Source organism: Mastigoproctus giganteus, chromosome 14, assembly GCF_048544385.1.
Source record: "Mastigoproctus giganteus isolate SK-2022 chromosome 14, ASM4854438v1, whole genome shotgun sequence".
Taxonomy (NCBI): domain Eukaryota; kingdom Metazoa; phylum Arthropoda; class Arachnida; order Uropygi; family Thelyphonidae; genus Mastigoproctus; species Mastigoproctus giganteus.
The window spans coordinates 31,259,803-31,388,278 of record NC_143588.1 but is presented as its reverse complement, the minus strand read 5'-3'; the positions used below and the strand labels follow the sequence as shown (position 1 = coordinate 31,388,278).

At 36.5% G+C, this 128,476-nt stretch overlaps 1 protein-coding gene across 1 annotated transcript; it reads right to left on the bottom strand.

The window, feature by feature from the left end:
- Positions 1-31,041: 31,041 nt before the first annotated feature.
- Positions 31,042-111,987, bottom strand: LOC150075050 (uncharacterized). The gene is made up of 8 exons (XM_090389067.1): positions 111,292-111,987; positions 105,678-105,743; positions 104,721-104,786; positions 64,109-64,252; positions 60,672-60,817; positions 49,121-49,297; positions 37,807-38,381; positions 31,042-31,211 (listed from the first exon to the last, which is right to left on the bottom strand). The coding sequence occupies exons 1-8, from the start codon at positions 111,985-111,987 to the stop codon at positions 31,042-31,044; spliced, it is 2,040 nt and encodes a 679-aa protein (XP_090245193.1).
- Between the last annotated feature and the right edge of the window lie 16,489 nt (positions 111,988-128,476).

Sequence of the window (128,476 nt, the reverse complement as noted above, 5' to 3'; positions counted from 1 at the left end):
CATCTAAATTCATTCCACCTTCATGAAAGGCTAATTTTTTTTTCTAATACATTATGAATTCCTTGACATAGTTGCATTCATTACTTAAAGATAAACTTCATTTTAGGTGAACTATTATAACATGCTGGTTTAGAGCCTTAGTTTTGCCTGTTGACCCTAAATTAATTTTTTTTTTACTTGAGTAAAAAGTATTCCAGATGAAACTGTTTGTTTAGGAGACAATTATTTTAAGCAGCTCTAAACAACTGTTAGTTAATACCAAAGAAGACTTTTTTTGCACTTCAAGGAGCATGTAGCAGTCTAACCTATGAACACTATAGCTTCTAGGGAAGCTCATGATACATCCTCCGCAGCCAGGTGGGAAGGAGCAGCAGTGCGTAGCACATGCTTCTTGATTAGACTGGGGTTTGAGCCCATCACCACCAAATATGGAGGATGCGGAAAGGTCAGGGCATGACCACTGCATATCCCAGAGCAATATATGGCCTTAGTTGCTAATGCTCCTAAAAACCAAATAACAGCAACATCCTCTACTAACAAGTGATTCAGAGCAGTTGTTGAGGAGCTGCTGACACTTTTTAAAGCTCCAGTGGAGGATAAAACTATCACAATGAGCCTGTTGGGATGGTTCACGTTTGAGGAACTTTATAGTATCACATTGAATTGTAAATCAATATTGTTAGTGGTACAGCACTGTAAGCATTGGTGAAGTCAATGAGTTATGATAGTCCTTTCATATATGTTTTATGACTGGAGTATTCAAACAATTTTTTTTTCCCTGTAAGTCCACTAAATATTATATATTGCTGTGGTCATCACACATCTTTTGTGCTAATGTTTGATCTATCCTTTAGCTAAGTATACCAACATGCACTTAACTTATTGTTTACCTACTGGAAGAGGACATTGGTAGTGCCAGCTGAAATTAAGAATGCTTTCATCATATATCTATGTGAAAAAAATACAAACACTCAGGGTGTTTGTATTTTTCAAACGAGCTTCACTAGGCAAAACTAGTTGCCTTGAGGGATGAGTATTGTCCATCTTGCATTGAAACTTGGATATTATTAATAATCAATTCGTTTCAGCTAGTTCTTGAATGAGTTTTCACAGCATTCCTATTTTATTGAGCTATTTCTGTAAATAAAACATGACACAACATACTTATGTAGAAGTTCAAATACAGGCAGCCATCCATTTCTTTATCACAGATTCTCTGGATTGAGAAATGGAAGGATGGTTATGTACTGATTACTTGAGATAGCTTCAGGAATCAACTTGGATTTGTCTATTCAGGTAAAAAAAAAAGTGAATGCTGTGTTTTGTATTTTTACTATCCAAGCTTTCACCTCTAATAATAGCAACAAACATTATTAGAAAAGGACTCCTATAAGTATAATAATAATTTATTAAAATGAATTCTACATTTTTGATATGATTAAATATCCATAACTTCACAGTAATGAACTAATAGCATATTAAGCCATAAATTTTTTAGAAATTACTTCTTATATATAATATGTTCAAATACATTAATCATGAGCAATGGAAAAAGTGTCATTTTCATTAAATTTATAGGAATATCAAATTACATACCAAGATTTATGTTATTAAAAAATATTTTTTTTCATATTAGATAGAGAATATTAATATCACTTCCTTGATTTATACAAAATAATAATTATTTCATATAGACACACACTTCTATCTTGGTGGGTACATCAATCAGTTAGGAACTATGTAATTTTCTAAAAGTGCAACATCACTTTTTAATAAAGAATTATGTTCCAGGTGCAGTCACAAATTATCATTTCATCAAAAAAAAAAATGTAAGCAATCAATTACCTATTCATTTTCATATGATAATTCTTCAAACTAACACTACAGTGCAAGGACAGTAAAAATAAATTAGATATTCCTATTAAAGAAAACCTTTCTTGGTTGCAATACTACTTCTCATGCACAATTAGCAGCACTTTAATGTTCTATAATTAATCAAAACTACTTTGAAAATATTCCATAACACTCCCAAACCAAGAGTTACATATTTCTAAAATGCTTTTATTGTAACTGTAGAAGGCTATTTCACAATCCACTAAATTATAAGTTGTTCAATGTCAGTGTAGAAACTGAATAAACTATTTCAAGAGAAACACATTCATTTATTGAATACTACCTTCTATTCACATTATGATTTCAATCAAACTAGAATAAATATTTACAGGAATATGGCATGTTTGAGTTGGTTTAGCTGATATGTTAATAGCAAATATTGTTTAAATTAATTTCTTCAATAAGATATATGGCATTTGTCTTAACAATATGAGTGTACAACTCTACCTTTACAAATTAACTTTTCATTGTGAAGTAATTTTTACTAAATATTTGGGGGTTAAGTTTATTAAAACAGAAAGCAAATTTAGTATCTATTTCACCTTCTAAACTTCACCACAGCTCAAAAAAAAAAAAATGATCAGGCATTACACTTCACCACCTAATTAAAGAATTTTTAGCCAATGCAGTGAAACATGTGATTACTTGATTTCCAATTATAGTTATATTGTATAACAAGGCAATGCATATGATGTCCTTATTTTATGAACCACCTAAACTTTTAAATACCCAGAATTTGGGATTTATTGCTTGTTTATATCTAATGTATGAGCTCAGTAAAAATAAAAAATAATACAATAGCTAAAATACCATTATTCAGTGTTAAATCACTTTCAAATATTATGCAATCTTATATATACTCACTTGCTTCATCAGAAAGAGTTTCTGTGTAAAATAACTGTAGGGTTGACAATTAATATTCAAAGGATCTTTTTATAAGAACAAAAATATTATGTAAAAACCAGTACTTAAATTGAGCTAAAAGACCATTCTGGTTGTCAATTTTCAAAAATAATGTTGGTTAAGCTTTGACAAAAAAAAAACCCTTATTTTTTGCTACCATTCCTGTTGTTAATATTTTTTCAATCTGGATATGATTACCAGTAATGCTTTCTGACATGGCTTATAATAACAATTCTGCTATAGTGAGCATTATAAGAAGCTTCTACAGTAATTCTGTTAAACTGCAATAGAAATGTTTTTAATATATTTCTGTAGATTTTTCACATTGATTCAAACTACCTTTGTTTAAACATTGCTACTTTAAGTAAAACTCTAAGATTCTTCATTTACAACACAAAATGGTGCAGCCATTATCAACGCACTGAGGGAAATGGACCATGATCGACCGTAGTCAGGGGCTTGAACCCCGGTCTACTCAAAGAGCATGTGCTACTGCTTTTGCTACGGAGCATTATAATGCTTGCATTAATTCTACATAGGGTGGAATGCTAACTGATCTTTCTGTTATTCAATCACTTACTTCATTTTCCAAAAATTAATGTTTCTACAGCTGCTCTTTATGAAACATTCAATATGCAAGATTGTCAGTTGCTGTTCTTGTGCTTTATTCTGTACAGCTTATAACCATTAATTTGGTTATAATGATGGTTCACTATAAAGAGCACCCTTTTCATATTTTATCAAAGCTATCACACTTCTGTGTGTATGTGCATATATATAAATAGCAATAATTTATTCTTGCTATCATGTTCTATACAAGAACTACATAAGGGTAATACCTTTCTGTACTGGGCAGCCAAATAGAAAAACTATGCTACACTCCTGTTTTCATAGTCCACTGGACCTTCTAAGATAAACAAGTGACTCAGACCAGTACATAAGGATGGCATGCATAAGTGAGCTGCCTGATTTTGAGGGGGTAGTTATTGTCAAATGTCACACTGCTGACAGTTTATATCACACAAACTTAACTGTTGGGTATTTCAAAAATTAGTATGACAATCTTGTCATATATCCCTGCAAAACAACAACCAGGAATTTATACAGACCACAAAACAGTGGTCTGTATAAACACACTAAACTCTCCACAGTCTCAATTTTCATGGCAGCACATCAACTGCAATCAGTAGTCTCACCTTCCATGGTGAAATAATGCCACTGCGCACTATACTCTATTGTGATCAGATGGGTGGATGCCTGTAGAACAACTGCTATTGACATGCATTGTTGGCACAATGCGGTTCAGAGGTGGGCTGTTTCTCATGTTATGTATGATCCAGGACTTTTGACCAATACCACATTCCCTATGATTTGGTAGAACTTTGGTGTATATACCCATGACATACAACCGGTGCTGTTCATAAATGTACAAAAGTTGGAATGTCAGTTAGGGGCCACACCAGCGGCTCAACTAGTTACTGTTCTGCACCTTATCATCTATCATTCATTGATAGGAAAGCCTACATGGGCAGGTGTAGTGTGGGGAATGATATTAACTCACTACTGAAATGAGTGGCAGTGTTGTCAATGTGAAACTAGCACATATCTGGATTTTTTTTTTTTTAGGAGTAGCATTAATAAGATGCCAAGTATCAAAACTCACAATAAGCTGGTTGAACTAATAGTTTCCCAAAATCATGATTACTTCTTTTCTGATTTATTACAGAGACTAAAATATTCACTAAAACTGCTTGTGATTTCTTGAAAATGCTTTTTTTTTTTTTTTTTTTCTGAAAACTTAATATGAACTAATTATTTTGTAAAGGATAAAATATTTTCAGTACATTCTTATGGAAAGCAATCAGAAAAAAGACCTTTCAGATGATTATTTAATACCACATAAAATTACTAACATAGTTTATTAAAGTTTTTGCCTAACCTACTATGCATTAAGCAATGTTTCAGGTATTTTACCAATACCCATCATCAGACCATGCTGCTGATGCTCCAAGAAACCTGATGTGCATACCTTTTTTCTAGGAGCATCAGCAGCATGGTATGATGATTGGTAACAGTAAGATGCCCTAAACATTACCTTAATGTATAGTAGTTTAAGTGAACAGCTTAATAAACTGTGGTATTTTAATCTTAATGGGAAACAACCACATAATGTCCCCCCCCCCCAATTCTATTAGATCTTTCAGCTGAGCATGGTATTTTTGAGAAAATTTAAATATGGATGAATCTAATATATTTGGCTTTCTTATAAAATTAAGACTCTTAAATTCATGAAAAGAGAAAAAAAAAAAAAAAAAAATGAACAGTAGTGAAACATCTTTTGCATATATTAAAAATAAAAAATCTGACAAGGTTCTGTTTCAATATTCATGAAATTATCACTGAGCAATATAACCATTAACCACAACATGCTATGTTTCTATAAACGAGGTTAGTGCAATGGCATCCTATTCTTACTGAAGAATATTGTAATGAATGTTTATGACAATTTACCAGCATCACTGAAGGTGCTGCCAAAACAAATTGGCATTAACAATCATCTAACAAGATACAGTACTGTATGATGATTTTGCAAAATCAGTGATACATAGAAAAGTTTTTTTTAATAATTAAATTTCCTACCATAAATCACATTCTGTCAATAAGTTATCAAGAGCAACAGTGCATTTGCTACTACATGATCACAGCTTTTTATAGTACCATTTTGTTTGAGGTCACTATATAGTAGATTACTATTCAAAATATAACATCAACAGCCAGTGAATGAACATATTATATATATATATTGCTCATCAGTTCACTGAAGAGTTAGGTATTATAGCAGAGGTATGCAGTTTTGAAATGATGTTATAACCAAAGTAAACTCACAGTGGTCTGCTATACTCATTGGATTTAGTGCCTTAAGCTAGATTTGCAATGACTGGAAATTATTCAGAAGCATTTAAAAATTGAGATGTACAGTGTCAAAGAGATCGTACCCAAATATTAGTTTCCATAAATCTTTTGATTACACCTGTTAGCTTATTTACAGTAAATGTTGAACCAATTTCTTAACTTCCTCGTCCAAGTTACAACAATGAAACAGAAAAGGAATGAACGAAATAACACTATTACTGCAGTGTATGACTGGCTGCTATGTTTATCATGGCCATACGACATTAAAATACAAACTGTTTGTTAATCGTCTATATTTGGTAGGCAAGATGCATTAGGAAGAAGAGTTGAGATGTATTGACATTAATGATATAAGTAAGTTCTTGTAGTTTGAAATAGTAGTAGAATATACTTTACTGCTAAATTTGTATTACAAGGCATGCACAATATGGTCTTTCTTTCAGCTGTAAATAATCAATATGTAAGTTGGAATGCCAAATCAAGTTGTTATTTGAATAAACCAATGGACATTCATTCATTCTAGAGCCTTAAAAGCATATTTTGTAATGTTTGGAGCGTGTGTGCTGAAATTCAGCAGAAGATATGATTTTCCTCCTTATGATCCTTTACAAAGGGTGACAGAACACTAGTTGTCTTGAGCTGAGGTTTTTTTTCTGAAATGTGATGCTGTTTCCTGGGAGTCTTTATTTATACAAATAAATGGTGAATTTGCAGAATTCACAATTTATTTAAATATTATATCATATTGTGGGACACCAAAATTATAAGGCCAGCATTAAAATAATATACATAGCCTTTTTGTAAAACCATATTTATAATTTGGATATGAAAACGTGAGAGAGAGACTAAAACTATTAACTCTTCAATGCCTGTAAATTCAACTTCTAAATTAATGGATAACAGTATTTTTAACACCCTAGATGGGTGATAAATTATAAAAAAGGTTGAGAAATACTACTCCATTGAAAACAGTTATTCAAAAATAGAATTTTAAGATAAGCTCTTCTCCAGACTATGAGTGCACTTGCTAGCAACCTTGCTATTAAATAACCTCAAGACTTTACGATATAGGTTGGTCAAATCAGAAACATGCAGGAGGAGAAACTCCAAGACCTCTAAGGTTCATTGTACCACTATAAACTACAGAAACACTCCCCTGCCAACCATAAACAATTTAGAGTTCTTTGACTGAACCCATAATTCATTTCTGCATACCAGGTTCAGCGAAACTACAAACCCAGGCCATGCGTTTCACAATGCTGCAAGGTTAATAAAATAATGAATAACCACAAATCAACAGCTGGATCTAAGACAATGTAGAGGCCCTAAAGTCCTGGAGAGTGACAAGTTTCTTTTCATAGGCAAAACAAATAAAGACAATTCCATTACCACCTTGGGGGGGGGGGGAATACTGTAGACAACAAAGTGCTCAAATTCCTTGAAGAAATATGCCATTCCCAAATGGGCACTGTTCGTTTCTAAGGATCCAAGTTCTATCAAGAAATCACCAAGACCTATATTAATTTCAATCTGTACAACCTCAAAATGACAATACCTCAGCCAGTTAAGATAATGGATATCATTATATGCTAACATCCCTGACCTTTCTGCTAGAAGGTAATGTCAATACTGACATGTCACATATTCAAAGTTCACACTCTCAAGTTCATTTATTCCACTGTACGCTATTCCACTTTCAGTTGAAGGAAGAGGCTCAAGCATCAGCAACCCACTTCAGTCATGACTACCTGCTCTAGACTTGGCTGATACGTTGATCGCCAGAAAAACAACAGACACAAGAAAACCTCCAAACTATAATTCCAACCACCTTTTCTGCACTAAATCAGTAGTCATTGTGGGCATCACTCTCAGGGCTGGATGGGAGAAAGGGTGCTAAATAAGAATTATATTTTAATGGATTCATCTTTATATATAAAATAATCAAGAATACCATATCCTAATTTACAGAAGCTATTCCCTTCCTTACATTCATGACTGTGTAGCCAGGCTAGAAAGACCTTATAATGCCATACATTTGACCAGTAGAAGAAAGTTTTAAACTCCGATAATAACCAATCAACCAATCATTCCCCTTTACCATCTGCAGAATAGCACGAGGGACAACTTTACAGAAAAGAAATTTGTCATTGCTAGGAGCACAGTATTGTTCTCCTTCACTTCCCATCTCTCCATTTTATACTCTGATGTAAACATCAATACACCTACTCACATCACAATCACTGGAAAATAATGAGGAACCATCTGACACATCATCCATATCAGTGACTAAGAGGACATGAGGCCCTAGCAAACTGATAACCACAGTTGTATTTCTTCCATGTTAGCTCTTCGTGATACAGTAACTTTTTCTGGAATAAGTTGCTCAAACATGTATAGGTCTTGGGCAGTTAGCTTTACATTAGTGGTATGTTAAAATAAATTTCTTCACGAAGAAATTTATTGTGTGCTTTTAAATATTAATTTGTTCTTATTTTGACTTGGTTGCTAAGTATTAGAGTGAAATTATTTCAAAAATTAAAAATAATCAAAAAAGGCATTATTGATACTTACTTCTTTTTTAATGTAATACTATCTTCTACATCAGGGGTCACCAAACTACGGCGTGCGTAGTCTGTTCATCTGCCCAGCACTGCTACAAGTGATCAAAATTTCTAAAATATATTGTAATTATTTATATGGAAATATAATAAATAGTGAATCAACGAAATACTACTGTTTCAATGACAGCTTGCGAGAGGCAGTGCACGTGACATCACAAAAGGTTGCTTTGTCAGGAATACCTGCCATTCGTTAACATAGTCGTATCTACACCCCATCTCCGTTGATCATGGGATATGATCGCTAGGGTGCAGCAGGGGATAGAGTTGGCATCTGTTTGTAGCATGCACAGAACAACTGGAGAAGATATTTTTGTGGAAGTGCTGAAAACTTTGCAACGCTATAACCTTCAGTGGAATCAGCTTCAATGTGTCACAGTTGATGGAGGAAAAAACATGGCTGGTGTTAGGAAGGGTCTCATAGGGAAGATTAGAACTAAGAAGTTCTTCAACTTCTGGGTGCTTTGTTTATACACTGCATTATACATCAACAAGCACTATGTGGCAAAGACTTAAATATTTCTTGCATACTGAAACCAGTCATCTCTGCGGTAAACTTTATTTGGGGCCATGCACTTAATCACTGCCAATTCCAGGCTTTTCTTGAGGAAATTACTCTGAATTTTGTGGCTTAGCTGCAGTAAAGTCCTGTTTCGTTTTTATAAGCTACGAAAAGGATAGAGCTGATACACTTATCAGATCCTACCTGGCTATCAAAATTGTCATTTTTGGTTGACATCTCACATGAATGAATTGAATTTAATACTTCAAGGAAAGGACAACATTTATCTGTGACCTTTACCGAATCATTAAAGGATTTCGAAGAAAGCTATTACTTTTTGAAGCACAACTAGAAAGAGGAGATTTCTCTCATTTTCAGTGTTTCAGAGAATTTCTTGCTGAAATCGGAGAAGATATCAATCTCGAGTTTCTAAAGAAAATTATTAATGACTTAAAAAAGCATTTTTTGGAAAGATTTTCAGACCTCGACAGAATTGAGAGTGATATTCTTTTGTTTCAAAATTTGTTTCATTGTAACGATGATGACGTGCCAGTCGAACTACAGTTAGAGATCATTGATTTACAAGCAACTGACCTATTGAAAGAGAAACACAGAGAAGGAAATCTTGTAGAATTTTATCGCTGCTTATCTGAAAATGAGTTTCGATGATATTTTAAAAGCTAAATGCCAGTTCCATAAATCACATTAATCTTTTCTGCTTATCTTATTCCTAATGTCGCCTTCCTTGATAAGTTTTTGATAAATAAATATATTTGTTGTCTTCATTTTTGTTGTATTTACTGAATTGTACACATTGAACAAAATGATTATCTGGCCCGTCGTGAAAAAAGTTTGGTGACCCCTGTTCTACATCAATTTACCAACTTCTGAATTTTGACTTTCCTAATCAAAATCATGCTGACAGCACATGTACATTAATACATAAAAGATTAAACCATGTACGTTAATATAATCTTCTAACAGTATAGGACTTGACACTGTTCTGAGAATGATTATGAAATAAGATGAATCTTGCTGGTTTACATAAATCAAACTAATTGTAAAATTACCGATTATTCATATCTAATATCAATAAGTTCTCAAAGTGTTAAGATATGTTTGAAAACTTAATTCAACCTATAAAATTAGGCTACAATAAATATCTGGATTAAGATTCAAAGTGTGAAATATGTAACAATCAACACTTCACCAATCTTAATATGTCCTTAAAAATCAAATTAGGAGACCCTTTAACAAAATTGGCAAGCCATGGAAAGAGGCTAAATAAGCAACAAACAACTTGCTGAAATTTTCGATCAAAAAAGAAACACCGACAGTCATGTAAATCTCAGTTGAGTTATATAACCCCTATATAACGAGTTAAGGAGAGAAGCTCATTTATTTTTTACAGCCTTAAAAAAAGTGAGAAATGATTCTATTTTTGGAAGTAAAATGACATGAGATAACTCCAATAAAGGTATGAGGACCAGCCTATATTTCTGTACAAAAACTTAACAGTCAAATTCCTTACTTCAGCAAGAACCAGATTATTAATGATAGGATTCAAACTGCTTTGCAGGCTGATCACGTAACTGGTTTGGTTAAGATAAATATTCCTTTACTTATTCTGTTTATTACTTTAACAAAACAAAAATGCATGTGTGCAGCAAGATGATCATGTTTCACATGAGATCGTGTGAAACATGAGAATTTTTCAGAATAGCTTTACCAAATCATGCCAATTTTGAACGAACAAGCAGATTATTTTGCACTCCTCTTAGGAATTAGTGGCTTCAGTTTAAAAACATACATAATTCAGTCTATTGTAAATCTGTAATGAATTTTAGAAGCGAAACCAAAGACTGGTGGCATTCTGCAAAGCTAATTACTGAGAAACAAACACTAAATGTACTTTATATATTATAATTTTAACTGATGGATTAGTATCAGTGTAGTTCATAGAGGAAAAACCAAAACTGTATTGTTATTAGAATTGGGATGCAGGATGGATCCATTTTTTTTTTTTTTTTTTTACCTCAGTGTGAAACAGCATGAGCCAGGATTCTTCGGAGATGTACAATATACAAAACATCTTGGTCACTGTAGTTATATATGAGGAAAGAAAAAAGAACAAGCCTCAACTCTGCAAAGTTTAGAGCTGTATAAGCTAGAACTTTGTTAGTATTAAGAAAAATTTAAAAGTACAAAATTGTTGGATACAAAAAGTTCCTACTACAGGATGACTACCTTTAAATGGATCTGTTCAATCTTTTCCTTTGATCTAATTTCTTGGCTTGAACATGTCTTCATATTTTCTGTTCCTTATAGTGGTATTGAAGGCATAACCTGTACCCCAAAAAACTGATTAATGGATTACCACTATTGGATGTAACTGGACCAGATTCTATCTCCAAATCTGTATTAAAATTTTCCAGTTTATATATTATCAAGTAACTGTTCTTTTAATTCAAAGCTTTAAAGAGAGGTTTATTCCTGATGACTAGATCAGACAGTTTCTAACCAAACAGAGATTAAAATGACATATCCCACTGCTGTTTCCTCTATTTTCAAGATTTTCAAATATGCCCTTCTTCATTCGCTCAGTTCACTTACGGTGCAAATGAAGTGTCAATGTTCATAAACTTATTAAAAAAGTTGTTTTTGACACCTGATCATGTCATTAACAATGAACTTAATATAGCACCACTCTGGTTCTAACCTCTGCATTTAATGTTATATTTCTTTTTCATTTATTATTAGAACATTTTTATTCTTTTACTAGTGATCGTCATTGGTTTCTTAAGCATTCCATGTTTAATATATAATTGCTTTAACATTGGATATGTTCAAAAAATTTTGTTTCTGCAGGAACACCACAATATGGGACCATCCTCTTTTCCCTTTTTAATTCCTTCAAACTTTTACTTGAAAAAATTCAAGTAATATCTTATGCTGATAATATCAAGTTATGGTTTAACTTCTGAACAGCCGAGGAAGCAGAATTAAATAATTTTTTTTTTTTTTATGAACCTGGGCATTATCATTAGAAGTTAAATGATTTTAAAATTTTTGGTTCCCAACTTACCCTGTAACTTATATTGACTCATAGTTTTTTTCTAAAAAACCCAATCGGTTTATAATTTTACTTGCTATTGAAATGAAATAATTCCATTGTTGTAATATTTGATTCACAGCTTCTCTAACACTCAAAATCAATAATTTAACATTATTTCCTTTAAAAAATTCTGTTATCCTAAACAGAATAATTCATGTGTCTCTCCCACTATTATATTAAAATAAATTAATTCCCATTTGATTTCTTCAATGTTTTATGCTTCTGAAATTTTACAACTTCAACCTTGAAAACCTTTTCCTCTACCAAATATAGAATATTATTTTAAGACACTGTAAATATATGACTTCATTTGTTAATCTGATCTTTGGAAATGTGGAGTAAAATTGAGTCATGTTTATCTAGACAAAATCTCCTTCCTAACACCCAAGCAAAACAGACCTGTCTGACTTGATACATTTTCCCTATTCCTTCTATTTATGTTATTTAATACCCTTTTCCTCTACCAAATATAGAATATTATTTTAAGACACTGTAAATATATGACTTCATTTGTTAATCTGATCTTTGGAAATGTGGAGTAAAATTGAGTCATGTTTATCTAGACAAAATCTCCTTCCTAACACCCAAGCAAAAGAGACCTGTCTGACTTGATACATTTTCCCTATTCCTTCTATTTATGTTATTTAATACCCATAACTGTGATTTTATTTTATTTTTTTTTTTTGCTGTATCATGATAAAAAGCTATAAACTTGAGCACTTATTGATTCAATTTGTACAGGTCATCCAGTAACTACTTTTCAAAAATTATGCCCAATGTTTTTGAATCTCCATATTTAATTATTAGAAATCTGTCACTGCCCTTGCAACTTCTGCAAATTTTTATATGTTAATTTATGATTTTATGGCATAACTTTCCTATTTATTTTTTTAATGTTAAAAATTGTTGATAAGTATTTCCCTTTGGATTCCCCCCCCCCACAGGAATCAATAAACAGATATAAAATAGGGTCAGTTATAATTATAGTTAATTTTTATTTTGTAGGCTAAATATGAAAAAAGCTGTTACCAATGTCAAGCAGATCTTTAATGTTTCTAAATTTTATTTCAAATATTACTATACTAAACCAAAATGATGTAAACATTTCTTTGACACAAGGGGGGAAAAAATTTTATCCCTCCAAAGTAATGTATTTTCACTAAATTCTGGTAGGAGTAGAAATACAAGTAATCTAGTGACTTAATTTAAGTGAATGAGGATAAAATCAAATAATAAAACATTCTGAAATTATAATGGCTGGAATATAATTAAAGTCTATTGTGCAATTCAATATCCTATCTAAAATGGCATATATGGCAAAGTACTCAGGCACTACCAGGGAACAATTTATTATTATTTATTTATTTATTTTTTTTTTTTTTGGAAAAGCCTCAATACTGTTTCAGTTTCATATTAAAAAAAAAATCTACTTAAATGACACTCCTTATAAATTACAACCAATGCTAACAGAATAACAATTCAAGAAAAAACTTAAATACAACAAAACTTTGATTAGTACGAATATGAATAGTATAAAATTCGATTTAGTACGAATTTTTATTCCAAATTATGCCAAAAATTACACGTGGGCTATCAAAAACTCAACACAGCATTGTACCACCAAACACTCACTCATCAGTCTGCCTATACCTATTGTTGTGTGAAGATCTGCTGAAGCTTCTTATGTTATATATGTGTACAGTACTGTATTTTATTTTAAATTTTGATAAACCACCCCTAGCAAATATGGACAAACAGAAGAACACTTGTAGTGCAAATAATTCAAGTGCAAAAAAGAGGAGACTTGTTATTACATTAGAACAAAAATTTGATGTAATAAAACGACATGCAATGTGGCAATAGCAATTCTAAAATATAAGATGTTGGTATGCAACATTATAAAATAAAAAGGTAAAGTTGCATCAGCTTTTTGTGGCTTGTAAACCACTAGGAATAGAAATTGGAGCATTTCTTATATGTGTGGGTGGAAGACTGAATTAAAAACACATTCCTCTTAGCAAAGCGGAAATTCAAACTAAAGCTTTGAGTCATTTTACAGCAGTGAAAGAAAATGGAGTTCCTGCGGAAACTAAAGAAACTTTTATTGCAAGCAAAGGTTGGTTTGACAGTTTTAAAAATCAAATTCAATTGCATAATATTAAAATTACTGGTGAGTCTGCCAGTGCAGATAAAGAAGCTGCATCTGAATATCCAGATATTTTGAAGAAAACAGTAGAAGAAGGTGGATACACAGACCAACAAATTTTAAAAATTGATGAAACTGAATTATTTTGGAAAAGAATGCCTTTCAGAATTTACATTTCCAAAAAAGTCAACCTGGATATAAAGTGGCTAAGGATTATTTAACACTTTTATTGAGAGGCAATGCAGAAGGCGATTTCAAATTGAAACCAATGCTCGTTCATCAAATCCTCATGCTCTTAGAAGTGACTGCTTCCAGTTTTTTGGCATTCAAATAAAGCATGGGTGACCAAAGCTCTTTTGGAAGACTGGTTTTCTACAATAATTTTGCCCAGCTGCTGAAAATTACTGCATGAATAACAATATTGCTTTTAAAGCATCATTAATTTTAGATAATGCCCCTGGTCATCCAACTACACTTGGTACATTGTGTGAGAATGTAAAAGTCATTTTTTTTACCAGCAAACACAACATCTTTATTGCAGTCCATGGACCAAGGAATAATTGCAACATTTAAAGCCAACAAGAGTTTTTGCACAGAGAATCATTCAAACAACAGGCGACAATGCAATTTCTTTAATTGACTTCTGGAAAAAATATAGCATCGAAGATGCAATTGAAAACGTTTCCCATGCTTAGGAAGAATTAACTGCATGCGGTATTAAAACACATTTGCCTCGTGGTGCAAGCTGTTGTTGAAGAAATAACAGACATTGGAACACGGCTTGGTTTAGATGACTGGACACTACAAATGTCCATGACTTGCTTGAATCACACATGGAAGGAATGACTGATGGAGACCTTCTTAACTTAGATCAACAGTGTGCATCTGAGTAAACAGACGATGTGCAAATAAGGAGTTCACCATCAAAGAATACGAAAGAAATATTTCAAACTCTGTAAGCCTTAAAACAAGTTATGGATACTGATCCCAATGTCGACCAAGATATGGATAAAGTTCTCAACAACTACATGCATATGTAGTTAAGAGACTTAAAGAAAGAGAACAGCTCACTTTAGCTAAAATATTTTAATAAAATGTAATAATGTTTTCTTTGCTTAGTTTATAATAAACTTGAATCGCAAATACCTTTTTATTATCCTTTGGTAATATATATATTAATAAACAGGTAAAAAACTTATGCTTAAATATTTTTATTGCACATTTTCATTGGGGTGGGACCATTCGAAGTTATAACACTTTGTGTTATAATAACTTCGAATACAGGTAACCCTCGATTTATGTGGATTCACTTTTATGTGGTTTTTCCCGCCCCTATATATGCCAGGGGTCGACAAAATACTGTTTGCGTAATGAACCCAGCCCACCCGTACATTTTTGTACAGCCCATTTGCAGAAGTGTTTGGGTCATATGTTGCACAATCGTCGCTTTGTGCTGCTCCTTCATGTGGTAAATTAGTGTCTTGAGTGCCACATGTTTCATCGTACCACGAATGTATCACGAGTTTACATCGGTGAATATTGTTATATGCATGACACTCAAAACACTATTAAATTACCAGTGCGCGAAGGAGTGACGAGCAGCAGCAGCACAAAGCGATGATCGCGTAACGTATGGCCCAAACATCTGGGTAAACAGGCCACACAAAAATGGACGGGTGGGCCGGGTTTGTTACACAAACAGTGTTTGCTGACCCCTGGTCTATATATTGCTACGCACTTGTGCACATGTGCTGTGTATACAGCACATTACCTCATATCTGAGAGTTCAAAATGCATTGCTCATTTGAAGATGAACTTTAATAACAGAGGTAGATAAACGTCAGTTCGATACACTTCCAATACTATTGTTTCCTCACGTAAATAATTTATTACAGCTTTAATTTGCACCTTCATTAAACATGTCAATGAGACTGGCAAAGGAAAGTCACAACAATGAGGATATGCCAGCACATAAAAAGAGGTATGCTGCTATCAATTTGGATACAAAGTTAAAAACCATACAAAAACTCAAGTTCAGATTTAAGATTTTTAACATTGCACATGAATTTAAATTAAGCAAGTCAACAATAAGACAGTCTTTAAAGATAAGGATGAAAATGCTACTCCCTTCTCAGTAAAGAAAAATCACCCATTCTCAGAGTGAAACCATTCAAGAATTGGAAAAATTGTTAATTGCGTTGATCAAAGATTTAAGTAAAAAAACCACTCAACACACAAATAATAATGAAATAAGGCTCTCAGTCTGTATGACAACTTTAAAAACAAACTTGGGGATAATTCATTAATTCCAATATTTTCGGCCAGCAAGGGATGGTCTGAATGATTCAGAAAGTGAGCAACTTTGCAAAATTTAAGAATAATGGGGAATCGACAAGCATCAACATAGAAAGTGTTGACGAATTTGTTAACAAATTTCAAGGATCAATTGGAAAAAAGTATCCATGAAATTTAATTTTTAATTTTGACGAACGAAACTGGTATTTTTTGGAAGAGGATGCCATCGTGAACATTTATTTCATGAGAAGAAAGAGTGCATCTGGTTTTAAAGCTGCTAAAGATTGTTACGATTCTTTTAGGCAGCAATGTGACAGGAGATTTTAAAATGAAACCATTTGTTATCTATCATTCTGAAAATCCACATTGCATGCGTGTCTATAAGAACAATAAAAATTCTCTTCCCATTATTTGGAAGAACAACCGCAAAGCTTTGATGATGCAAACAATTTTTGAAGACTGGTTCCAAAATTATTTTTGTCCATTGGTTAAGGATTATTACTCTAAAATTGGTGTTGAACCTCAAGCTTTACTGTTATTAGATAATGCTCCTGGTCATCCTCCTACTTTGGAATGACTTAGTGATGTTTCCAACTCAAATTGAATTCCTACCTCCCAACACACCATTAATTTTGCTGGTTTTGCTGGTAAAGTAGGATTGTTATTATCCTACTTTCCATAGGATAATAACAATCCTATGGATCAGGGAGTAATAGCCACATTCAAGGCATACATTTCAACAGTTAATTGCAGAAATTGATGGTCAAGACAAGGACAGTATGAGAGAGAGAGGTGGAAAATATTTAGCATCCTACAGGCAATTCATAACAGAGCTGAGTCATGGAAAGAAGTTTCATCACCTTGCTTAAAAAATGAGTATGGAAAAAATTATTCCCTGAACATGAAGAGAGCTCACCCTTAGATATAAGTCCTGGAATTATCAAATAGATCAGTAACATGGCAACTGAAACAGGAATCGACGGTGTAACAACAGATGATCTGAATGGATTACTAAATGCCCACAGTCAACCTTTGCGAAATGAAGAACTGCAAGACCTAGAATTTAATGCGGCATTCATAGAAAAAGAATTTGAATTGGTGCCAGAAAAATCATTGTCAATTCAAATTCTAGAAAAAGCTCTATTAATGCATGAATTTGTTAGAGGAGTGTGACAGTGATTTTGCACGGGTAGATGCAGTTAGATGAGGCTGCGATCCAATGATAGACTGTTATAAGCAAATTTTATGAACAAAACATAGGCAAGCGAGGCAGACCACATTGGATTTGTATTTTGGAGAAAAATAAAGTAAATCTGCTACGACATGAATGAGTTCTATGTGATTTTTGTTCTAAGCCATTTTGAATACTGCAATATGTATGTAATTAAAGTTTGTATTTATGTGTACTTTAAATAAAAGTTTTGTATTATTTCATTGTATTTTGAATAAAAATGATTTGTTTCAAGATATTTTGTACACTGCATTAATATGAGATAAAGGAAAAAAAAAAAAAAATAAATTAACAGAAACAGTCAAAAGACATGAGAAAAACGGTATCCCCATTTAATGCGGAAATTTGCTTTATGCAGATTTCTAGGAACACATCCCCTACGTAAAACGAGGTTGCCTGTAGTATGAATTCGTTTAATATGATGGTTTCGCAGGATTTGTTATTTGTACTAATCGAGGCTTTGTTGTATTGATCAAATAAGCCATTATACAATTTTTTAAAAAAAATAAGCTTTATTTCATTTACTTCAATTCAGATAGGAAATAAAAAAAACATACTGCCTGTCAAAATCATTTTACTCTTGTTTCACGTGTAAAATTTGGAGGTGGTGCAAAGTATTTTTATAGAATGTAAAAAATCAAATACTGTATTTAATTAAACTTAAATTGATAAGTTTAATCAACTTTGTCTTCTGCATGAAACCAGCTCAAAGAAGTTAAGGCTGACAACTCAAATCCTTCACATTTTTTATGAAGGATTTGGTGCACCTCTTTTCAATTACTTTAAAAATGAAGGAATATGTATGGTACCTTCATGATGAATAAAAAATACTTGTATGTTACCATAATAAAGGATATTGTTTCTGTGATATTCACTATATGAAAAAAAATCAAAAACACTAAGTTCATCACAGATCTGACTAGACAAACCATATATATTATTATAGTGATTACCATAATATACACGTGAAGCATTACTATGCATAATTTATACCATACGGACTGGCATATGCTATTTTTTCTATTTTTATACACAAAATAAATTCAGTAAGTGAACTGAATAAAGATCAAAATATTACAAAAATGAAATTCTTTCAAGAGCTAACAAATTTTGCCTTATGCTTAACATACTAACTTTAAAAACACTAATTAACTTTCAACATTTACATTATTATGACTAGTATACAACTACCTAACAGTATTTGAACTGAAGAAAAACTATTTCTCCATTCAGTCACATTGAGACTAAGCTATTATAACTATATTCAATAAAAATATAAACATTTCTATAAATTAATGTTTTCAATATATATATTATTCTTGTTATAAAAATGAGCTTATTTACACTTCTAGTATTTTCATAACAGATTAAAAATTTTATAGTCAACATTTATAATTTCATATTTTTTAGCAGGAGCAAAAGATTAAGATGAACTTTTTACACCTATTTGCAATATTTCTCTGAACGGACTTTATGAGTAACATTCACCTTTTGGCTAGCCAATATAACTAATGAAAGTCTGTCTTGCTTTCTTTAAAATATACATTCTTCAAGCACAACCGGAGATTCATATTTTTGTAGTTTTCCCAAAATGATTACTACTGACTAGGCATTATTCTGAGAGAAAGAAAGGGAAAAAAAAAAAATAATAATAATAATTAAATAAATAATCAATTGTAAAGCTAAATAAAGTTTGCAAGCACACATTTACACATTAATTTAAATATTTACAATTTCATTTTTTTTAAAATTAGCATTAGTAGTGGCAAATTATGCAAAAAAAAAAAAAAGAAAAAAAGAAACCGTCTGTTCCAGTAACATTCTCTCTCTCTTTCTGAACACAAATTTCTGTGTATTTGTCCTACAACCATCCCTCCTGGATTTAAATTTAGGTTCCCTCGTGTATTCTAAGCAAGACAAATGATGCCATCAGCATTTAGCTTACTCAATTTATTCAAAGCTTTGAACGCCTCAATAATATCTCCTTGCAGGTGCCCAGTCTCCAGACTGCAATTTGCAGAACTAGTGTTTCTTGGTAAAAGTACCCTTTTGTTTCCCCTCACTCATTTTGCTACTCTTCTCAACACCCAATCCAACAGATGTACAATCTTCCTAAAATAAGAATTTCAGACCGGTATTCAGTACTCCAGATGTAGCCTAATTATTGCCTTATACAATGGAATAATTACCTCCTTGTCCCTGCTGGCAAAATTCCTATATATCATTGACAAAAACCCATGAGCTGTCCTAGAAGCCCATCTACACTGCTCAGTGAACTTCCTACTGACTGCACGATTACCCTCCCAGGTCTTTTTCATTCTCCACTACCATGAGTGTAGCACCACAGTTGGTATATTGTTCTGGGATTAAATGAGACATAACCAAATATGTATTCAATTATGTGAACTTTTTAATGATTGCCCGAGTTACTATAATTGAGAAGTCCAGGTCTGACTCCTATCAAAGCCTAGAGGAATTTCTAAAGTCCTCTTCAAATAAGGACGTAGTCAGCTGAACACAGGGGAAGTAGGATTTCCTGTAAATTATTCTGGGTTTTTCAGCCCACAACACATTTCTTTTCTTTTTTTAAAGTTCAGTTTATACTCCAGCGCAATCACCCGAGTCAGAAGAGTTTACTACTAGTCACCTTACAATAATACAATCAATACTGTATTTAGCAGTTATGTACTGCACGAAGCACAGTAAACTCAACTGTGTGTGTTAGCTTAATGTACTCCAAAACAACCTGCTAACTATGCCAAGCCTCTACAGAGGGATAAACATTAAACGAATATGAGCAACAAGCTCCAGTGCAATTAAAATAACAATGTGAATTGGTATATGCTGCCAGAGAGACTCCCATTTTGATAATTTGAGACACTTCATATCTGCAATAAAATACCTAGCCTGAACTCAAATGGACAAAGGTTCTGAATCCATACCATGTTTGAATTGTTGTTATTATGATATCATTCTCAGTGCTGGGGAAGGAAAGGAATTTCCCAATAATATACAACACACAACTTGTCAAATATGATGAATCATTCCAGATCAAATAACCACACAGCATGCCTGTATTACTTTATTTAACAGGTTGCCATAATTTCACTGTTGGTTGAAAAAAAAAAAAAAAAAAAAAGGACAGAATATTGCCATTAAAAAATTTCATGGTTCTCAGTTTATGATTTTACCATTTATACTGTAGATTACACTGGTTGGCAACGATTTCCTCCCTAAAAATAATTGACATAGAAAATAGATTCTCATAGGAAATATGTTCAAAAACTCAGATATGTTCTTAAAAAGATCTCATCACTCTCAGTTTTCAAATATTGCAAACTAATGACTGAAAACCAAAACCTGTAGTTGGATAAATCACCTTTTCCATCTATTTGTATATTTTTTTGAACATTTGGGAGATTTCTCGGACATTCGGGAGCTTTCTACAACATTCTACAATGTTACAAAATGTTCTAGAATTTGTTACTTGCAGAAGAAAGGTCGAGATGTTTGCAGAAGGTTCTAGAACTATTGACAGAGTTTTCTAGAAACTTCTCTACCATATATATATATATATATATATATATATATATATATATATATATATATATGTATGAGTGAGTTCCACAGCAAGCAAGCATTTTCGTATTTCAAAACGTGTGTGTGTTTCAGAGGGTGAGTGGTAAACGTGTTTTAGTGAATTAGTATTAGAATTGGCCATATAGTGCAAGGAAGCCTAGCCAAAAAAAAAAAAAAAATTAATAATAAAAGAAAAGGAAACAGACAATCTATGCATATGCATTTCCCCTTCTTCCATAGGTCCAGCTGACCTTTGAATTTCCCCAAACTGTCAGCCTCAACTACTTATGTAGGTAACTTATTCCAGTAATTTATAACTTGCTGGCTAAAACAAAACTTCCTGGAATCCAATATAAACATCCCCTCCCCCCTGTAACTTGAATTTATGGCCTCTAGAATCATTTATAATCTTGAAAATTTCATCCTCATTCATTTTACTTTTGCCTCTCAGAGCCCTAAACACCTCAATCAAGTCTCCTCTAAGGTGTCTAAGTTTCCAAGCTGTACAACCCACATATTCGAAGTCTTTCCTCATATGGATACCCTTTTGCCAATTCCACCAGGTGAGTTATTCACTTTGAACCCTTTCAAGAAGCTTGATGTCTTTTTTTTTTTTTTTTTTTTTTTTTTAGGTGCAATCTCTATACTTGAACACAGTATTCCAAGTGAGCAACCAATAGCCTTATATAATAGGATTATAAAATTCTTATCTCTACTAGCAAATGGTTAATAAATCATCGATAGGACACCACGGGCCTTCCTTGCAACCTGTCTACAATGCTCGGAGAACTGTCTGACCAAATTGTAACTCCCAAGTATCTTTCTACCACTACTGACTTTAGTTCAACTCCGCTAAATGGAGTTGAACTAAAGTCAATACGTATTGGCACTTTTCCAATCCAATGTATTCTCTCTCTCTTGAGTCCAGTGATGCTCTCATAATTAGTCTTAATGGTTCAGTGCACTTACTTGCCAGCTCCGTTAAAATTATAGGGTCATAATCAGCCATTTTCAATCCAATGCAGGATGAAGGCCTCTCCAATTCCTACTGTTTTGTGCAATGGCCTTCCATTTACTGCTCACGAACCATTCAATTTCATCTGTCCATCTCCGCTGTTGTCTTCCAGGTTTTCTTTTGCTCCTCTTGGGTACCATTCTGTTATTTTCTTTGACCATCTGTCATCATGTCTTTGAACTAAATGAAATGGACTTGAGCATGTGAAATGTTTGAATCTGAGAAAGCTTTTGTTATGCTCGGGCTGCTTTTGATAAGAAGCATAACCCCATCATCCCTTCTATCTGCCCTAAATACGTTGTACATACCATACTGAAATTTTACATACCATACCATACATACCATTGTACATACCATACTAAATATTGTTCATACCATACTATTTCCAGGTGAAACCCTGTTTCCGTAAGTCCTCTTTTAATGTATAAACAATTAAGACTTAATATTCTTGTATAGTTAACTACCCTGACACACCCCTTGAAGTTATTTAAGCTTGCTTCCCTGGCATTAGCAACCCACTCATTTGAAACATTTCTGCCTTCAAAATATCTCACTAATATGATCAGTTTTGGTAACAGACAAGAACTCTAGAGGTAAATGCAGTTGTTACTTTAATAGATATATATGCATTTATCATCAGATAAACATGTATCTATATTACTCTTGTCCCCAAAACTAGCAGTTTCCCTGAGCCCTTAAGATATTCTCAATCATACTTGCAAAAACCCTTGCACCACCTTTGTTTAAATGTATCCTGTATTTACCAAACAGATTCCTTCTATAAGCATGGGCCAAGCTGATAAAAATTTACCCCCAAGACTTACACAGAATATAATCCCTCCTATCATGCCTGGACAGAATTGGTGACACATGACATTCTGACCTAACTCACAGCATTTCTTCAGCATGGTCCTATATTTGTCTAACAAATTGTCAGATCTTGTGTGCTTAATATCATTAGTCCCCAAAAATTTTACAATAGTATTTGTAAACAAGCGTTATGTGCATAAGCAAACATCATGAACTGTGTTTAAATTAGAAAAGAAAATCGATTTCTACAATTTCTTAATTGTGTTCTTATGTGCACATACCTCAACTGTACACAAAATATCACGTTCTTGCTGAAATAAGTCTGATAGCTTTTGCTACATTTGAAGAGAAGTGGTATTAAAATTGCATCAGAAGCCACTCTCACAACTTGTGAGAAAAGCCTATGAACTCTAATTTGGATATAAGGTGGGAGATCAAGATAAAGCATGGGCTCCACAGATTTCCTGTAGCTCATGTTCAATGACATTAACAGGCTGGCTTAGAGGTAGTCATAAATCGATGCTGTTTGCTGTTCTGGTAATATGGCAGGAACCTCGACCACAAACAATTTGTTAATTTCGCATGACCGATATTTGGTTTTTCTGGGAAATCCAAGCATAAAGTAGAGTATCCCAACATACCTTCTGCTTTAAGGTCAGTTCCTCATGTTGATGCAATGCCAGTGCCAAAGCCACCAGAAACTTATGGACTTGACAGATTCAGGATTGGAAGAGGAATCCCTAGAAGATGCAGAACTGAGAATGAGTGCAGATTCAGACTTTAACTGCAAAGCCACATCTGATCGTTCAGGCAGAACTGAACAATTCGGACCTCTCCAAAACCAAGGCTCAATTACTAGGATCACTTCTTGAAAAAGGGTGTCAAGATGTCTTTTTATAGGAAGAGGCAATCTAACATAATGACCTATTACTCCATGGATGGTGCTATCATTTATTGTAACAATATCCAGGAATTAATGAGAGTTAAATCTGGAACATGTCCCTGAACAGTGGAGACTTTTCATTGATTCATTCAAGGTCAGTTTGAAAGCAGTTTTACTCCATAATGGAAATAAGTATCCACTTATACCATTGGCCCATGCAGTTCACACGAAGGAAACGTACAAGAACCTACAGGTTCTTTTGCAAAAAACATGCTATCAAGAATACAAATGGAATATCTGTGCTGACCTAATTAGCAAAGCTACACTGTGGTAGCTTTGATGATGGGGTTGCACAGTGAATACACTAAATACTGCTGCTTTTTATGCAAGTGGGACAGCCAAGTGAAGGTCTACCACTACAGGGTAAAAAAATGGCCAGACCATTCAGAAACTACACCAGGCTAAATAGGAAACCCTATTTAGAAAAAATGTAGCACATCCTCCTTTGTTGAATAAGTTAAAAATCTGTTTACCTTCATTGCACATCAAGCTAGGTTTGATAAAAAAAATATTTGTGAAAGTGATGGACAAAAAAGAGGATTTTCCTGTTTGAGGCAAAAGTAAATATAAAAGAGGGAGTTTTGTGGGTCCTCAAATCAAACTGCTATTCCAAGATGAAGAAGTCATTAAAAAATTAAATGCTACAGAAATAAGAGCCTGGAAGTCATTCGAAAACGCCTCCCAGAACTTTTTAGGCACCGAGAAATTGCAAAATTACAGTGAAATTGTGGTGAGCTAATTTTAGTGTATAGAGAGTTGGGATACAACATGTTCTCAAAGCTTCGTCTCCTACATTCTCATTTAGACTTTTCTCCTGAAAACTTGGGAGCAGTCTCCAATGAACACTGTGAAAGGTTTCACCAAGATATTTCTCAAATGGGAAAAGGATAACAGGGAAAATGGAGTCCAAATATGTTGGTATCTTGTAAAGGAGACACCAATGGACAATTATAAAAGGCAAAAAATGACAAAATAAGTGTTTTGGTATCAGATAAACATTTTCATAAATAGAATAAGGGTAATAGATCCATTGTTCAATATTTAGTACTGCATGTAGCATTTTCTTAAAAAATATAAAATCTTTTTTACTAGAAACTTAGTTTTTGATTTTAATCCCTTCTCCCTTAAAATTGGTGGGTGTATGGTTGCCATATTTGAATTCAGCAACATGAAATTTACAAGAATAACCCTGAGTTTTAACAGGGAGTGAAAATTTTTTTTTTACCGATCAGTGTTACTTACTATCAAATAATCTTCAGCTTGGCGAGTGTGAAAAGAATGCTAATGTATCCTGTCACTGGTGAACCATATCCCTCCAACCGAGATTGCCTAACTACTAACTAAATGAAAAAACATTTAAAAATTTTTTTCCAAAGGAATTTCAAACAAACCTCTTGAAATAAGTGAGAGGTGGCAAACACAGTCAATTTAGTAAGGTATGTTCTAGTACACACCATACTAACATACAGTGGTAGGCACAAATAGTATCGCTATAAAAAAGATTTTCTCCCAAAAACAAGAATTACAATTGAAATAATTGCTATAGCCTCAAATTTTTTATACACTGATGTGAAATAATTAACCATTTTATTGATAAGAAAATATGTTAAAGAAAAACCTATTTAGACATATTTAATTACAAATTATCACAGAAATATTACGCAGGCCATATGAATGCATTAGCAGAGGCATATGATGCAAGAAAGCAAAGATTATAACATCATCAGCCAAAAAAAAAAAAAAAAAAAAACTTCCACTTCGCCCCTCCATTCGTTCGAAATACCTGTCCAGCTGAGCCTTAAATTTATTTAGGCTATCAACTTCCACAAGGGATGGAAGTCTGTTCCACCAACCAACCAACTACCCGCTGGCTAAAGGCAAATTTCCACACATCTATCCTACATCTCTTTCCTCAATTTGAATTTATGCCCTCTCAGGTGATTATTCCGAGCAAGAGGCAGAATCCCATCAGCATTGAGCATGCTCAAACCATTCAACGCTTTATACACCTCTATCAGATTGCCTCGCTGGTGTCTAGTCTTCAGACACTAATTTGCAAAATTTAAGCCTTTCTTCATAAGAGCAACCCTTTGTTCCATTCACTAATCTTGTTGCCTTTCTCTGTACTCATTCCAGCAGCTCTACATCCTTCTTGAAATGAGGCCTCCAGACCTGTATACAGTACTCAAGGTATGGTCTGACCATTGCCTTATACAAGGATATAATCACCTCCTTATCCCTGCTAGAAAACTTCCTGTATATAATTGATAAGACACCATGAGCTACTCTTGCAGCCCATTTGCACTGCTCAGAGAACTTCATATCTGCCTGCACAATTACCCCAAGTCCTTTTCATTCGCTACCCTGTCAGTGTAGTACCACAGAGTTGATATGTTGCCCTGGGGTTGCTGTTTCCCCATATGGAGTACTTTACATTTTTCAATGTTAAACTTCATTTGCCACACTCAGCCGATCTGCTCAACCTTTCCAGATCCTGTTGCAGCAGCATAGCATCAGTAGTGTCCTTAACAACCCTGCCAACCTTTGTATCATCTGCAAACTTGGACATTAAGCTTGATATACCATCATCAATATTATTTATAAATACAGAAAACAATAATGCACCCAACACTGAACCCTGGGGAACTCCACTAATAACATTAGTCCACGATGAGCAGTGTCCATTGATTACCACTCTTTCTTCCCCCCCTCAACCACCCCTTTATCCATAGCACCAATTTGCCTCCAATGCCAAACTGCTCCAATTTGTGCAGCAGTCTTCCATGTGCAACAGTATCAAAAGCCTTTCTAAGATCCAAGTCAGATCCCTGCATCCAGTTCTTTTGTGACTGCGTCATAGTATCCAATCAAATTGGTAAGACAAGACTTCCCCTTAACAAAACTATGCTGTGTCTGAGCTATAACTGAAGTCTTGTCTAGATGATTCTGCAGTGCTTCTTTAACCAGTGCCTCCATTAATTTTCCAGGAACAGAAGTTAAACTCACAGGTCTATAATTACTTTTTTCAGCCTTTGATCCTCCTTTGTGAATTGGGGTCACATTTGTACATCTCCAGTCTATGGATACCTCCCCGAGTCCAAGGAAGCTCTCATAATTATAGCTAAGGGTTTGCTTACTTCCTTTGCTGCCTCCTTTAATATAACTGGATAGATCCCATCTACCAGGTACCTTTCTTGTGTTTATCTTCAACAGTTTCTCCTCCACTTTACTCTCAGTTATTACAAGATTCTCTAGCTTACTGCCAGAGTTGAATACACCTCTGGCATTCCCCTCACTGAATAACTCCTCATGTGTGAATGTTGATGCAAAATATTCATTTAATTTGTTAGCTACTTGAGCAGGATCATCAACAGTTGACCCATCGATATTAAGTGGACAAATCTGATTCATCCCCTTCCTTCTAGAGTTTACATAAGTTAAGACCTCTTTGCTGTTTTCTTTGCATCCCTTGCCAAAGATTTCTCGTAATCTGCCTTTGCCTGCCTATCCTCCTTTATAACTTGATTACAGATTAACTTATATCTATCATAGGCTTCTGTGCCACGTGTTAATTTATATATATCCCATGCATTTTTCTTCTCTGCCATATGTCTCATTAGTTCATGAGATTTTAAGAATTTAGATACTGTCTCAGACAGTATCTAAATTTATAAGAATGTATAAGAATTAAAGAATTTAAATACTGTATAAGAATTTAAATACTGTCTCAGACCATCGTAGTCATCTTTATGAAAGCAATAACCCTTCCCCTTTACCCCTGATAGTAGTTACCCCTTTGAGTATATCCCACTTCAGCACACTGTGATCACTGCCACCTAGTGGTTCCTCTATCTGCAGATTCTTAAATCATGAAGAATCACTACTGATAATCAAATCAAGAGTATTACTCCCTCTAGTTGCCTCCCGAACATGCTGATGTAGAAAACAATCATCCAATAAATCCCCAAAAGCCTTGCTAGTGTGTGAGTGACCAACCCACAAATTCCAGTCAATATCTGGGAAATTAAAATCTCCCATTATAAGACTCTCTGATTTACTGGCCCACTCTATTTCCCTGTACAGTTTCTTATTATACTCATCAGAGTCATTAGACCTATAGCACACTCCTACTCGCAATTTTGATCTCCCAATGCTTATGTCACACCAAACTGACTCGACCCTGCACTGTCCAGCGATGTCGACTGGCTTCACTTCCTTGGATTTTATGTGTTTCTTAACTAATAGCATAACCCCTCCTCCCTTCCTATCCTGTCTATCCTTTCTGTAGACGTTGTACTCCCCAAATTCCAGTTCTGCATTCCTTATATCTGTGTGACACCATGTCTCTGATATCCCAACAATATTCGCCTTTGATGCTTTGGGCAATACCTCAAATTCATCAAATTTATTTACCAAACTCCTAGCATTGGTGTACACACAATTGGTGTACATACATGCACCTGTTCTTTTTCTTAGCTACCCTAACACAACCCATGTGTTTACTTGTACCGCAATGACTCCCAGCAATCTCTGAAATATCCTGCATCTTGTTTTCCAGGCTTCTGCTCATTCCAATAGAAGCAGTGCAAGAATCACTTTCACCTCTGCCAGTGGCTACCGTTAATCTATTAGTCCTTGTATCCCCCACCAAGCTAGCAGTTTTAAGACCCACCTAACACTGCCTCGATGGCATCAGCAAATATTCTTGCACCCTTTCTATTTAAGTGTATCCCATCCCTGTAGAAGCAGTCCCTTCTGTTAACAAGTACAGACCAGGCTGAAAAAAAATTCTACCCCTTGAGTCTTGGACAATCTTTCCAGGGCCGAATTGATTGACAAGGCTCTCATCATATACTCCCTCCTATCATGTCTGGGCAGAATTGCAGACAATTTCAAATTCAACCCTAATTCACGGCTTTTTTTCAACAGTGACCTGTACTTGTTAAGTAATTCTGCTGGTCTCCTACTCTTAATATCATTAGTGCCAACATGTACAACTATATCACCTTTTGTGCCCTTAAAAGATGATATCCGCTCTACAACGTCATCAACCTTTGCACCTGGCAGACACACCCTGGTCCTGTTCCACCTATCCTTTTTACAAAGCATGTTTCCCATTTCCCTGACAATAGAGCCACCAACAACTACTAGTTCCTGTGGGACCAGCGCATTCTGCCTTGGCGGTTGCCGCTGTGTTGCGTGATGAACAAGTGCAGGCTCTGGCGTTGATGTGGGCAGCTGAGAGATTGATGGGCCCCTCACTTTAGATCCTTCGAGGGTATCCATCCTGTCCTTCAAGCTCTCATATAGGCCCATAACAACGCTGAGTTGTCGCCTGATTTCGTTACACTCCTTGCATCGTGCACACACAAAGACATCCCCCATGGTAATGCCTTTTCATTGTGACCAATTCTTGACATTAACATTATGTAACAAGAAAAAAAAAGAAATATATATATATATATATATATATATATATATTATGCGAGGTAAAAGTTAGGTAAAAGTAATAAAAACGCTCTGCATTATTGCCGTACTACTGGCTGATGATTGTATTTAAATATCATATTTATTTTAATTATCAGATATATATATATATATATATATATACACCAGCAACATACAAAAACAGTTGCAATACCATTAGGTCTTCTATAACAGATATTAGTATTTTGAGGGTCTATCACAAGCTTCACACCTTGCACCTGTCTGGCATGGAGTATATCAGATGCTTGATATAATCACTGCTTAGTTCATGGTAACATGAATAATAGTTTCTTGCAATGTTATCTTGCTTGATGACATTTTAGCAGCAATTTTCTGTCCCATATAACACTCCAGCAGTTTTCAATAGGGTTCAAATCAGCACCATTTCCTTGCCTTGCAATATCCAATAACAATTGGATACTGCAGTCTTGCACAGGCTTCACTTAAAGATAAAAACAAAAAAATATTCGGTGTTTGAAACATGTTAAAATTAGTATACTAGAAATTGTATTAAATGATTATGTTGCATTAACTACACATGCAGTATAGCAAAGAGAGGAGTCATGCTTGAAAAGACAATTTTCTGTTCCATGAAAGAGGCCCCCGATGAGCAGAAGAGTATCTTTTAAAATTTTTGTGTATTAGTCACCAATTAACAATACCATTTACAAAATGTATTCTGCCCACTTCTTTGCTCGTTATGCATCCCCAAAACCACCTGACCCGGAAACTTTACTTATGACAAAATAGTCAGGATGATAAGCTTATTAGATCCAAATATAGACACCAAATGTAGTATTTTTCATCTGATTCATGGGGCTTAATTTGGATTCATCAGAGAATAATACAGATTCCCACTGCTCAACTGTCCAATTAGCATGTTTTTTTAGCCCAAGTTAGGCATTTTTTCCCCCTCATGGATTTTGTCAACAAGGACTTCTTCTTACGAGGGCAATATGACCACTCATCACAAGTCTTCATCAAATAGTTCTATCATCGTGTTTATTCCAGTATGTTCTTTCACATGGATTTTAGGTCTGTTGAACTTGTACAACAGTTGCAGAGGAACAGATGGTTCAAAACTCTGTCCTGTGCAGCAATACTTTCTGTTCAGCTCCAGGATTTTATTTTGACATCCCCAGTATCACATTTCTTTTTAAGTAATCTTGACATATTAAGCTGGTTACAACCAACCTTTGCAGCTATATGTCAACTAAAAAAGCACTCCCAATCAAGAGAGATAATAAAGCTTTTCTTCCTTGAAGTTAACCATATGCATATTTTTATAAACAAGACAACACAATAACCACTCTAACATTACAGAATGATGATGCAATATCATACTAGTTTTACAGATTGATGTAATAGTGTCATCAGACGACAATTTTACCTAGAGGGGAGTCATTAGAGAAATATTAAATTTTAAAAGGGTGATGCAATTTATGTGGTTACCATTGTATGTACATACATATATACTTTCTGATGCAGCAGGAAGAGCTGTCCTAATTTCAACTGTTAATTTTTGTAAATAACTGAAAATCACAATATATCTAAAAATAATTAACTTCAAACACAGACAAAAAAAAATTTTTTACTTGCTACTTTCATAAGCTGGAGTCACATAAGAGGCGTTTTCTGGTAAACTTCTCTGTCTAAGTGTTGAGTATCGTTTGGGACGACTACTACTTGAAGGGTGATGAAAAGGCACTTCAGAATCCATACTTGGTACTTTATCTATATAGTTTTTATTGTGCAACTGCCCTGTTTAATAAACAAATCAAATTCTTAAATTATTATCCAATGGTTACATAAAATTATATTTATTCTTATTCATGAGATTTCAATAATTACAATTTATATAAATACACACAACTCAGTATCAGGAAAAATTGTTCACCACAGTTTGTTTGTTTGTTATTTGGTTTTTAGGAGCATTAGCAACTAAGGCCATATTGCTCCGGGATATGCGGTGGTCATTCCTTGACCTTTCCGCATACTCCGTATTTGGTGGTGACGGGCACGAACCCCGGTCTAATCAATAAGCATGTGCTACGCACTGCTGCTCCTTCCCACCTGGCTAAGGAGGCGCCTGTTCACCACAGAAGTGCACACATCTAGCTGAACTTTAGTTACAAGTAGGTAATCGTAAAGGCAAAAAGGGATAAATACATTAGAATAAAAGATTTTTAACTTATGTGGAAAACCAGTAAACATCAGTAAAATGTATAGCCATCCCTCTCTAGCAACAAATTCAAGCCATTATGAGAATTGGCAATGACACAATGGCTTGCAGAAATGCCTAATATGCTCTTGAGGAGCAACTCTCCATACCTGGGTTAACAGTTCTGTTAAAACTGCTATAGTTTGGGTTGTTCTGGGCAAGGCTCTAAGTTGCCATCCCATAAGTCCCAGACATTCTCACTAGGAGACAAATCAAGGAAGCAAACTGATATTGCTGAGAAGCTGTCTAACAGCATTAGTGGTATGGGAGTACATGATAACATATGATGAAGGGAAGTTGATGCAAAGCATAATGTGAATGGAATCACATTCTGTCAGTTGCCTACTTGATTCAGACATCTCAAAGCTGAATTAGTATCATTTCTAATCCTTTGTGGAGAGGAAAATCTGTCAGGTTTTATCTGTCAAATTATCCAGTTTATGTGCTTTGATGTTTATTTTGCCTACAGAACCCAGACAAAAGCAGTGGATATGTTCGCTTTCCACTGGTGTCAACACTAAACTAACTGTCTTATGATCTCATCCAACACACACAGAAATTTGCTAGAACCATCCACACTTGTGGAGCCTGAACATGCAAACTCTGCTACATGAAGGAATTTATTTATAGCATGGGTAATGCACACGCATCATTTCTACTACCAAGGTAGTTTTAATGCATCATTTGATTATATATCATATTGTGAATACCTTCACAATGAGTTGCCATGGTATTGCATTACCTTGAATAAGTAACACTTCACCTAAGGAGAAGACTAATGTTAGTTATTCTGGGCAGATACCACCACCCAGATGGCACCGTTTTGCAGCTTATTGGCTTCTCATCAGTGGGTGGGTGGGCAGGTTATTGTTATTTGGTTTTTAGGAGCATTAGCAACTAAGGCCATATTGCTCCGGGGATATTTGGTGGTCACGGGCTCAAACCCCGGTCTAAGGTGGGCAGGTACCCCTGTTGTTGCAATAGTAACAACCAAGTTAGGAAGTATAACACTACAATATGAGAGATGCCTGATGGTGTGTGTGGTTTATTCTAAAAGATTTCTTGGCTAAATGCCAAGCTATATCTTATTCAATCAGGTATGCTTTAATTGAGATACATCATAAAATGTACCATATACCAATCCCTTGTTCCAGTGTCACACAATGAAGACTTGCCAATTTCCAATCCACCATCCAGAGAAGAGTCCAAAGAAATGAATGACGAATATGGTGAAACTAATATTGGATCAAGTATGGGTCTAACCAAATCCAATAAACAGCACCTGACACCTTATTTAAAAGAGTGGAATCTACTGGATCCCGGCATTTAGCCAAGAAATCTTTTTTCAGAATCCCTGTGCTATTCTTCATAAAGATTTGACAATCTTTATGAAGAAATTAGTATTGGCCACAATCCAGAAGTGGCATATTTTCATAGATAGTTCAAGTAAAAGTTCGAAAGTTGTGTTGCTTTACAACCTCTTGCTTCCACCACTCCATATTAAACTTGGACTGGTCAAACAATATGTGAAAGCATTGGATCTTCAAGTACTTACAATCCATGTTTCCAAAATTTGTGCAAAAGTGAAAGTGGGTATATTTATTGATACACAAGTTAAGCAGATGCTGGCTTCATAAGAAGTGAACGAAAAAATGACTGATGTTGAACAAAATGAATGATAATTATTCTGAATTGCTAGCCCACTCTAGTTCTTTATTGCATTCATCATTGTCACTTAGTCTCACTAATACAGCACTCATACTTTCACTTTTGTTTTCCAATTTTATGCCACACCAGACTGGCTCAGTGTTACATTTATGACTTGTGTCTATTGCGTGTAATATGTCAGAATCCAGATCTTTCGTAAATAAAAGCATAACCCTGCCTCCATTCTCACGAACACTCACTGTATTAAAATTCCGCACCTACATCCTATCAGTGATATCATGTTTCAGGTAACACTGAGTGAAAATTACTAAAAACAAGTTGAATGAAAATTAAGAAAAAATGGGATGCAGCATGTCAATCTAACTCCATTGCTTGCACTCTCACTTGGACTTTTTTCATACCAAATATCAGTGATGTTAGTGGAAAGCATGGGAAGAAATTCAACCAGAACATACAGTTAATTGGGTAAAGATACCAAGGATAAAGCCATTAATGGAGACTACATCTGGTTCCTGGTTTGGGGATGATAACATTGACCACAAAACAAAAGTCAAAGATGTCCACATGTAGATTTTTAAGGGTTTTTTTTTTAACCTAAGGAGCATTTCTGCTTTTTAATTTGCAAATTTTTTAGCAATTTATTTAGCTTGTTATAAGCTTATATCAAAGATTAATACTTGATTCTTTGCAAAAGTTAAACACTTAATAAATCTGATATAATATTACTGCTTATTTAATTTTCTTTCATTTCTGGGTAGCCGAACATCGGTATGCAAAAACTGAGGTCATATCTGGAATATCAGCATATACATACAGTCAGTCCTCGTATAGCACGATAGTTGTGTTCCTAGATACCCTCGTGCAATGCAAAATCGTGCAATATAAACAACAAGCCCTATGGGAAAAATAGGGTTATGTGCCAGCCACCCAAGATTGAACACACATTGGTAACCATTGAAAACATTACCAAACACAATAAATAATCGTAATAAAATACTTACAATACATAAGTACGTAATACAAAATAATATTATAATTTTTATAATTTTTTTATTATTATTATATTATATTTTATAATATAAATTATAAAAAATACATAAGTATTTTTTCTGAATAAAATACTTACATATTTTATTACGACAATTACGTCATAAAATATTGCTAATGCTTTTGCTTCTATCATAAGCAAACTCGTTTTTTGTTTGATTTTCTATCCAAACAGATGACAGCCATTCCATCTCTTCCAATTCTCTGTCTTAATCTAATGGATTTTAATTACACTTTGAGTTGTTCCTGCTATGAAAGTTGTTTTTATTTTCTCTGCATTCTTTGTAATTCTCGGCATTGCCTCATTTAGGTCTGTAGCATGTGCAATATCACATGGTCTTTCATTTCGCTCAAAGCGTTTCACAATTTCATATTTTTTCTCTATCGACAGAAGCAGACTGGCCATAAGCCTTACCGGGGAAACCCCAGTGGGCCGGAGGCCGGTGTGATTTTGGCCACAAACCATAGTATGAGGCCACTACAAATTTTCCCGGGTAAGAATTTTTGACCCAGTCCGCCTCTGTTTGTCGATATTGCTTTTCTTTTTCTCTCTGAATCTGCAGTATCTTCACCAGGATGCTTCCTTTTCACACCTTTTAAGTATTTTACTCATTTCTAGGGAATAAAGCACAATTACAAAACGAGGAGGCACGCTTGATACACATAAAGCTGCGCGCGTGTAGCAACTGAATAAACAACATTGTAAAGGCAGAGATACACTATTAACACTCCACATTTTACTAAAGCACATTTATAGGGGTTACTACCATAAAACAATAAAAACAATTTCCAGTTGCGTTTCTGCTAGTGGAATCTGTTATAAACTGGTAGTAAACTCAATCTAATTGCATTTGCGACTATACCGATAGCTGGGATTATGTGGGTTTTTACCTTATTATGGTGAAATGTATTTCCCCTTCACCGATATAAAAAACATAAATACACTTTCAGAATCTTCTCTTCATTCCTATCGTGTTGCGTTCGGTTGGGGTGAGTCTGCGTTCGACTGCCATTTCTTGTAAACACGAAGGCGAATCGTGCATAAGCAAATTCGGTTTGTGTTATATAAGATATCGTTTCCCTATTTATAAATCGTGTATGATCGAATTCGTGTAGTGTAAACACGTGTTATACGAGGACTGATTGTATTCATAGAGAAACACCAAGGGATGCAGATAAACATAAACGTTTAAATTTCCTTATGTAATGAACTTTTAGTATTAACCATATAAAGCAAGGAAACCATAATAAAAAAAAAAGTAGATAAGAAAATACAAATTATGCACTTCCTCACATAGGTAACTATCCAGTTGACCTTTGAATTTCTTCAAACTGTCAGCCTCAACTACCTGTGAAGACAACTTGTTTCAGTAATCAACGACTCATTGGCCAAGAGAAAACTTCCTATAATTTACTCTAAAACTCTTTCCCTGTAACTTGAATTTTTTTTTTTAAATCGCCCCTAGTTCTGGAATTCTTTATAAGAGTGAAAATTCTGCCTTCAGTCATTTTACTAACCCTTCTCAGAGCCTTATAAACCTCAGTCAAGTATCCTCTAAGGTTGCCAAGCTCTATAAGTCCAGATAAAAAGTTTTTCCTCTTATGGTCACCCTTTTGCTGATCTCACCATGCAAGTTTCCCATCTTTAGACCCTTTCAAGAAGATCAGCCTTTTTTTGGATGATGTCCCCATACTTTGGCACACTATTCCAAATATTTTCTCTATGTATTAAATTAATTATAAATGATATATTAACTACCAATTATATATAATTGTAATAAATTAACAAAAATAGTACCTAATGCAGTGGATCCAAGGAATTTAACTACTTCAAGGGATTGGCAGCCAAAACCATAGGAGCCACTGCAATAAGCAAGGTCTCTGTTTCTGTTATGATATACACTGAGTGATCACTGAATTATGACCACCTATCTAATACAGCAGCTATCTGACGTGGCATTGATTCAACAGGATGTTGGAAGTGTTCGGGAGGTATAGCCAACCAAGCTGTGTGTAATGCAGTCAGCAATGCAGGTATGGAGGTAACTGGTGTATCCAGATGCCTGATATGTCTTTCCATAGTGCCCCACAAGTGCTCTATGGGATTGATATCAGAGAAGTTCGGAGACCAATCGAGATGCTGGAAGTCAGAACTGTGTTCCTCAAACCATTCCTGCACAACAAGTGCCTGATATCAAAAACTAAGAGAAATGAGTGTGAGAAGACGTAAAATCAAAGTAAAAAACTAAAAGAAAAGAATATGAAATGAAGTAAAATAAAACATCATAAAAGGAGAAAAAATAAAATCAAATGAAATAAAGTGAAATATTGCTGTGTAACTCATAATTTCTATTTCTTCGTCAGAGGTCATTTATCTAAATTATGTGAAGGAAAGCAATATGCAGGCCTGTTTCCAACATGGTCTGTATGCTCGGAAACATGGTATAAAATGATATTGAATTTAGCAGCAATAAAAGGACTAGCGGCCAAAAAGCCTCAGCGTCTCAACAGTCAAGTCTGTGCGAGTCGAAAACCAAAGCCACCTATAGTTTTGAACATCAAAATTGCCAAGGAAATTTACCTCACTGTTAGGAAAGTTGGACTGTAGAAAGTGAAGTTTCAAAAAAAAAAAGTAGTTACAGTTCCAAATGATTAGTGAAATTGTGAGATTGATAGAAGCAACACATGAATTTGACAATGGGACAGAGAGATTTGCCAGATAAGCTCAAAAAGAGAAGATTCCAAATTACTAAGTCTGATAGGGTTGTTGTTGGTTTAGGGATTTATTAGGTGCATCAGCAACTATGGCCGTAGTGTGCCATTCTGATAGGGAATATCAGAGCAGACATATGCACAAGTATGATCTTTGAAGCAAGAGGAATCATACACAGAATAGGACAAATGAGATGAGAAGCAGTTGAATCAACTGCTAATTGGGATTCTAATTTTGAGGTTCTTAATTTTGGCCTGCCTGCAAACAGGTAGGCCAAAATTGAGGCCCTGAGAAATAAAAGAACTGATATCAACTGATACCTGTCAACCTAAGAAGATATCTTAAGAGAATGAAATTATATTATTCAAATAGAATCAAAATTTGATTTTAATGGCATCAGAATTGTCACTCATATTTGTGGATGATGTGTACTGTGTCTGTAAAAGTATGCTGTTCAATTGCTATTATATTAATCAAAGTGACAGAGCAATCAGTATAAATCATCATTCAGAATCCAAAAATACAAGCCAATGCAGTATGGGCTTGTATTTTGTCATTCAGTACCAACTAAACACATGGTCATATAATAACATATGCATTTAACATTAATAATTAAATTTTTATTTTGTCTCACAGAATATAAATTTTATTTTCAGTAACCAATAAAAAGAAGATTTACAAATTAATGTACTCACACGAATACTTACTTATTTTACCAAATTTTCCCCCTTCATTGTCGAATTCTGTTTTGTTATCCTCAACTGACAAATTCTGCATTTCAGTACTAAGTGCCGTAACTTCTGAACTATGTTGGGAAGAAAATTCACTATCACCAGCACCTTTGTGCCACTGTTTTTCAAAGACACGATCTTCAAGTGGTCTTTTATCTTTAATGGATTTTTCAGATGATATATTGTTTTGATGACTTTCAGATGGAAAGTTCTGTTCCTCTATAAGCTTTAAACCTTTCGATGATTGATTTTTTGTGTAGTTTAACTTTCTCGCAGCAGAAGTTAACTCTTTGTTTTCCACATACTTATTATGAAGATCTTCTTCATCTTGTACAGGAATATGTGCGTCAGAAGCATTACTGTAAATATTAGCAAACCTCTGACTAGAATTAGAAGAGCTATTATCGACAGAAAGCTTGTTTTGTCTTCCTCTTCCTCTGCCTTTTCTCTGTCTTTTACCCTGACCACGGGAATTGCTGGTTAAGTCTGATTTTTCCCTGAAATATGCTTCTTGATCTTGCCAATTACGAGTATATTTTGAAGGACCACGCCTGAAAACAGACATAACAGTCACTAATCACTAATTTTTACATTACATATAATTTATGATGAAACTGATAAAAATTAAAAAATTGCTATTTTTCCCTAAAAAAAAAATTATTAAAAACTATTTATCAATGGAAATCTTTATACTGTTTGCCAAAATGCAAACATTATCTTTATTCTGATACTCAACTACAGAGTACTGCAGTTGACAACATCACCAATGGATTAAAAGAGATTGTCTTATGAAGTGAGAAAATAATTTACCTAATCTATTATACATTATCAAAGCTGTTCTTGAATATATGTCTAGTCTCACCATTGAATTTGGTATATCATATATAATTCCCAAAAGGTCTTGGCAGCTAACCTAGTTTATAATAACTATAATTAAATATTAAATTTTTTGATTACAAAATAATCTAATAAGCACTTTAGTTGAAGAGTTTTACAATTTGGCTTCACCGTGGTGTGCAATTTATTTCACGTTTCAGATGATTTTTGGTATAGGTGATAAAATCCATCTGTACACACAGTTTTCATTTTTATCTTATCTTTTTGATGTACTGAAAAACATCTGTAAAGTCAGTAAAATTGTTTATAATCACATGTGAATGAAATGACCAAATACATCTGTAAATTGAAATTCTGTATCATAAAACATTAATTTAATAAGTACTATATAAAATCACATTATTAAAATGCAATACATAATCATCTACATAAGACTATTATATATGTTATGGATGAAGTGATTAATTGGGCATTATTCACACTGCCTGGGCACTATATATAAAGAGATATTGGGAAGAGTGATAAAAATGTGTTAATTTATTACTTTGACTGGGCATTATAAATAATGTTTCCTGATCTCCGAGCAATGTGATATCCTATAAAGTTACAAAATATTTTTCAACGATTTTAATTTACTATGTTGGTCGGAAGGTTTGTTGCCTTCAGAAAAGATTATGCATGATAATTAACAATGAAACAAACTATGAACTCTTAAATTAAGTATTAAACAGTTATTTGTAGATTACAAGGTTAAAAATTCAAGTATGATACTTCGAATATCCAAACACAAAAAAACCAACACATTCTAATCCAGTATTTTTTTAAAATTTTATATAGAATTTGTTTCAGAAAATTGGATATAACTAAAACATTATCCTAACATTAAATTACCAAGTCTTCTTAAAATGAAAACAAAGCCGACCGGGCTAGCCGGGTAGGTAAAGTGCCTGCATGGTAACCCAAAGGTTGCGGGTTCGATTCCCGCCTCGGGCTGGATATCACGATAGTGCCGAACCAGCCGGTTGGCTGGATATCCCGGCCACGATACACGAAGGAAGCAAGAAAAAACTGGTTCCTTCGTGTATTGATCACATCATACGAAATAAATAAAATAAAAAATGAAAACAAAAATAATACATAACAGCATTGAACAAAATAATTTTAGTTACAAACAAAGAATCGAAAGCAAAATGAATTAAAAACAAATAAAGCTAATTTTTATTTTTAATTAATCGAGAAATCTGTCATATAATTTTTCCTATTTATTCGAACAATTGAGACTTTGGTGGCATCTGGAATTACATATTTTTTTATCTTTGACATTTACTTCTATCAGAATTACAGCCACCTTTGCAGTTACATTTATTGTAACCTCCTGAAACCGACAACATTCTTGAGCATTCTCTCAGCAAAATTTCCATATCTGGTACATCTTCAACGGCGAAGAAATTTTCTTTGCAAATAGCAAATTCATTTCTGGAATACAGTAGGTTTAATTTTCCATATTTGGTGCCAGATTTATAGAAATTTTGATTAAAAATTTCCAGAACAACGGCTAAAATATTTCTTCCATCACTGTGTGCTCGGTCTACATCTGGTACTCAAATCCTTACATTTTCACCAACATTTGCAGGAGGATATTTTGAATATGAGGTGTTTAGCATTTTATTTGCTTGCATTTTTAGATTTGAAAGAGCGATTTTCTAGTTGCAGATATTTTTCATTTTTTCTTCTATTTTTGAATCTTGAATTTCATCTTCATCATTCATGACATCTTAACTAGTCACCAAATCATTTTTTTAAAGAAAACGTTTGGGGGTGTTCAGCTGCACCATCAGTCGAATGTAGCATTTCTAGACCTATGTCATTTGTTGCAGTATTGACTTCTTTAATATTAACTTCACTTTCCTCTGGATCATTCTAATTTCCATGATTTTTGTTACTGTTTAATAGTATCTCCAAGTCCTCGTCTGTTCTTATATCATTCAATAATTTGGAAGGAAAGAAAGTTTTTAAGCCAATTCTAAACTTACAACCAAACATGGCTTCACAGGGATTGCAGTTAATACCAGTATGATGAGCTCTATTTTTCATGATTTGCACAAACTTTAAGCCTTCCGACCATTTGGTGGTATTGTTAGTCTCTAGTCAAGAACTGAGGATGTCCTCGATATCTTGATTTGCTCTTTCTACCAAACCTTGACTCTGTGAATGTCTAGGCTTTCCATGACCCATTATCACTCCGTAAAATATTTGGCACTTCAAAACTCGTGAATATGTCTAACAGAACATATGCTACTTCTCCAAACAAGCCTACGAGGTTGGGAAAATTCATGTTGAAATATTTATGCTTCACACCAACTAATTTAAATAAAATAAAATGTAAGTTTTGCTGCAAACTGGTGTATTTACAATAGATGACAATTAAAATATATATGCTATGACAGAAATGGAAGTTAAAATAAAAGCGTTAAAATACATGAACGAAGTAAAACTAATAAAAACAGATGTATTTACAATACACATAAAATGACTGTGACTGAAATTAAAATAATAAAATAAAATAGTGATAAAAGCGCTAAAAACTGTAGCTTTCGGAAAGACAGACTCCTTTCTCAACAGTGTGCTTCTGTTGTATGACAACGTCCTTAAATAGCAGGCTCACGGCACTCATCACATGGTTCCACAGGAATATGGTTGGAATTTCCCACCTGTGTGCTGGAACCAGAAATGGCTTGGGAGTGCGCCAATAAAAGCCGATCATCTCATTCAAGAATGGCAGCTTCAAGGAGGGGATGTATGCGAACACCCCTATCCCTGTTAACAGTGTTACCGCTAGCCGCCCCAATGTGCAGGCTCTCAAGCCATTTACGGGTCCCAGAATCCGTGAGCTCGGTCAGTGACGACCGCAGCTTCAGGGAAGATCTGATGCTGCTTCTCCCAATAGTGCTCGGCCACAGCAGACTTCGCATAACTGTGGAGTTTGTTATGTTGGTGAGACAGGGTGACGACTTTTAAAGAACATCTGGGCGAGCACATGAAGGCTATAAAAACTGCAAATTATGCGAAGTCTGCTGTGGCCGAGCACTACTGGGAGAAGCAGCATCAGATCTCCCCTGAAGCTGCAGTCATCAATGACCGAGCTCACGGGTTCTGGGACCGTAAATGGCTTGAGAGCCTGCACATTGGGGTGGCTAGTGGTAACACTATTAACAGGGATAGGGATGTTTGCATACATCCCCTCCTTGAAGCTGCTGTTCTTGAACGAGATGATTGGCTTTTATTGGCACGCTCCAGAGCCATTTCCAGTTCCGGCACGCAGGTGGGAAATTCCAACCATATTCCTGTGGAACCATGTGATGAGTGCCATGAACCTGCTATTTAATGACATTGTCGTACAAAAGAAGCACACTGTTGAGAAAGGAGTCTGTCATCTCCGAAAGCTACAGTTTTTAGCACTTTTATCACTATTTTATTTTATTATTTTAATTTCAGTCACAGTCATTTTATATTTATTGTAAATACATCTGTTTTTATTAGTTTTACTTCATTCATGTATTTTAAAGCTTTTAACACTTATTTTAACTTCCATTTCTGTCATAGCATATGTATTTTAATTGTCATCTATTGTAAATACACCAGTTTGCAGCAAAACTTACATTTTATTTAAATTGGTTGGTGTGAAATAAATATTTCAACATATGCTACTTCTTCAGCCCGTTTTGTTTTTCAAGGATGAAGTTGTACAAAATTTTGTGAGATGATCCTGATAAATGAGAATAAATTTATATTCTCCATCTCCTTGACTTTGCATGTCTTTCAGGTCAACTTGGCATCTGGAATTCATTTCATTGCAAATAATTGGCCTTACTACCAAATGCTTTTTGGGAACCTTCTGTTTCTTTTAACAAATTTTGCATATATTAAGGTAAATCACAATATCTACGCAAACGTTGGTGTTTTTTGGGTGACTTAGATGATTTTTTCATTTTTTCCTCTAACTTTTTTGACAAGATTAAAGTATTCAGCTTTGGTAAGAATTTTGGTGTTATAGTGTTTATTCACTAACGACTCGTATTATCAGTTTTTTGTATCACTTGCAGAAAGCTCCATACCTTTAAAATTTTGAGCGTATTCGTCAAAAATTTAAATATTATTTCATGACAAAACAAAATCAAGAGCAAAAACGGACACTAATTATGAGTTCATACTGACCGACACATGCATTTAAATGGACATCTCACTTCTACTACACAGGACCACAAACCATCTGATTAAGTGGCATGATAATTTAATAGCTAACGATCTCACATTCTTTAACAGTCAACGGACCGATAGGAGCAGAAGCGGTTTTAAAGAGTGGGAATAGAGAAAACCAGAGACAAATTATTTACAAAAAACTGTGTTTATTCACTAATGACTCGTATAATCGGTTATTAAATCGGTTTTTCTTATCACTTGCAGAATGCTTGATATCATTAAAATTTTGAGGGTATTCGTCAAATATTTAAATATTATTTCATGAAAAAACAAAAAAACCAAGAGCAAAAACTCACAAGAATTATGAGTTTGTACTGATGGACACATGCATTTAAATACCACCACTTTGCTTATTGGAGGCTTGAAGTGGTGAAACCCATGTTTAGTCTCTAGAGCAAAGTTTCCGGCATCCCCCCCCCCCCCATACTTCTCCTTCAACCCATGCACGGTACTAAGTACTATAGGTTTTGATACCTTTCGTGTTTGGGGTTTTCATAAAAAAAAAAAAAAAAAAAAAAAAAATGGACTACTATTACACAGGACTACATAAATTGCCCGGAGATCATGAAACATTATTTATAATGCCTGGTCAAAGTAATAAATTAACACATTATCATCACCCTGCCCAATATCTCCAGTCCTTATATATAGTGCCCGGGCAGTATAAATAATGCCCTAATTAATCACTTCACCCATAACATATATATAACAATAACATTGATAGTGAAACCTATATTCTTCATGCTTCTGTCTACTGGGCAACCCAGCAATGAGTTTCCTTGACCTTGAAGACCTATTGAAGTCTACACCATAATACAGCTGTAAGTGATCATTTCAGAGTGAGATTTTGTGAGCTATTATTGCTATAAAGTAATCTGATGAAACTGTGTGTCAATAAAAATTGCTGACAAAAGAACACAATGTTTTGATATTGCATGATAAAGTGAAAATCACTGATCGAGTGCAAAATGCAAAATGTGTTTCAAAATTGGCTGCTGAATATGATGTGGATATACAGACAGTGAGGGATATTTTTAAAATATGAAATTCTACAATTCCTGTCAGAAGATGATGAAATGAGAAATGCTCAAAAACAGTTTATGGTTAGTACTAGCAGAAACACCGATTTTTGAATCTTTGATTAGAACATGCCAAATGGGTTAACGAAAAGTTAAAAGTCAGTGAATCATTTCACTAGAATAGCTGGAAAAATTTACAAATTTTCATGGGATCCAACAACTTGAAAAACATGGTGAAAAGCTGATTGCTGATCAGTCAGCCACCACATTATTTCAACAGAAAATTTTCCATTTATTGAAAGACAATCTATTTTGTAAGCAAATATACAATGCTTTTAAAGTTCTTCATCAAAAACACTTGCCATCAGACTGGCAGAACAGCACCTGGGCATAAAAAGCAATGAGTGTATAACTATAATGACATGCACTAATGCCACTGGTACACATAACATAAAACTACTTATAGCTGGGAAAGCTAAGCAGATAAAATCTTTAAAGGGAACATAAGCAAAGTTCTTACCACGTATGTACTACAACCAACCTAAAGACTGAATGAATCAAGAAATCTTTAAAAACTGTTCTTTAACAGTTCAAGTTAACATTTTTAATAATTTCATTCCTTCCATAAATGAACATTTGAAATCAAAGGATCTGCCAGCAAAAGCTGTTCTCTGGATTGGCATGCATCATCTAATCCAGATGAATCACCATGCTTGCTAAAGGTAAGCTTCCACACATCTATTCTACAACTGACTTTCCTCAGTTTGAATCTATGCCCCCTCAGGTTTGTAATCTGAGAAAGAGGAAGAATTCCCTCAGCATTAAGCCTACTCAATCTATTCAAGGCCTTATACACCTCAATCAGATCACTTCGCAGGTGCCTAGTCTCCAGAAGCTGCAATTTGCAGAATTTCACACTGATGTAAACCAGATGGGTAAAATGTGTAACTTCGTTTAAAAAAAATTACTAGAGTACATTAGCATACAGCCATTTACAGTGTTTCAATGTTTTATTTAAAATGTTTCTAAACTTCATGCTAATATTAACATTCTCAACTTCACAAAATATAAGCTTTACTGTAAATAGTTCTAAATGTTTTAGGTCCAACCAACATCGCAATTAAAAAAAAAAAAAAAAAGAAGTGCGTGCGTGGGCATGCATAGCAGAAGTTAAGTGAAACTTCTTTAGGCGAACATTTATCACTTAACCGAGGATCTCGTACTGACTGCTTGAATGCCACAGACGACGAATCTGCATGAATCGGCCTCGGAGATATCAGACGTTCCATTACCAAATCTAATTTTGGCAAGTGATGTGGCATTGGATGATATTTAAAACCATTTGACTTTGATAGAGCCAGAATCACTTTGTTCTTGAGAGAGCCAAGGTTTGACTTTGATAGAGCCAATTTCCAAATGAGGATGACTTACATTCTCATTTGGAAATGCTGTTTGAAGAAGTGTCTCATCTGGAGCTGCTACAATCTTCACAACTTTCTTGAACCAAAGCCGATCACATACAGAACAGAAATCATTATCCAGGAATGTACATTTAAACTGGATGCCTTGGTGTTTCTTAAAATCCTGTTGCTGCTATGGCTGTGTATTATGCTCACTACATGTTGAACGACTTGATGGGGTACTTCTGGCAGTTGGTTTTGGTTTCTTCACTTTTGGTTTACAACTGGGCTTCGAGGACTTCACTGTTTTCATTTGCAGTAATGACTCCTAAATTCACTTCTAACATTTCTGGGGAGATACAAGGCTCTGATGATGGGGATGGACCTTCTGGCTTCTTTGTTCAACTCCATCGCATGCTGTAATTTCTTCTGCTGTCAAAAGATCTCTCCTCTGTACTCAATGGAGGTGGTTTCAGTGGTCGCATTGCACGTGTATGTCTTCTATGTGCCTTACAACGCTCATTATTAATCTTCAGCATGTTGAATTATAAATTCTTTTCCGTCGAAATTTTTTATTAAATACGGTGGAGAATGATGAAAGAAATAGCCTGACGCAATCAGTAGGAGTACTGATTGGGTCATGTGTTGCTCATGCCTGGTACAGAGTGGTACAATACAATGGTGAGGGGGAGTATCATTTCTTGTCACATTTTCTTGGTGACTTTTGTCAATCCCTGGATGCATTGCACGTGTATGTGTGCTATATGCCCTACAACACTCACTGCAGTGGATCTCCACTTTACGACTGGTTCACTGTAAAATCAAATCACTTTACGATGGACACCCCATAACAAAATACCGTTCACTGTGCAATATGTAGTAAGCACCGATCATTGTGATCACATTTACGAATTGAATTGTAATTCTATTAACGGCGATTCTAATAAGCAAAAATAGGAGGAATATTATCCAGAGGCTATAAAAATAAACATATAAAGCACAGCTTTACACTTTATTACCTTACCAATTAACAAACTTAAATGATATCGATTGGAAATTGGAAGAATATTTTCCAAAGGTTAACAAAAGAAAAAAAGAAAGGAAGGCAAAAAGTCAATTACACTTGATCCAGGTGGTCATCCTTCCAATTACTAACCGGGCTTAATGCTGCTTAACGTTGGTGAATGCACGAGAACCGGAGAATTTAGTTTAGTACAACAGTTGGCTGTTCAGAATGGCTGAAATGCATTTACTTATGGCAACAGTTATATTTTTTTTTTTTTATCAATCCATGAAAGCAAGTTACTCCCATCTGAAAACTGCCTGGAGAGAGCCTAAAGAAGTTTCACTTTAAAAAAAATTCTCTTAATTGTGTTTTTTAATTATCCAGTGTAGTCTCCACTGTTATTAGCATGGAGATACCAATGTACATTACAATAATCTCTCTCTTGTGTGTGTGTGCACGAGAGAGAGAGAGAGAGAGAGAGAGAGAGAGAGAGAGAGAGAGAGTGTTGTTTGTTTGTTTGTTTGGATTTTATTGGCGCATTGGCTGCTAAGGCCATAATGCGCCAAGAACAGAGAGAGAGAGAGAGAGATTATACATGCACACACGATGTGTGGCAATAGTGTTCCCGGACTGGTATAGCTGCAGTTATGTTTGATAAGTTTGAAAATAAACAGAAGTGATATGTTGTTGTTTATTTATTTGGTTTTTAGGAGCATTAGCAACTAAGGCCATATTGCTCTGGGATATGCGGTGGTCATTCCCTGACCTTTCCGCATCCTCCGTATTTGGTGGTGACGGGCTCGAACCCCAGTCTAATCAAGAAGTGTGTGCTACGCACTGCTGCTCCTTCCCACCTGGCTACGGAGGCACAAGTGATATGTTGTATTTCAAACTCCATCCAACAGATGGTGGTACAGAGAATGTCCAGGAGGCTGACAAGTACCAAGTAACCACCAGTTCTGTTAGTAGCGTTAATGTTGTGTCAATTTTGCAATAGAGCAAGGAAGAAATATTAAATTTTGCTTTAAACTTAGAAAATTAGCAACAGAAACTTCAGAAATGTTAAAAACTGTTTATCGTGATGAAACATTGTCACACCAGTGTGTTTGAATGGTATAAGTGGATCAAAGACTGACGGAGGATGTTCACGATTACAAGAAGTGGGTATCTTTCAACCTCAAAATGAAGACAGACCTGCAAAAGTTCGGAAATTGTAGCAAGAGATTGTCATTTGACCCCGAGAATGATGGCAATGTTGAGTCAATTTGGTGTGACATAAGCACTGGGAAAGCAAAATTGAGAGTAGGAGTGTGTTATAGGACAAATGACTGTGATGAGTACAACAAACAACTGTACAGAGAAATAGAGTGGACCAGTAATTCAGTTTGTCTTATAATAGGGGATTTTAACTTCTTAGATATAGACTGGAACTGGTGGGTTGGTCACTCGCATACTAGCAAAACTTTTGTGGATTTATTGGATGACTGTTTTCTACAGCAGTATGTTTGAAAGGCAACCAGAGGGAGTAATAAAGCTTCATTTTCTACATTCCCATTTAGACATTTCTCCCGAAAACTTGTAAGTGGTCTCCGACGAACACGGCAGAAAGTTTCACCAAGATATTTCTCAAAGGGAAAAAAGATACCAAATATGTTGGCAGACTACTGTTGGAATCTTGTATGGGAGATTCCAATGGATAATTATAAAAGGCAAAAAATGACAAAATAAGTGTTTTGGTATCAGATAAACATTTTTGTAAATAGAATAAGGTTAATAGACCCATTGTTCAATATTTAATACTGTATGTAGCATTTTCTTAAAATATATAAAATAGTTTTTACTACAAACTTAGTTTTTGACTTTAATCCTACTCCCTTAAAATTGGTGGGTGTTACAGCAATATAGTTGCCATATTTGAATTCAGCAATGTCAAATCTACAAGAATCATCCTGGATTTTAACAGGGAGCAAAATAAAAATTGTTTTTGCCAACCAGTGTAATTAGCAATGTTATCAGATATGTTAGTTTCTTTCAAGAATAAGTTTGTTATTCTTGAAGATATTAGTTCCTAAAATTTTGAATGAAATGTGGACAGTTAAGAACACAAATCGCACATGAATCTGAAGATAGCAGATCAAGCAGAAATGGTTTTTTGGGGTAATTAGGCATAAGTTAACTATTATACACAATACAGGACTTCCCACGGGCAGTTTTTTTTTTGGTAGTTGTTGGTGCATCGCCTTCTGTGGCCATAATGCACTTCCCAAGGTTTTTGAAGTACTTTGATCCAAGCCCGAGGCGGGATTCGAACCTGCGACCTTTGGGTTACCAAGCAGGCACTTTACCCACCCGGCTAGCCCAGTCGGCCCCATGGACAGTGCTTTAACTTGTAAGGTGATGGCCCATTGTATACATAATTATGAAAAATACACAGACTAAGTATATTCCAGTATGTTGTCACGGTTAAGATCTGAACATGTTCCATTTATAGTTTAATAATGGCAAATTTTAAGTTACTGAATTCAATACTTGTGAACAGAATTTTACTGGAATAAAGTCTCTTATGCAGTTTTTCCTTCCTCTTTGTCCACTAGCTGCCAGACCAACATGTGAAAATTCCAGTTTGCACAAGAAATTTAGAGATATTTCCTACCTTACTTTGTCTACATACCATAGATTGTACAGAAAACATTTTAAAAAGGAAAACCATAAATTAAAGAAATAATTGAATTTTTCACACATCTGTACAAATTCTGACCTATTCTCACCCATATCTCCGTCTTCTTCTGGCACGAGGTGCATTTTCTTCACAGCGTATATCATAGCCATAGACAGCTATTATTTCATCTTGTGTTTTTGGAGCTTGTTGATCTTCTTCATACTTATCATGTGTCCATTTGTCTGAACTTCTCCACAGTCTATTCTTTTTTTTCTGTGTTCTTAGACTGAAAAAGGTTTGGTAAATATTTTTACAGTGAGGTGAGATTAAGTTTCACCTATAAATCAATATAAAAAAAAAAACACAATGAAGTATCACGTTCAATGTACTTAATTTTAAATAATCCATAACATCAAGTGTAAAATTTTAAACCTTTATTTGCAATTAACTTTGAAATATTTAAAAATTTGTTTAAGTTATTTATTCTCTTATGGAAAATTAAGTTTATAATGACCAGCTCCTATTGCTAGAGCACTCAATGTTAGGAAGTAGGCAAAAAATAATAAAACCAAAATAATGTGTTCTGTGTGGAGTGAGTTATGTCAAAACTTATCATCTGAGAAATCTCTAAAGTCATATAATTAAATTTTTTCACAGTCTTGACTTTTCAGTATTAATAGTGGCAAACGATGCAAGAAAGCAAGCTTAGACAGTATCAGTCATTAAAAAAAAAAAAAAAAACATCATCTGACCATCCACTCAAATAGTTTTTCTACTTTTCCCTTAAATTTATTAAAATTTCCTGCTTCCACAACATGTGAAAATTTGTTTCAACACTCAACTAGTTTCACCAATAAATTTCCTCATTCATTTTTCACAAACGTTCGTGGTCTCAATTCCAATCTAAGTGATGTCCATTTCCACTTAGTCTGCCAAAACCCACGTGCCTTTTCTGATAGAATCAATTATAGTAATAATATTTGCCATATAATGCAAAGAAGCCACAGGCTTTTGCTGCACGCAAAAAAAAAAAAAAAAAAAAAAAAAAAAATGCCAAGTAGATACAAAAATACAAATTATGTGTTTCCCTCCTCACACAGGTAACTATCCAATTGACCTTTGAATTTATTCAAACCATTAGCCTCAACTACTTGTGAGGGCAATTTGTTCCAGCAATCAATGACTTGCTGGCTAAAAGAAAACTTCCTACAATCTAACCTAAACCTCAACCCCTGCAATTTCAATTTATGGCACCTAGTTTTTTATAACAGTGAAATTTCACCTTCATTCATTTTATTAATCCCTCTCAGAGCCTTATAAACCTTAATCAGGTCACCAATGAGGTGCCTGGTTGCCAAGCTCTGTAGACCATATAATCGGAGTCTTTCCTCATATGGTCGCCCTTTTGCCGATCTCACCATCTGAGTTACTCAAGAAGCTCAATGTCATTTTTCAGATGAGACCTCCATACTTGAACACTATTTCAAATGTGGCCTTACAATTGCCTAATACAGTGGGATTATGACCCCTGCCTCTATCTCTACAGGACGATGCTTAATAAGTCATCGACAGGACACCGTGAGCTTTCCTGGCTGCCTGTTTATACTGTTCAGAAAACCATATCTGCCCATATCGTAACTCCCAGATCCCTTTCCTCCTCCACTGTTCTTAATTAAACCCCATCAAATGTATAATTTATTTGGGGTTGCTACTGTCCAAATGTAAAACCTTGCATTTAGCTGCATTAAAACATAGCTGCCACTTCTCTAACCACCTTTGAAGTCTATTAAAGTCATCCTGAAGGAGCACTGCTTGGCACTGATCATTAATGACTCTATAAATCTTTACATTGTCTGCAATTTTGACACTTTCCACCCCTTCATCTATTTCATTTTCCATCAATATCCATTAATCACAATAACTCTCTGCCTTCTGCCCTGCAGCCACCCATCTTAGACTCTTACCAGTAACCCAACCTGTTCAAGTTTTTGCAGTAACCTCTCATGAAAGACCAAGTCCGATGCTCTGCTAAAATCCAAATAAACTATATCAAAATTGTTCCCTACATCCAGCTCATAAGTAACTGTTAAAATATCCTACTGAGTTAGTTAAACATGATTTTCCCTATAAAAAACCATGTTGTGTGTCCTTCAGAATGCCATATCTATCTAAATGTCCCTGGATTGCACTATTAATCATAGCCTCTATGATTTTTCCTACTACTGAAGTCAGACCAACTAGTCTGAAGTTACCAACTTCACTCTTAGAACTGACTTTATTTATTGGCAATACGTTGGCACTTCTTCAATCCAAAGGAATCTTCCCCAAGTTCAAATATGCCCTCATAATTAACCTCAATGGTTCAATACACTCCCTGGTGGTCTCTCTCAAAACTACCAGGTATATGCCATCAACTCCAGGAGTCTTACTTGCCTTTATGCTCAAAAGTTTTTCTAATAAAAATCATCTGTAATTAAGCAATCACTAATTTCATATGGCCCATCCTCACTCGCACACCTCTTCTCAGCACGAAGTCCTTTGTCAGTAAATGCCAATGCAAAGTACCTATTCAATTCATCTGCAACATCAGCTGGGTTATCTAAGAATTTCCCACATCCAGTGCACAAGGGTCTGATCTTATTAGCTTTCTTCTTCACTGTATTCACATAGATGAAAAATTCTTTGTCGCCATTCTTTGCTCTCTTAGCCAATACTTTCTTGTACATAGCCTTTTCACTATTCCAGGCGTGGAAATACATCAAGACAGGGATAGCGCGGACATACAGACTGTTCCGTAAGATCTGGGATGAGAGACTGGTGCCGAAGGACTGGAAAGAAGGTTTGATCATCCCGTTGTAGCAGTAGTAGTAGTGGCATGTGATGCAAGAAAGCAAGTGTATGAGTTTATGCAGCATCAGCCAAAAATAAAAAAAAATATATCACACCATTTCCTCTAAATGCCTGTCCAGTTCCTCCTTAAATTTATTTAACCTATCAACTTCCACAACGACAGATGGAAGTTTGTTCCACCAATTAAATTTGGCTAAAGGCAAATTTCCACACATCTATTCTACATCTGTCTTTTCTTAATTTGAATTTATGTCCCCTTAGGTTCGTAATCTGAACAAGTGGAAGGATCCCATCAGAATTCAGCATCCTCAAGAAGAGGAACAGGAAAAAGTGTTCCAATTATAGAGGCATCACACTGACATCACATGTGAGTAAGCTGTATGAGAGAGAGTGTTAGAGTGGAAGATAAGAAGAATGATTGAAAATAGGATGGCCAAGAAACAGTATGGCTTTAGGCCTAGCAGATCGACAGTGGATCTAATTTTCTGCACAGGCAACTGATGGAAAAGTGTTATGAATACAATAAAGAATTATGGATGGCATTTTTGGATATAAAGAAAGTGTCAAGAGGAACATCTTGTGGAGAGAATGGAGAATATGTGCACTAATACAGTGAGCAAAGTAAGAACGGGGATGGGGTTGACACAGAGCTTCGAAATAACATCAGGTTTGAGGCGCGGAGGCATCCTGTCACCACTACTATTCGTAGCTGTCATGAATGATGTGCAATGTAGAGTGGTGGAACAACTTGGACAGGACCAGATGAAAGTCGTGCTCTTCCCAGATGACTTCTACATATGGGGAGAGAGGGCAGGGAACAAGTGCAATGGGAAAAATTGATATGGGCTAGTATGGCCAATGAATTTGGACTGGTTTTCAGTCAGGAGAAGAGTGACGTAATGGTTCTAAAGAGGTAAAGAGGAGTGGCGAGCTTGACAGATACATTACAATGGAAGGGAAAGAGCTAAAAATGGTTAACAACTTCAAGTATCTAGGAAGCACCATTACAAAGACTGGAGTGATAGACAAAGAAATAAGTAGAAGGATACAAACGGGAGGGAATTTCTATAGGCAGACAAGAGAATTGATCTGAAACAGGAACATACCACTTAAATGTAAGAAGGCTATATATCAGGCCTATTACATACCAATTCTGACATATGCAGCTGAAACTTGGACTATGAGGAAAAAGGATGAAAGCAGAATTCAGGGGGCAGAAATGAGATTTATGAGGAGCATAGCGGGAAAGACAAGACACAACAAAATCAGGAATGACTTGATTAGGGAGAGAATTCAGGTTGAAAAACTCCAGAATAGGATTGAAAGGTCCCGTTTGAAATGGTTTGGCCGTGTCAAAAGGATGAACGAGAGGCATTTGCCAAAAAGAATGTTTGATTTACAATTAAGGGACGAAACACTAAACACAAGACCAAGAATGAGATCGTAAGACACGATAAAGTACACAGACAGGGCATGGTGGCGAGGCTTTGTACGTTAACCTGTGGAATAATGATTGATGAGCTCACTATTCCATGCTATCTTTTTCTGCTCTATTTGACTGGCCAGCTCCATAGTCATTCATTTTAGCATTATCCTTCTGCAATATTTTTAATGGTATATATGCATTCATGACTTCTGTGAGTTCTGCTTCAAAAGTATTCCATAATTCAAATGTATTTGTCCTCCCTCAGTGATCTACCAAATTCATAGCTGCCACATAGCACCTTAAACTCGTCTGAAGTTAAAACATGTGCCTTTACCTTTAACTACTGCAACATCTTTCTTTATCTTCCAACTGACGATTGCATGATCACTTCCTGAGAATGATTCCTGTTACTTTAAGCCCTGCAATGTCATCTGATTCATTAGTAATGATGAGGTCAAGAATATTCTCACCCCTAGTACTTTCTTTAATATGCTGGTGCAAATAATAATTATCTAGTTTATTTAAAATATTTTTCCCCATGGAAGTTTTCATCCCACTTATTCCAATCAATCTGGGGCAGATTAATATCACCAATAATAAGACATTCATACTTGCCTGCCCATTCCATCTGCACATAGACTCCCATCATATTCTTCACAATCTTCTGGTCTGCAGATTACTCCCACTCTCATTAAACCTTTGCTTCAAAATAACTCACACCACACAGATTCTATGCTGGCAGACATAACTTCAGACTCAGCAAAAGCTATTTTCACGCTCAGGCTGCTTTTGTTAAGAAAGGTTTGGTTTGGATTTTATTGGTGCATTAGCAACTAAGGCTATAATGTGTTGGTTTGTTAAGAATCACAAGTTCTTTTATCTTACCTATCTTTCCTAAATACATTATACATACTAGTGGAACTCATCATCCCCAATTTCCAAGTGGCAACATGTTTGTGTTAGCATATTATATTAGCATTAGTTGTCCTAACCAGGAGTTCAAATTCAGCCATTTTATTGACAACACTCTTGACATTACTGTAGACAGTTAAGACTAAATAGTCTTCAATAGTTTAATACCCTGATACACCCCTTGAAGTTATGTAGGTTTGTAATCCAAGCTTTATCTTCCCCCTCATTTGAAATGCTGCTATCCTCAGAACATGTAGATTTAATTGAGCGTGTACAGAGAAGGGCAACAAGATTGGTGAGGGGAATGAAGGGATCCTCTTACCAAGAGAGGCTTAAGTTCTGCAAATTGCAGGGGCTGGAGACTAGGCACCTGCGCGGTGATCTGATTGAGGTATATAAGGCCTTGAATGGGTTGAGCACGCTGAATTCTGATGGGATCCTTCCACTTGTTCAGATTACGAACCTAAGGGGGCATAAATTCAAATTAAGAAAGGACAGAGGTAGAATAGATGTGCAGAAATTTGCCTTTAGCCAGCGGGTGGTTAATTGCTGGAACAAACTTCCATCTGTCGTTGTGGAAGTTGATATGTTGAATAAATTTAAGGAGGAACTGGACAGGCATTTGGAGGGAATGGTGTGATTTTTTTTTTTTTTTTTTTTGGCTGATGCTGCATAAGCTCATACACTTGCTTTCTTGCATCACATGCCACTACTACTACATCTTATCATCGTTGCCTGTTGTGGCAACAAACAAAAATTCTTGAGGTGAGTGCAAACATTACCTTGATCCGTATCATCAGATAAATGCAGATCTAAATAATTACCCTTCTTCCCCCCAACTAGCAGTTTCCCTGAACCCTTAAGGTATCCTCAATGATACTGGCAAAATTCTTGCACCATCTGTGTTCAAATGAATACCATCTATATAAAATAGATCCCTTCTACCTACAAATGTGAGCCATGCAGATAAAAATTCCACCCCACACCCCAGAGCTTTGCAGATTCTCTCAAGTCTTGAGTAATCCACAAGGCTTTTAGCATATAATTCCTCCTACTGAATCTGGGCAGAATTGCAGACACAAACATTCTGACCTAACTCGTGTAATTTTTTCAGCATAGTCCTACATTTATGCAACAGATGGTCAGGTCTCTTGTACATTTAATATTGTTAGTCACCATATGAATAATAATGCTCTCTTTACCTACCTTAAAATCTGACAATATATTGGTAACATCATCAATTGTTACTGCTGGCAAACATACTCTGGTTCTGAACCACCTACTTTTATTACAAAAAAAATGTTACCTGTTTCCCTGACAATAAAGTCTCCCAATAAAACTAGATCACCTTCAACCAGAGCAGTTTGCACTTGACTATACTTTTCTGGCACCCAAATCTGGGTGCCAGAAAAGAATAGTCAAGTGCAGGGAAAGCACTTGTTTCTTCAATGACTCAAATTCTTCTCGTAATGCACCAAGTAATAATTTGAGATCAGTACACTCCTTACATCATTTGCAAACAAAAGAATCGTCAGTTGAGCTAGGGCTATCTACTTGACCAGCCTTAGAATACATGCCACATGCTATACAAACGGTGAAGTCGTGACTTACGCCAAAAATGCCTGTGGGCATTTCCGTTTTGAGTCCCAATGTCCCCAGACTTTGTATTGTAAGTGAATCTGGTAGCAACCATAATTTAAGCAAAATTTGAACTGTACAAAGATTACGAAATTAAAATTTACAATATATTACGCATTTTATGTTAACAAAATATCGCAGAAATTAAAATGTTGACAAAACTTGACAATGTTGACAATCACTAAAGAAGTTAACTTAAAGCTACTGAATGAAAGAACTATGTTCCCACCAAAATATCGATAATAAAGGCTATCTGAATATTAAGCTGTAGCTTTCTAAATACTTCACAAATTTAAACTTGCAATATACTACAGAATTTAAATTAACAAAGTATTACATAAATTATACTGCTGACAAAACTTTTAACCACTAGTGCAATTAAATTTAAGCTACCCAAAGAAAGTTACGAAGTTCACACCAAGACATCATAGTAAAGGCTATCTGAATATTAAGCCGTAGCTTTCCCAAATACTTATCTAAATATAAAAATAAACTAACCTATGTGACTATAGGAATTCAAACTATATATTAATTTCAGTTTAGTATATTAAAGTAAAAAAAAAAATATATATATATTTTGAAAACTAACCTACTATGAAGAACTTCAGAAAATTACCGGTTGATTCAACCGCTGTTCATCTCAGTTGTCTTGATTATTTGCTGTATGATTTCTTTCTTCAAAGGCAGTACCTGTGCATATGTCTGCTCTGATATTCCGTCAGAGACTTAGTAATTTGGAATCTCCTCTTTTCGACCTTCCCTGGCTTAAAATCTCTCTACCACATACTGTCAAATTCATCTTTTGCCTCTCTTGTTCTCCCAACTCCACTAATCACTTGGAACGTCTTGACTTCCTCTCTTTGAAATTTGATTTTCTCCAGTCCAACTTTCCTAACAGTGAGATAATTTGCCTCTGTGATTTTAATGTTCACAACTCCAGCTGGCTTCCATTTTCTAGTCATACAGACCCAGCTGTTCAAGATACTGAGGCTTCTGCAATTACTAATGACCTTGCGTAGATTGTTAATTTACCTACCAGAATATTAGACAATCCTAACCACACAGCCAACATGCTTGATCTTTTTCTCACAAACAACCCTTCTAAGTACACAATCCAGGTGAGTGGTCCTCTAGGCACCTCATATCATAACTTGGTGATGGTCTCTTCTCGAATGGAGCCTTTCTCTCATGGCCATTCTCAACCTCATGTTGTTTGGCATTACAAGAATGCAAAATGAGATGATCTGAGAGATTTCTTTTCCTTGGTTGGATTACTGTTCAAATCTTTTGATGTCAATGTTCTCTCAGATCATGTCAATGAAATTATTCTTGTAGGAATGGAATCCTTTATTCCACACTCCACCTTAAAATCTCCTCCTTTATCTAAACTTTGGTTTTCCAATAAATGTGCCAAGGCTTCCGAACAGGATAAGAGTAGAAAACTTGCTTATTGTCCAAATGGTAGTTGAGCATTCTGGTCTCTTGCCAAAGCTATTGGCCCAAACTTCTGCCCATCTCTATTCCTACCTCTGTCAAAACCAGGTGGTTCTATTGTCAATTCAATAACTGCTGATTTTATTCAAATAATAAAATTAATATTATAGTTTCTAACTAACCCTGTATGTCTTCCTTCTCTCATCTGTACTCTGTGTGCATCAAACATTTCTATGTCATTCCATGTACTTAACAGATATGCAGCACTAACAACCGAGCAGCAACGAAATTTTCAGTCACTAAGTGACAAGATATGGAAGCATGACGATGACTTATAACATGTTGCAAACATAAGAGCTTATTATTTTGTGATTAAAAGTTTATTTTATTCAATACAAGACAAATGTTAAAAAATATATAACAGGAATGTGCTTAAAAATACCTAAAATATTTACAAGGGTAAGTAATTTAAGGAATTGACATTTTATTAAATTAAAGAGTTTATCAATCGAGTATGTAATAATGATAACTACATGCAAGTTACAACATTTCATAGTCCTCTTCAATAATGACTTTAGTCTAATTAACAATGGAGAGACCTTCAATAATACAGAATGAGGAAACTGCTATTTTGTGACATTAACTACATAAATATTTAGAATGAGATGACATTCCACACTGGGATCTAGATAATTTTATCTAACTTATAAAACTACTTATTTATCTATTTATTTACTGCACATATACATTAGAATGGATTCTAATAATTATTTTTTTTGTTAACTCCTTCCCAATCATCCAGTACAGTGTTTTCTATATCATCTTCCTGTGTGGAGCTATATACTGTATCAGATTCAAGATGCATTTTGTATTTATTTATTTATTTTAAATACTGGTTTATGATAGCCCACCAAACAAGCCAAAAAAGAAAGACAATTTAAGAAAAGATAAAGTGCAGAAAGATTACTGCTGAATACAGCATGCACCATTCAGAGAGGTGTGACAACATGATATTAAAAAATAAATTTCTGAACAATCCTAAAAAATTTCTGGATAACCTTGATGACAAGAAGTCTGTGGGTCCTGATGACATTTCCCCACTTATTCTCAAAAACCCATACTACAGAGTGAGTTTGTTCCTATTTTGTGTCACTTTTACTCTCTTATTATGCTGGTGTTTTTCATTCTAGGTGGAAATTTGTCAATGTCCAGCCAGTTCCTGAGAAAGGAACTAAATCCCTATCTCCCTGTTACTGTTCCACATAACTTACTGCAGTCTTTTCCAAAGTAAAGCAAACAATTAATTGTCATTTCTTATAATATCTCAAAACCTAACTGTCCAATGATTGTCAATATTGATTCTATCAGTACTGATCCAGTGACAATATTTTTGATTGTGTTATTCATCTTTGGACAAATTTAATGGAAAAGTTCAGTGAAAATAAAGCAGTTGCTCATGACATATTCCATGGTTTTTGATAGGTTTGGCATAAAGGTCTTCTGAACAAGCTTTCATCTTATGGTGTGCCTTCTGTTTTTTGCAATCAGGTAGCCGGTTTTCTCTCTGATCATTCACTGTGGATGATGGTAGATAGTGCTGTCTTTTAACTTCACAACTAATGCTGATGTTTCCCAAGGTTCAGTTTTCCCCCACTTTTTTTCCTCTTGTATATTAATGACCTTTTATTGACTGGATATCCTGTCCATAGTTTTTACAATGATAGCAATGAATACATTCTACCTTCCAGTTTAAGAAACCGTGCTCTGCACAAACAGCTTCAACTTCTTGAATACCCACCACCAATTCCTTAAATGCTGATCTCCAGGTAGTTCTTCAACAAGGTGAGGAAATTTCAGTTAACTTCATCCCTTAATTATGGTAAATACCAATAAGGTTTTTACCATAATTTTTAGTATTTCAATCTTCCTAAAATTCAGTCCTATATTTAAAAAAAAAGTCTATTGCTCCCTTGTTCATCTTTGGTAACACTCAGATTTTTAGACAAATCACTTAATTCTATTAAGGATTACCCAGGCCTCTAATCTCTCTCTCTTGGCATAAGCACATCACAAATATTGCTATGGTCACTCAAATCTCTGTACAAATCTCAAATCTGTCCCAGTATGGAATATCACTGGGGTGGTGTCCCAAAATCTCTCTCAACTTCCTAGACAATCTTCCTCCACATGTATTTGCTGAAATTATAATGTACAGAAATTGAAGTCTAATAACAACAAGCATCTTCTCAACCTGCAACTCAACACAGTATTAAAGAACTATAGGGTGTAATGCCTCTTTAATTTGTAATTCCTGTAATAAAAAATAAATAAATTACATAAATAAACAAAGTAAGGTAGCAAATTACAGGAAAGAAAATATCTCAGAAAACAATTTTTTTTTTTGCCTTTAGCCAGCGGGTGGTTGGTGGGTGGAACAGACTTCCATCCCTTGTCGTGGAAGTTGATAGCCTAAATAAGTTTAAGGCTCAGCTGGACAGGTATTTCGAACGAACAGAGGGGTGAAGTGGAAGTGGTTATTTTTATTTATTTATGTTACTTTTTTTTTTTTTTTTTTTTTTTTTTTTTGGCTGATGCTGCATAAGCTTGCTTTCTTGCATCAAATGCCTCTACTAATGCTAATGCTAAATGCTAATGCTAATACATTACATAATTTTTTTTTTTTTTTTTTTTTTGTTAGTTGTTGGCACATTTGTTTCTGTGACCATAATTGCACCTCCCAAGGTTTTTGCACTACTCTGTTCCAAACCCGAGGCACAGGCAGAATTTGAACCCACAACCTTTGGGTTGCCAGGCAGGCACTTTACTTACCCGGCTAGCCCGGTCGGCATTTCATAAAGTGTAAATATTCAATACATTGAGTGTGTATATCTCATTACCAAATGTATTGATACAATATATGCCAATCATTCACAGGAGTGTGATAATGGTACATAAGCACCCATGGAACAGTGAACACAGCTAATGGTCACCATTATACCAAGTTTAGCACAATAACCATTATACATAGTAGTGCAATAACCACAACAATTTTCTTTTAGTCAGCAAATTGTTGATTGCTGGAACAAGTTGTCCTCGCAGGTAGTTGAGACTGACAGTCCGAACAAATTTTAAGATCAACTGGATCTTAAGTAACCTTAACGAGGAGGGAAGCATATAATTTAAATTTTCTTATCTCCTTAGCAGTTTTTTTTTGCCAGTGAAGCAAAAGAATGTGGCTTCCTTGTACTATATGGCAAATACTATTACAAGTAAGCTAAAAGTAATGGCAAATCATTATTGTTCCTCTAAAAGCTGACATGATAGCAAATATAAACAAAATTTAGAAGTACTGTGGGCAAACAACTTCAAAAGCAACTTCAAGGTTATAATAAAACCATACTCATTTGCTTCATTTTCCTGAGTGGAGTCAAATATTCTGTCATCATGTTCATAAAAAGTTCCTTTCTTTGGAATATACTGTGGATTTCGACGATCTTCATCATAATCCGGAACCTTCTCTTCAATATTTGGCGACTGAACATTTTTCTACAGATAAAACAAAATAAATTAGGACAAATCTTTTCACATTCATCATGTTTAATGCATTTGAATATCATGACAATAAATTTTAAAACATTACAAGTAATTTTCATGAAAACAAAAACTTAGTATATGAAAAAAGCATTTTAGCTGATTACATATTTTTCTGTTCACTCACCTTTTGAAGTTTTTCCATTTTTAAGTTAGGTGTGTACCCCCGAAATGGAAGTACACCACTTAGTTTCAAAATTATATTGGAGAATTCTTATCAAAAAATTATATTTCTTTAGGAAGATAACTGGTGTTGTATACCTGCATGCACATACAAACACAGTCTCTCTCTCTCTCTCTCTCTCTCTCTCTCTCTCTCTCTCTCTCTCTCTCTCTCTCTCTCTCACTCACATGCACAATTTGTCTCAAAAGATCAAGGATTAGTCCTTGATCTTTTGAGACAAATTGTGTTACATAAGCCTTGGTGTTGCATAAGCTTTGCTTCAGAATTTGAATATGGTGAGTATAATATGTACAGAAAGAACAGACAAGACAGGATGGGGAGAAGTGATGATTTTGGTTAAGAAGCATATAAACTCTAAAACGGTACAACCAGCAGACACAGGCTGCTAGTGTAATATTCAGTCAGTCTGGTGTGACAAACACCAGGAAAACAAAAAAGAAAGCTGGAGTCTGTTACAGGCCAAATGATTATGATCAGTACAATTAACTGATATACAAACAAACAGAGTGGACCAGCAAATCAGAATGTCTTATCATGGTGGGGATTTTAACTTTACAGGTATGATGGCAGCTCACACAGTAACAAAGCATTTCTCCATTTATTATTATTATTATTATTAATAGCCATGTGGTGCAAGGAAGCCTTAGGCTTATGCTGTACCAGGAAAAAAAGATTTGGTTGGTTGATTTGGGTTTTATTGGCGCATTAGCAACTTAGGCTATAATGCGCCAAGACCAAGGAAAAAAAAAAAGAAGTTCCCGAGTTACCCTGAGAGAGAGAGAGAGAGAGAGAGAGAGAGAGAGAGAGAGAGAAGTAGAGGGGAATCATCAAGAAAGAGAAGAATGATGATATCCAGCTCGGGACCATGAGTATGCCAAGCCCATACTCACCAGATGTGAGGCCCCCGCGGTTAAATTTTATTATATAACTGCTTCCTACACAGTGTCATAGATGAAACAAGGGAAAGCAATATTCTTGATCTGGTTATCAGCAGTAATTCATCACATATCAAGAATCTCCAAGGTTAAGGAACCTTTAGGTGGTAGATATTGATGTGAGATTTATTCGGGAAATTAACTATGGTCAAGAGAGGATGATTTTGTTATTGCAAAGATAATTATAGTAGACATTTTTAAAATTATATCAAGATATTTTTTAAACTCTTTTCAATGGGACCAACTGATATTGTTGAAGAACTAATGCCAAATGTTTAGAGCTGTAATCTTAGAGGCATTTTATACTAATTAAAAGACATTGTTCAAGATTTAGATGAAATGGATATCAGATGAACAGATGAGCTTAGTAGCAGAGAAAACAAAATGCAAGGGATGATTATAAATTTATTAAGGGATACAGAGTACAATAAGCACAAACTAGTGTGTAACTAAGTTACTTTGGGGGGTTAGGCAGGATAAAGCAGATTAAAAAAAATCTTTGCCTAAGAGTGTAAAGAAAAGCAACAAGAAATTCATCCATGTGTCAACACTAGAAGAAAATGGATAAATTACATTTTCCATCGAATATAAATGGTACAACCCTTGATAATCCTTTAGGGATTTCTGATAAACTGAATAAATTTTTTGCACCTACTTTCATATACAGCAAGACGTTTAGAGATGAGGTTAGAAGTCTACTGAATACTGACTGTGAAGTTATAGAGAAATTGTTGCAGCCAAAAGTACACAGACATCTAGTGAAATTGATCCAATTATATTTAGAAGAGCTAGAAAAGAGATAGCTAACCCTTTGGTCGTAATAATGAAAGCATCCTTAGAATGAAGAGACATACCTGTAGATTAGAGTTGTGCTACTATATTCCCTATTCACAATGGTGGTACTGAAGTGGGTAACTATAACTCTGCCAGTTTAACCATCATGCCAGGGAAAATAATGATATCATCAGTTAAAGAAGTAATGCAAGATCATCTTGAGAGAAGTGGAGTGAAAAGGCAATCATACAGCAAGGGTTTGTTAAGGGAAATTATGCCTCACAAATCTATGAGACTCTCAACAAAGGAACTGGATACAAAGATTAATTTTGACATTTCAGTAAAACCTCTGATATTATACCATATACAAATGTAGAAGTCAGAGAAATGTGGCATTAGGGGGGGGGTTACTAATATGGATAAAGAAACGGTTGCATGGTTACAAACAGCCACTGCTCTTTGTGGATTAATATTATGAATAGAGTTCCACAGGGGTTGGTGTTGAGTCCTTATTCTTTTTAATATTTATTATTCTGGTTATCAGCATTAATGCAGGTATTTCAAGTTTGATGCATTGTTGATAAAAAGATGGGCACAGTGGTTAAATGTTAGTAATTGAGGTATGTTACTTCAACATGATCTAAATAAATTAAGTGGATAGGGCAAAAAATTTCAACTAAGGTATAACAATGTTAAATGCAAGGTACTGCCATTTCGGTAGCAGTGATCCCATAATAACTTACCATTTGGATGGTACAGAAAACTTACAGTAGTGGAATATGAAAAAGCTCTAGGGGATAATTGTACAGTCTGACATGAAATTCTTCCTGCAGTGTAAACAAACTGTTAGAACAGCTGATGGGGGTTTTGTCAACAATATACAGGAATTTTTCCAACAGAGACAAAGGGGTGATTATCCCACTGTATAAGGTAATGGTTAGGCCACATCTGGATCTGTTGTAAAGGGTGCAGAGATGAACACCAATATTAGTTGGGGACACGAAAGGATAGTCTTACTACCAAAAAAAAAGACTACTTCTGTAAATTCCAGTCTCTGGAAATGAGGCACATCTACATGGCCTCATTTCCAGACTAACTAAAGTGTATAAAGCTTTAAAAAAGGCTAAGTTAACTAAATGCTGATGGCATCTTTACTCTTTTTCAGATAAAACAAACTTCTACCTAGCACTGTGGAGATAAGTAGTTTGAACAAATTATTGGAAGGAATGGGTAAATGACTTTTTTTTTTTTTCTTTTTTTTTTGGCTGGTTCTGTATAAGCCTTGTTTCCTTTCATCATATTAGCAATACTAATATTAACAATACAGAAAAAAAAAGTAAACATTTGCTGTACCTTTACATCTGATTCTTCATCCCAGAACTCAAATTCTTCATTCAGCAGTAGACAATCTACCTCAGCAATTTCCTCTTCTCCACCTTCCTCATCAATTAGACCTGCTGGAAAGCTGATTTCTGATCTTAGATCATCTTCTGATAACTAAAAGTCAATGAGAGGATATTATATTAACTTTATCACTTGAAAATAAAGAAACACAATACTGAAAAGAAAACATTTATGGTTCCAAAAAAAATTAAGCACTGTCTCACAATAAGCATAATTTACTTAGAGATTTAACCATAATTTGCTAGGTAAACATGATTTACTTAGTAAAAACTCTCACAATCATTTACTCTTCATTCTTAGGTTTAAACGTCATTCACATTTTGAACAATATTTCCCACCAAACTTTTTCATTCCTTCCCCCTCTTTCCATCCCATGCACAACACATCTGACACAGTTTGCTAAATTATATAATAATTGTCCAGCTGAAGTATAAACCACAACCATAAAAAACAAATTGGTAACTACTGCTTAATTTTTTCAGTACTATTGATAATGCAACTCAGCTTCACTATTTTTGTAATTAAAATCCTGAAATTTAAGCATTTATATTACACCTATCACCAGATTTCAGAATGCTTCTAAATCTCCTGATTTAGGAAAATTGAATCTTATGAAAATTTAGTATTGGTACTCTAGTATTTTATTTTCTTGTTAATTTAAAAATAACATGCAGTAATTAAATAATAACTTGACTGTAAACTACTAGTCTTAGGACCAGACTGTTGATGGATTTTGTAAAAAACATTTATCAATAGTTGTATCACTTTTTCTTATCATTGTGTAATGTAATTCGGCACACACAACTGTTTTTATTGTGTTACATTTGGTGAATTTATATAGATAAAATAAAGTATACATTAAATAATGCTGAAAAAAAAATTGGCAAGTATCTTTTCATTACACATACAGAAAAACTTACTCCCAATTTATTAACTATTCTGAGAAATGTATGGTGTTCATAAATCAAGAGACTACTATAACTGAAATTATTCACTTCATACACATATTAAATGTGTAAGTAACACTGTAGTCATGAATGACCAGCTTGTAGCAAATGGATGAGTATTAAATTTCATATGCATTTGTAAAAGAATACCATAATTCTTTTTAAAATCTTTAACAACTGTCAATAAGTAAATCAATTACTTCCATCTGCAGAGTTTCCAGTTCGAAGAAGGGAAGGAGTGTGGGGATTTGGGGAAGTACTAGTATTATATTTCTCGTTATCTATTGTGCCTAGTGCAGCTAGTAAATGATTTCTCACTGATATAGTCAGTAGTATAAAAATCATCTGGCGGGCAGCAAAAAATAATGTGGTGGGCCACAGGTTGGCCAGACCTGCCGTAACAGATAGTGAATACCTTTTCAACCTTTTTTTAAAATTCTACTGTGCAGTATACTGTCAATCATCCACGGGCAGATTAACCTGAACACTAAATCAGCCTTACATAGTACACTAGATCATTGTGAGTCTACAATATTCATAGTTTGGCTTCCAATGCATTTACTTCACTTTTTTGTATTTTACTTCGAGTATATTAGGCTATGCTATAATATCTTTTTCCAAATTCTAAATGAACACATATCTGTTCAGTCGGAACACAAGCTGTATAGAAAAAAAAAAAATGCCTTTTAACCACTATTCATATCAGTCATTCAATTTTATTAGAAAGACAGAAATATTATTAGTATGAATTCAAACTGATACTAACCAAAGGAAACGTGTCTGTTATAAAAATAAATAAAAATACTTTTATTTTTAAAAAATAAAAACCGATTTACTTGTCTTCTAGTATGGGACACTCACAAAGTGCAGACAAATGATTAACAGTCTGACAGAGGTTAAGAAACTGTTATATTGGGGGCTAACCTTGTCTATTCTATCATCATTAGAACAAGTAGCAGTTACATATTTTGGAAATTAATATAGAATTGGCTTGACTTAAGAGCAGCAATTTTAAAAATACAAAGAGACGAACACAAGAAAGGAGTCCAGGAATCACAAAAACAGAGAACAGCTGCTTTTTCTATTTATTATTATTTTTTTTAATGGTAACATGAAAGGTTACTGAAATCAATGGTAATCTAGGAAGATATATATCGGTTGAGAAGGCGTTAAGATACTTGTTGACACACAACTTGATTTCTCTAGGCTGTAATTTTTAGGAAATATCTGCAATAAGGACATTTGTTACAAATAACTGAAACAGGGATAAATGATGAAAAAGAAGAAATGTTTCAGTAAGTCTGGAGCTTAACTGTGAATATATGTTGACTAGGTGATGTGCAAGTTCAGACCAGTTTCAAATAAAAGGTATATATAGAAAAGCTGATTTCAAATCAATAAATTTATTAATTTCTATGTAAATCCTTAAGGAATGCTTACAATGAAAGGAGTTAAGGCTCAAAGATTTAGAGTAAGCAATGAAAGCAATATAGTGAAAGCAGCATATATGGGACAGGGTTATAGAGTAGTTAACAGAAAAAATCTACACTTACATTCTTCATTATAAGAAAGAATAAATAAAATAAAAAATAAAAATGCAGGCATACAGTGAAAACTACCAAGCATAATTAGAGATACACCATATACTAATAATCTTTAAATGTCTGTGTAATGCAACAAATTATTAAACTTAATCAAGTAAAATAACCTGTTAGCTTTATTTTCAAGTATGTTGATGCATACTTGAAAATAAAGCTAACATACTTGAAGTATGTTGATGCATGTTTTGTCACCACAGTCTGCACTTCTTAAATGATAAAATTTACATCTGTGTAGACAAACGCTGCTACTCTACAAAGAGTATGAAAAGTCCCTTACTCTCATAAAATGATGTGGTGTGTTGCTGCTCTAACTGCAGTTTACTTAATGCAAGTTTATACACTTTCAGATTCTCTAATGCAGTTCTTTTATTAAAGATAATAAAATGGTATGAAATGGTTGATGAGTCTCAGTCCACCTATATCACAGAGGAAAAGATAGTAATGAGCACATGGGCTCTTAAAAGACCATATACTAACAAAAGATTTCCAGAATGATTTCATCACCAAATTCAATAAAGATGGACCACCAAAGATGACAATATTACAATGGGAGAAGAAGCTGTTTGAAATTGGTTCCATAAAGGGCAGATTATGATTGGGAGGACCATCAATGTGGCCACTCCAATGCGTAAGCATACGTGCATCTGTGGAACATTCATTAAACAGAAATCATTTTGGAAACAGTCACAGGAACTTGGAATTCCTATTTCCATAATGAGAGCTCACATGCAAAAAAAAAAAAAAAAAAAAAAACAGATCAACTTGAAAGCAATTGCTTTGCATTTGTAAATGAAGTAAACAATGCTGACTGCAGAAATAATATATACCTTATGGTACAACTGCAGAAATAATATGATACCTTAGTGCAGTGGTTCTTAACCTTTACTGTGCATTCAACTCTTTGGTTTTCAAAATATGTTCTTGAACCAGCTTATTAAAAATTACTGAAGTAGGTCAGTTCTTTAAATCTAAGACTGTAGAATAAAAGAGAAGGTATTATATATTTATTTTAATTTCACAGTAAAATTAAGAATACATAAAAAATTGCACATTTCTTTTAAGTTGTTTACCACTGCTGAAATGTGAAAGTTGAGAACACCAGAAATTCTAGTGCTTCACTGTTTTAAACTCCATTCAGATTCCTACAATAGCTTGTAATTTAACAAGATCATCTTTCATCTAACCATATCACTGATGGAATCCAGGTAAAAAAAGCAATGGATCCAGTATACATTGCTTTGCCAGGTCAAGAACTCCAAATAAAAGCAGATAACTCCTGCTTTCCAAATAAAAGCAGATACAGTTCATCTCAAAATATTGAAAGATATTTTGCATAGATGTGTTGAGTCATTTAGGTGTATGAATACATCTGCTATCTATGCTAAGCAAAGCATAAACTTTGTTTTTGAAGTTAACAACTATATTACTGCTCTGGTTGCAAAGACTGACATTTCTTTTCTAGTAAAAATACAAGTAAGCACTCAGCCATGGGAAAACCACTTCTCTTCTGTATGGAAAACAAGAACAGTGTGCTCAGCACCAATTGCTTTGCAAAAAGCATTAAAGAAGCAACAATTTGAAACATCTTCCAATGAATGCAATCAGTGCAGTAGACAATGTATCCTTCAATTTTGCACACAAAGTCTCTGCAGTAAGTGCTTGATGGTGCAACAAATCCTAGAATGGCAGGGGCACCATCAGTGCAAATCGATCCGTATATATCAAATGTTATCTTATGCTTTTAAAAGAAGTTTTTAATGAGACTGAACACACTGATTCTTTTTGTAGTTAACTGCAATGGTTTTGCAGTTAACTACAAAACCATTGTATTTTACAAGAATTCTTAAAAGAATTCTTGTAAAACAAGAATTCTTTTAAGATTTCTTTCTCCTTTATGCACAGCATAAACATCTACAGCTGACTGTAGGCATCAATGTCGGTTGACTCATCAAGCTGCTGAATACCCACTTTAAAAGTATTAGCTTTCATATCTTTCTATAACTTGCTGTAAAACATCCTGGCTCATCTTGAATTCTAGAAAGGACTACACCATTTGACAAGAGATCTGCTTGAGACTTCTTTTGTGCATATGGTCCCATACTATACTTGCTATTTCTTTAATGTGCAAGGTTTTACTAATTCCTCAGCTACTGTATGTGACTTCTTTTCCTTGGCAGACATGCACGTAAAATGGGCTTTTCAAGTGACACAAATGCAAATATCCTCATAGTTCCACTATATTAAATCAAGTTTCTCTTAGACTTCAGAGTCAAGGTCATGACTAGCAGCTGCACCACCATGCTGTATATCCAAATGCTCAGACATCTTCAATGGTTTGAGATAGGCATTTGAAAATAGTGAGCTGCACAGTACACAATATACTTGCTGCATTCAGTTCTCTCTGTCCTATGCATGATCCAATTTGTTTATTTTGCTGCAATAACACAATATAAATAATATGTCATACAAATAAAAAATAACAATTTTTTTTTTTTAATTTACCCTAATCTAACCTAACCTAATATTGTACTATGGAAGACAAAACCTTCATACGTCCTTTGGTCAAGAAAAGCAATAACAGCAAACATAAATAGAGTTAGGGTAGCTATACAACTTTAAACATTATGAAATATATGTAAAATAGTTTTATATTGCTATTCACTACAATTGTAGCTCATTACATTTGTGTGTTTGGGCAGTGCCACAAATAACAGCACAGTAAGCCAAAAATACAAGTATTTGTGTAATTTTTTTTAAAGTTTGCAGTGGAAGAAAACTCTAACTGATATTCTAATAGTTAGAAGCTAATAAATTTAAACAAAGCCAGCCAATGCTGCCAATTATCTGCATATGCATCAAGAAATACACTCCAGTGTAGTGGTTTGCTATATTTTGTATATTACAGAAATCATTCAAAATGTATAATGTTAATAAATACATGGATTCAATGAAGCTATAGTTGGTTATGTGCCTCTACTTAACCTCTGTTTTAGGTAATTTACCTTCTAAAAAAAACTAGCATATTCAATACTCTGAAGAAAAGGCATCTCAGATCCCCAGGGGATGCATGTTTCTCAAACTGCCTTGGAGAAACTGTCTTGTTTCTTCAGCATTATTAGGTGTACTTGCATCTCTGTTGCTGACTGGGCTAGCCAGGTGGGTAAAGTGCCTGTCTGGCAACCCAAAGGTAATGGGTTTGAATCCGGCCTCGGGCTTTTTTTTTTTTTTTTTTTTTTTTTGATAGTTGTTGGCGCATAGGCTTCTGTAGCCATAATGCATCTCCCAAGGTTTTTGCAGTACTCTGATCCAAGCCCAAGGCGGGAATCGAACCCGCGACCTTTGGGTTGCCAGGCAGGCACTTTACCCACCCAGCTAGCACCTCGGGCTTGGATCAAAGTACTGCAAAAACCTTCGAAGGTGCACTATGGCCACAGAAGCCGATGCGCCAACAACTACCAACCAAAAAAAAAAAAAAAAAAAGCATCTCTGTTGGTTATCACTTTCACTGCAAACAACCAATATATATATTTTTTTTTTACTGAGGGTGAGGGATGGAACTTTTCACTGTCCTGGAAATCAACTTTCAGTCATTCCTCGACATTGAATTCTCTGCAACCCTTAACAGTATTAAATCACTTATTACAGTCTTAGGTATAATTTCAATTGTACCTTGTTTAGAAATGATGCCAAGACAAAAACAATATCGAACGTATTTATTACACCAGGCTATGATTTTCACCAAACTTTCATGAGAGTTGAACTGGGAATTTCTCTGCATCTATATAAATGACTACTTGATGTTTGGTGACTTATTCAGAAAAGACAGTATTTAAAGACTAAATACTGTACAACCTCACCATGTAAATAGTGAGCAAAATTCACTATTTAGTGATTGTAAGCAATACAGAAGGAATCCATCTAACTCAACAATATCCTCTCTTTAAGCTTTTTAAAATTTCCTGATCCATAGGATGCACCAATTGTCACACTTGGTGTAAAAATACAGCATTTTTAAAAAATATCTAATTTTTTCATATCTTTTTTCAATCATATATGATGGGCATCATCCAAAACAATGTTTTGCTACTTCATTTTGATTTCAAATATTGCAATTTAAAATAAAATAGTTCTAAAAAACTGTGGAACTACCCAAACTAAATTTTGAGCATGAAAACAAATGGACAAAGATGACAGGGTTGTTTTTTGAAGTTTCTTTGTTTTGAGGACTTGCCAATAACAGACAGTGGAACTTATGTATTCCTATCATGTTATTATTATGGATGGTCATTAGTATTTGACCTTTGCTATTTTTGTGGTCTGGCATTGATGTTTCCCTCTTGATATTATTATTATTTTTTTTTTCTTTTGTTTTGGAACATTGAGGTTTTTTTTTCTTTTAGCAAATTGTCATCAGCAATGTACAGTTAGCATTAGCAAGGGCACATGATGCAAGAAAGCAAGCTTATATGGCTTCAGCCAAAAAAAAAAAAAAACCCCATATTTCACTCATCCCCTCGCTCCAAATGTTTGACAAGTTCTGCCTTGAAACTATTTAAGCTATCAACTACAACGACAGATGGAAGTTTGTTCCAGCAATCAACAACCCACAAGCTAAAGGCAAACTTTGCGCACATCTATCATACACAGTCTTTCCTCAATTTCAATTTATGCCCTCTCGGTTGATTATTCTGAGCAAGAGGAATAATAACACCAGCATTGAGCATGCTCAAACCATTCAAGACTTTACAGACCTCAATCGGATCACCTCGCAGGTGCCTAGTCTCCAAACACTGTAATTTGCAAAACTTAAGCCTCTCTTCGTAAAAGCAACCCTTTATTCTGTTCACTAATCTTGTTGCCCTTCTCTGTACTCATTCCAACAGTTCTACATCCTTCTTAAAATGAGGCCTCCAGACCTGTATACAGTACTCAAGGTGGCCTGACCATTGCCTTATACAAGGGGATAATCACCTCCTTATCCCTGCTATAAAAATTCCTGTATATCATTGACAAGACACCATGAGCTACTCTTGTAGACCGTCTGCACTGCTCAGAAAACTTTATATCTGCCTGCACAATTACCCCCAGGTCCTTTTCATTCTCTACCACTGTCAGTGTGGTACCACAGAGTTGATACATTACTCTGGGATTACTGCTTCCCATATGAAGGACTTTACATTTGTCAATGTTAAACTTCATTTGCCACCTCTCAGCCCATCTGCTCAACTTCTCTAGATCCTGTTGCAGCAGTGTACTGTCATTAACAACCCTGCTAACCTTTGTATCGTCTGCAAACTTGGACATTACGCCTGATATATCATCATCAATATCATTTATAAATACAGAAAACAACAATGGACCCAACACTGAACCCTGAGGGACTCTACTAATGATATTAGTCCACAAAGAGCAGTGTCCATTGATTACCACTCTGTCTTCTCCCACTCAACCAACCTTTTATTCATAGCAGCAATTTGCCTCCAATGCCACACTACTCCAATTTGTGTAGCAGTCTTCCATGTGCAACGGTATCAAAGGCCTTTCTAAGATCCAAATAGTAGTAGTAGTGGCATGTGATGCAAGAAAGCAAGTGTATGAGCTTATGCAGGATCGGCAAAAAAAAAAAAAAAAAAAAAAAAAAATATCACACCATTCCCTCCAAATGCCTGTCCAGTTCCTCCTTAAATTTATTTAACCTATCAACTTCCACAATGACAGATGGAAGTTTGTTCCAGCAGTTAACCACCTGCTAGCTAAATGCAAATTTCCACACATCTATTCTACGTCTTTTCTTAATTTGAATTTATGCCCCCATCGGTTCGTAATCTGAACAAGTGGAAGGATCCCCTCAGAATTCAGTGTGCTCAATCCATTCAAGGCCTTATACACCTCAATCAGATCACCGCACAGGTGCCTAGTCCATCCACTGCAATTTGCAGAACTTAAGCCTCTCTTGGTAAGAGGATCCCTTCATTCCCCTCACCAATCTTGTTGCCCTTCTCTGTACACACTCAAGCAAATCTACATCCTTCCTAAAATGAGGCCTCCAGACCTGTATGCAGTACTCAAGGAGTGGCCTGACCATTGCCTTATACAGAGGGACAATCACCTCCTTTTCCCTGCTAGCAAAATTCCTATAATCATTGACAAAACCCCATGACCTGCACTGGCAGCCTGTCTGCATTGCTCAGAAAACCATATCTGACTGCACAATTACTCCCAGGTCTTTTCCATTTTCTACCACCTTAAGTGTAGTACCACACCGTTGGTATGTTTCTCTGGGGTTACCTCTACCCATATGCAGTGCTTTGCATTTGTCAAGGTTAAACTTCAGTTGCCACTTCTTAGCCCATCTGCCCAAATTATCTAGATCCTGTTGCAGTAGCACACTGCCATTACTGTCATTAACAACCCTGCCAACCTTTGTATCATCTGCAAACTTCGACATTAAGCCTGATATACCTTCATCAATATCATTGATAAATATACAAAACACCAGAGGACCCAACACCGAACCCTGTGGGACTCCACTAATAACTTTAGTCCACGAAGAGCAGCACCCATTAATTACCACCCTCTGTCTTCTCCCACTCAACCATCCTTTTATCCATTGTAGCAACTTACCCTTAATACCATTCTGCTCCAATTTGTACAACAGTCTTCCATGTTAAACTTCATTTACAACAACAGTGTCAAAAACTTTCCCGAAATCCAAATATATGATATCAAAATTATTTTTTGCATCCAGTTCCTTTGTAACCACATCATAATATCCTATCAAATTTATCAGACAAGGCTTTCATTTAAACCCATGCTGTCTGAATTATTGCTGCAGTCTTGTCTAGATGATCCTGCAATGCATCTTTAACCGGTGACTCCATTATTTTACCTGGAACAGAAGTTAAACTAACTGGTCTCTAATTACTCGTGTCACCCTTCAATCCCCATTTGTGAATTGGCACATCTCCAGTCCGTGGGGACCTCCCCTGAGTCCAAGGATGCTCTCATACTTATGGCTAAGGGTTTGCTTAGTTGCTTTGCCACCTCCTTTAATATAACTGGATAGATCCCATCCACCCAGGGTGCCTTTATGTTTAACTTCAACAATTTCTCCTCCACTTTTCTCTCAGTTATTTCAAAATCATTAAGCACCCTGCTAAAATTTGATAACCTTCTGCCATTTTCAAACCTTAACTCCTCATATAGGTACAAAATACTCATTCAGTTTGTTTGCTCTCTGAGCAGGATCATCAACAGTCGAACCATTGATATCAAGTGGACCAATCAGATTCATCCCCTTCCTTTTAGAGTTTATATAAGGAAAGAAATCCTTGCTGTGTTTCTTAGCATCTTTTGCCAAAGTTTCTTGTAATCTGCCTTTGCCTGCCTAACCTCCTTTGTGACCTGATTACAGACTAGCTTATATCTGCCATAGGCTTCTGAGTCGCTTGATAATTTATATGAATCCCATGCATTTTTATTCTCTGTCACGAGTCTCATTAGTTTATTTGATAACCATTTAGGCCTAAACTTTGAACAATATTTCTTAATAGGTATGAAACTTTTAGTAGCATCCAAGATTAATTACTTGATGCTTCCCACTTAGAATTTACTGTTGGTAACATTGTCAGTTGATCTCACTGTACAGAATTTAAAAAATGTCTGAGACCGCTGTACTCACCTTTACGGAAGCAAAAACCCTTTCCTTTACCCCTGATGGTAATTATATCTTTAAGTAAATCCCACATCAGTATACTGTGATCACTGCCACCTAGCGGTTCCTTTATCTGCAAATTCTTAATACACGAATGATCACTGCTGATAACCAGATCAAGAGTTTTCGAGATAACCAGCATGTTCGAGCGGCAACCTCTCTGGTTGCCGCTCGAACATGCTGCTGCAGAAAACAATCATCCAATAAATCCACAAAAGTCTTACTAGTGTGTGAGTGACCAACCCATAAGTTCCAGTTCCATCTGGGAAGTTAAAATCCCCCATTATAAGACATTCTGATTTACTAGCCCACTCTATTTCTCTGTACAATTGTTCATTGTATTCATTCGAATCATTAGGCCTATAACACACTCCTACTCTTATTTTTGCTTTCGCCGTGCTTATGTCACACCAAACAGACTCAACAGTGCACTGTTCATCTATATCAACTGGATGCACTTCTTTTGATTTTACGTTTTTCTTAATTAACAGCATAACACCTCCACCCTTCCTATCATGTCTATCCTTTCTGCACACATTGTACTTCCCAAATTCCAGTTCTGCATTTCTTATATCTGTGTCACACAACATCTCTGCTATCCCAACAATATCCAACTTTGATGTCTTCACCAACACTTCAAATTTATTTACTATACTTGTAGCATTGGTATACATTATCATATAAATATATGATATCAAAGTTATTCTTTGCATCCAGTTCCTTTGTGACAACATCATAGTATCCAATCAAATTAGTCTGACAAGACTTCCCCTTAACAAATCCATGCTGTGTCCAAGCTATAACTGAAGTATTGTCTAGATGATCCTGCAATGCTTCTTTAACCAGTGCCTCCATTAATTTCTCTGAAACAGAAATTAAACTAACAGGTCTGTAATTACTTGTGTTTCCCTTTGATCCTCCTTTGTGGATTGGGGTCACATTTGCACATCTCCAGTCCATGGGTAACTCCCCTGAGTCCAGGGAAGCTCTCATAATTATGGCTAAGGGTTTGCTTACTTCCTTTGCTGCCTCCTTTAATATAACTGGATAGATTCCATCCACCCCAGGTGCCTTTCTTATATTCATCTTCAACAATTTCTCTTCCACTTTACTCTCAGTTATTACAAGATTATCTAGCTTTACTGTCAGAGTTTAATACACCTCTGGCATTACACTTCCTGAATAACTCCTCATGTGTGAATGTAGATGCAAAATATTCATTTAGTTTGTTAGCTACCTGAGCAGGATCATCAACAGTTGAACCATCGATATCAAGTGGACCAATCTGATTCATCCCCTTCCTTCTAGAGTTTACATAAGTAAAGAACTCTTTGCTGTTTTTCTTTGCATCCTTTGCCAAAGATTTCTCGTAATCTGCCTTTGCCTACCTAACCTCCTTTGTAACTTGGTTACAGACCAGCTTATATCTATCATAGGCTTCTGTGTCACATGTTAATTTATATGTATCCCAAGCATTTTTCTTCTCTGTCACATGTCTAATTAGTTCATCTGACATCCATTTAGGCCTAAATTTTGAACAATATTTCTTTGTTGTTATAAAAAGCCTAGTAGCTTCGCAGATTAATTCTTTGAATGCTTCCCATTTTGAATTTGCTGTTGGTAATATCAACAGTTGGTCCCACTGTATAGAATTTAAATACTGTCATAGACCACCGTAGTGACCTTTACGAAAGCAAAAACCCTTCCCTTTACCCTTGATGGTAGTTACCTCTTTGAGTAAATCCCACTTCAGCACACTGTGATCACTGCCACCTAGTGGTTCCTTTAACTGCAGATTCTTGATGCATGAAGAATCACTACTGATAATCAGACCAAGAGTATTACTCCCTCTAGTTGCCTCCCGAACATGCTGATGTAGAAAACAATCATCCAATAAATCCACAAAAGCCTTGGTAGTGTGTGAGTGACTAAGCCACAAATTGAAGTCAATCTCTGAGAAAATAAAATTAGCATTAGCATTAGTAGAGGCATTTGATGCAAGAAATGCAAGCTTATGCAGCATCAGCCAAAAAAAAAAAAAAAAAAAACCCACTTCCACTTCACCCCTCTGTTCGTTCAAAATACCTGTCCAGCTGAGCCTTAAACTTATTTAGGCTATCAACCTTCACTACAAGGGATGGAAGTCTGTTCCACCAACCAACCACCCGCTTGCTAAAGGCAAATTTCCGCACGTCTATCCTACATCTGTCTTTCCTCAATTTGAATTTATGCCCTCTCAGGTGATTATTCTGAGCTAGAGGAAGAATCCCATCAGCATTGAGCATGCTCAAACCATTCAAGGCTTTATACACCTCTATCAGATCACCTCGCTGGTGCCTAGTCTCCAGACACTGTAATTTGCAAAACTTAAGCCTTTCTTCGTAAGAGCACCCCTTTGTTCCATTCACTAATCTTGTTGCCCTTCTCTGTACTCATTCCAGCAGCTCTACATCCTTCTTGAAATGAGGCCTCCAGACCTGTATACAGTACTCTAGGTGTGGCCTGACCATTGCCTTATACAAGGGAAAAATCACCTCCTTATCCCTGCTGGAAAAATTCCTGTATATCATTGACAATACTCCATGAGCTACTCTTGCAGCCCATCTACACTGCTCAGAGAACTTCATATCTGCCTGCACAACCACCCCCAAGTCCCTTTCATTCTCTACCACTGTCAGTGTAGTACCACAGAGTTGATACGTTGCTCTGGGGTTGCTGTTTCCCATGTGTAGTACTTTACATTTGTCAATGTTAAACTTCATTTGCCACCTCTCAGCCCATCTGCTCAACCTTTCCAGATCCTGTTGCAGCAGCATAGTGTCAGTAGTGTCCTTGATAACCCTGCCAACCTTTGTATCGTCTGCAAACTTGGACATTAAGCTTGATATACCATCATCAATATCATTTATAAATACAGAAAACAGTAATGGACCCAACCCTGAGCCCTGAGGGACTCCACTAATAACATTAGTCCACGATGAGCAGTGTCCATTGATTACCACTCTCTGTCTTCTCCCCCTCAACCACCCCTTTATCCATAGCAGCAATTTGCTTCCAATGTCACACTGCTCCAATTTGTGTAGCAGTCTTCCATGTGCAACAGTATCAAAAGCCTTTCTAAGATCCAAGTATATAATATCAAAGCTATTCCCTGCATCCAGTTCTTTTGTGACTGCATCATAATATCCAATCAAATTGGTCAGGCAAGACTTCCCCTTAACAAAACCATGCTGTGTCCGAGCTATAACTGAAGTCTTGTCTAAATGATCCTGCAGTGCTTCTTTAACCAGTGCCTCCATTAATTTTCCTGGAACAGAAGTTAAGCTCACAGGTCTATAATTACTTGTGTCAGCCTTTGATCCTCCTTTGTGAATTGGGGTCACATTTGCACATTTCCAGTCTATGGGTACCTCCCCTGAGTCCAATGGAAGCTCTCATAATTATGGCTAAGGGTTTGCTTACTTCCTTTGCTGCCTCCTTTAATATAACTGGATAGATCCCATCCACCCCGGGTGCCTTTCTTGTGTTTATCTTCAACAGTTTCTCCTCCACTTTACTCCCAGTTATTTCAAGATTCTGTAGCTTACTGCCAGAGTTGAATACACCTCTGGCATTCCCCTCGCTGAATAACTCCTCATGTGTGAATGTCAAAGCAAAATATTCATTTAGTTTGTTAGCTACCTGAGCAGGGTCATCAACAGTTGACCCATCAATATCAAGTGGACCAATCTGATTCATCCCCTTCCTTCTAGAGTTTACATAAGTAAAGAACTCTTTGCTGTTTTTCTTTGCATCTCTTGCCACAGATTTCGCGTAATCTGCCTTCGCCTGCCTAACCTCCTTTGTAACTTGGTTACAGATCAACATATCTATCATAGGCTTCTGTGTCATGTGTTAATTTGTAAGTATCCCATGCATTTTTCTTCTCTGCCATATGCCTCATTAGTTCATCTGACATCCATTTTGGCCTAAACTTTGAACAATATTTCTTAGTTGGTATGTAAAGCCTAGTAGCTTCCAAAAATCCCCCATTATAAGACACTCTGATTTACTGGCCCACTATTTCTCTGCACAACTGCTCATTATACTCAGATTCATTTGGCCTATAACATACACCTACTCTCATTTTTCTTTTCGCAGTGCTTATGTCACACTCAACATTGCATTGTCCACCAACATCAACTGGATGCACTTCCTTAGATTTTATGTGTTTCTTAACTAACAGCATAACCCTTACTCCCTTTCTGTACACATTATACTTCCCAAATTCCAGTTCTGCACTGCTTATGTATGTGTGACACGATGTCTCTGATATTCCAACAATATCTGCCTTTGATGTCTTGACTAGCACTTCAAGCCCATCGAATTTATTAACTATACCCCTAGCATTAGTGTACATGCAAGTATACATGCACCTGTTTCACAGCCCATGTATTTACTTGTCACACTGACTCCCAGCAGTCCTGGAAATCCCCATTGCCTTGCTTTCCAGGCTGCTTCTCAATTGCATTTCAATAGAAGTAGTGCAAGAATCACTTTTACCTCTTCCAGTAGCTACTGTTAATCTATTAGTCCATGATCCCCCAAAGCTAGCAGTTTTCCTACCCATCTAACTCTGCCTCTATAGCATCAACAAATATTCTTGCACCCTTTCTATTTAAGTGTATCCCATCCCTGTAGAAGCAGTCTCTCCCGTTAACAAGCAGAGACCAGGTTGAGAAAAATTCTACCCCTTGAGCCTTGCACAATCTCTCCAGGGCCAAATTGATCGACAAGGCTCTCATCATATACTCCCTCCTATCAGGTCTGGGCAGAATTGCAGACACTTTCAGATTCAACCCTAACTCACGGCTTTTTTTCAGCATTGACTTGTACTTGTTGAGTAATTCCGCTGGTCTCCTACTCTTAATATCAGTAGTGCCAACGTGTACAACAATATCACCCTTTGTGCCCTTAAAAGATATGTGCTCTACAACGTCATCAACCTTTGCCCCTGGCAGACATATCCTGGTCCTGGTCCTGTTCCCTCTATCCTTTTTGCACAATATGTTCCCTGTTTCCCTGACAATAGAGTCACCTACAACAACTAGTTCCTTTGGGACCAGCGCATTCTGCCTTGGGGTTTGTTGCTGTATTGCTTGATGTTCAAGTGCAAGCTCTGGCATTGATGTGGGCAGCTGAGAGCTTGATGGGCCCCTCAATTTAAATCCTTCAAGGGCATCCACCCTGTCCTTCAAGCTCTCATATAAGCCCATAACAATGATGAGTTGGCACCTGATTTCCTCGCACTCCTTACATTGCGCACACACAAAGACATTCCCGTTGGCAATATCATGTCCCGTTCCTGACTGCTCCACAAACATCAAACAAGCAGTGCATTTCAATAGACTGTGATTCAGAGGATAACATTCTTCTCCCCTGAGCCGCAGCACTTCCATTAGTTTGAGCCTTTTGCTTTTCTTCTCTGGTCTGAGTCATGATTTCTATTCAAGTTCAATAAAATTCCAATACAAAATATAACCCTAAGCTTATATCCCAATGCAGTTGTTCAACAACTAATCTGTGCTACCTTCTCAACAACTGATGTTTGCTCGAAGGTGCTCTATAAATTTTTCAGTACCTACTGAATAGGAACAAAGTCACTAATTTACATTCCTTTTCTCCATTCTTGGTTAAACCAAAGCCAGAGTGCACTATCTAAAGTTCAAGCCTAGATTTCTTTAAAATAAACTGAGAATTTAAAAGGTACAGCACTTCTGATAACATCTATTCAAAAAAAAAAAAAAAAATTATTTTTTATTAATTTTTTTTATAATTTTTCCTCTAGTGCCCTCTCCAACATCTAAATCACAAATGACTATTCTCAATGGTTTGCCTTTATCAGTTCTTAAGGTTTTTAATTTATTTTCCATAGATAGCCACTCCTTTTCTTTTCTTACTCAAATTTAAAAAATAAGTGCATAAAATATTTAAAAAAATTTAAACACTAATCAGAAAATCCACAAAACGTATCTTGTCAATGTCTGAAATGTAGCTGAACTTGGTTATAATGAGCATCAAGGGACTGACAAAATTTCCTTGTTATAACCATTACTCGCTATGTCAGTGATGAGTTATATAGTCTACCTCCTATTTTTTTAAAAATTCTCAATAACTTGATAAAAAGATTGATTCAAAAAACAAAAGAAATATCAGAGAGAAAAAAATTAATATTAGTATATACCTACATATTATTTGTATTAATATGCTTGGATTCAGTTTTTAAATCGATCCAGCCAACTATTGTTACATACCAAATCGTTGCATCCAAATTGTTTAGCAAACTTTTCCACCTGGGCATTCAAGATTGGAGTCTATTGAAAATCCAGTACTTCTTTGTGTAGTGAACCATTGAAGTAATGCTTCATCGGCATCATTTGTAACCTCACGCTTTGTATTTTTTTTTTTTTTTCCTGTTATGTTCTTTTCCAGTACTGACAGGAAAACATGTTTATTCTTCTACAATGTCCTTACTGTTGAAGAGGACAAAGAAAGCTTTTTACACAACTTGGTTATTTTTTTTTTTTTTTTTTTTTTGCGCCACATTCTAATTTTTTGCATCTTATTCTAACTCACAAATAATTTTGACTTTTTCGCAAATCGAGAGAGACTTTCTTTTGTTAGTAGACATGTTTCAGAAGGAAGGGTTTGTTTTTAACTGATTTTATTTAAAATGACAGTAAAGTTATCTGCAGCTTAGAAGTCCCCAAATGCATAAAGTTCTTAGAAGTCCCATTGACAAAATTATTAGAAATCCCAAAATGCATACAAAGTTCTCACACTGACAAAATTCTTAAAAGTCCCAAAATAAATTTATGGTTCAGTTATACAAGACAATCTGTAAATTGAGTAACAGGACAAGCAGAAGGCCAATGTACTATTGTATAGCCGTCTCCGAAAGGACAAGGTCATAAACCGGCCGCTAATCCAATTCGATGCAAGTGGTCATAAAAGCTAAGACAACCTTTTCATTTTTGTCTATTCCAAAAATTGGGTTTTTTGGACTACCTGGAGGTGGCACTGCTGATTGATGCTTTAGAAACTGATGCTTATGCTCTAGTTGTTATTTTAAGATAATGTTTGCATTATAAACTGAAAGAAGGCTTTTCCTATAGCTCGGTGGACGCTATCTAACTTCCTGTGCAAGTTTTGTCTATTTTATCAGGTATTTCCTTTACATATTATAAAGGATGTCTCATTAGGCTTAGCATTCTGCTGACCGTATGCTAATACGTTATGTCACAGGTTGTTACATCGTAAACACAGAGATTAGGCTTAGCGTGTTCGCTACTTGCTACTGCTTTAACCCCAGTTATTGAATCTGCTGATGTTAGTGAATCACTACCACATCCAGCAACATTCCCAAAGCTCAATTCTGACATAGAGGTGTAACCCCGATAATCCGAACTGTTCTCGATTGGCCGCATTACAATAAAATGGAGGGAAAACAAGGTAAAAACGGCGATAACCAGTTGCAGAGGAAGAAGGATGATCATGTCATCGTTGACTTGCAGGAGGAGTGGGAGGGCATCCCATCTGGGCTCCCCCAATGAAGCGGAAAAACCGCAAAGAAAATGTCCGAATACCTGAACGGGAAATGCACTCCAAGACGGAGAACAGGGAGCAGCCAGAAGCTACTTCGCTGCAAAAGAACACCAATGAGGACAAGCAGCGGCTCACCCCTCGACTCTGCCCTACCACAGGGAACTATTTACGAGAAGACTCTCTTCCTTAAAACAGCATTAGAAAATATATTTAAGGAGAATTCAAACAGTGTCCTCCAGACTTAGATCTCAAATTGTGACAATCTTCCACAAGATGGAAACAATACTACATGACCAGTACCTTGAAAGTGAGCGAGCCACCACTCGACTTCATGCTTACATAGAATGCGGGGCAAGTCAAATGCCACAGCACCCGAACATATTCTGGAGCGCTGAGGCATAAAGGGCGCCACTGCTGCCGATACCATAACTACTACAACCACAAAATCAGCAACTCGGAAAATGCTGCTCCCCACCCCACATCTCGTGCTACTCAAACCGACCAACTCAGATACGCTGAAAACAAATGAAGAAGTCAAAAAAAAAGGTTACTGACTTGCTAACGCAAGAATTTAAAACAGCCAGAATCCGCCCCATATGGAAAACTAGAAACACTGGTGTGATAATCGAAACGGAAAATAAAGAAGACCCTAAATTGATTATCAACAACACCAAGATCCCTACACTTGGTCTCATGGCGGAAACTCCTAAAGAAAAAGGCCCCTCAGTCATCATATTTGGCATAGACCCAAATCTGACTCCGGAGACAATCTGTAAAGAAATCTTCATGCGAAATCTGCAACAAGACTTCCCCAACGGAGACTACAAAAGTTTAGTAGTGCCCAAACATCAATCCAGGACCAGGGATGGCAGCTCGACCAACTGGGTGGTCGGATTGACTCCTGAAGTGTGGAGAGTCATCACAAAACAAGAAAGGATCTACATATGCTGGAGCTCCCACCGCTTTAGGGAACAAATCGCGGTGCCAAAATGCTTCCGATGTTGCCGATTCAGCCACACCACCCACACATGCGCCCAATAGGAACCAACCTGTGGACACTGTGCCGAGAAGAGGCACAACTATGCGAACTGCCCGAACAAAGGAAAAGAACCAGCCTGCACAAACTGCAAGTGGGCAGAAGCTTCCCCATACACACTCTGTTTGAGACAACAAATGCCCGGTATACGTAAAAGCAAGAAGTGCACAACAAATAAGAATAAATTATGGGAACTCTCCCTAAAAGGTACAATAATAACTGTATCAAATTTCTTCAACTGAATGCGCAGCGGGCTATTGCCGTAGCTGGTCAAATTAGACAAAAAGCTGAAGAAGAGAACCTGGACATCCTTCTGCTGCAGGAGCCCTACACCTGCGCGGGTGCTGTCCGGGGTTGTGCTGTCAGGAATCCCGACATAACTGTGACAAGAATAACACACCTGTGCTCGGAGTGGGCGGCCTGCGCTCACATTGTTACTCCATTGGGAGAGCTATATATCATCTCAAAAAAAGAGCTATATATATCAAAAAGCTGAAGAAGAGAACCTGGACATCCTTCTATTGCAGGAGCCCTACACCTGCACGGGTGCTGTCCGGGGTTACCCACTCAGCTACAAAATTGTTCAGGTAGAGGGAGCCACCCCCTGGGCTGCGGTGGCTGTCAGGAATCCCGACATAACTGTGACAAGAATAACACGCCTGTGCTCTGAGTGGGCGGCCTGTGCTCATATTGTTACTCCATTGGGAGAGCTATATATCATCTCCCTGTACTGCCGCCCAGGAGCAGACATCCAACCAGCCATCCAATACCTAAATCAAGTACAAACAGAACTTGTGGGTTCTAGGATCCTCGTATCTGCGAACCTAAACTGTCGTTCGCCACTGCGGCATAGTGACACTCCTGAACGTCGAGGAACCAGGAATGGTCAATATATGGAGGAATTCCTGGCTAACAGCAGCTTCGTTGTCCTAAATCGACCAAACAATCTCCCCACATTTAGTGCCACTCTCTGGGAAGTCACTATAGATGCAACAATGGCTACCAGATCCCTTCCTGGGCACCTAAATGATTGCACAGTACAGGAAGACTGGACCTCCTCAGACCACAGGGCTATCACCTTCAAGATGCACAGATCGCTTCACCGGGCTCCAACAAACAGCTACAAACTTAACAGCTATGCTGTTGACAAGGCCAACTGGAACAGCTTTAAAGAAGCAATAATTAGGAACACAGAGAACTTGTCTTCCAATAACCTCCACAACCAAACCCCCGATCAACACCAGCGTGCTGTCACTAATGCCATCCTACAAGCAGCAGACCAGTCGATCCAGAGAAGGGCCCCCCGGCCAGGCACTGTGCCATGGTGGTTGCAGGAACTTGACCTACTTAGGAGAGATATGAACAGGAAAAGATGTGCCTTCCAAAGAGCCAGACGGTCCTGGCCTCCTCCTGAGGGGTTCAACTGCTGCCTGATCACACTGCGATGATCAGGCAGCAGAAGAAACTGTCCTGGGAGCATCTGGTTCCCACAGTCGGCAATACAGATCCATGGAGCATCATATATAGAATAACCACAAACAAGTTACCAAGGGGAGAGGTCACGCCCTCCACCATCACCATGACCAAAACTGGCACGACACCGTCAACAACATTCTCAATGCCACCTTCAAACCCATCGAAGAGGACAACACACCTCAACAGCATCAGCTGTGCCACGCCAACAAAACCTACCAATCGGCCTGAGTGGAACAACCATTCACTCTGCAAGGTTTACAAACTGCCATACAAAAAATAAAAAACAAAAGAACCCCGGGATTGGACATGCTTGAAACAGAACTGGTAAAAAAAGGTGGCCGAGTATGCCAAGAACTTGCTGTTAGACTTATATAACCACTGTCTTCGTCAGGGCTGGTTCCCCACGGATTGGAAGGTAGCCAGCATAAAATTAATCATAAAAAACCCATCAAAGCAGCAACATATACCGGAGTCCTACCGACCTATATCCCTCCTGTCTGTACTCAGCAAAGTCCTGGAACAACTTCTTAGACAGAGGCTTGAAGTACATTACACCACAGCAAATTTAACAACAGACAAACAATTCGGATTCAAAACGGGGAAATCCAGCACTAGAATATATCATGAATGCCGCGTCAAACTGCCAACGAAAGTACCTTCTTCTCATCTCTGTGGACTTTGCAGGGGCGTTTTACGCCCTCTGGTGGCAGAGCATCCTCGCAAGACTAAGAGCTGCCAACCTGCCAACAAACCTATATGGATGCATTCAGAGCTACCTTAGTGCAGGCTCCCTACTGCAAGGTTGAATGCCAGGTACACAGGGACTGCCCTCAGGGCTCTGTACTGGGTCCCCTGCTATGGAACTACGTGCTGGATGAGTTCCTCTCCCTGGAACTGGGGGCATGCAAGTGCTCGCATACGCAGATGACCTCTCCCTAATCCTCTCTGCTGATTCAAGAGCACAACTGGAAACGCTTGCCAACTCAGTACTTTCTACACTAAGAGAGTGGACCGAAACTCATCACCTTAATATCTCTGCCACCAAAACCCAATCTATCCTACTAAAGGGATATCTAACTCCTACCAGACCACCGCAGATAAAAATCTACAACAGAACGATCAAGTTGGCCACAGAACTCAAGTACCTAGGAGTGATCCTGGACCGAAATTTATCATTTACACCCCACTTAAAATATATCCAGAAGAAAATGAAAAACTATGCTGCCATGCTTGCCAGGATTACCCGCTGCGACTGGGGGCTGAAAAGAAGAACCCTAGCAAAACTTTACAAAGCAGCCATCATCCCTACGATTGCATATGCTTCTGGTGTCTGGCACCATAAGGCCTCTACGGCAGTAAATCTTCGGCTACTCAACATCATTCACCGACCGATTTTATTAACCCTCACCAGAGCGTGCTGCACCGTATCTACTCATGTGTTGCAAGTACTCACTGGGACCCTCCCCCTTGATCTTGAAGTGATTCGCCTAGGCATGTTACAGCAGCTTAGACGCGGCAATCCAACTACCTTCCAGGATCACACCACAGACCCAACTGCAAATCGGACAGTGGAGAAGAAAAGACTCCAGATCTATTTGCGATCAATATGGCAGCAGCACTGGACGACCTCCACAAAAGGGGAAGTCACGCGGAGGTTCCTCCCCAATCTACAACAAATATACCCACAGTATCCGGCATGGCTTTGCCCTGGATTGTACAGCACATATCTCCTAACAGGACATGGAGCGATCCGCAACAAATTACACCTTCTCAGACTCGAAAACAACCCAATGTGTGCATGTGGCTCTGTGAAGACCTGGGGACACCAGATGTATGACTGCGAACTTTATGAAGATCTTCCTGTTAAATTAATCATCCAAATGCGCCTTAACCACAAAAAACCGGGAACACTACTTACTGGAAGATGAAGCCTCATATACAGCATTCACCAAGTTTGTACAGAACCTGTATGCCAGACGATTGACCATTCCTCTGCCTGCAAACTTCGAATAGACGTGTCAAACAAAGCTTCTCAGAGACCCCCAACCAGACGTCAGGTTTGACTGCTTGATCCTTCATGCAGGACAAAACTGGAATTCTTCTGAGAAGTGACAAAACTCCACTTCCCAGAACATTGACTACCGGATGGAAAAACAGTCCCATGAATGACTCCCAACTATGGCATTTTGCACAACCTGTTCATCCAAAGCAATATTGGATCGCCTCTGCTGGGCCTCAAGTTTTTCTGGATGGTGCGGACCTGACCCTGCGGTCTGGTTTGCTCCCACCCATGCACACAGGCCACATTGGCAACCTGAGCCAGCTCCCTTGTCTGGCTCACTGCCTCACCTCTTCCTGGCAGGGTGGGGAGGGGATAGTAAACTACCCTCCCCATTTCTTCCCTCTGGTGGGGCATGGGCATGCCCCAATGTAAACTGGAGTTGCCTTCCCTTTCGGCTCCATATTTCTGTCTATTTGCCCCCCAGTCTTCAGTCTTCACCCCACTCTATCTGACAGCAACGTGAACACGCCCCACACAATCTAAAATCACCAATCTAAATTAATTTTGCCAAACAGACTTCTAGCGTTCCCTGCGACGCATACACGATTTTTTTTTTTTTTTTTTTTGGGTCCTAGCCACTGAAACCTCAGGAAATTAAGTGGCAGGACCTGCCAGAGTGAACTATATACTAGTGAGTACCTGGTCTGCCTCCACAGGGGAAAAGTGGGACAACATCGGGCCTCAGTAGGGGTCTGGCTAAATGACCAGATAGACAACGGTACAAGGCATCACACATACAAAAGTCCATACACTTTTAAATCTCTGGCTTTTCCAGTCAACTAGTTCAACCACAATGTAAACTACGTGGAAATGGGGGAAACCCCTGGTGCCGCTTGACCCTAAACACACTTTACCTGAGAAATTAAGAATGTTTGCATAGTTACCAAAATTTGTACAGTATATCCATGTGGTACATTCATTATAACAGTGAGCAATTGTAAGGGAATATGCATTAATTAAAATTATTATGGCTTTCTGCTCATTACAGCAGTGATCTCGTTATTTCCATGCTCATTATAACCAAGTTCGATTGCAATTCTTAATACATATCTTAATGTTTATTAACAATTATTTCATTATGTTGGGAATTCAGGGATTCCCATCATGATGAGGAAGTGGAAGGTGGTTAAGCTGGAGAACCAGTTAAGAGCATGTTGGTTTAGAGAAAAAAACTGTACGTACAATGAACTAGCATTGCATTAGCAACATCCACCTCCCCTTGTGGGGGAATGGACTAGTCTATAATAATGGTGAAAGCTCAAAGCCAAGAATCGCTGATATAAGACTGAAGTTTGCACACGTGAAGATCAGTTTTGAGGGTTTATGAGGAATAATGGGTCAGCATCAAGATCTTTACTGCAGCGGTGCAAGCAGAGGATTTGGCTGTGACAGCCAAATCCTCTGCTTGCACCTTCACGATGGTGGGACTGTTAGTAATCCTAGGTTTAACCTCCATTCACAAGTACATGGTGGGTGACCACAAAGGTGTGAACCAACGTAAGCAGGGGTCAAGGTGTGGTGCCCACACCACATGGAGAAATGCCGCCCCTCTATGTTACCAGGCAGTACTAGGTGGTAGATGACTCTCATCAACTGGTGCAATACCACCACTCTGCTTATTGGAGGCTTGAAGTGGTTGAACCCATGTTTAGCCTCTAGAGCTAAGTTCCGGTCAACCCTTCCCTATCTCTTCCATCATGCAGTATGATTGATGACTTTTGAGGTTATGATGAACGTCGTGGCGAGATCCAATATTCCTTACATTTCGAGGGTACAGCTCTAAAACGGTGTTCACAGGGCGGCCGCTAGTTAGTACACCAGACCAAACCTATTGGTAACTCTCTAGAAGGCTTCCGGATCAGCTAGTGTATAATCTTGCTACCTCTACTCTGCCAGATAGTGACTGGAGGGAGTCCAAGTAGTGTGTATGCGGGGAGTATTGTCGAGGCCACGTTATGTAAAGGATCTGGGTATATTCTTATAGTGTGTATGCCATATGTGTGCACGAATTTGAGGTATTGCTCAAAATATCAAAGGCAGATATTGTTGGGATATCAGAGACATGGTGTCACACAGATATAAGGAATGCAGAACTGGAATTTGGGGAGTACCTCAACAGAAAGGATACACAGGATAGGAAGGGAGGAGAGGTTATGCTATTAGTTAAGACATACATAAAATCCAAGGAAGTGAAGCCAGTCGACATCACCGGACAGTGCAGTGTCGAGTCAGTTTGGTGTGACATAAGCATTGGGAGATCAAAATTGAGAGTAGGAGTGTGCTATAGGCCCAATGACTCTGATGAGTATAATAAGAAACTACAGGAAATCAGTATGGGCCAGTAAATCAGAGAGTCTTATAATGGGGGATTTTAATTTCCCAGATATTGACTGGAATTTGGGGGCTGGTCACTCACACACTAGCAAGGCTATTGTGGATTTATTGGATGATTGTTTTCTACATCAGCATGTTCGGGAGGCAACTAGAGGGAGTAATACTCTTGATTTGATTATCAGTAGTGATTCTTCATGCATTAAAAATCTGCAGATAAATGAACCACTAGGTGGAAATGATCACAGTGTGTTGAAGTGGGATTTACTCAAAGAGGTAACTACCATTAGGGGTAAAGGGAAGGGTCATTGCTTTCGTAAAGGCGACTATGATGGACTGAGACAGTATTTAAATTCTATACAGTGGGACTAACTGATAATGTTACCAACAGCAAATTCAAAATGGGAAGCATTCAAAGAATTTCTAAGAAATATTGTTCAAGGTTTAGGCCTAAATGGATGTCAGATGAACTAATGAGACATATGGCAGAGAAGAAAAATGCATGGGATACATACAAATTAACACATGACACAGAAGCCTATGATTAGATACAAGTTGATCTGTAACCAAGTCACAAAGGAGGTTAGGCAGGTGAAGGCAGATTACGAGAAATCTTTGGCAAGGGATGCAAAGAAAAACAGCAAAGAGTTCTTTACTTATGTAAACTCTAGAAGGAAGGGGATGAATCAGATTGGTCCACTTGATATCGATGGGTCAACTGTTGATAATCCTGCTCAGGTAGCTAACAAACTAAATGAATATTTTGCATAGACATTCACACATGAGGAGTTATTCAGCGAGGGGAATGCCAGAGGTGTATTCAGCTTTGGCAGTAAGCTAGAGAATCTTGTAATAACTGAGAGTAAAGTGGAGGAGAAATTGTTGAAGATAAACACAAGAAAGGCACCTCGGGTGGATGGTATCTATCCAGTTATATTAAAGGAGGCAGCAAAGGAAGTAAGCAAACCCTTAGCCATAATAATGAGTGCTTCCTTGGACTCAGGGGAGGTACCCACAGACTGGAGATGTGCAAATGTGACCCCAATTCACAAAGGAGGATCAAAGGCTGAACACAAGAAATTATAGACCTGTGAGTTTACCTTCTGTTCCAGGAAAATTAATGGAGGCACTGGTTAAAGAAGCACTGCAGGATCATCTAGACAAGACTTCAGTTATAGCTCGGACATAGCATGGTTTTGTTAAGGGGAAGTCTTGCCTGACCAATTTGATTGGATACTATGATGCAGTAACAAAAGAACTGGATGCAGGGAATAACTTTGATTTAAGATTGGTGAGGGGGAATGAAGGGATCCTCTTACCAAGAGAGGCTTAAGTTCTGCAAATTGCAGTGGCTGGAGACTAGGCACCTGCGTGGTGATCTGATTGAGGTATATAAGGCCTCGAATGGGTTGAGCACGCTGAATTCTGATGGGATCCTTCCACTTGTTCAGATTACGAACCTAAGGGGACATAAATTCAAATTACGAAAAGACAGATGTAGAATAGATGTGCGGAAATTTGCCTTTAGCCAGCGGGTGGTTAATTGCTGGAACAAACTTCCATCTGTCATTGTGGAAGTTGATAAGTTGAATAAATTTAAGAAGGAACTGGACAGGCATTTGGAGGGAATGGTGTGATTTTTTTTTTTTTTGGCTGATGCTGCATAAGCTCATACATTTGCTTTCTTGCATCACATGCCACTACAACTACTACTACTACTACTATATACTTGGATCTTAGAAAGGCTTTTGATACTGTTGCACATGGAAGACTCCTGCACAAATTGGAGCAGTGTGGCATTGGAGGCAAATTGCTGCTATGGATAAAGGGGTGGTTGAGGGGGAGAAGACAGAGAGTGGTAATCAATGGACACTACTTATCATGGATTAATGTTATCAGTGGAGTCCCTCAGGATTCAGTGTTGGGTCCATTATTGTTTTCTGTATTTATAAATGATATTGATGATGGTATATCACGCTGAACGTCCAAGTTTGCAGACGATACAAAGGTTAGCAGGGTTGTCAAGGACACTACTGACACTATGCTGCAACAGGATCTGGAAAGGTTGAGCAGATGGGCTGAGAGGTGGCAAATGAAGTTTAACATTGACAAATGTAAAGCACTACATAGGGGGAAACAGCAACCCCAGAGCAACGTATCAACTCTGTGGTACTACACTGACAGTGATAGAGAATGAAAGGGACCTGGGGGTGGTTGTGCAGGCAGATATGAAGTTCTCTGAGCAGCGCAGACTGGCTGCAAGAGTAGCTCATGGTGTATTGTCAATGATATATAGGAATTTTTCTAGAAGGGATAAGGAAGTGATTATTCCTTTGTATAAGGCAATGGTCAGGCCACACCTAGAGTACTGTATACAGGTCTGGTGGCCTCATTTCAAGAAGGATGTAGAGCTGCTGGAACGAGTACAGAGAAGGGCAACAAGATTAGTGAATGGAACAAAGGGGTGCTCTTACGAAGAAAGGCTTAAGTTTTGCAAATTACAGTGTCTGGAGACTAGGCACCAGCGAGGTGATCTGATAGAGGTGTATAAAGCCTTGAATGGTTTGAGCATGCTCAATGCTGATGGGATTCTTCCTCTTGCTCACAATAATCACCTGAGAGAGCATAAACTGAAATTGAGGAAAGACAGAGGTAGGATAGACGTGCGGAAATTTTCCTTTAGCCAGCGGGTGGTTGGTTGGTGGAACAGACTTCCATCCCTTGTCGTGGAAGTTGATAGCCTAAATAAGTTTAAGGGTACACGTATTTCGAACGAACAGAGGGGTGAAGTGGTTTTTTTTTTTTTTTTTTTTGGCTGATGCTGCATAAGCTTGCTTTCTTGCATCAAATGCCTCTACTAATGCTAATATCCAAAAATTTCATTACTTCATACAGCATGTCCCACTACTTTTTCTGACTATTGAATACACCACGAATTGTAAAACTAATAGAGCAAGCTTGTCTGCGAAAAGATCTAAACCTCCCAAGAACTTCCTAATTCATTTCACAAATATAAATAAATAATAAAAAATACAGGAAGGGTATCCACGTCGAACTGAAAATGTAAAACTGTGCCTTGTTAATAATCTGATTTATCTTTTTTCTCATGTGTATCTCTTTTGTAAATATGTTTTGTTAACCCCTGGCACCACCATGCCGTGACGGGACTAATTGTATGTCTATCATTGCTGCAATTAAAGATTCTATTCTATTCTATTCTATTAAATATACATGGTCTCAATTCTAATCTCAATGATTTCCATTTCCACTTGCAGTCTGCCAAACCCCATGTAATTTTTCTGACAGAATCTCAGTTATCGGTTGATTCAACCGATAACTGAGATTCTGTCAGAAAGCTGCTCATCTCAGATGCCCAAATATTCGCTGTATGATTCCTTTCGCCTCAAAGGTGGTACTTGTGCATATGTCCGTTCTGATATTCCCTGTCAGAGACTTCGCAATTTGGAATCTCCTCTTTTTTAAAATCTCTCTACCTCATTGTGTCAAATTCATCTGTTCTCTCCACCATTCTCCCAACACCACTAATTACTTGGAGCTCTTTGACTTCCTCTCTTTGCAACTTGACTTTCTCCAGTCCAACTTTCCTGACAGTGAGGTAATTTTCCTTGGTGGTTTTAATGTTCACAACTCCAGCTGGCTTCCGTTTTCTAGTCACACCGACCCAGCTGGTTGAGATGCTGAGGCTTTTGCAATTACTAACGATCTTGCACAGATTGTTCATTTACCTACAAGAATACCAGACAATCCTAATCATACAGCCAATACGCTTGATCTTTTTCTCACAAACAACCCTTCTAAGTACACGGTCGAAGTGAGAGGTCCTTTAGGCACTTCAGATCACAACTTGGTGATTGTCTCTTCTCCAATGGAACCTTTATCTCATGGCTGTTCCCAACCTCGTGTTGTTTGGCATTACAAGAATGCAAAATGGGATGACCTGCGAGACTTCATCTTTTCCTTGATCGGATTACTGTTTCAAAACTACTGATGTCAACGTTTGCTCAGATCATGTCAGTGAAATTATTCTTGCAGGAATGGAATCCTTTATCCCACACTCCACTTTAAAATCTCGTCCTTTATCTAAACCTTGGTTTTCCAATAAATGTTCTAAGGCTGTTCAAGAGAAGAATGTTGCATATCGTAATTGGCTTGTTTCTAATTCTTCAGTTTTATTTTCTGCATATACCAAAGCTCGCAACAATTGTAAAGCAGTTATTAACCAGTCGAAACTAGAGTTCGAACAGGCTAAGAGTAGAAAACTTGCTTCTTGCGCTAATGGTAGCCGAGCATTCTGGTCTCTTGCCAAAGCTATTGGCCGCAACTTTTGCCCATCTCTGCTCCCACATCTGTCCAAAACAGATGGTTCTGTTTTCACTTCAGCCAAGGATAAAGCTGACCTGCTAGCATCCCATTTTTCTTTCAACTCATGCATTAACAATCTTGGTAAAACACCTCCCACTATTCCCCACACGCTCCATTCAATGCCTCCTGTGGTCTTCCGTCAAAAGGATGTCAGAAGGATTTTGAAGAATCTTGATGCTAAGAAAGCTCCAGGTCCCGATGGTATTTCTCCACTTGTTCTCAAAACCTATGCTCCTGAACTTACTCCTATTCTTTGCCGGCTTTTTTCACTTTCTTATTCCAAAGGTGTTTTTCCTTCTGCTTGGAAATTTGCTCATATCCAGCCAGTTCCTAAAAAGGGTGACAAATCCCACCCATCCAATTATCGTCCCATTGCAATTACATGTACTTTTTCTAAAGTAATGGAGAAATCAATTAACCGCCAACTCTTAAACTACCTAGAAACCTTCCGTCTGATCAATGATCGCCAGTATGGATTCCGTCAGTGTCGATCCACTGGTGATATTCTGGCTTATGTTACCCATTTATGGACTAATTCAATGGAAAGGTTCAGTGAAACACAAGTTGTTGCTCTTGACATCTCAAAGGCTTTCGATTGTGTTTGGCATAAAGGTCTTCTAAACAAGCTTCTACCTTATGGCTTGCCAACTGTTTTTAGTAATTGGTTATCCAGTTTTCTCGCTGATTGCTCACTGAGGGTGATGGTAGATGGCTCTCTGTCTTCTAACTTCTCCACTAATGCCGGTGTTCCCCAAGGTTCAGTTCTTTTCCCCACTCTTTTCCTCTAGTATATTAATGACCTTCTTCCATTGACTGGAAATCCTATCCATAGTTTTGCCGACGATAGCACATTGCATTCCGCTTTCCATTTTGAGAAACCCTGTCCTGCTCAATCAGCTTCAACTTCTCAAAAATCTGCTACCAATTCCTTAAATGCCGATCTTCTGGTAATTCTCGAGTGGGGCAAAGACAACTTAGTTGATTTCAACCCTTTTTCAACCTCTTGAAAAAAAGCTGTGAATTAGGGTTGAATTTGAAAGTGTCTGCAATAATGCCCAGACACGATAGGAGGGAGTATATGATGAGAGCCCTGTCGATAAATTCAGCCCTGGAAAGATTGTGCAAGGCTCAAGGGGTAGAATTTTTTTCAACCTGGTTTGTACTTGTTAACAGGAGGGACTGCTTCTACAGGGATGGGATACACTTAAATAGAAAGGGTGCAAGAATGTTTGCTGATGCTATCGAGGCAGTGTTAGATGGGTCGGAAAACTGCTAGATTGGGGGAATACAAGGACTAATAGATTAACAGTAGCCACTGGCAGAGGTGAAAGTGATTCTTGCACTGCTTCTATTGGAATGAGCCGCAGCCTGGAAAATAAGATGCAGGATATTTCAGAGACTGCTGGGAATCATTGGGGTACAAGTAAACACATGGGTTGTGTTAAGGTAGCTAAGAAAAAGAACAGGTGTATGTATACTTGCATGTACACCAATGCTAGGAGTTTAGAAAATAAATTTGATGAATTTGGGGTATTGCTCAAAACATCAAAGGCAGATATTGTGGGGATTTCAGAGACATGGTGTCACATAGATATAAGGAATGCAGAACTGGAATTTGGGGAGTATAATGTCCACAGTAAGGACAGACAGGATAGGAAGGGAGGAGGGGTTATGCTATTAGTTAAGAAATACATAAAATCCAAGGAAGTGAAGCCAGTCGACATCGCTGGACAGTGCCGTGTCGAGTCAGTTTGGTGTGACATAAGCATCGGGAGATCAAAATTGAGAGTAGGAGTGTGCTATAGGTCTAATGACTCTGATGAGTATAATAAGAAACTGTACAGGGGAATAGAGTGGGCCAGTAAATCAGAGTCTTATAATGGGGGATTTTAATTTCCCAGATATTGACTGGAATTTGGGGGCTAGTCACTCACACACTAGCAAGGCTTTTGTGGATTTATTGTTTTCTACATCAGCATGTTCGGGAGGCAACTAGAGCGAGTAATACTCTTGATTTGATTATCAGTAGTGATTCTTCATGCATTAAAAATCTGCAGATAAATGAACCACTAGGTGGAAATGATCACAGTGTGTTGAAGTGGGATTTACTCAAAGAGGTAACTACCATTAGGGGTAAAGGGAAGGGTTATTGCTTTCGTAAAGGCGACTATGATGGACTGAGACAGTATTTAAATTCTATACAGTGGGACTAACTGATAATGTTACCAACAGCAAATTCAAAATGGGAAGCATTCAAAGAATTTCTAAGAAATATTGTTCAAGGTTTAGGCCTAAATGGATGTCAGATGAACTAATGAGACATATGGCAGAGAAGAAAAATGCATGGGATACATACAAATTAACACATGACACAGAAGCCTATGATAGATATGTTGATCTGTAACCAAGTTACAAAGGAGGTTAGGCAGGCGAAGGCAGATTACGCGAAATCTGTGGCAAGAGATGCAAAGAAAAACAGCAAAGAGTTCTTTACTTATGTAAACTCTAGAAGGAAGGGGATGAATCAGATTAGTCCACTTGATATCGATGGGACAATTGTTGATGATCCTGCTCAGGTAGCTAACAAACTAAATGAAATTTTGCATCGACATTCACACATGGAGGAGTTATTCAGCAAAGGGAATGCCAGAGGTGTATTCAACTCTGGCAGTAAGCTAGAGAATCTTGTAATAACTGAGAGTAAAGTGGAGGAGAAACTGTTGAAGATAAACACAAGAAAGGCACCTGGGGTGGATGGGATCTATCCAGTTATATTAAAGGAGGCAGCAAAGGAAATAAGCAAACCCTTAGCCATAATTATGAGAGCTTCCTTGGACTCAGGGGAGGTACCCATGGACTGGAGATGTGCAAATGTGATCCCAATTCACAAAGGAGGATTAAAGGCTGACACAAGTAATTATAGACCTGTGAGTTTAACTTCTGTTCCCGGAAAATTAATGGAGGCACTGGTTAAAGAAGCACTGCAGGATCATCTAGACAAGACTTCAGTTATAGCTCGGACACAGCATGGTTTTGTTAAGGGGAAGTCTTGCCTGACCAATTTGTTTGGATACTATGATGCAGTCACAAAAGAACTGGATGCAGGGAATAACTTTGATATTATATACTTAGATCTTAGAAAGGCTTTTGATACTGTTGCACATGGAAGACTGCTGCACAAATTGGAGCAGTGTGGCATTGGAGGCAAATTGTTGCTAGGGATAAAGGGGTGATTGAGGGGGAGAAGACAGAGAGTGGTAATCAATGGACACTGCTCATCGTGGACTAATGTTATTAGTGGAGTCCCTCGGGGTTCAGTATTGGGTCCATTCTTGTTTTCTGTATTTATAAATGATATTGATGATGGTATATCAAACTTAATGTCCAAGTTTGCAGACGATATGAAGGTTGGCAGGGTTGTCAAGGACACTATTGACATTATGCTGCTGCAACAGGATCTGGAAAGGTTGAACAGATGGTCTGAGAGGTGGCAAATGAAGTTTAATATTGACAAATGTAAAGTACTACATACGGGAAACAGCAACCCCAGAGCAACGTATCAACTCCGTGGTACTACACTGACAGTGGTAGAAAATGAAAGGGACCTGAGGGTGGTTGTGCAGGCAGGTATGAAGTTCTCTGAGCAATGGAGATGGGCTGCAAGAGTAGCTCATGGTGTATTGTCAATGATATACAGGAATTTTTCTAGTTGGGATAAGGAGGTGATTATTCCCTTGTATAAGGCAATGGTCAGGCCACACCTAGAGTACTGTATATAGGCCTGGAGGCCTCATTTCAAGAAGGATGTAGAGCTGCTGGAATGAGTACAGAGAAGGGCAACAAGATTAGTGGATGGAACAAATTGGTGCTCTTATGAAGAAAGGCTTAAGTTTTGCAAATTACAGTGTCTGGAGACTAGGCACCAGCGAGGTGATCTGATAGAGGTGTATAAAGCCTTGAATGGTTTGAGCATGCTCAATGCTGATGGGATTCTTCCTCTTGCTCAGAATAATCACTTGAGAGGGCATAAATTCAATTTGAGGAAAGACAGATGTAGGATAGACGTGCAGAAATTTTCCTTCAGCCAGCGGGTGGTTTGTTTGTGGAACAGACTTCCATCCCTTGTCGTGAAAGTTGATAGCCTAAGTAAGTTTAAGGCTCAGCTGGACAGGTATTTCGAACAAACAGAGGGGTGAAGTGGAAGTGGTTATTTTTTTATTTTTATTTTTTGGCTGATGCTGCATAAGCTTGCTTTCTTGCATCAAATGTCTCTACTAATGCTCTAATCTTAAGGGAGGTGGCAAGCGAGTGCATTGAACCATTGAGGCTAATTATGCGAGCATCGCTAGAGACTCTGGGGAGATTCCCTTGGATTGGAAAAGTGCAAATGTATCTGCCATACGTAAGGGTGGCTCTAAAATTGAAGTTGGAAATTATCGACCTGTCAGTCTGACTTCAGTAGTAGGGAAAATCATGGAGGCAATGATCAAGGGTGGAATTCAGGATCGTTTGGATCGAATTGAAATTCTCAAGGATACTCAGCATGGTTTTTTAAAGGGAAAATCGTGTTTAACAAATCTGGTTCGCTATTTCGAAAGGGTCACTCACGAGCTGGATTTAGGGAATAATTTCGACATTGTTTATTTAGATTTCAGCAAAGCTTTTGACTCAGTCCCACATGAGTGGTTGCTTTATAAGCTGGAACAGGTTGGCATCACTGGGAAAATCGTTAGATGGATAGAAGGATGGCTTCAGGGCAGGAGGAAGAGGGTTGTGATAAATGGCTATTCCTCAGATTGGGTTGATGTAAGAAGTGAGGTTCCCCAAGGATCAGTATTTAAAAACAACCACTGTTGTTTTTAATTTTCATAAGCGACATTGATGAAGGGATATAGGGCGTGATGTCTAAATTTGCAGATGATGTTAAAATTGGTAGAGTAGTTAATGATCACTGTCAAGCTGAGCTTCTTCAGAGAGACCTAGATAGACTTCAGGAATGGTCAGAAAAATGGCAGCTATGCTTTAATCCAACAAAGTGTAAGATATTACACCTGGGAAACAGTAATCCCAAAATAACTTATTCACTTGGTGGAGTTCAACTAAACCCAGTACTGGAGGAAAGGGACTTGGGTGTTACGATACGGTCAGACATGAAATTCTCTGAGCATTGTAAACAGGTTGCAAGGAAGGCCCATGGTGTCCTATCGATGATCTATCGAACTTTTGCAAGTAGAGATAGGGACGTGATAATCCCATTATATAAGGCTTATGTTAGACCACACCTGGAATACTGTGTTCAAGTATGGAGACCGCACCTAAAGAAAGACATCGAGCTTCTTGAAAGGGTGCAAAGACGGGTAACTCGCCTGGTGAGATCGGCAAAAGGGCGTCCTTATGAAGAAAGACTTCGAATATGTGGGTTGCACAGTTTGGAAACTAGACACCTTAGAGGAGATTTGATTGAGGTGTTTAAGGCTCTGAGAGGCATCAGTAAAATGAATGAGGACGAAATTTTCAATATTATAAATGATGCTAGAACTAGGGGACATAAATTCAAGTTACGGGGGGAAATATTTAGATTGGACTGCAGGAAGTTTTATTTTAGCCAGCGAGTTATAAATTACTGGAATAAGTTGCCTTCATGGGTGGTAGAAGCCGATAGTTTGGGGAAATTCAAAGGTCATCTGGATAGTACTTTTGGGTAAGGGAAGTGCATAGGATGATAGGTTTAATTTCCTTTTTTTTTTTTTTATTAATTATTATTATTTATTTATCTTTATCATTGTTTTGTTCGGATTTTTTTTTTTTTGGCTGGTGCAGCGTAAGCCATACGCTTTCTTGCACCATGCGGCCATTACTAATACTAATAAGGATTGTTCTGCTCCTATGCTTATCTTTAGTGACACTCCGATTTCTAGGCAAAATGATATATATCTCTTTTGAGGATTACCCTGACTTCTAATCTCTCTTGGCACAAGCACATTACAAATATTGCTTCTTCTGCATCTAAAAAACTTGGTTTTCTCTTTCGCTCTCGGCGTTACTTTTCTTCCAAACAGCTGCTCACTCTGTATAAATCGCAAATCTGCCCAGCCATGGAATATTGTTCCCACATTTGGGGTGGTGCCCCCAAAACCTCTCTCAGGCTTCTTGATTCCATTCAGACAAGGGAAGTTAGGTTAATTAATGATTCATCTCCAACAGAGTCTCTCCACTCGCTGTCTCATAGACGTACCATTTCTGCTGCATACCTCTTCTACAGATACTTCCATGGGCACTGTTCTTCTGAATTAGTTTCTATAATTCCCGCTCTCTCTCTTTCAAAACAGTCCGAACATGCCGCCACCAGCCAACATCCATTTACTGTCCAACTTCAAACTCACAGAACCAACTTTTCATCTTCCTCGTTTATTCATTCAACTGCCGTTTTCTGGAACAACCTTCCTTCATACATATTTCCTGAAAATTACAGTCTACAGAAGTTCAAGTCCAATGTCAACAAATATCTTCTTTCGTCTTCTCAATCTCCAACCCAAGCATGGTACTAAGTACTATAGGTTCTAATACCTCTCTTGTTTGGGGTTCACATAAAAAAAAAAAAAAAATCTTTCCAACTTATAACATAGAATGATTGTTGGGGAAAGACATGCAGGTGCCAGTATCTCAATAACATCCAACATAGTTAAGTGCTCCCATCCATCCTGTGGTGTCAGTAGTGCACCAAGACTGGCTCAGCAGCAGTCAAACAACCAGTCAGATGCCACACATGAGATGGCCACATGCAATCAATGCCAGTGGTGAGCATAGCGTGTATCGTAACGTAGCACAGTAGCCCAGCTAACCATTCAATACAACATTGCAATTGCAAGACCAATAATTCACATGGACTATGCAATGGAAATTAGCTTATATAGGCTATGGCAGTCAGTGGCTGCCAGGGGTACCCATGCTCACTGCAAAACAAGATATTGTGCCTTGCATGGGCACGTCAGCACCAAAACTGGACCACCGATATGAGGAAATCTGTTGCCTGGTTTGATGAATCCCATTTCCAACTCTATCATGCTGATGGCATAACCGCATTTGGAGAAAGCAACATGAGGCCACAGCACCTGGATTCACTGTCGGTATTCAGTAGGCTGGAGCAGTGGTATTATAGTTTGGGAACTGTTTTCATGGTATGCCCTGAATCCTCTGATCTATTAATCAACGGCTCAATAGGAATGCCTACCTTTCTATTGTCACAAACCAAGTACATCCTATCATGATGCCAATGTATCCAGACAACTCTATCAACAAGACAACATGCTGTGCCATGAAGTTTGGCAGGTTGCTAACTGACTTCAGAAACACGACAATGAATTCTCTGTTTTTCCATGGCTTGCCAACTCACCCAACCGAGAATGTTTGGGACTTAGTTGAAAAGGACATTCAATGCTATGATCCACTTCACATCTGGTGAGTATGGAACTTGGCAAACCCAGGGTCCTGAGCTGGATATCATCATTCTTCTCTTTCTTGGTGATTCCTTTCTACTTCTGACTGACTCGCGCTCTCTCTCTCTTTTTCTCTCTGGGTAACTCAGGGATTTTTTTTTTTTTGGCTGGTGCAGCATAAGCCTCAGGCTTCCTTGCACCATATGTGCTGCTAATAATAATAATAATAATAATAATAATAATATATCGGTAGTACTGCTTCAGCAACACCTTGTGGATACTATACCAAGACATGTACAGGATGAATTACAGGCAAAAGGTGACTCCACAAAGTATTAGGTAAGTTTTGCTAATGCAAAGCCAACTCAGTGTATGTACGTAATACTATATATCAAAAAAGTTCTGCATTATCTGAATAGCTACGAATTCATGAAGCCTATTTAGTTTGTAAAGTAAACCGATCATATGATTATAATTCAGATAACTATTCCTGTTAAAATCTCTATTTTATTCCTGATATTGTTAACTTTCTCATAAAATACAGAAAGGTGGTATTGTACTACAGCATACTGTAAAACTTATGAACTCAATGTCAGTACCATATAAGGGGATGACAAAATGAAATTATGACACTTCCTCTTATCTCTGCAACCTTTGTGAGTAAATTTTTAACAAACTAAAATCCTTGAGCTTAAAAAAGAAAAAAAAAAAAAAAAATATATATATATATATATATATATATATATGTACTTAACTTATTTGTATATTATTACTTTTTAATTTTGGTACTACTCGGGAGCATCAGGTTTGTGATGACCCCAACCAACCCATTAGTTATAAATCTGGCCCTGGTATGGATAGCCTAATATACCTTAGATACATATAAATATAAAAACAACAAAATTAATGTAAAATTTAAAGAAGATTAGAGACATTTAGAGAAAAATGGAGAAAATTGTAGAAAATTAACATTCTCCCTCATGGTCATACACCTGCTACTGCCTCAGGGGGCTTTGAACAGACATAGCCATACTAAAAGAATGTATTATACATTCCCGTTTCTGTAATCTCTATACCATATGGGTTTTGATAATTAACTATATAATATCGGTGTAAATACACCATAGTTAACCCATATATTTGAGCTACGGTTGTAGCGTAGAAGGCATCGTTTTAAATGTATCTCATAATGTGGTTGCCTTCACAACAAGATAGCTGCTATTGAATTACTTCAAATAATGGGTTAACTATGGTGTATTTACACCGATATTATATAGTTAATTATCAAAACCCATAAGGATTATGCCTAGTGCATTTAATTTTCCAAATAAATCTCTATACCAGTTTTGGTAGGTTACTTTAGGTAATTAATTGGTGAATAATTTGGAATAAAGAGGGTAATATTTTGAATATATGTACTTAATTTTTAAATAAACAGGATGGTTTACGTATATGACAGCAAACTGTGATAGGAGATACAAAGTCTCCTACGAGTATATATCAGATTAAAATAAGATATTGTAATATTATCTGTTTCCTTTCTACTTCTCTCTCTCTCTCTCTCAGGGTAACTTGGGAATTTTTTTTGGCTGGTGGAGCATAAGGTTCAGGCTTCCTTGCACCATATGGCTAATAATAATAATAATCATAATAATAATATTTTAACAAGGAAACAAACCAACACAGGCATTCAATCATCAATCAAAGCAGCTATACATTTGTTCACAATGAATGAATAAAAAAAAAAAAAAACCAGAAAGAAACACATAATATGCTCCAAAGAAGGGGTTTCATTTTTTTCCTCCCTGAAATAAGGACAGAAATTCAAATATGTTCTGATTTGTTCATGAAAAAGCATTTTGTCTATTGCATAGGAAAGGGAATTCTGTTTCTTTCTGACCAGATTTCAAAAAAACTATATTCTCATTAACATCAATTTTTTGCTGTTAGAAAATTTAATTTTTAAATATATTTATACCACTAATATTCGTCAAGAAACTGATTCTTTTGTTAGTTTTTTTTTTTTTAATCAGAATGTATCAATAAATAGTGGTAAGATAGTTTATCTTTCCGAGTCTTAAATATGCATTTTAAGCATTTTGCTTTTTATATTTATATATATTTTATTAAATCTTATTCAGAAAAATGCACTTGAAACATATTATATTACCGATTTAAAAGGGAAACAAAAGATGATTTTTTTTTAAATACTACAGAACACTGGGCACCTCATGATATTAAAAGGAAAAACCATTAAAAGAATACTGCAGATGAACAAATACACACGAAAAAAATCACCAGCCATAAATCTCAAACCTGAGAGAAAAACAAATGAGAGAAAAGAAATGAAAACAGTAGCATACAACAGTATGCCACTATTTATCAAAGTTTAAATCAAACTGAAAAATAAAGGTCTCCAAAAATCACAGAATTCAACAACTGTTGCAAAAGGAAGTGCAAATACAGGGAAAGAATGTGTAGGGTATGTCAGATGTGAAAGGATCAAGACTTTAAAAATTCAGAAAATAATTTCATATGTGAACTCTTCTGGCCTTGGCCAACATGAGAATGGACAGAAATTTAACAGAGACTGGCCATTAAAATAAAAAAAATACCATGAAGTATGGTTTAATATCCTAAGTCAGTATATTGCAACCTCATCATCATCAGCCATTTTCAATCCACTGCAGGATGAAGGCTTTTCCAGTTCCTTCTGTTTTGTGCAATGGCCATCCATTTACTACCTACAAAATCATGAATTTCATCTGTCCATCTTCATCGTTGTCTTCCAGGTTTTCTTCTAGCTCCTCTTGGGTACCATTCTGTTATTTTCTTAGTCCATTTGTCATCATGTCTTCGAGCTATGTGTCTTGCCCAAGACCATTTTAATTCTTTAGTTTTGATAATAACGTCCTTTATTTGAGTTTGCTGCCTAATCCATGTGTTTCTCTTCTTATCTAAGAGTCTGATTCCCAATATAATTCGTTCCATTCTTCGCTGTGTAGTTCTCAAATTCTCTTCCATTCTTTTGGTGAGTGCACAAGTTTCACTTCCATGTCATGGTGGGGAGTATACATTGGTTCATTATGTAACCTACTACAAGCCAAGGATAGCCCTTGAAGAGTTTTGCTGTAGCCCTCAGACCCTCATGAAAAGAAATATTTTATCTTCTTGGTATCTTGTCTGCACATACATAACAGTAATGAGTAGTTGCAGCATTAGAAAATAAACTGAATAGTGTATAATTTAAGCATTTGTTCTGAAATCACCATTGTTGTGCATTTTCTATACAATTAAAGTGAAATTCTCTTGACAACTGCCCCACCCTTAACCCACAACTATTAAACTCCACATGCATTTATAGTAAATGCTTGGCCCATTCCCAGCTCAACGTTAAAATATGGCCTCCATTCACAAGATTAGACACAACCATCTAAGACCATGAAATCGGGGCAAAGTTCAAATCATATCTTGGACACCAATACCATTTTGATGCTAGGGGTGCGTAGGTGTTCCAGTACAGCAAAGGAGAAACACATGTTTAACATCCCATAGACATTAGGCACATAGCCTGCTCAAGATCATTTTGCTTTATTTTGTGTTGATCTCTAAAATAATAGTGTTTTGTTCTGTGTCATAAAAAAAATTACTTAACCAATATTTTTACTTTATTTTTTGGTTATGCTGTATACTGAGTGAACCATATTCACAAGAATATATACATGAAGGAGGCATAACCATGAAAACTGTAGTTATTTTATTGTGGTATAGAGTATTTCCTTTACACAATTAAAAAGTTTATTATTGTAGGTTATTTAATAAAGCAAAGTGGTGAAACAATAAAGCATGTTGTAATACATATAGTGTTCACATATTACAATATGTAACATAGTTTAGAGAAATACGTAGAAGCACCCTGGATACACAGAAATTATGAATTACCATTTTTTTAATGATGCTCAAGTTAGCTAAAATGTAGGAAACTACTTACTGCATTGCACTCTGAAGATTCTTCAACACACTGATGACTTAAGCTTTCTTTATCAGAGTCGATTACCTTAAGTAATTAAAATAAAATGTTATTATCAAGAAAATAAAACATATTCAGACTTCCCAACTTTTTTGCTAGAATATTTTCTATTTACAAGTCTTATAGTTTTCCAGAAATTTCTCTTTTTTTATAAATGTTAATTTTTTTTTTTTTATTCAAATACATAAAAATAGTATATTTTATTTATAATATGGCATGAACAGTTGTATTAATGGTGACTTTAAAATTGCCATTAGGAAGCGCTGCTTTTTGTGTTTAGCATGGAAAATGAGTAGTATGCAACCTACTATAAGCCAAGGATAGCCCTTCAAGAGTTTTGCTGTAGCCCTCAGACCCTCATGAGAAGAAATATTTTATCTTCTTGATATCTCATCTGCACATACACAACAGTTATAAGTGGTTGCAGCATTAGAAAACAAACTGAATAGTGTATAATGTACACATTTGTTCTGAAATCACCATTGTTGTGCATTTTCTATACAATTAAAGTCAATTTCTCTTGACCACTTAGCATTAGCAGAGGCATTTGATGCAAGAAAGCAAGCTTATGCAGCATCAGCCAAAAAAAAAAAAAAAAAACCCACTTCACCCCTCTGTTCGTTCAAAATACCTGTCCAGCTGAGCCTTAAACTTATTTAGGCTATCAACCTCCACTACAAGGGATGGAAGTCTGTTCCACCAACCAACCACCTGCTGGCTAAAGGCGGGGCCAACTTCCCCGCCCTTAACCCACAACTATTAAACTCCACCATTCAGAACATACATAGTGTTTACATATTACAATATGTAATATAGTTTAGAGAAATACATAAAAGTGCCCTGGATACATAGAAATTATGAATTGCCATTTTCTTTTAAATGATACACAAGATAGTTAAAATGTAGGAAACTACTTACTGCATTGCACTCTGAAGATTCTTCAACACATTGATGACTTAAGCTTTCTTTATCAGAGTCGATTACCTTAAGTAATTAAAATAAAATGTTATTATCAAGAAAATAAAGCATATTCAGACTTCCCAACTTATGAGTCTAACTTATTCTTTCATAAGAAAGTATACATTTTCATTTTTGGACAGTAGTGGAGTAAGGAGGTTTTATATGATTTATTCATTAGGTAATTAATTCTCTTAACTCTTTTCTTCTAAATTTTTTGATTGATTTGGTAGTTGTTGGCGCATCGGCTTCTGTGGCCATATTGCACCTCCCAAGGTTTTTGCAGTACTTTGATCCAAGCCCGAGGCGGGAATCGAATCCGCGACCTTTGGGTTGCCGGGCAGGTACTTTACCCACTCGGCTAGCCCGGTCGGCCTTTTCTTCTAAAAATGTTTTTAGAAAAGTTATTTGGTGTTGTACACCACTACGTGCAGAAGGGATGTTCCATTTTTATAGGTGGAAAAAGATTTATTTTTGCTCACCATTTATTAATGCCCAACAAATTGTTCATTAAATCTTATATTATCAGATGGTACCTTGTTTTTCAGCTTGTGAACAGTTGTGTTAAAAATATTTAACCTTCCATTATTCATGTCCTCAATTTAATAAAGACACTTGTGTAGTGTCTGTGAGACACACCATTATATTTTAATTATAAAAAATTTTAGCTTTTTTAATTGAAAATGATGATCTATTAATAATGACTGCTAAACACATTTAAAAAATATCTAATTAAAATGAAAGAAAGCAATTATAATAAAAGCTTTTATTTTTTTTTTTTTAGAATTAAAGTTATTCATCATGCAGATTGAAACAAACACTTTTGTGGTAACTGGGAGGCACAACATTAATATCTGTACTTTTGGTAGCTGTATTTGTTAATCTTTACAGACATTCCAGACAATCTTTATTGTCTGTGAATATTTGCATTTTTGTTACCCTTGTTGTAGAGTTTTGGTGAAACCAAAGCTCCATGACAAGATTAGACATCTGTCACTGGCACACAGATGCCACGTGGGAGTTGCCTAGAAGAAAGACAGATGCTCTTACTCACCTGGTATCTGTTAAATGCTAAACAAAAATTAATGTCTTGTTATTTATAGTATATCAAAATGAAAATAGAAAATACTGTATAACCAGTTAGAGAATAGAATGTTCGTGGAAAAAGGTATGAAAAAAGGCATTTAAAAAAAATAACAGAAAAATTTTAAAAAGTAATATCTGTTAGATTCCATACTACCAGTGGAAGGTTAATAGCAATCATTTGTACACAATACGAGTCTAACTTATTCTTTCATAAGGAGCAAGAATAAATTTTGAAAATGGCCAAATTCAAACATGTTTCACTTACAAGTCTTACTTATCAAACGAGCCTGCATTAAAGTAAAGAAGTGCAAGACTTACTATGATAATATTAATCACTTTCCTGACATGAATTTAATTTTATCAACCTTACATATTACAGGCAAGTAGAAGCAAATAAATTATCTATATTTTTCAATGTTTTTAAGTTTCCTTATCAGTATAATTATCATGAGTGGAGTGGCTCCAACAACTAGGTAGCGAATGCCACCAGAGAAATTACAAAAGTATAGTAATTTGGACAAAGCTAATTAATAAAACTAGTTTAATAGGTATTATTTATTTATTATTCAAAATGTTTTTATAAAGATTTCCACAGTAAAAACATGTTATATTTCTTATTTCAATTTCTTTGTTTACTGTTTATGTCTGCATGACGACCCTGAACAAGCCATGGTTTTATTAAGTGTTGCAATTGGCAAATGCTTCAATAGATGAGTCACAGTTAAGCTGTTCATCTAGCTTAACTCTTTGCTGATGTACACTGCACCAACAGCATTAATAATAATAAATAATTTTTTATTTTAAAAAAAATGTTTATTTCTTTTTAACTTCCAGAATTCTTCCAGCTTATTCCATTTGGAATAAAAGCCCTGTGTGTAACTTAAATTAAATCATATAATGCAATTCTTATTAATATGTGCATTTTGAAAAACTTTTGTACTTTCTGGTTTATTCAGACTGAAAGCACAACTGTATTAAAATTTTTCTAGTTTTAGCTTTTCAAAAGTTGGAAGGTCTGCGCATTTCAATTCTGTTGTGGTTTTAATACTCAAAACACAAAAATTTCTTTAACTAGGGTTGTTTAGAGAAGCATTACTTTTAAACATACATGTACATCACCAAAAGGTGCTTCTGTTGTTTATTTAAAATACAAGACCACTAGGAATGGCTATTTCTGAGTTTAATGGTTTTAATTATGATGCTAAAGCACTTTATATATACATGGTTTTAATTAAACAATGAGTGGATTACTTTAGCAACTCTCTGAAGACTTATGAATAAAAAATCAATTCTGTCAGACATGCCATGTAGTACAAAGTTAAGATTCCAATTAATTTAACAAATAAATTGTGAAATAAATTATTAAACTGAAGATTAAACCTAAAGCACAATATCACAAGCACTCTTAGCAGAAAGATGTCTGCTTGTAAATGTCTCATAATTTAATGGTTATTCAATAAAAATAAAAATTATCCTTTAGTATTAGTAGTGGCAAATGATGCAAGAAAGAAAGCTTATACAGCATCAGCCAAAAAAAAAAATTCCCATTTTGCCTAACCATCCCCTCCAATAGTTTGTCTAGTCCTTAAATTTATTCAAATATCCACTTCCACAACAACTGATGAAAGCTTATTCCAGCAACTAACCATCCATTGGATAAGGCAAACTTCTACAACCATCCTTTTTCAATTTGAATGTCCCCTCTGGGCAAAAGGAAGCATCCCATCAGCACTGAGTTTGCTCAAGCCATTCAAAGACAAACACCTCACTCAGATCACCTCACTAGTCTCCTAATGCTATAATTTGCAGAACTGAAGCCTTTCTTGGTAACAGCACCCCTACATTCCCCCTCACCAGTCTTGTTGCCCTTCTCTGTATCCATTCCTGTAGCTCTACATTCTTCCTACCTCCTTTTGTTCAAGCAGGACTACAAAATATAACTCTGAATATATACAATGCTTGTAAGTGCCAGTTATTCTCATGGAGAAAGAATATAATTGCATACTGCATGCTAAATGGAACAATGTCAAATAGGTATCTTTTTATCCTCTCAACCCACACAGTAATAGGATACTACAAGTTCCAGTAACTTTTATGTTTATGGTCATCATAGAAGAAAAAAAAGTTGCCAAATTGATGTGATCCTTTGTGCATATAATTTGAAATTCAAACACACTGTTGAATTCCCTGATATAAACCAATCCTCTACAAAATTTGCCTCTTGAGGAATATAATATCAGTTTGGGAAAAAAAAGGGGGAAGGGGGAATTTCTGTGGAACTGAATGTTAGAGCCAATTAATAATAATTTCAAGTATTATTAACTAAGATTAATCCTTTAGTAACATCAAGCTGACCATGCTATTAAGCTATGTAAAAATCCCAACAGCAGTTATAAGCATGGAATACTAAAAGTTTCCTATCCTGTTCATGGCACTGCCAATTAATGACTATAATACCAACTTAGTCATTAATTTTGTTTCTTTAATAATTTAAGTTGGTTTGTTTAACCTCTAAGGAAAAATAATTTTTTTTTTAAAAATGTGAATTACAGCTGAACAATACAATTTTTTTAGCATGTTAATATCTAGACTTTATGATTGTGTGGAGAGTTCTGCTACAAAACATTAACAAGTGTTCCAAAAGTATTGCTTCATCTATAAAAGAGAATTGCTACTCTTAGAGTAGCAATTCTCTTTTATAGAAAAAAAATCTGAATGCTGAATAATTTTTTAAAATTGCATACTGTCTTGAAATTTAACTTCATTTCAATAATTAAAAATACAGCATATCAATCTCCCAATTCATGAACAAGCACTTTACAATTAAATGTGCATACGTTAATCTCCTAATTTATGAATGTGAGTTACAAATATTTGATCTCATTAACAAGAATTTTTGATACCACAAATTTGATTTAAGAATTCTGAATTTAATCATATGAATTTCTGCTCTTCTTTTTTGGTTAAAACTTAAAGAAACCTAATTAAATTAACTTATCAACACTAAATCTGGTTCAAGGTCCAAAGAATACTCTGAATGTCCTTAAATTTTGGACCAGAGATGCCATTCCAAATTTAACACAATGTGATAAATGTGGAACATACGGGTCTGAAATCTTTATTTGAAGAAGGATGTGGATCTGCTTGAGCAAGTGCAGAAAACAGCAAGAAGATCAGTGATTAAACAAGAGTGCTCTTACCAAGAAAGGCTTCAGTTCTGAAAATTGCAGTGTCTGGAGACTAGCACCTGTGAAGAGATCTGACTGAGGTGTATAAGACTTTCTTTCTAAATGGATTGAGTAAGCTCAATGCAGATGATCCCTTCCTCTTGCTCAGACTATTCTCAAAGAAGCATAAATTCAAATTAAGGAAAGGTAATTGCAGGATAGAAGGGCAGAAATTTTTCATCAGCCAGTAGCAGTTGAGTGTTGGAACCAACTTCCATCTAGTGCTGTAGAAGTAATATATAGTTTGAATAAATTCAAAGAACTAGACAAACCATTAAAGCAGCGGTTCCCAACTTATTTTAATCCCTGAACCCTTTTCACTTTGATAAAAAATTTTGGAACCCTGACAATTTTTACTGATTATAAAGAAAAAAAAAAAAAATCGAAAATAATTTATTGAAAATACAAAAAAAAACAGATTAATAATGGAAAAGGAAATATTATTAATTCAAACTGGTAATTAATGTGAAGGATTACACGTCTTCTTTTCTTTCAATATTCTTTCAAAATTTGGTTTAATTGTGGACAGCTGAATTCAAATATCAGGAATGGCATCCAACTTACTTCTGCATTTTGTTTTTGTCACAGTGTCGAGCAAAAATCTGCTTTCACACAAACATGTGGTACTAAATGGCAACAAACAACGAATTGCCTTTTTGAATAAATTTGGATGTTTTTCTTTTAAGTCACACCAAAACTCGTTTAATGAAACTTCATTAAATTTAACTTTTATTTGGCTGTTCGATGTCAGGTTGATGAGATTTTCATATTCTGAAGTAGATAGTTCCTCTGGTTTTTCTTTAATATTGAAGGGATTGAAAATCCAATAGTTATTGTCATCTTTTAGTAGAGGAAAGTATTCGTTTAATGCCACAGTTACTGATTTTAGATGAGAAATAATTTCTTTTGAATTTCCTCATCAATTTCACAGTTCAATTCCTGTAAAAAGTCATTTAAAGTTGGAAATGGATCCATATTATTTTTTTTCAACAGCCATAGTCCAGTATTGTAACTTTCATAATAATCATCGTAATTTATCTTTTGTGTTGATAATATTTACATTTTTTCCTTGAAGAGAGAAAGAAACATTCAATTTTGAATATATCCACCAGATAAGCAATTTGACTCAACCACAGAACGTTTCTAAAGCGATCTGCTAATAGAAATTTGTCATTGTGTAAGAATATGGTGAGCTCTTCTCGTAATTCAAACAATCTGACAAGAACTCTGTCACGTGACAGCCATCTAATTTCAGTATGTACCAACAAAGATGTATGTTGGCTGCCCATATCTTCACATATAATTTGGAATAATCTTGTTTTTAATGGTTGTGTTTTCACAAAGTCAATAATTTTCACTGCTTCATCTAAAATACATTTTAAAGATGAAGGGATATTTCGAGCAACCAGTGCATGTCTGTGAAGAACATAGTGACTACTCGTACACGTTTTAGCAACATTTTTAATTCGTGTTACTGCCCCTTTCACATGTCCTATCATTGACTTCGCACTACTGCTATATACATCGACACATTTCTCCCAACTTATTCCACTAGTCTTCATAAAATTGTCGCTACATTTAAATATCATTTCTCCTGTTGTATTGGTTTGTAAATTTTCACAGAGTAATATGTCTTCTTCAACAGAATTATTATAGTAATAACGAATGAAAACTAATAAAATTGATAGGTTTGCAATGTCCGTTGTCTCATCTAATTGTAGAGAGTACTCATCACATAATTGAAGTCTTAAAATAAGTTCCTGCTCAATATCCTCAGCCATATCATGAATTCTGTGCAAAGCTGTATTATTTGGGAAAGAAATTTTATCAATTTGTTGACGGGATTTCTCATCAAACATACACTTAATATCTTTGATGCATAGTTTTATGAGAGTTTCAGAAATTGTATGCACTTCACCTGCGAGTGCTATATGGTAGCTTGCTTTGTAGGAAGCCATCGTTGCCCTTTCGTTACCCGACAACATTTTCGACACAAAATGTTTAGTTTTGTCAAGAGACTCAAGTTTTCTTTCAAAATATTTGACATCTTTATTTTTATATTCTGAATGGTTCGTTTCAAAACGTCTGCGCAATTTAGCTAGTGCTTACGAACTATTTGATAAGATCTTATTGCATAATATACATAACGCATTGGGGGGCCTCGGGATTTCCTGTGGTCGTGAATCAGAGTAACAAATAACTCAAGTCGTATTTACGTTTTTCATGACTTAGCGATGTTTTAGTATTGACAAACAACACTTCCCTTTTCCTCAATTCATCTGCTACATAAGTATTGCTAGTGCCTTGATCTGTATTTTCGTCAGTATCCGCTTTACCAGTCTCCTTGTCACTAGAAACACGTGAACTGCTTGCTATACTTTTTTTTTAAAACTCCTTCTCTCAAACAACGATCCATGACATTTTAATTTGGGGTATACACAATCATAATATTATAAATTTATACGATGCCCACTTTATTTTTATATGAAAAGTACATAAGATATCACAAAATGATTGCAGTGCAAAACGCCACCGATCTATGACTGATATGCCCGCTTGCACGCTGTACCGCTGCACCCCACCTCACTACAGATGATTTCGTTAGGGGGTATGACTCAACTAGTGGTTGGAGAATCGAATGCAAGTATTCGATTCATTCATCCAACATTAGACTAACTGGATTTTATTTTCCACAAATGCAAGCCACTCAGAGTGCATGAGCAGGTCCCCTCTCTCCCTACAGAATATTAATAATTTTTGAAACTTTATTTAAATAAAATTTTAATACATATTTTAAACTATTAATTAGAACTCAAAAACTAATTTTGTTGCGGAACCCCAAATGTTATCGGTGGAACCCTAGGGTTCCGCAGAACACAAGTTGGGAACCCGTGCATTAGAGAATGAACAGGTGATATGAGAAGTGTTGATTTCTCTCTCTCTCTCTCTCTCTCTCTCTCTCTCTCTCTCTCTCTCTCTCTCTCTCTCTCTCTCTCTCTCTCTCTCTCTCTCTTCCCTTGTTGATGCTGTATAAGCTTACTTTCTTGTGTCAGTTGCCAGCCACTACTAATGTTTCTCTGGAGCATGGGTAAAGGGACTATGCAATCAGAATCTAAACAAAATTACATGCACAGAAAATTTGGCATTAATTTAACTTTTCTTTCTTGAATGATGCTCAAAACATACTTCCATTTATATACAGGATCCTCAAGAAAAGGCAACAGATTTTGAATACCAATATTTTTTGATATACCAAGCTGCCGTTTGAAAGTCTGGTGTCATTAAACGTATACAGTGCTGGAGTGTGTGTGTGGTCAGTGATGTATTCTTATACAAAGGACTGCAACACTAAAATATACCAAACTGAAAAGTAACAACCACTAAGTACTTACGCACTTGGGGAGGGGGATTAAAAACAGTGGATGAAGAAAAGGATTTCGGGCTTACCATATAGGTAGTTCTCCATCCAGTACAGCCAAGGATAAAGGAGGTAAGATAGTGTCCTATTTATGATTTATTGAACATTTGCTTGTAGGGTGGTCATAAATACCACTGTATAAAGCAATTGTGAAATTGCAGTTCAAGATGCTGACTATAACTAAAAAAAAAAAAAAAGTTGAGCTTCTTTAAAATGTTCAAAGATCAGCAAATACCCTTGGTAACATCAGCAAAATGACACCCATATGAAAAAAAAAAAAAATGAATATGTGGGTGGCAAAGGTGGATGGATATCTTAGAGTTGATTTGATTGAGGCTATAATATTCAGAGAACAGTTCCTAAACCTAATGAAAGCATTAAGGTTATAAATGATCCTAGAACCAGAGGTCATATTGGAAAATTATGGGAGAAGTATTTTTGATTGGACTATAGGGAGTTTTCTTTTAGCCACAGATTTGCAAATTACCAAAAATGATACCTCCACAAATAGTTCAGGCTGACAGCTTGAGGAAATTCAAAGGTCAGAGTGACACCTATATAAAATAAATTTTAAAAAAATGCGCAAGTAAATTTATTTTACTTTTATTACTTATTTTTGCTAAAGGATGCTTTTTCTGAGGCTCTCTTACACCATATGACAAATAATATACAAACTTCAAGTATCTTGATGAACTACTAGTTTTGAAGGATAAACAAAATCATAGCTTAATGCAAGAATCAAATTCCACTTAAACATTAGTAGAATTTGATACTTGCATTGCTTATACAGGGATGTGCAGTAGTCCAGGAAAGATGGAAGAGGAGGGTTCAAAATCCTTTGAGAGGTTATTGTGGGCCTAACAATTACACAGCTTATGTTAGAGTTATAAGAGCACAAACAAGCCTAAATTCTAAAAACAGAATAACCAGAAGACAGGTTACCAATGCAATACTAAGTCACTCTGGTGTGAAATAAGCATCAGGAAAGCAAAAATGAGATCAAGAGTATGTTATAGGTTAAATGACTGATAAATATACAACTAGACAGAGTGAGCCCCATCAGGAGAATTTTAACTTTCCAGATATTAATTGAAACTTGTAGGTTGGCAGCTTCTCAATACCAAAGCATTTCTAGATTTAGTATTAGCAAGATAATAATAATTTATCTGATTCCTGGGCGGAGGCTGTGCACAGCTGTGCACAGCCTCCGCCCAGGAAGCTGTACACAGCGTGTCCCATAACCCTGTAAAATGTATGCGATGGCTACCGGAACTGGTAGCCATCGCATACATCCCCTACTATCCGGGCCTTACTGAACATCTGGCAAGAATTTTACGGGGTTATGGGACACGCTGTGTACAGCTTCCTGGGCGGAGGCTGTGCACAGCTGTGTCTCAGGTCAAAGACCGCATACCAAAAGATCTTAGTAGTGGAGTGGTTTATAGAATAGAATGCCCGGATTGTGGGGCGTGTTATGTGGGGGAAACAAAACGACGGCTCAGGGATCGTCTGGGGGAACATTTAAATGCCATAAGAACCGCTGAATACAACAAGTCTACTGTGGCCGAACATTTTTGGGAGAAGCAGCATCAAATCTCCCCGGAGGACGCTATTATTTTGGATCGTGCACATGGATACTGGGAGCGTAAATGGCTCGAGGGTTTACGGATTAGTTCATCCAGTAGGAATATCATCAATAGAGATAGAGGTATACGTATTAATCCTATCTTTGAAACAATTATATTAAGGTTGGATGAACGATTTTCTTTGCCACGTTCCCGAGACATTTCCGCTTCCAGTTCTGACCATGTGCCGATTGAACCACGTGGAGAAATACCACGTGTGGAGGTACCGTGAGCCTGCTACTTAAGGAGATGTTGCAGGAAGTCATTTCACTGTTGAAGAAGGGAGCTGACGCTCCCGAAAGCTTCAGGTTTTTAGCGCTTTTGTTTTATATTTTAGCAAATTTTATTGTAAATGATCTTTTATTACAGTTTTTAGCATTCCGCAATAGTTTATTGTAAATATTTTTGTGTAAAGATTGTAGTCAAATTAAATTTTAAATTTTATTCAATGGTCGGTGTATGAATTTATATATATTTTTAGACATGAGTTTTCCCGACCTCAGAGGCCTCTTTCAGGATATTGTACAATTAACAACTGTACATGTGGTACAGTACCAAAAGCATTACTGAAAATGTACAGAATGATCTATAATTAAGGACACTATTTTGAATAACTGCTGATAAAAGTTATTTTAAAAATATATATTTCATAATTTTTTTTATTGTTTCGGAATAATTTGAGCATAGGAAAAGTACCATGAGCCTTACAGTGAATGAGAGGATTGAAATTGTGATGTAGCATGCAAAGTATAAAGATTCTAAAAGATGCATGCCACATGTAATTTTTTTGAACACACAAACCACTGACAATAAATATCATAAAGCAAATTGTGAAGCTAGATGACATGGGAACAGTGTACAACCTACCAAAACCTAGCAGACCTTGTATCTCAAAGACATCTAACAATCTGGAACTTGCAAGAGAGGACATCAAAAGAAGCCCCAAAAAAAAAAAAAAAACCCTCAAAGAAAGTTAATTTTGGAACTTAAAATACCTAAAAGGCTTAAAGAGACTCAAAGGAACTTTAAATATATGCCTTATTATCCCCTGCTACTATAAAATTTGAACAGGGATGACACAGAATATTGGAATTTGCTGAACATTTTTTAACAATGAGTGTTACAAACCCACATACTGTTGATTAATGAAACCACTTTTAAACTAAATGGAACTGTTAATTGCCATAACTGTGTTTATTACTCTTAAAAACCCCATTTTTTGATTTTAATAAGGATTTAAATGCTGCTGCCTTGACAGTCCAGACTGGAATTTGGCCAAGAAGTGTTCTCAGACCTTTTTTCTTTGAGGAAACTATGACAGAAGAAATCTACTTGAAATGCTTAATCATTCCATTAATACAGTCCAAAATCAATTTGCAGCATTGCTTTTTTATGCATAATATATGTAGAATGGTGCACCAGCTCCCGATGCAAAAATTATTGTGAATTTTTAGACAAAAATTTCTTTGGATTGGATGCCAGGGGTACACTGAATGGTCACTGTGTGCACTGATCTCTGCTGGAGCTCCAGCAGTCAACAGTTAAAAAAAAAGTTGGAGAACATTTCTGAGGAACTGTGCCTTGTATGTCTCTCTCAGTCCAAAAGACAATTTTGGAAAGACTAAAATGGCAGCTATATTGAGCATATAAAAAAAGGTTTTTTTTTTTTATTTATGCATGTCCTTTCTATTATGCAAGCATTAATTAAAATATATGCTTAGAACAGTGTTATTTACAGCCAAACATGTTTCCTTACTTATGAACCCTGTTTATGTCAAAATTATCTTTGCATTCATTATTCTTTAATTTCCCTTTAACAAATCCATGCCATGACTGCTTTATGGCTCAACACCTATCATAATTACCTTGCTTTACTTCTTTCATTATCAACTCCATTACTTTCCCTGGCTCAGAGGTCAAACTTACAGGTCTGTGTTAACAATTTCCCTCTTCAAATCACCCTTGTGAATATGGGATGCATTCGCACATCTCCAATTTTTAGGGGCTCTTGAATCCAAGGATCTTTCTCTTATTAAGTCTAAAGTAAGAAGAGTAAAAAAGGACATAAAATCTAAGGCAGTGAATCCAGATGACATAGGTGGCCAGTGCAATGTTGAATCAGTTTGGTGTGACATAATCACTGGGAAAGCAAAAATGAGAGTAGGAGTGTGTTATAGACCAAATGACTGTGATGAGTATAAAGAATAACTGTACAGAGAAATAAGAGTTGGTCAGTAAATCAGAATGTCTTATAATGGGGGATTTTAACTTTTCACATATTGACTGGAACTTAAGGGATTGTCACTTACACACCAGCAAGACATGGATTTACTGGATGACTCTTTTCTACAGCAGCATGTTAGAGAGTAACAACTCCTGATCTCATTATCAGCAGTGATTAAAAATTCTCTGCGCTGTTTGTTTCAGTTAGGGGTCAACGACATGAATGGAACACTTGTCATTCCTCCATGTTGATATGTCCAGCAGAATTTTTACAAGCTTGGCCAGGCCTGATGCTCTTGGCTTTTATTTCAGCATTTCTTTCGCCCAACATCAATGCAAACGTTTATCATATTTAGTAGTCGTGTGCCACTGCACACGTGCTCCTGACCACTCAGCCATGTCGTAGCCCCTCATTATCAGCAGTGATTATTCATGCATTAAGAATCTGCAGATAAAAGAACCACTAGGTGGCAGTGATCACAGTGTATTGATGTGGGATTTACTTAATGATGTAACTACCATAAAGAGTAAAGGGAAAGGGTTTCTGCGTTCGTAAAGAAGACTACAGTGGTCTCAGACAGATTTTAAATTCTGTACAGTGGGAACAACTAATGATGTTACCAATGATATTCTTAATGGGAAGCATTCAAGGCATTAATAATAATCAAGAAGCCACTAGGCTTTTCATACTGACTAAGAAATACTCTTCAAGGTATAGGCCTAAAAGGATGTCAGGTGAACTGATGAAACTTGTGGCAGAGAACATGGGATGAATATAAATTATTGGGCAACACAAAAGTCTATAAAAGCTAGATAAAAACTAGTCTGCAATCAAGTCACAAAGGAAGTCAGGCAAGCAAAAGCAGATGAGGACTCTTTGCCAAAGGATGCAAAGAAAAACAGCAAAGACTTCTTTACTTATGTAAACTCTAGAAAGAAGGGGATGAATCAAATTTTGATCCACTGCATATTGATTATTCAACTGTTGATAATCCTGCTCAAGTTTCTAACAAACTTCATATGCATTCACACATGAGGAATCTTTTAGGGAAGGAAGTGCCAAAAATTTATCAAGCTCTAACACGCCGCTTAATGAATTTACAATAACTGAGACAAAAGTGGAAGAGAAATTGTTAAAGTTAAACATAAGAAAGGCACCTGGGATGGATGGAATCTATCCAATCATACTGAGGAAGGCAGCAAAGGAGGTAAGCAAACCCTTAGCCATAATTATGAGAGAATTTTTGGATTCAGGAGAAGTCCCTGTGGACTGGAGATATGCAAAAGTATCACCAAAGAAAATAATGGAGTCACTGGTTAAAAAAGTAATGTAGGACCATCTAGACAGGATTGTAGTCATACTTCAGTCACAGCATGGGTTTGTTAAGGGGAGATCTTGTCTGATCATTTTGATTGGATACTATGACAGTAACAAAGAAACTGGATGTAAAAATAATTTTGACATCATATACTTTTCAGGAAAGCTTTTGATACTGTTGCACAATTAATAGACTGCTATATAAATTGCAGCAGTGTAGCATTAAGGGCAAGTTACTGCTATGGATAAAAAGATAACTGAGTGAGAAAAAACAGTTATCAATGGACACTGCTCTTCATGGACTAATGTTATTAGTAGTGAAGTTCCCCAGGTTTCTAATGTTATTAGCAAATTTTTGTTTCCTGTATTTATTTATTTATTTATGAAAGCAATGAAGGTATATCAGACTTACTGTAAGTTTGCAGATGATATAAAGGTTGGCAGAGTGGTTAATGACAGTAATGATGGTATATCTACTGCAACATGATCTATAAAAATTAGGCAGTTGGACTGAAATGGCAAATGAGGTTTAACATTGACAAATGTAAAGTACTGTATAGAGGTAGCAGTAATCCCAGATTAACGTACATTGTGTGGTACTACACTTAGGGCAGTGCCATCATGGTATGGTAGGCATACAGGCAAATGCCTAGGGCACCATTTGGGTAGGCGTGCTTTGCGGTCATGTGGATTATTTAAAAGGGCACCAAATGCTTGATTTGCCTAGAGTGCAAAAATATCTCACGACGGCACTGACTCAGGGTAATGAAAAAGACCTGGGTGGGGGGGTGTTAATTGCACAGTCAGATATGAAATTCTCTGAGCAGTGCAGAAAGGCTACCAGGACAGCACATGCATGGGGTTTTGTCAATGATATACAGGAATGTTGCTGGCATGGATAAGGAGGTGATTATTCCATTGTATCAGGCAATGGTCAGGCCACATCTTGAGTGCTGCATACAGGTCTGGAGGACTCATTTTAGGAAAGATGTAGAGCTGCTGAGGCAGGTACAGAGAAGTGAAAACAATATTGGTGAGGATAACAATGGGGTGATCTCATCAAGAAAGGCTTCAGTTGTGCAAATTGTAGCACCTGGAGACTAGGCACCTGCAAGGTGATCTGATTAAGGGTTTGAATGGATTGAGCAAGTTCAGTACCTTGCACATGGGGGGGGCATAAATTCAAAGTGAGGAAGGATGGTTGCAGAACAGATGTGCAGAAGTTTGCCTTTAGCCAGCAGGTGGTTGACTAGACAAACTATTTGAAGGAATGGATAAGTGAAATTGGAAGACTTTTTTTTTTGATTGATAAGCTTGCTTTCTTGCATCATTTGCCACTATTAATACTGAAATAGCATTTAATTTGTATATCTGCATTTGATTATAGTACTTTTAATTTACATTTTAGTTTTATCATGTATAAAATACAGGATAGAACTTACATATTCTGCATAACTTTTATCCTGTATTTATTACATTTTATTAAATTATTCTGCCATTTATTTGGTTGATATATGAGTATAAGTAGTGGTATATCGTGCAAGAAAACAAGCTTATAAAGCATCAACCAAAAAAAATTCCCAAATTACCTGTCCATCTCTTCAATTTTTTTAGTTCTTCCTTGACTTTATTCAAAACTACCCACTTCCACAACAACAGATGGAAGTTTGTTCTAACAATCAAACACACTATGGCTAAAGGCAAACTTCCACACATCTATACTGCAACTGTCCTTCCTCAGTTTGAATTTATGCTCCCTTGTGTATAGTCTAAGCAAGAAGAAGAATGCCATCAGCATTGAGCTTGCTGAATTCAAAACTACCCACTTCCACAACAACAGATGGAAGTTTGTTCTAACAATCAAACACACTATGGCTAAAGGCAAACTTCCACACATCTATACTGCAACTGTCCTTCCTCAGTTTGAATTTATGCTCCCTTGTGTATAGTCTAAGCAAGAAGAAGAATGCCATCAGCATTGAGCTTGCTGAATTCAAAACTACCCACTTCCACAACAACAGATGGAAGTTTGTTCTAACAATCAAACACACTATGGCTAAAGGCAAACTTCCACACATCTATACTGCAACTGTCCTTCCTCAGTTTGAATTTATGCTCCCTTGTGTATAGTCTAAGCAAGAAGAAGAATGCCATCAGCATTGAGCTTGCTGAATTCATTCAAAGTCTTAAACACCTCAATTAGATCACCTCACATGTGCCTAGTCTGCATACACTGAAGTCTTCATTATTGTATATATTACGACTATACATGACCAACTGGTACCACATGCAAACTGCTTCATAAGAAGGTCATAGATATAAAAGGAAACTGTGCTGTGGGTCTGGTATTACAAGCACTGCCGTAGAAATAAAACCGAGGTTTGAAAATGGTGCAACTGTCGGAGCCTGGTTTTCATGTGTAACAAAAAATAAAAAATGGTGGAACTCAGTAACATGTTTACAGTTCACAAGCCATGAATTAACGATGCAAGGACCAGGTTCATTAGGAAGAGGAGTACACGGGATGTAACATATCCAGGCCTCGACACAGACGGGGCCTTCCAAAATGTGTTTCAAACGATAATTATAAGGACATGGGGGGGGGATTCCAATACCAACTATGCACCAAGATCATAAAATACATATTTTACTCTGTAACTAAAAAAATTCATTCAGAATGTTCTACAAGGAACTCTTTTGTGATAATTCATCTTATATAGATTTCCAATTTTCACTTCAGGACCTTATAAATGCCAGTTAAAAACAACAAGATACCTGATTATAGTGGCCATTCAGCCCAGTATTGGCAGGACATTCACTCTTCCTGCTGTCCAATCCAATCGTTTCAAGAAAGCACAAAAATAGAATTTGATGCTCTATACTAAAGTTCATATCAGCTCACTTTACGTAACACTACAGTTTCTTGTATGGTAAAATTATTTCCTATCTAATGAGTAATCTATTTATCAGTGGTTTGGCTACTGCCATATGATGTAGTTCACAGTGTTCAGTGATGCTTCTGTTTCAGACAATCAGACATTTTTATTGCATTTAAAATTATGGATTTCAAAATGGAACAATAAAAATTACACTGACTGACACGAGATGAGTAGGTTTGCGTGTATTTTTCAATTTTTCAAAAAAGAAGTAACTTCTGAAATTCAAAACAGTTAGTCGAGTATACACTATGCTTAGCTGCTACTGAATGCATTTTTTCTATGATGAATAAAATTTTGGACTACTGAAACAATGAAATTTTATATTTACAATAGTGGGACACTGTTATAACTTGAATACATTATAACCAAGTGTTCTGTTTTGACAGTGAGAAAACCTGGTCAGCACAGATATGATACCAAACTTTTGTCACCTGAACCCTCACTTTAACAAAGTTGTTCATGTGGTGTCTATGTGATAGAACTTTTTGTTTTAATTATAAAAAATAAATTTTTAGCTTTTTTTTATAAATGGAAAGCAGTGATCTATTACTTATGATTTGCTAAACTCAAATAAAAATATAGAACAAAATTAAAGAAAGTTTTTATTCTATTTTTAGAAATTTTGATGGTCACATTCCCCCTCCAGCTAATCATGGATACAATGTGAATGTTTGTATTTTTGTCGGCTGTTTCCATTTAGCCAGCAATACCAAAGTTCAACAGCATAATTAGACACACCACTGGTGTCTCAAAGACGCTACATGGAAATGGGAATTTCCTAAAAGAAAGACAGACACTTTGGTCACCTAAAAAAATGAATGTCTTAATTCCTTGTATAATTAAATCATAATAGAAAACACTATTTGCTGATGCTATCGAGGCAGTGTTAGGTGGGTCGGAAAACTGATAGCTTGGGGGGATACAAGGACTAATAGTTTAACGGTAGCCGTAGGCAGAGGTGAAGGGGATTCTTGCACAACTTCTATTAGAATAAGTAGCGACCTGGAGCGAGGGGTGTTGGGGGTTTCAGGGACGGATGGCAGTCATTGTGAAACAGGTGGGTATATGGGATGTGTTAGAGTAACTAAGAATAAGAATAGGTGCATGTATACCAATGCTAGAAGTATAGTAAATAAATTTGATGAATTTGAAGTGTTGGTCAAGACATCAAAGGCGGATATTGTTGGGATATCAGAGACGTTGTGTCACACAGATATAAGGAATGACGAACTGGAATTTGGGGAGTACAATGTGTACAGAAAGGATAGACAGGATAGGAAGGGAGGAGGTGTTATGCTGTTAATAAAGAAAAACAAAATCAAAAGAAGTGCATCCAGTTGATATAGATGAACAGTGCACTGTTGAGTCAGTTTGGTGTGACAGTAACTCCCCGTTCCAGATCGTGGTGGACTGCTGATCTTAACAACAGCTTCAAAATGAAACAAGTCCTACATAAGAAATGGAAGCATACGAATGACAGTAAAGACAGAATCGCCTTTTCCCGTGCCAGGGCCCACTTTAATCGAAAGAAAGCTGACGCAATCCAAGTGAACCTTAACCGCACTCTGAGGAAAGGAAAGCCATTCTATGCTGCCCCACATGGTGGATTCAATCACATGCTTGATCCTCAAGAATGGCTCAAATACATCGCCAGATTTTCAAATACAACCACAGTCCCATCTACAGTTGTCCAGCCTGACTATGAAAACCCTTCGGATGTCCTAGGGACTATCCAGATCACGGAACAGGAGCTCATACGTGCCATCAATTCCCTTCCCACAACAGCCACTGTTGGGGAGGATGGAATTCCACAATTTATGATCAAATGCTTAAGCACATTCATCGTAGGCCCTCTTCTCTCGATCTACAACAGATGCCTCGCTGAGCATTATTTCCCACCCCAGTGGAATAAATACAGAGTGTACCCCATCCCCAAAAACCAATTTGCCACAAACGTCAGCCAGTTCAGACCCATATCAGTTGCCTCTTGTCTGTTAAAAACTCTTGAAAAGGCTTTGCTACCCACAATCACTCAACAAATCCTCCAGACGAAACCACCTGAAATCCACTATGCTATCGCAGGAAAATCATCAATCACTAACTTGGCAGCCACCACAGAATGCATTCTCTGAACATTCGAACAAAGAGCTGAGCTAGCAACCACATACCTCAACATAAGCGCAGCCTTTGATGCTGTGTCAATTCCGGCCTTGCTCCTCCTCCTACTTAAGGAGAATTTTCACATTCGAGGTGATATGCTGTGCTTTTTGGAATCGCTTCTCAGTCACAGAATACTTATTCTCCATCGGCAGCAACATACCCTATCCTGCGACATTACTGCTGGAGTACCGCAGGGGGGTGTCCTGTCTGGTGTCCTGTTCACAGCCATCATCGTGCCCATTATTGCCTCAATGAATGGTCTCCTATGCTATGCCGATGACTTCAAACTGCTGACTCCAATTAACCCTGGCGACAACCCCGCCCAGCTCAGCAACAGGATCAATTCCCAACTTAAGGATCTAGAATTGTACCTGGCAAACTTCAATCTAAAAATCAACCCTCTGAAGTCTGCTCAGGTTATATTCTCCCTTAAATCCATGCCGACAGTACTCAACGTTTCACTCGCAGGGGTACGAATACCAAACGTACCCTCGCACACAGACCTTGGCATTCTGTTCGACCAAACGATGTCCTTTGTCAACCAGATCGACAAACTCAGTACCAGATTTTCTCGTCTACGGTGGATCTCAAAGCAGCAGCTGCTACACGTCCGACATCCTGCCACTGTTAAAAGGTTCATCACCTCCACCGTCTACCCTGCCGTTCTCTATGGTGCAGAAATATGGGCCTCTGCTGCACATACAAACCTTAAGCGGGTGTACACTGCTGAATACTGGCTACTGAAATGGGCGAATAACAAGCTTCGGCTACCTCCCGCTACCACAACTACCATGATGGCACAAGCACTCGACATCCCGAGGTTGAAGTTCCTGATCGTTGAAAAGAGGCTGGTCTTCACAGCCAAACTCATCTCAGGCCAAATATCATCTCCAAATATTTGGAATGCTTGCTCTTGGAGGATTCCACAGCCAAGCCTAAGGTCGGTACCAGCACTTGTGGCTCACCACAACAGGCTTGTACTCACCGAAAGATTTCTGCCCAAGCAGATGCTCGCTGCCCTCAACCATGTGGACGCCGACATCGACACCATAATAAGTAAAAAGAAGGACAGACACAACTTTATCAAAGCTCTTGAAACCTGAATCACTGCCAAGTTGTATTTGTTTTTCTTTATTTGTGTTCAGCTCCTTGTTTTTATGATGTATTTGTATTTCTTTTTGCATTTGTAATCTGTATTTTGTAGCCATTTGAATTTGAACTTATGTTATCTATATGTGAACCCCTGGCGCTCGTTGCCGTGATGGGATATTGTGCTGTAATTCTACTTCACAATAAAGATTTATTTATTTATTTATAAGCACTGCGAAAGCAAAAATTAGAGTAGGAGTGTGTTATAGGCCTAATGACTTGAATGAGTACAATGAACAATCGTACAGAGAAATAGAGTGGGCTAGTAAATCGGAATGTCTTATAATGGGGGATTTTAACTTCCCAGATATTGACTGGAACTTGTGGGTTGGGCACTCACACACTAGTAAGACTTTTGTGGATTTATTGGATGATTGCTTTTCTGCAGTAGCAGCATGTTTGAGAGGCAACCAGAGAAAGTAATACTCTTGATCTGGTTATCAGGTGATCATTCATGTATTAGGAATTTGCAGATAAAAGAACCACTAGGTGGCAGTGATCACAGTGTACTGACGTGGGATTCACTTAAAGATTTAATTACCATCAGGAGTAAAGGAAAGGGTTTTTGCTTCCGTAAAGGCGAGTACAGTGGTCACCGACAGTTTTTAAATTCTGTACAGTGGGATCAACTGACGATGTTACCAACAATAAATTCTAAGTGGGAAGCATTCAAGGAATTAATCGTGGAAGCTACTAAAAGTTTCATACCTATTAAGAAATATTGTTCAAGGTTTAGGCCTAAATGGTCAAATGAACTAATGAGACTCGCAACAGAGAATAAAAATGCATGGGATGCATATAAATTATCAAGCGACTCAGAAGCCTATGGCAGATATAAGTTAATCTGTAATCAGGTCACAAAGGAGGTTCGGCAGGCGAAGGCAGATTACGAGAAATCCTTGGCAAAAGATGCTAAGAAAAACAGCAAGAATTTCTTTACTTATATAAACTCTAAAAGGAAGGGGATGAATCTGATTGGTCCACTTGAAATCGATGGTTCGACTGTTGATGATCCTGCTCAGATAGCAAACAAACTGAATGAGTATTTTGCATCTACATTCACACGTGAGGAATTTTTAAGGTTTGAAAATGGCAGAAGGTTATCAAATTGTAGCAAGATACTTAATGATTTTGTAATAACTGAGAGCAAAGTGGAAGAGAAATTGTTGAAGTTAAACGTAAGAAAAGCACCTGGGGTGGATGGGATCTATTCAGTTATATTAAATGAGGCGGCAAAGCAACTAAGCAAACCCTTAGCCATAATTATGAGAGCATCCTTGGACTCAGGGGAGGTTCCCACGGACTGGAGATGTGCAAATGTATCCCCAATTCACAAAGGGGGATCAAAGGGTGACACGAGTAATTACAGACCAGTTAGTTTAACTTCTGTTCCGGGTAAAATAATGGAGTCGCTGGTTAAAGATGCATTGCAGGATCATCTAGACAAGACTGCAGCAATAATTCAGACACAGCATGGGTTTGTTAAGGGAAAGTCTTGTCTGACAAATTTGATAGGATATTATGATGTGGTTACAAAGGAACTGGATGCAAAAAATAATTTTGATATCATATATTTGGATTTCAGGAAAGCTTTTGACACTGTTGTGCATGGAAGACTATTGTACAAATTGGAGCAGAATGGTATTAATGGTAAGTTGCTACAATGGATAAAAGGATGGTTAAGTGCGAGAAGACAGAGGGTGGTAATCAATGGGTGCTGCTCTTCTTGGACTAATGTTATTAATGGAGTCCCACAGGGTTCGGTGTTAGGTCCACTGTTGTTTTGTATATTTATCAATGATATTGATGAAGGTATATCAGGCTTAATGTCGAAGTTTGCAGATGATACAAAGGTTGGCAGGGTTGTTAATGACAGTAATGGCAGTGTGCTACTGCAACAGGATCTAGATAATTTGGGCAGATGGGCTAAGAAGTGGCAACTGAAGTTTAACCTTGACAAATGCAAAGTACTGCATATGGGTAGAGGTAACCCCAGAGAAACATACCAACTGTGTGGTACTACACTTAAGGTGGTAGAAAATGAAAAAGACCTGGGAGTAATTGTGCAGTGAGATATGGTTTTCTGAGCAATGCAGACAGGCTGCCAGGGCAGGTCATGGGGTTTTGTCAATGATATATAGGAATTTTGCTAGCAGGGAAAAGGAGGTGATTATCCCTCTGTATAAGGCAATGGTCAGGCCACGCCTTGAGTACTGCGTACAGGTCTGGAGGCCTCATTTTAGGAAGGATGTAGATTTACTTGAGCGTGTACAGAGAAGGGCAACAAGATTGGTGAGGGGAATGAAGGGATCCTCTTACCAAGAGAGGGGCTTAAGTTCTGCAAATTGCAGTGGCTGGAGACTAGGCACCTGTGCGGTGATCTGATTGAGGTGTATAAGGCCTTGAATGGGTTGAGCACGCTGAATTCTGATGGGATCCTTCCATTTGTTCAGATTACGAACCTAAGGTGGCATAAATTCAAATTAAGAAAAGACAGATGTAGAATAGATGTGCGGAAATTTGCCTTTAGCCAGCGGGTGGTTAATTGCTAGAACAAACTTCCATCTGTCGTTGTGGAAGTTGATAGGTTGAATAAATTTAAGGAGGAACTGGACAGGCATTTGGAGGGAATGGTGCGATTTTTTTTTTTTTTTTTTTTGTTGGCTGATGCTGCATAAGTTCATACATTTGCTTTCTTGCATCACATGCCACTACTACTACTACGTAGAGAATATTAGTGGGCAAATGTACAAAGGAGAATTTAATTTCATTTACAAACTTAAAAAAGTGGCATCCCTCCAACATCAAACTAGCAATGGAAGATTAAATAGTTTTGTAAATTTCACACACTTCAAATAAAGCATATAATAATATACAACAATATCACATTTGCTTCAAAATGGAACAGAAATTTTATTTTTCCTCTACCATTCAGTGACCCCTAAAAAACAAACAAAATGCAAACCCCAAACACAACGTGCTTAAACCCAAGGCCTCTGAGGTGAAATCTGAAAGGGGGGACTTTAGAAATGTCTAATCATTAGCCTAAATTGCTGGTGGGTACTGATAAACATCACGAGAAGTGGGTACAAAATTCAGTGTGAGTCATGGTCAATCTTGTATCTACAAAAATGGCAGAAGGGAGAAGCACCACAAAGGGGAAAACCATGAAAGAACTGGCTGCTGGGCTACATCTAGAAAAGCTTGCACTCTGCTAACTTGCAGACCAAAGAAAACAAACAGATAAACATACAATGGCTACATTCAAGTATTAATGGCACTTAATTTTTTTTTTTAAATTTGGTAATAAAATTATATACTTCCAAGGACCTTTCTTCATCGATTTTCTCTAAATGATGAACCAGTACTTCCTGTTTTCATTTTGGTTAATCATCTGTTTAGTGTCTATTATATGTCACCTATGTTTTTTGGTATTGGATGGAGTGTGCAAACATCTCCACCTACCCCTGAAAGCCAGATGAATTACATTTAATGATTTGACTCTTTGTGCTACGCTTGTATAATTTTTAGGGGAAGGGAGGAATTGTTGGATGAAAAGCTAGCAACTAAGGGGAAACTGGTGGGGTATAATAGAAAATAAAGAATAAAATATAA

Coding starts and splice junctions, on each gene's coding strand:
- LOC150075050 (XM_090389067.1), bottom strand. CDS start 111,987: ATGGCTTCCTACAAAGCAAGCTACCATATAGCACTCGCAGGTGAAGTG. Junction 105,744..111,291: donor GCCAACATACATCTTTGTTG/GTACATACTGAA, acceptor TAATTACTTAAG/GTAATCGACTCTGATAAAGA. Junction 38,382..49,120: donor AGAAGAAGACGGAGATATGG/GTGAGAATAGGT, acceptor GTCTGTTTTCAG/GCGTGGTCCTTCAAAATATA.